The 132,559-nt window shown below is 35.3% G+C and overlaps 6 protein-coding genes and 4 long non-coding RNA genes across 11 annotated transcripts; 9 read left to right on the top strand and 1 right to left on the bottom strand.

Annotated features, from left to right (window-relative positions):
- Positions 1–3,387: 3,387 nt before the first annotated feature.
- On the top strand, positions 3,388–53,305 carry LOC136801739 (uncharacterized). Of its 2 annotated transcripts, none has more exons than XM_067058397.1 (6): positions 3,388–3,741; positions 22,069–22,194; positions 22,452–22,473; positions 23,212–23,239; positions 23,409–23,430; positions 53,001–53,305. In XM_067058397.1, the coding sequence occupies exons 1-6, from the start codon at positions 3,666–3,668 to the stop codon at positions 53,132–53,134; spliced, it is 408 nt and encodes a 135-aa protein (XP_066914498.1). In that variant the 5' UTR covers positions 3,388–3,665; the 3' UTR covers positions 53,135–53,305. The 2 variants fall into 2 exon arrangements, with proteins under 2 accessions (XP_066914498.1, XP_066914499.1); XM_067058398.1 differs by lacking the exon at positions 53,001–53,305 and adding an exon at positions 23,787–25,444.
- Positions 3,895–9,211, top strand: LOC136801776 (uncharacterized). The gene is made up of 5 exons (XM_067058443.1): positions 3,895–3,969; positions 4,164–4,553; positions 4,869–5,226; positions 5,451–5,584; positions 8,882–9,211. Exons 1-5 carry the CDS (start codon positions 3,895–3,897, stop codon positions 9,209–9,211), a joined length of 1,287 nt encoding a protein of 428 aa, XP_066914544.1.
- LOC136801740 (uncharacterized) lies at positions 9,708–10,309 on the top strand. The gene is made up of 3 exons (XR_010845915.1): positions 9,708–9,833; positions 9,988–10,050; positions 10,142–10,309. It is a non-coding gene; the product is annotated as an uncharacterized lncRNA (long non-coding RNA).
- On the top strand, positions 51,977–52,549 carry LOC136801577 (uncharacterized). The gene is made up of 3 exons (XR_010845875.1): positions 51,977–52,098; positions 52,261–52,282; positions 52,517–52,549. It is a non-coding gene; the product is annotated as an uncharacterized lncRNA (long non-coding RNA).
- A 1,430-nt stretch (positions 53,306–54,735) lies between the features above and the next one.
- LOC136801731 (uncharacterized) lies at positions 54,736–60,209 on the top strand. Its single transcript, XR_010845914.1, has 3 exons — positions 54,736–54,889; positions 55,211–55,348; positions 60,095–60,209. It is a non-coding gene; the product is annotated as an uncharacterized lncRNA (long non-coding RNA).
- Positions 60,210–62,690: 2,481 nt separating this feature from the next.
- Positions 62,691–67,614, top strand: LOC136801810 (uncharacterized). The gene is made up of 10 exons (XM_067058477.1): positions 62,691–62,709; positions 62,931–62,984; positions 63,295–63,591; positions 63,773–64,105; positions 64,252–64,305; positions 65,648–65,773; positions 66,055–66,076; positions 66,897–66,924; positions 67,090–67,111; positions 67,490–67,614. Exons 1-10 carry the CDS (start codon positions 62,691–62,693, stop codon positions 67,612–67,614), a joined length of 1,080 nt encoding a protein of 359 aa, XP_066914578.1.
- A 4,430-nt stretch (positions 67,615–72,044) lies between these two features.
- LOC136801809 (uncharacterized) lies at positions 72,045–103,984 on the top strand. The gene is made up of 10 exons (XM_067058475.1): positions 72,045–72,183; positions 72,688–73,071; positions 73,389–73,691; positions 73,847–74,143; positions 74,283–74,615; positions 76,834–76,965; positions 84,101–84,484; positions 84,708–85,004; positions 103,265–103,330; positions 103,851–103,984. The coding sequence occupies exons 1-10, from the start codon at positions 72,141–72,143 to the stop codon at positions 103,982–103,984; spliced, it is 2,373 nt and encodes a 790-aa protein (XP_066914576.1). The 5' UTR covers positions 72,045–72,140.
- LOC136801730 (uncharacterized) lies at positions 95,947–101,466 on the bottom strand. Its single transcript, XR_010845913.1, has 3 exons — positions 101,112–101,466; positions 97,026–97,085; positions 95,947–96,499 (listed from the first exon to the last, which is right to left on the bottom strand). It is a non-coding gene; the product is annotated as an uncharacterized lncRNA (long non-coding RNA).
- A 2,385-nt stretch (positions 103,985–106,369) lies between the features above and the next one.
- LOC136801729 (uncharacterized) lies at positions 106,370–111,803 on the top strand. The gene is made up of 3 exons (XM_067058388.1): positions 106,370–109,624; positions 110,920–110,982; positions 111,262–111,803. Exons 1-2 carry the CDS (start codon positions 106,462–106,464, stop codon positions 110,955–110,957), a joined length of 3,201 nt encoding a protein of 1,066 aa, XP_066914489.1. The 5' UTR covers positions 106,370–106,461; the 3' UTR covers positions 110,958–110,982; positions 111,262–111,803.
- Positions 111,804–113,305: 1,502 nt separating this feature from the next.
- LOC136801808 (uncharacterized) lies at positions 113,306–113,857 on the top strand. Its single transcript, XM_067058474.1, has one exon. The coding sequence runs from the start codon at positions 113,306–113,308 to the stop codon at positions 113,855–113,857; it is 552 nt and encodes a 183-aa protein (XP_066914575.1).
- Positions 113,858–132,559: the final 18,702 nt, after the last annotated feature.

The raw sequence follows: 132,559 nt of genomic DNA, 5'->3' as shown, positions 1-132,559 counted from the left end.
TCCGACGCGCGTGTTTGTTTACAATTCGAAAGTTCAAAGTCCAAGGAGAGTGACAATCTGCCAGCTCTCCGGCATACAGGATATTTTCGATTCATTCGTACGGCAAACGAAAAATTTGAAAAAAAAAATTGATAAAAAATTAAAACTTTGTCTTGAGAACCTTCGTACCAAGTTTCAATAGCATTAATAGAAGTAAAGTTATTGCAAAAAATGTATTTTTTGACATAACCCCCGGATTTTCACTTTTAAACCTATTTAACCATGATTTTTACAAAAATCCTCGAAAATCGTTCCAAAAAAAGGGTCATTTTCAGGAGATAGAAAATTTCATATCTCGAGAACGGCTTGGCCGATTTTGATGAATGACCCCTCATTTTTTTTCTTTTTTGATGCTCTTTCCAATGAGCATGGTTTCAATGCGCTAAAAACAATTTGAAAAAATCATTGCGGTCCCTATAGTAGATTAGTTCTTAGAAATATCATACATTTTATTTAGCTCAAAATTTTTCTTAACATGGTCTCATTCTGACCATTTATAATTTGGTCAGTAATTTTGACCATTTGAGTCTACAAAGCATTAAAATGTTCTTAACTTGATCTTAACGCATTTTGGTCATCAAGGCCTTGTGTTCTTATATAGTTAGTTCTTATAAAAAAACGTGTGTCCTTGATGAATTGGAAACACCGTTCTTATAAAAAAAACACATACTTTGACTTATGGGACAGAAAATACGTCACAACGTTGTTTACATAGAGATCGAATTCAAAGTATCAGCAAAATCAACAAACCTTCGAGCATTTAATTTCAAGTATTCATTCTCATGTTACATCTTCTTGTTGACTTTGATGTTTTCAAAGTTATTTTAAAGATATCTCTTAAGCGAAGGATACTGAAAGTTAGACAAAAGCAGTACGCTCCAGACGCTCTGTACTAATTGCCATAAATCGACCTCGAAAACCAATTTACATTTGTCTACATAAAGTTTTGAAGTATAGCCACAAAGAGGAAAGCAAATTAAAATAATCCTCTCATAAACATTTCAACGTTCGAATAGCTTTCCAATGAGATTTAACACAAGAGGAAGCTTGGAGTTTATTTAAAATGTTAATTATCGATAGCTTTTGTAGAGATTTTAGCAACCCTATAAAAACGGACGCATTGCGGATTATATGTGCAATTTACTTGATAATGCTTATGTATGTTTTCAAGAAAATGAATCATGTAACCCTATTTTTGTTTTTCTTGCACCTTTCAGGTAAGTTATTTATACTCGTATTTTGCATCTCCACTTTAAGAAGGCCCCCTTCCTCCGTCGATGAAGGTAAAATTCTTAGTTTTTGTGAACTTGCGATCCCTTATGTACGTTGAAGATTAAAACCTGCTCTAAAAACCTTTGTCTTTCAGAATGTGCAATCGTTACAAGAAATGGTGATGACACACAAATCTTCGAACTAAACACAACAGCAACTTTGAAATGGAATTTAAAAGGTGTACTAGATAAGTCCTTTGCAACTACGTATCTTGTGCATTATAATCATGCTCAAAATCCTTTTTTAGGAGAATCTTACAATTCAAATACATTCACTGGAACCATGGTTCTAGTGAATGACGATTTCAATGGTCGAGTATCAGGCACCATAACTGTAAACAACGGAACTGGAGTTTTATCAGTTGAATTACAAAATGTTGAATATGAAGATAGTGGAAATTTCACTTTTGAGTTTGTTTCAACAGTATTGGGAAGCTTACCAACTCAAGAAAAGGTTGATATCACTCTTGATGTTCAAGGTTTGTGATTTCTTTGGTCCATGTATTCTTTCATCAATGGAGCCACCTTTTCCTTGTATTGAAACAAATTCAAAAACATGACTTTGATTGTTAAGTCGACCCTGCATATTTTCTATCTTTTACATTCTTCAAATTCATCAGATCTATTACCGTGATTTTCACTGCTTAAGAATATTACATATCATATGCTGTGAAGACAAATCCTGATACTATTAAACGCGCACTCAGCGAGAACAAAAGTAACCTGCTACACATTTGAGCGTCGGAGAAAAGGAAAGAAATTCTTTCCACTCAGAAGAGTTTTGAATAATTGGAAATATTAACTACTTAGAGCTTAAAATGGGATTGTGTGCGCTCTATCTTCGATTCTTTAGATATTGATGTGATTGAGACATGCGCGATAAAGTTCTCACGGTTTGTCTCCACAGCTTAATTTTAGATAAAGCTGTGCTATTCATGGTATAGATCTACTGCAGACAGAGGTAGTAAAATCAGATATATACTTTGTCAGGGAGCTGATATGAAACATCTTTGTGTAGGAGTTCCCGTTCCGTTGAAACTTATTAAAATTGTTTTGAATCTCCAGGTGGACCTTCAAAGTGTGGGGATCAAGATCTTCCAAAGAATTTCACATGTAGCAAAGGAGATGTAATAAGTGGTAGTGTTACATTATGTGGTAAACCTCAACCAAGCCTTTCTTGGATGATCGGTGATCGATCAATAAATGGTACCATCGATTCCGCAAAGGCTGATCAACATCAATACACATATCATTCAAACACAATGTGACGTCAGAGAAGTGTGGAAAAAGCGTTTCTTATCAAGCGGTGGGATTCAAAAATAATGAAGTTAGTGGCAGTGCATTGATTATAAATGATAAATGTAAGTTTCACTGTTTTTAAAATTTTATAAACAATGTGTGTTTCTGATAATGAGTGGCCAGCCATGCTCATTGTGAAAATTGTCTTTCACGGCTTTCCTATTAGTTCAATTATTTTTCTATTAGTATTATTATTATCATTTTTATAAGAACCAGTATAATTGAGGGCCGGCTGTTCTTATTTTTTGAGCCTCAAATTGTTCTTATCCTTTTTTCATTTTTTATATACTTGAGTTATTTTAGCCTTTATACTTTATACTTTTTACTTCTTTGACTAAATTGCTTGAAATTGGGTAATTCAGCATTGTTCTTAAATTGTTCTTATTTTTGGAGATTTTGAGCCTCATTGTTCTTATAAAAAAAGCGCACACCTATAGACAGCTCCGTTTAAAAGGGGAACAAGCTGGAGTTTTTACAAGCTCCTATTTGATTTGGTTGGTCGTTAAGATGTAATAAAAGAATCTTATTACTTTTTCTAAAGAACGTGTCATCTCTATCACTTTAAATGACCAATTAGTGAAGTATCTTGTGAAAACTCCAGCTCATCCCATAAAAGGGTGATAATTCTGCACGTCTAATGTATTTGAAGCCTTTGAAGTATCAGTCCTTATAAAAGCTATAGTCCTTTTCCTTTTTATTCTAAAGTCAATATTTCGAATATCCATCTATGATCTATTAGTGAATTATATATTTCATTTTTTCTTCGGTGCAGATGACATTTCGAATGTAATATTCATTCAAGACGACCCATGTCCAATTTTGACATGGAATGCTGATGACCATGGATTATGTGAAGTGGATTTGTTTCTGTCTTTTCCACAAAATGATAACACGATAAAAAACGCCAAAGTTCCTGTCGGCAAAAGATCTTTTCAAAATTGTTATTACACTACAAATGCAACTAGTGTTAGCTACAAGACAATTGTATACTTATTAATCGATGGAAAAAGAATTCAGACAAGCTCCAGTGATATAACTTTGGCAAATGTTGGACTTATGACAACTACAACAACTACAACAACAACAACAACTACCACGACTCCCCCTTCGACCATTAGCACGACCACCACGGGTATCAATCATTTTATTTGCATAAGATAATCCTACTAATGGCTATAACGGTAGTATTTTTTTTCTGTTCCGCAAGAATCACTCAACAAGATTGTTGATTTGTACATAGTGGAACGTTTTTCTCTCACTTTGAGTGTGTGTCTCAAATTTTAAAATGTCTTTACGACCGGCAAGACAGCTCAATGATTCAAAGATTATTCGGTCTTTAAAATGCAACATCATGCCTCTGGTAAGTGGAATAAATTTAGTTATCTATTTTTAATTTGAATTTTTTATTTTTATGTACTTTATTCATATGGAGGGATATTCTAACGCCGTAGCCTCCTCTGTTTGTAGCTTTTTTTTCGTCCGTTACCAAATAAAATATTTGAAAGTAAAATTAATCAGAAAAGTTTTCAATATGGGCTATCACTTTCTTTCTAGATAAAGAAAAGTGACACCGTGACAGCATGCAGGGTGATGTTCACGGAGAGCAACAGACTCCTTGTTACAGACATCAGATACCGTCTAGACAACGCACTGGCAAACATGGACATTAAGTTTTTCATCTCGTGCATATCTGGCACAGAATCAAATCCGAAAGACAAAAATCCAAAAGAGTGTGAGCTTGGGGAACCAATTCCGTTTCGTGTCTCGGTGACTTATTTTATTGTCCATTTAAAGTCCCTGTTACAGCCGCACCAAATTTATCAGAAGTTCCATCATACGGCTGACATCGAGTTTGACATCAAATCCCTAAAGTGTCATCGCCCAAAGTCTGAAGGTGATGAAGTTGACGCTATTGTGTTGGCCTACTTGAAACAGACGGTCAAGGTATGAGTGGTTTGTCTTAATTTTCTAAATTACTGGTTGATGTTGTTCTGAGTTGATTATGAATTCTAGTTGAGTCAAGTCCCAGTTGGCACACAACGTTGTTTCAACGTTCATCTAACGTTATATGGAAGTTGTGAACGTTATAAAAACGTGGAAACAACGTTGTGTGTCAGCTGGTGTAAGATATATTCGAGGTTCAAGCACTTAGAGATGCCTCAAAATTAGACGCTATTTATCAATTTTTTTTATTTTATCTATCCTAAATTTACACTACAACACTTCAACATTTTCAACAAGCTGTTCTTTTTTTCTCAGGACCACAACCAGAAATGTATTAAGGATTTGATTACAGATAGCATGTTGCACTGTTTTAAAGCGGCAAATCCTGCAATGTCCGACGAAGAAGCAACCGCTCATTGTGAAAGCAATGAACAAAAACCATGCCGTTTATTTTGTGCTGACTCGAGAATCATGGCTTCCTTTTCAAACGCAAGTCGATACCTATACGAGGATGGCCTACTTCACATGAACGACTCGACCGACGAGATAGCAAGGCCAGCAGTGGAACCACCTAAAACTTCAATATCAAAAGCGGCTGATAAAATTGCAAAAGTGATGAACCAACTCGATCACAGATTGTATCGTGGCAACATCTACGCAAAAAACAAAAATGGTAACTTTCGCCTTTGAGCATCAAAATATTTGAACTTATGTTCCGTTGCGTGTATGTTTTTCAGTTGGAGAAAAAGTGAGAATATTTTTGGAACTGTACCAATCCTAAACGTGAAATGGGGCATAAAATTATTTGATATAGTTGGTACTATATTTTTCCTAGCTCAACCGTATTTTTAAATTACTCTCACATTCTGTTTTAAACCTTTCTAATTTCTTTTGCAGCTCGATTTACTTTCGAATTATTTCTTGATGTTGGAGCGTATCTTTATAAATTGCAGTTGAACCCTTCATTAAAAGAACTAGTCCTTGCAAATGAATCACAATTGAAGAAAAATATGTCGAACGTACATACTGAGGTAAGAGTTTAGACTTGTACGTCGTAGGACTGTGTGGTACATCATTAAACCTTATGAAAGACCGTAAACATTAGGAAACTTTTTATTGAAAGAATTTTTTAAAGTTTCATTTTCTGAAGTGCCTCTAAGAAATACAAATGGCAAAGAAATATGGTATTTTGAAAGGTTTTTGCAAAACGAGGAAGGCCGCTTAGTAGGCCAATAGCCCGTATGATAGCCCGTCGTTTTTATGAGACTTTGTATTGAAAAGACCATTAGGCCGTCGATTTTGCAAAATGGTTCTGAAAAATTCGAACGAGAACTTTATATATTTGCAATATTTTTCTGAAATCGAAGAAGGCCGCCTAGTAGGCCATTAGACCGTATGATAGGCCGTCATTTTTATGAGACTTTGTACTCAAAAGACCGTTAGACCGTCAATATTACAAGGGGATCTGAGAAATTCGAACGAAACTTTATATATTTGCAATATTTTTCTGAAATCGAAGAAGGCCGCCTAGTAGGCCATTAGACCGTATGATAGGCCGTCATTTTTATGAGACTTTGTACTCAAAAGACCGTTAGACCGTCAATATTGTAAAGGGAATCTGAGAAATTCGAACGAAAACTTTATATATTTGCAATATTTTTCTGAAATCGAAGAAGGCCGCCTAGTAGGCCATTAGACCGTATGATAGGCCGTCATTTTTATGAGACTTTGTACTCAAAAGACCGTTAGACCGTCAATATTACAAGGGGAATCTGAGAAATTCGAACGAAAACTTTATATATTTGCAATATTTTTATGAAATCGAAGAAGGCCGCCTAGTAGGCCATTAGACCGTATGATAGGCCGTCATTTTTATGAGACTTTGTACTCAAAAGACCGTTAGACCGTCAATATTGCAAAAGGAATCTGAGAAATTCGAACGAGAACTTTATATATTTGCAATATTTTTCTGAAATCGAAGAAGGCCGCCTAGTAGGCCATTAGACCGTATGATAGGCCGTCATTTTTATGAGACTTTGTACTCAAAAGACCGTTAGACCGTAAATATTGCAAAAGGAATCTGAGAAATTCGAACGAAAACTTTATATATTTGCAATATTTTTCTGAAATCGAAGAAGGCCGCCTAGTAGGCCATTAGACCGTATGATAGGCCGTCATTTTTATGAGACTTTGTACTCAAAAGACCGTTAGACCGTCAATATTGCAAAAGGAATCTGAGAAAATCGAACGAAAACTTTATATATTTGCAATATTTTTCTGAAATCCAAGAAGGCCGCCTAGTAGGCCATTAGACCGTATGATAGGCCGTCATTTTTATGAGACTTTGTACTCAAAAGACCGTTAGACCGTAAATATTGCAAAAGGAATCTGAGAAATTCGAACGAAACCTTTATATATTTGCAATATTTTTCTGAAATCGAAGAAGGCCGCCTAGTAGGCCATTAGACCGTATGATAGGCCGTCATTTTTATGAGACTTTGTACTCAAAAGACCGTTAGACCGTCAATATTGTAAAGGGAATCTGAGAAATTCGAACGAAAACTTTATATATTTGCAATATTTTTCTGAAATCGAAGAAGGCCGCCTAGTAGGCCATTAGACCGTATGATAGGCCGTCATTTTTATGAGACTTTGTACTCAAAAGACCGTTAGACCGTCAATATTGCAAAAGGAATCTGAGAAATTCGAACGAGAACTTTATATATTTGCAATATTTTTCTGAAATCGAAGAAGGCCGCCTAGTAGGCCATTAGACCGTATGATAGGCCGTCATTTTTATGAGACTTTGTACTCAAAAGACCGTTAGACCGTAAATATTGCAAAAGGAATCTGAGAAATTCGAACGAAAACTTTATATATTTGCAATATTTTTCTGAAATCGAAGAAGGCCGCCTAGTAGGCCATTAGACCGTATGATAGGCCGTCATTTTTATGAGACTTTGTACTCAAAAGACCGTTAGACCGTCAATATTGCAAAAGGAATCTGAGAAATTCGAACGAAAACTTTATATATTTGCAATATTTTTCTGAAATCGAAGAAGGCCGCCTAGTAGGCCATTAGACCGTATGATAGGCCGTCATTTTTATGAGACTTTGTACTCAAAAGACCGTTAGACCGTCAATATTGCAAAAGGAATCTGAGAAATTCGAACGAGAACTTTATATATTTGCAATATTTTTCTGAAATCAGAGAAGGCCGCCTAGTAGGCCATTAGACCGTATGATAGGCCGTCATTTTTATGAGACTTTTGTACTCAAAAGACCGTTAGACCGTAATATTGCAAAAGGAATCTGAGAAATTCGAACGAAAACTTTATATATTTGCAATATTTTCTGAAATCGAAGAAGGCCGCCTAGTAGGCCATTAGACCGTATGATAGGCCGTCATTTTTATGAGACTTTGTACTCAAAAGACCGTTAGACCGTCAATATTGCAAAAGGAATCTGAGAAATTCGAACGAGAACTTTATATATTTGCAATATTTTTCTGAAATCGAAGAAGGCCGCCTAGTAGGCCATTAGACCGTATGATAGGCCGTCATTTTTATGAGACTTTGTACTCATAAGACCGTTAGACCGTCAATATTACAAAGGGAATCTGAGAAATTCGAACGAAAACTTTATATATTTGCAATATTTTTCTGAAATCGAAGAAGAAGGCCGCCTAGTAGGCCATTAGACCGTATGATAGGCCGTCATTTTTATGAGACTTTGTACTCAAAAGACCGTTAGACCGTAAATATTACAAAGGGAATCTGAGAAATTCGAAAGAAAACTTTATATATTTGCAATATTTTTCTGAAATCGAAGAAGGCCGCCTAGTAGGCCATTAGACCGTATGATAGGCCGTCATTTTTATGAGACTTTGTACTCAAAAGACCGTTAGACCGTAAATATTACAAAGGGAATCTTAGAAATTCGAAAGAAAACTTTATATATTTGCAATATTTTTCTGAAATCGAAGAAGGCCGCCTAGTAGGCCATTAGACCGTATGATAGGCCGTCAATTTTATGAGACTATGTATTGAAAAGACCGTTAGGCCGTCGATTTTGCAAAAGTGGTTCTGAAAAATTTCAATGAAAGCTTTATAATTTTGATAAATTTTTCTGCAATCGAAGGAGGCCGCTTAGTAGGCCATTAGACCATATGATAGACCGTCGTTTTTAAGAGACCTTGTATGCAGGAGACCGTTGGACCGCAAAAATTACAAAGTGAGTCCGAGAAATCAAAATGAGAACTTTAAGATTTTTCCAATTCAAGAAGATCTTAGTATACCACAATGATCTTGATTATGTTTTATTTTCAGTTGTTTCCGAAAATCAAAGTGGATTATGACTTCATCGAAGTGAAGAACAACACATACTTGAAACTTTCAAGTAGAGCATTTGTCGATTGTCCATTTTCTCCTGAAGATTATGGTGTAATTACCCCGCGTAGTTACCACGATTTTGATCCGCACCGAACCACATGTCATGGTGGTTATCTTGCTTCAGCCATTGAACGTTGGTGTCCTACACTAGAAGACCAAGCGAAATTGGCTCACAAAATATATATGTGCATGTTAGCGTTTCAAGTGCCCCATAAAAGCAAGAGATTGGTTTGGTCGGAGATATTGACAGTGGAAAGACATCAGTGATGAACATGTTTTTCGGTCTTATTCCTGAGCAAAAGATTGCCACAATTACCAAAGAGCGTGTTTTTGGTTTGTCAATGATAAAGTCTGACACGGAGCTGTTGATAATTGATGAATGGACCAAGGATATGACACCTGCAGACATGGTAAAGGTTTTATTCCAAGGAGGAAGATTTCCACAATCAGTGAAATTTGAGGATCCAAAATTACAAGAAATGAATGCTGGGGTGTTCATTACCTGCAACCATGTTCCCAAATTTCCAAAGAAGGATAGAAAGTCTGTACTCAGAAGAATTGACGATGTCAATACACGTGAGCTGGAAGTACTATGCCCAGAAGCACCTGAGTGGATTCGCAAAAACGCAATGCATTGTTTGAAGTATTTAATTGACATGATAAACAACAACCTCGACGTTATCGATCAGAGTGAATTGTCCTACACCCTACCACAGAATGTGCGTTGTGAATCGACTATTCTTGAGGATGAGGTAGAAAAAAGAAGAACTGGATCGAATCCGAGATTGTGTCGTTGAAGCAGATGACTCTGTCCCTTTGGTCGACTCGTCAACAAAAGAGCTGGAAGTCTTTCGTGTAGATGAGGATGTTGATGAGGTTTTAGAAAGCGGTGGGTACTACTTCCTTACTAACTCTCCACACAGAACTTCTTGCTCTTAAAGCTAAATTATTTAGGATTTACTGACAACTTTGACTTACATCCTTTCTAAGTGCATGGTATTGAAAAGATACGAGTTTGAAAAATAAATCTTTCTATCATATAGATTCGACATCAATGAGCAGGACGAGTGACATTGAACAGCCAAACCATCTTTCCGAGTCTGACGGTAAGCTTTCATTTAATTTTCAGCTTGGATTTATGTCAACTGTCGTTTCAAATTCAATATATCAAAACATTTCTTTTTCTCTCGTTTACAGCTCTCAATATCGACGAGTTGTTTGGCATCATATCATCGACAGAGGCCGAACTCTCCGATATCGAGCCACCAAAGAAAAGATCACGAACACTGTTTCTTCCAAGCGACGATGAAGACGATACTACCATCCGAGAGTTGCTGAATGACCTTATCGATCATGTCTCTGCAGAAAACAGTAATGATTCATGATGATTTATTAGACATTTTATTATGTTCCTTTGCGCATTTTTTAAGACCATGAGGAATTGGACAATGAACCGAGTGTTGCTTTCTTTTTTCAGCGTTTTCAATTACGAAAGAAGAATCGTCCAAACTAACAACGGAACAGAGTCAAACGACGGTAAGTTTTTTAGCTTTTGTTATTTTACATGATTCAGTCTATGAATGGCAAATCTAGGTTTCTCTATCTTGGTCGTGATAAGTGAAGCAAAACTGCTTGTGGTCTTGGTTTTTGACACGTTGTTTTTTCCCTTTTCAGTTGTGGAAAGTCCCATCAAACAGGATGAGCTCAAATCCAAGAAGGTTTAAAATCGAAGAAGTCAATCTTGTCGAGTATTGGCGTTTGGTCAGAAAGTTTTGTTCAAGAAATTGGGCTATAAAAAATCTAACGGGCCCGTGGCCTGTTCAATCTTCCAGATCCATGACAAATATGTCAAATCATTAACAACTCCACGTCCACCAACAGTGGCAAAGCCAAGAGATGATGCTGCTTTCTTAGTCTTAAACAAACCACGTGCTACCTTTGACACCAGGGCTTTCTACAAACGTTATCAATCTGCATTGAGCAAGTCAAGGCTATTCGGGAAAAAATCGACATTCGCATTTTCAACTCCATCATTTTGGTAAATCTTGTAACTTTCTGCTTTTTAAGGAGAAATACAAATTAAAATTCGTGTTGATCAATAAATCTGAACTAACTTTCTTCAACATTTCCACCATAGATTTCACATGAAGCCAAAGCGCAGACTGAAGAATTTGAAAATATTTTAATCTTTGATTTCCCTAATAGGACGGTCTAACGGCCTACCTATCTACCATAGAAACTCTTATAAATTCTATGGTCTTTTTCTGGTCTAACGGTTTATAGAAATGTCTTCAAGTTTTGCACCTGGCATTTCGAATTTTACATCACACTTTAAAATTCTTAAACATTTTTGAGGCGTTAATGAACATTTTTGCCTTCCTTTTCAACATTTGGAGGTCTAAACGCCTACTCCATAGAAACTCTTATAAAATCAACGGTCTTCTTCTGGTCTAACGGTCTATAGAACAGTCTTAAAATTACCTACCGGGGGCATTTAAATTTTAAGCGGGAATTTGAGCTTTTGATACATTTTTACTTGTTTTCACTTTGATTCTCAAAATTTAGCGGTCTAACGGTCTCTTCTATAGAAACTCTCATAAAGTCTACGGTCTTCTTATGGTCTTAGGGTCTACAGAATGGTCTTCACTTTATTGAATTATTTTTACCCTCAAAAGAAAAACTCTGACATTTTCGGACGATATTTTTCAGATGTTTCACTTTAGCTACCATGATTATACCGGTCTAATGGGCTACTCTATAGAAACTCTCATATAAACTTCGGTCTTCTTATGGTCTAAGGGTCTACAGAATGGTCTTCACTTTATTGAAATATTTTTACCCTCAAAAGAAAAACTCTGACATTTTCGGACGATATTTTTCAGATGTTTCACTTTAGCTACCATGATTTTATACCGGTCTAATGGGCTACTCTATAGAAACTCTCATATAAACTTCGGTCTTCTTATGGTCTAAGGGTCTACAGAATGGTCTTCATTTATTGAAATATTTTTTACCCTCAAAAGAAAAACTCTGACATTTTCGGACGATATTTTTTCAGATGTTTCACTTAGCTACCATGATTTTATACCGGTCTAATGGGCTACTCTATAGAAACTCTCATACAAACTTCGGTCTTCTTATGGTCTAAGGGTCTACAGAATGGTCTTCACTTTATTGAAATATTTTTACCTCAAAAGAAAAACTCTGACATTTCGGACGATATTTTTCAGATGTTTCACTTTAGCTACCATGATTTTATACCGGTCTAATGGGCTACTCTATAGAAACTCTCATATAAACTTCGGTCTTCTTATGGTCTAAGGGTCTACATAATGGTCTTCACTTTATTGAAATATTTTTACCCTCAAAAGAAAAACTCTGACATTTTCGGACGATATTTTTCAGATGTTTCACTTTAGCTACCATGATTTTATACCGGTCTAATGGGCTACTCTATAGAAACTCTCATATAAACTTCGGTCTTCTTATGGTCTAAGGGTCTACAGAATGGTCTTCACTTTATTGAAATATTTTTACCCTCAAAAGAAAAACTCTGACATTTTCGGACGATATTTTTCAGATGTTTCACTTTAGCTACCATGATTTTATACCGGTCTAATGGGCTACTCTATAGAAACTCTCATACAAACTTCGGTCTTCTTATGGTCTAAGGGTCTACAGAATGGTCTTCACTTTATTGAAATATTTTTACCCTCAAAAGAAAAACTCTGACATTTTCGGACGATATTTTTCAGATGTTTCACTTTAGCTACCATGATTTTATACTTGTCTAATGGGCTACTCTATAGAAACTCTCATATAAACTTCGGTCTTCTTATGGTCTAAGGGTCTACAGAATGGTCTTCATTTTATTGAAATATTTTTACCCTCAAAAGAAAAACTCTGACATTTTCGGACGATATTTTTCAGATGTTTCACTTTAGCTACCATGATTTTATACCGGTCTAATGGGCTACTCTATAGAAACTCTCATACAAACTTCGGTCTTCTTATGGTCTAAGGTCTACAGAATGGTCTTCACTTTATTGAAATATTTTTACCCTCAAAAGAAAAACTCTGACATTTTCGGACGATATTTTTCAGATGTTTCACTTTAGCTACCATGATTTTATACCGGTCTAATGGGCTACTCTATAGAAACTCTCATATAAACTTCGGTCTTCTTATGGTCTAAGGGTCTACAGAATGGTCTTCACTTTATTGAAATATTTTTACCCTCAAAAGAAAAACTCTGACATTTTCGGACGATATTTTTCAGATGTTTCACTTTAGCTACCATGATTTTATACCGGTCTAATGGGCTACTCTATAGAAACTCTCATATAAACTTCGGTCTTCTTATGGTCTAAGGGTCTACAGAATGGTCTTCACTTTATTGAAATATTTTTACCCTCAAAAGAAAAACTCTGACATTTTCGGACGATATTTTTCAGATGTTTCACTTTAGCTACCATGATTTTATACCGGTCTAATGGGCTACTCTATAGAAACTCTCATATAAACTTCGGTCTTCTTATGGTCTAAGGGTCTACAGAATGGTCTTCACTTTATTGAAATATTTTTACCCTCAAAAGAAAAACTCTGACATTTTCGGACGATATTTTTCAGATGTTTCACTTTAGCTACCATGATTTTATACCGGTCTAATGGGCTACTCTATAGAAACTCTCATATAAACTTCGGTCTTCTTATGGTCTAAGGGTCTACAGAATGGTCTTCACTTTATTGAAATATTTTTACCCTCAAAAGAAAAACTCTGACATTTTCGGACGATATTTTTCAGATGTTTCACTTTAGCTACCATGATTTTATACCGGTCTAATGGGCTACTCTATAGAAACTCTCATATAAACTTCGGTTTTCTTATGGTCTAAGGGTCTACAGAATGGTCTTCACTTTATTGAAATATTTTTACCCTCAAAAGAAAAACTCTGACATTTTCGGACGATATTTTTCAGATGTTTCACTTTAGCTACCATGATTTTATACCGGTCTAATGGGCTACTCTATAGAAACTCTCATATAAACTTCGGTCTTCTTATGGTCTAAGGGTCTACAGAATGGTCTTCACTTTATTGAAATATTTTTACCCTCAAAAGAAAAACTCTGACATTTTCGGACGATATTTTTCAGATGTTTCACTTTAGCTACCATGATTTTATACCGGTCTAATGGGCTACTCTATAGAAACTCTCATATAAACTTCGGTCTTCTTATGGTCTAAGGGTCTACAGAATGGTCTTCACTTTATTGAAATATTTTTACCCTCAAAAGAAAAACTCTGACATTTTCGGACGATATTTTTCAGATGTTTCACTTTAGCTACCATGATTTTATACCGGTCTAATGGGCTACTCTATAGAAACTCTCATATAAACTTCGGTCTTCTTATGGTCTAAGGGTCTACAGAATGGTCTTCACTTTATTGAAATATTTTTACCCTCAAAAGAAAAACTCTGACATTTTCGGACGATATTTTTCAGATGTTTCACTTTAGCTACCATGATTTTATACCGGTCTAATGGGCTACTCTATAGAAACTCTCATATAAACTTCGGTCTTCTTATGGTCTAAGGGTCTACAGAATGGTCTTCACTTTATTGAAATATTTTTACCCTCAAAAGAAAAACTCTGACATTTTCGGACGATATTTTTCAGATGTTTCACTTTAGCTACCATGATTTTATACCGGTCTAATGGGCTACTCTATAGAAACTCTCATATAAACTTCGGTCTTCTTATGGTCTAAGGGTCTACAGAATGGTCTTCACTTTATTGAAATATTTTTACCCTCAAAAGAAAAACTCTGACATTTTCGGACGATATTTTTCAGATGTTTCACTTTAGCTACCATGATTTTATACCGGTCTAATGGGCTACTCTATAGAAACTCTCATATAAACTTCGGTCTTCTTATGGTCTAAGGGTCTACAGAATGGTCTTCACTTTATTGAAATATTTTTACCCTCAAAGAAAAACTCTGACATTTTCGGACGATATTTTTCAGATGTTTCACTTTAGCTACCATGATTTTATACCGGTCTAATGGGCTACTCTATAGAAACTCTCATATAAACTTCGGTCTTCTTATGGTCTAAGGGTCTACAGAATGGTCTTCACTTTATTGAAATATTTTTACCCTCAAAAGAAAAACTCTGACATTTTCGGACGATATTTTTCAGATGTTTCACTTTAGCTACCATGATTTTATACCGGTCTAATGGGCTACTCTATAGAAACTCTCATATAAACTTCGGTCTTCTTATGGTCTAAGGGTCTACAGAATGGTCTTCACTTTATTGAAATATTTTTACCCTCAAAAGAAAAACTCTGACATTTTCGGACGATATTTTTCAGATGTTTCACTTTAGCTACCATGATTTTATACCGGTCTAATGGGCTACTCTATAGAAACTCTCATATAAACTTCGGTCTTCTTATGGTCTAAGGGTCTACAGAATGGTCTTCACTTTATTGAAATATTTTTACCCTCAAAAGAAAAACTCTGACATTTTCGGACGATATTTTTCAGATGTTTCACTTTAGCTACCATGATTTTATACCGGTCTAATGGGCTACTCTATAGAAACTCTCATATAAACTTCGGTCTTCTTATGGTCTAAGGGTCTACAGAATGGTCTTCACTTTATTGAAATATTTTTACCCTCAAAAGAAAAACTCTGACATTTTCGGACGATATTTTTCAGATGTTTCACTTTAGCTACCATGATTTTATACCGGTCTAATGGGCTACTCTATAGAAACTCTCATATAAACTTCGGTCTTCTTATGGTCTAAGGGTCTACAGAATGGTCTTCACTTTATTGAAATATTTTTACCCTCAAAAGAAAAACTCTGACATTTTCGGACGATATTTTTCAGATGTTTCACTTTAGCTACCATGATTTTATACCGGTCTAATGGGCTACTCTATAGAAACTCTCATATAAACTTCGGTCTTCTTATGGTCTAAGGGTCTACAGAATGGTCTTCACTTTATTGAAATATTTTTACCCTCAAAAGAAAAACTCTGACATTTTCGGACGATATTTTTCAGATGTTTCACTTTAGCTACCATGATTTTATACCGGTCTAATGGGCTACTCTATAGAAACTCTCATATAAACTTCGGTCTTCTTATGGTCTAAGGGTCTACAGAATGGTCTTCACTTTATTGAAATATTTTTACCCTCAAAAGAAAAACTCTGACATTTTCGGACGATATTTTTCAGATGTTTCACTTTAGCTACCATGATTTTATACCGGTCTAATGGGCTACTCTATAGAAACTCTCATATAAACTTCGGTCTTCTTATGGTCTAAGGGTCTACAGAATGGTCTTCACTTTATTGAAATATTTTTACCCTCAAAAGAAAAACTCTGACATTTTCGGACGATATTTTTCAGATGTTTCACTTTAGCTACCATGATTTTATACCGGTCTAATGGGCTACTCTATAGAAACTCTCATATAAACTTCGGTCTTCTTATGGTCTAAGGGTCTACAGAATGGTCTTCACTTTATTGAAATATTTTTACCCTCAAAAGAAAAACTCTGACATTTTCGGACGATATTTTTCAGATGTTTCACTTTAGCTACCATGATTTTATACCGGTCTAATGGGCTACTCTATAGAAACTCTCATATAAACTTCGGTCTTCTTATGGTCTAAGGGTCTACAGAATGGTCTTCACTTTATTGAAATATTTTTACCCTCAAAAGAAAAACTCTGACATTTTCGGACGATATTTTTCAGATGTTTCACTTTAGCTACCATGATTTTATACCGGTCTAATGGGCTACTCTATAGAAACTCTCATATAAACTTCGGTCTTCTTATGGTCTAAGGGTCTACAGAATGGTCTTCACTTTATTGAAATATTTTTACCCTCAAAAGAAAAACTCTGACATTTTCGGACGATATTTTTCAGATGTTTCACTTTAGCTACCATGATTTTATACCGGTCTAATGGGCTACTCTATAGAAACTCTCATATAAACTTCGGTCTTCTTATGGTCTAAGGGTCTACAGAATGGTCTTCACTTTATTGAAATATTTTTACCCTCAAAAGAAAAACTCTGACATTTTCGGACGATATTTTTCAGATGTTTCACTTTAGCTACCATGATTTTATACCGGTCTAATGGGCTACTCTATAGAAACTCTCATATAAACTTCGGTCTTCTTATGGTCTAAGGGTCTACAGAATGGTCTTCATTTTCAAAACAGAATCAATCAGATTTGACTTAGAACTTTGAAAATTTTGATGCTTTTTTCTTTCTGTATGACTTTAGAATCTCACAAATTGACGGTCTGAAGGTCTCCCCATAGAAACTCCTATAAATCCACCGGGCTACTCCTGGTCTACTGGTCTACATACTGGTCTTCATTTTCAAAGTAGAATAAATCGAATTTGAATTAGAACTTTATGAATTTGATGCTTTTTTACCTATTCTATAACATTAGAATCTCGAAGATTGACGGTCTAAAGGTCTCCCCATAGAAACTCTCATAAAATCAACGGTCTTCTGTATGGTCTAACGGTCTACGCTGTGGTCTTCAATTTCGAAAAAAAGAATTCCGAAATTAAGATCCCCCCTCCGGGTTTGTAAAAAACTTTTTTTTGACTCGATATCCAAGTATTTTTGCGATATACTTAATAAATCGATCCTTTTGAAATTTGGAACATAATGTTTTGTTACAGTTTAACAGTGGGACGCTCTCTAGAAATTTTGAAAACTTTGGTAAAGATGTCGGATCTTAAAAGTCAAAAGGAAGATGAGATGCTCAACAAAAATTGCACTTGTTTTAGTCAGTACACTATGGAGAAGCTATACGGAGCAAAGAAAAAAGGTAATGCTGAGCAACTTCACACATCCATCCCTGATGCGACTTAGTCATTGTAGTATTTCTATTTGATGTTTCTACTCTAAATTTCGCCCAAAATTTCACTATTTTCAATGTGTGTTTTCTTTAATCTCAGAACCTGAGGTGATTGTCATTTCGTCTGACGATGAAAGGTGTCACGGCAAAGACGAAACACTGGTCAAACGAAAAATTTCAAAGAGAACAATCGAAGTGACGATCGAAATTGACGATATATTTTCAAAGAAAAAGAAAAAGAAAAATTCAAAATAAAACAGAATTTATGTTTTCGTTGTCCGTGAACTCATTACAACCCTTTGAGAAAAACCGTTTTCTTCTGCCTGTAAACATTATTTAAATAAAATCATCTAAAAGTGAAGGGGCTTCAGTTTGATATTTTCTGTATGTTCTGATATATTTCCAATAATATAATAAAAAAAACACAATTGAAGCTTTCTTAAGTCAAGTCAATTTACAAGTTTGGGCCCTACGACATAATGTTGCCCCCTGCCTTGAAGAATGAAATTTGAATTCAGGATCAGTCAAAATTTTTGACCACGCACAACCATATTTTTGAATTCCTAGTTTTAAAAAATTATCTTCTGCTGAAGAAAATGCAACTTTTTTCTGGCGTTGTCCTTTAACTTTAATTTGAGTCTTGTGTTCAATATTGAAAATGGGCGTTGGGAGCGTCGATATATCCAATGTTTCTGTAATTTTAGAGAGAGCGTTTATTGATGGAGTCTCGTCTGTTAATTTTTCCATTACTTTTTTTCCTTTTGATGCAATATCTCTAGATTGAAGTTTTTGATAGTGGACTCGCGCAACAAATGAAGTATGTTTTTGGTCTTGTGAGAGAACATGTTGTTCTTCTACTGTTAATTTTGCTGCACTTTCCGTTTCAATGATCTGTCGATATCTAGTCGGATTGATATACTTTCCAATAGCTTGAAAAACTAACCTTCCAAAAACGTCACTAAGGCGTGAAAGTTGCGTTCCGTTTCTTGTCACTAGAAGATAGTCACATGTTGGATTCATCCTTGGTCTAATACATTTAATGTATCCATTTACAATATCCAGAACTTGTTTTGTAAAAATTAAAGTGTCGAATCCGTATTTTTCCATAGTCTTGAAAACTGTTTGGTCGATCATTCCATTTTGGTCAACATTCTCTATCATTTCTACTGTCAGATATTGAAATGTCATAGGTCTGGTAGCTTTTACCATAAGGAACAAAACTGCAGTGAGAAACCCAGTACAAAATGACAGATCGTGTGACGATGGACGAAAGTCCTTAGTTGAGGTACTAAGTAAAATTTGAGTAAATCTTTCGGCATGGTGAGGAATAACTGATTGCATATCTTCTAGGCTTGCCCAGCAATCTATCTTAGACAAATAATCAACACTAAGCAAAATGTTCCACTCACATCGCATTTTTCGAGCCAGCGTTTTCTTAACACGGTCAATATAAATCTCTGATACCACATAGGTTTCGTTAAGTGCTGTGCTGTTCATTCTCCTAAAATCTAGAACATGCGACAAGGAGTTCATATATCCTATTAAACCAGCATAGCCAACACACCAATCCTTTTTTAAGTATTCGATAAAGTCTGAGATAGAAGAAATTGAACCGACACAATAATCTACGATGGTTAGTGGTATGTCCCACTCAGGGTAGCAATCTTGACAGCAAAATTTTAAAAATTTTAAAACTCTGCAACTAACTTGGCTTGACTGTTTATAGCTTTTAGAGCCACCGACGGCACTACACAGCCAGGATTTAAAAGAAATGTCAAATGAACAGTCTCGATTGAAAGATGGTATGTCCGTAGTCCTACTGCGTTTCGTTCTTTTTAGGGTTGTAGATGTCACAACCTGCTTTGGTAAAACATCCTCTACATTTGGCTTTTCGTCAAAAAAATAATACCACCCATGCCTCTGATAAACATGCTTCCTGCAACCTCGTTTTGTTTGGTACGATTCACTGTCACAATTCTTTACAGGACAATTGAATAACCCATCTCTATCTGGAACCAAACTCAAGCGTTTTGGTTTAGAAGCAGCTCCTACAGCATCTTTCCAAATTTTCTTTGACAAGAGTTTCTTTGGCATTCCTTTTCCACGCACAATATACAAATAAAACCAATCTCGACCGAATTCACTCATTCGAAAAGAAAATTGCATAAACTTGTAAAAAGTAGCAAAAGCACCCCGATTTGTATTCAAAACAAAGAAAATCCGGGGACATCCTATCACTTATAAATTCTGAATTCGAATTAGCATAATTTAACAAAATTTACATTTTAACCAATCTCTATCCAGTAAACGAGTCGGTCGTTTGTACCCCCAGTCTTTCTTGAAAATGAAATCGTAAGAACGAAAAGACTCTCTCAATATAGACACCCCCTTGAAACTTCAAAAAATGCAGCTAAAATTGCTAATCTCAGCTCTTTAAAACGGAGGTACTTGATGAGAAATTTCTTATAGATAAATGGGAACTACAAAGCCCACTAAAACCCCCTAATTTTCTCAAGCAATCAAGCTTTTAAAATGAGACTCTGATAATATCCAGGGTGTAAAGAGATGTAATACAGTTTTATTGAAGAACGTATATCAAAACAGTCCTAATTCGTCCCCTTTTTGGTCAGTAAAATGCTCATCTAAAATAAACGGAGTAACGTTAGGTAAAATACGCTTATTCAAAGATTTTCTTATAAATGACAATAATTTCGACAGGAACGAAAACGACCTCATTAGATGCTCTCAAAGGACCGTTTATTTTCTTTCGATTTCTAGTGAAAAAGGAATCAAAAAGTCCTTAATTGAAACACAGAAAGGAACGTTTGTAACAATTTAATTGAATACCTAAGCAAATATACTACAATCTCCTTTGAGACGCCTTGTACCTTTTAAAGTATTCCCATCCATAAAAATGGCAGATATACATTTTGGAAATAAAAAAAAACAGTTGATTTTGACTTGAACAAAAGGAACATAATTATTATGAAACGTATATAAGTATTTCCAATTTTAATTGATATCAATTGGATGTCTTTTTGGTAAAACAGAACAAATTAAATGACTGCTTGTTTTGAAATTTTCGTCATATTTTAAGGGTGCTTCATCAGCATGTAGCTCGCCAAAAATGAAATCCTTTTTCAGTAGGGTGGTGGCAGGGGGCAGGGGGTAAATATGGGTGCAAATAGACGATGCTATCGTTCGTTAGCGTGTCTGTAAACGCGTAAATTAGCACTGTAAAAACGCCTCCACCACTGCTTACTCGGCCCCGGGATAAATTTCATTTTTAAATTTATCCCTGCCTCTTAATCTATTTTCTTTTTAGTGACATTATGTAGACGAAAATATTGTTTAGGGGAGAAAAGACAAGAGTCGGAAAGAGGCGCCTCCGATTACTATTTTTAAGGTTCCATCGCTTTCTTACACCTCAGAATTAGCATTCCGCAGCTTCGACCGACCCACTCATTTATTTAGAACCCCCGATGGGGCTAGATCTGAAACTTCAGGATGAAAAATAAAGTCACTTATTTCCCATCCAGAACACGGTGTGTTTTTCAAGCAAAATCTCTAAATGCAACTTTAACATCTTAAATTCACACTGAGTTGTTGAAGATTCATTTCTAGCTCCTGTGGGGCTTCAAACACAATGGTGCCACCACGCTACTGTATTTTATAAGGAAAGCTAGAAATTTAAAAAAATCGTAAACAATATTACAATTTAAGGAATTCAATGGCCTTTTTATAAATTTTGTTAAATGTAAAGACCTCTTATTGTCGAAACCATTACCAAGTTGATCAAAATCCTTTGAATCTTCAAATATTCCAGACTAGACTTTTTTATGAACTCCTCTAGGAATGAATTACCATAGCAATATTTTAAAAAGGAGGTAAGCGTTGACTCATGAACATATTTTATGAAAAGTTCTATAAAATATCATAAAAGAATTTCTCACGAATAGGGTTATCTACAACAGCTAAACCAACCACCTGCACAAACGAAATGCAGACTTCAGAGAAAGCCAAGTGAAAATGACAACATGATCTACTTTTAGTATTTTAAATCTTCATAAATTGTTCTAATTCTGATATTGTAAGGGAAGTCGAACTTTATTTGATCCTTAACTGTTTGAGTTTCAGGTCTTAAATCAATATTCTCGCCATTCAGTGCAGAAAACTCCTTTGTCAAAAAAATTTAAAGATTACGTAATCTTTTATTAGATACTTCGACAAAAATTTCGTTCATCGGAGGTTATTTCGGTGGAATTGCAACAGTTCTTTTGATCGAGTTCATCATCTTCATTGTGTACCGTTATTCAAGACAACGAAAGAAAGATGTGGACCAAGGTAAATGATTGATTCGACTTGACTTTTAGCTCACATTAAAAAATCATTTCTTCTTGGACAATAAAATGAAAGATCCGCATAGTAGTATAGTATAGACATTTTTTTATTTGCTATTTCATTTTGTCTTCACTTGCTAAAAATCTTCCGAAATATTATTTTTTTCAAATCACTATGTAACCTTTCAAACTGGAAAGTGAAAGAAAACTGATAAAGTTCAAGATTTTGCGAATTTGATCATTTTCGTTGTTCTCTTTTAGATTTGAGCTTGACCACTGTGAAGTAAGTGTGTACGGTTGAAGTAACGTTTTTTTATAAAAATAGTGTTCTTTCATTTCATCTTAATCGTAACTTTTTTGGGAAAATTATCCTACAATAATTCTACGGTATTCTTAGTTTAGTTGGGATCCAAAGTCAACCCTGACAAACAACATGTAATATATGCCTGAAGTATAAAATTTAATTTTTGTGAAAATTTGAGCCTTACTTGGGATAATTGGCATTTACAGTTAAAAATGCTCTGAAAATGGCATTCTTAGGTCGAGATTTAAAACTCCACAATGATGGATGATGATATTCTTAGCATATTCTTATTTTTCGGCCAACTTCATCATGTGTATTTGATGGAGTACATTCTTACAAAAAATCGTGTACAAAGCATAAGTACCTGGAGGGCGGCTACTTAGGCAAAATGGGTGCCGGGTATATGCAAACCATAAGGGTCCCTTTTTCGCACCCACGAAAGCCCCTCAAAGGTGTAAGAACAGCATTAAAAATAAAATTGAGTCTCTGTAGGGGTTCCAAAATTTGAAAACTTCGGCTGAAATTTCGAGGAAATAGTCACTCTAAGTGTGCTAAAACGTCAAAAAGGAAAAGAATTTCGAAATTCGGTGTCTCTAAAGGTCGATTTTCAAACTTTGGCCCGGACCTACCCGTCATCACGCCCTGTTTAGTTACCTTTACGATTTCTCGATATCGAAAACAACTTAGATTTTAAAAGTCCTTCCTTATTTATTTTAGTCCGAATAAAAATGCTGCAGATATCACTGTAAGTTTATAGATGTTTTCATGAACTAATAGACTCATTCATCTCTCTTCGACATGCCTTCGCAATCCCCTCTTGATGAATCAACATTGAATATCTCAATATCTCAAATCAATAATTGAAAGTTTTTTAATTCCAAGGATATTAAAAATTTGTTTTTCTTTTTGTTCAGGATTACGAAGTTGCTGCACCAGGTAAATTTTCGTTAATTTACGTTATCCTTTCTGTTGCTTTCCAATCCTCAAGGTTAAAAGCAAATTTGAAATGTTTAAACGACGTCTCTTTGATTTTGATCATTGCTTCGTACAACCCTACCTTATAGTAACCCGGTGCCCGGTGAGAATCTTTCAGCTAGAGGGTCAAAAAGCAAGATATTTGACAAAAAAATGACGTTTCCATTGGAGAAGAAAGTTCAATGACTTTTGCAACAATGATTAAATTTCAGGGTATTTTTTCCTTGAGGGCGATTTTCGCGATTTTTCAATCAGTGGTGAATATTACCAAAGTGTTTTCAATCAAGAATTCTTTTATTGCTTGTTGTTTTCATTAGGCTTCCAAACCAATAGAATCGATACAAGAACTCAAGCACCTTCAAATTACGAAGAATTACAAACTTTTTCAGATGATAGTGCAACATACATGCCGTTACAAAAGACGCAAGAAAAGTCGCATTATGAAGTGTGAGAAATCACACATGCTAAAGAGAAGATGATTGATCCCTTGTCAATATTCTCAATTCACTGAGATTCTTACCAACCAGATGCCACTGCACACTGGTTACCCCGGAAAGGGGCACTCGCTTAAGAAAAGACCGTACTTTCGGCCGTAAATTAGGCCTTTCAAATCGGACCCTTACAGTGCAGTGAAAATTTAGCAAAATTTAATTCGATTTAGGTAACTATGGACGAAAAGTTAACCCTTTCAGTGCATTTTATTGAAAACCTTTGACTATTTTATAAGCAATCTCGTACCCAGAGCTACTTGGACCACTACTTTTTGATTTTAATGATGGAAATGGTCTTTCGTGAGCGTGAAAAGCGAGCTAACAGATGTTGATATTTTTCAAAATTTTACACCCGTAGGGCACTTTATCTCATCTTTGCCCATTTCGACCCTTACAGTTCACTTAGGGAAGATTGGTATAGGGACAATTACGAGCTGCACGTAACGGTAGGTCATTTTGTTAATTTGAGTGCCCCCTGCTGGGTTGGTTAATAGCAATCGGGATATGCAGATTAAAATAGAATCTTGATAGAAAAAGACACCCCTGTGTCACAGACCCGGTAGACCCCCTACCCCGATGGAAAAATAGGCCAAAAAATCCTCCCCGGTGGAAAAAATATCCTATAATTTCAACCCCACTGCGAAATTGCTCTATGATTTTGAAAACTGAATGTAAAAAATTGCACTCCAAAACCATCCCCTGGTAAAAATTCTTGTAAAGTTCTTGAAAAGATCTTATCAAGAAGCTTTGCTTATTTTTTTTCAGTTTCTTACTACGAACGTGCCAAGATCTTTCAAGATCTTTAACGATCTGACAAGACTCTTTTGTAAGTCTTGAATCAGATTCTTGTCCCTTACAGTGATTCAAGATCTTGACAGGATCTTAAGTAAAAGTAAGTCTGCAACCGCAGTCGGAGGCGACCCGAAAAATCCTCTTTCGATAGCTATCTACCCGAAGGTAGGGGAGGAATTGCTCCACTTACCCTTGACCCTTCTCTTAATTGCTGAGCATCAATCAGAGAGGCATCAAGTACCATTTTAGGAATCTTTGGTATGACCCGGCTGGGGGTTGAACCCACAACCTTGCGCACCGTAGACGGATGCTCTACCACTGCACTACGGTCGCTGACGGAATTTCACTACTATCCCCAAATACTTATTGAATAAGGGTCAAAAGCACCTTTGCTCGAGTGACAGCATTCAGCTGATGACCTCGTGAATACTTCCCATTAATCAACTATTTCATTAATACAGTCAATGATAACAAACACACAAAAGAGAAACCACTAACCGTATTTCGAAGCTGAGCAAAAACTGCTTCGTAAATACTATCCTAAGAGATTGCTCTCCTTGAGTCTAAAGACTCCTTCTTATGAAAAATAATCATAACCAGAAATTTACGTGTTTTTAAGATTCTTAACACCCAAACTTGATAAGAACCACTAAGAATCTTAAAGCTTCTTTGCATATAATAGTTAGTTAAGATTTGGGAAATCTCTTTATAAAAACTTTATAAGTTACGTAAAGAATCTTCTTTCGTAAGATTCTGCTTTAAGAACTTATTAAGAAATAATAATTATCTTACTATCAATATGCGGGAAGAATAATGACAATTCTCAACAATTTCTTTACAAGATCTTTAAAGATCTTTTTGTTGGAAGAAATTTTCAAGATTGCCTAAGAATCGTTGTAAGATCTTACAAAGATTTTATAAGATTCTTACTTGTTAAAGATCTTCAAAGATCTTCAACGATCTTTTCAGATCTTATCAAGAATTTTTACCAGGGTCCCCACTGGAATTTTCGAGCTGGAAACAATAGATTTTCTATCCCCATTGGCATTTTGATAGAAATTTTCAACCCCACTGAGGGAAAAGGTTCTACCGGGGCACTGAGATAGGGGTCTTTTGAACTTAAATTTTCTTATGACCAATGGTGTCATTTTGTTTTTATTTTTCTAAAGAAGAATGTATTTTATAAAAAAAAATGTTATAGCATTTGTTACGGTAGTGGTATAGTGGTTATCATTCTTGAGTGTCACTATGATTCGCTTGGCAAGTAAAAATATCTTCACCCGGGGTCAACCCAAGCTTAGTCAAAGTCAATAAAGATCTCCAATTTAGCACAGTCAATTTTTTTTCACAATCATTTTCTAACCTTTCACGGGAAGTGTCAAAAATAATTTCTTGAAACCACGAGCTTGAAATTTTAACTGAAGCCAACTAAAGCTACCTGTTTCAGCCGAAGAATATCTTTATTTATAAACTGTTATTTCTTTCTAAATTGGGAAGATAATATTAAATTTATTTTATTACCGCCAATCTTGATATTTCTAAATCATTTAATTTTTTTGTACATAAAACCATTGATAAGTTTTTCGTATTTTTGTATATTTTCGTAAACGCCAGACAATACGTTTTTAAGAAACATATTCCATAAACGTTCAAAATAACCTAATTTTCAAAGCAAAGAAATCATCAAATCACATGCATGTGAAATTGATTTCCTCACTTCTTGTGGTCCTACACATAATCACACGGGTGTCAAAAGATTACATGCCATGTTTTTTCACTTGTAGAATTTAGTATACAATTTGTCTCAATAAACACACCATTTCACTTTATATAATCATTTTCCGCTTTTTTTGGGACACATTGTATCATCTCTAAAACCACAAACAGAATGATTTCTTTTTCTTCAAAGAGACATTTTTAACATCACAAAAATATTCCACCTCAATTCAGCAGGAGATTGTCTTTTCAAATCCGTGTGATTTTGGGAGGATCACAAATTGTGAAAATCACTTTTTACATGCATGTGGTCGCATGTGATTCCATAGTTTTTTTCCTGTTAATGATGGCTGGTATTGCTTCCACTCGTTCTGATCTTTTTTTCATCACCTTCTACCAATGTCCAACCTCTTTTTGCTTTTATTCATCTGAGGTAAGTCATTTTTATTTGATTTCATTTTTCTTGACATTAAAGAACCAAGCTACACTTCAATCAATCTAACCATTATTTTCCTTTCTGTTTTAGAGCTGGTTCCTGTTCCTGACTTAATTTTTCTTAGTTTTTTTAGAAATAATCTTGTGAGTGGTCGTGCAAAGAATGAAAGACAAACAAAAACTTTACTAATTCTGGTACATCAATTCACTTTTCTCGCATGCACTTGTTCTTATTTATTTTATGCGCAATCACACTATTATATTTTTCTTGCATGATTTTTGTATTATTTTTATCCGGACTTCTATTTTTTATTGTTTATTTTATTATTTATACTTTTAAAAATTTATGCCAGATAATTTTAAAACTTGTACTCTTCTCATATAATTTTAAGCCCTAAGTGTAACAATGTAGAGAGATTAGATGCAATAAGAATTTACTACACATACATTGAACGTTATCCATAAGGTCTTACATTTTTCATTTTCAGCGGAAGAGACGGTGAAGTTAGAGGATCTGGAGGTTTATCAGGAGGAGCAGTTGCAGGGATAATCATCGGTGTCCTCATTCTGGTGGTACTCGTAACTCTGGTTGTCTTATATCGTCTTGGAAATATCGGTGGAGGTAGTGGTAGGTTGTACTCTCTTCTTTATTGTTTGGTAGCTAAAAAAACCAGAAACGACTCTTCGTTCATGTTTAAAAGGATTTCAAATTAAGAATCCTGTGCTTCATTCCAGGTCATGTCTTCGGACTTCGGTGTTCCGTATTGAATAGTGCTCCCAGTGAAAGCCAAATTTCCCAAACTACCTCCCCAGTGTCAAGTCGAAGTCTCACTGCTTGAAGCATGCAATTTTCATCCCGCCGATACACCTTTGCCTTCAAAGTGCTTCCCTCATTCATTTCAGTTGCAGCGACTTCAGAAAAATCTCCCAATGAGCAAACAGCAATGAAAAATGAAAACCAAAAAGTGTGAGACTTCACATACGTTAGAAATTTTGTGATTTGTTTCAATTGGAATGTGATGGATTGCTAACGTTAAAATTTCACGAAATTATGGGTTTCTATTGCATGAATATGATAAATAAAATTGACAATTGATTCGTGATATTCTTTAGCTTGTCCTGGACATGGGAAGTCATACATAGTGAACTCATCGAAAGTTACATTGATTTAAAATTCAGAACGTCATTGCGGAATGAACATTCATTTTTAAATGCATCAAAAACAGAAAGGAGATTGTTAAAATCTCCACTGTAATGGACTCGCTCCCAACCAGAGACTCCCAGTCTCGGATTTTATAAATACATAATAGTGTTGTGTTTTATGTTGAGTTATTGTAATATAGTAAATTTTAGATTTTATCTAGACCTTCTTTAAAGATTTTTTTAAATTAGCTTGTCGAGGGAAAGTGAGAGCATATATGGTGAGAGTGTATTAAACAAGATATTCTTTTCGGACTAAAAGACCTATTTTGAGAACTTCGATTTTCAAAGATCACACTCGTCCACAAATTTAGCCCTAAAAAAAGAATGTTTTCTGATACGCCGGTAGTGTATTTGTGGCTGCCTACCCTAAAGCTATTATTAAGATTGGTTCAATTTTTCGAACTTCAGAGTATAGCGTTTCGGAGCAAATTTCCACATACGCCTTAAACATAACGAATGTAACGCTTAATCTAGAAGTGACTACAATATTATTTCGAAATTTGAATTTTTTTACACTTAGCTCAAATGCATGTCATTTTTTATTTCCTAAGTCCCTTAATGTTAAAATAGATTTATCTTTATTCTCGAAAATTAGCGTTTTTCTATTGCCATTCCGCTCTTTGAAGACTTTTTAAAATTTTACGTCGTTTTGTTTTAACTTTACCTTACAATAGATTAAGATATAAATTGTAAAAGTGTAAATTGCCGATTTCCCCTCCAGCAATGCTAAATGCTTTGAAAAAAATGCCTAATTTTCTGAGGTATGTATCACGCTAGATTTAGGCTGGGTTTGGATCCTAACTTACTCTCGTGTGCCTAATAAACGTACAGGCTAAAATAAACGTAGTACAACATTAGTGCAGTATGAATCGGGCGATATTGGGTCAAAATAAATAAACGTACAGGAGGGAATAAACGTACAGGCGGGAAAATTCTTCAGAATAAATAAACGTACAGTTCCTAATAAGGTGCGTAAAGGTGGGAAATTTGACACGAAAAAAAATAAACGTACATGTACGTTTACCAGGCACTCAAGAGTGAGAATAACCTAAGAACTTTTTAGGATAATTTTCCCTAAAATGTTAAGACTTTCCATGATGAAATGGAAACACCATTCTTATAAAAAAATTGGAAAGAACATATGTCACGCGTCAAAGCATTGTTTACATAGAGATTGATTAGTTTGAATTCAAAGTATCAGCAAAATCAACAAAACTTCAAGCATTCAAGCAATTCTCAGGTTACATCTTTTTGTTGACTTTATGCCTTCAAATTTAGTTTAAAACTTTTAAAGATATCTCTTAAGTGAAGGATACGGAAAGTTAAACATAAGCTGTACTAATTTCCATAAAGTGGGTCCCAATAGCAAATTTACTTTCTTAACCTCTGTATTTATACAGCGGAGTTTTTACAACTCGGACTTGCTATCAATTATTTCTTAGAAGAATGAATTACTTAACGTTATTTTGGTTATCCTTACAACTTTCAGGTAAGCTAATTATACTTTTAAATTGAGCATCTCCTCTCAATCAGATGGAAAGTTTTGTGAACAGCCCTTATATATGTAGCTCGTTGTTCAGAGGGAAAAAGTGCAATGTAAGGGTGTACAATTTGAGAAAACACCAAATTTTGAGGTAAAATTTGAGAAATTTCAAAACATTTTGCTTTCGATTTTAGAGACCTGATTTTTGGCCGAACCCCCGGGAATTGGGCGAAATAAACTCAACGAACTTTTACTTTTTGAAGAAAGAACTAACTTTGTAGATGATAAGATACCTAACTCGAGATATTGAGCTTCAAAAAGCGCAAAAACTGGACAAAACAGCTGTTTCTTGCTGAAAAACACTGTTTTTAAAGGTTAATATCTCGAGTTAGGTACATAAATCACCTATACTTGCAATATATCTCTAATCTTAATTCTTTAAGAGCTTTCCAAAAATATACAACAGGTCTCCGTTTTCTTCAGCTAAAATTTTCAATAAATTTAGATCCCATGATTTTGGCCTGAGACCGTCATATTTGTCCGAAAATCACACCAAAGTGTCCGTAAATGAATTGGAACCTAAGTAATTTTGATTCCCCTACCCTTTAGTTTTCCAAAAGTGCTTTGACCAGAACAATCGAGCGATTTTACAAAATGCGCTCTACTAGTACTTTAATCGCAGAAAATCAATGTTCTCACTCAACGATCTTACCATAAGAAAAATTCGAACAACTTAGGGTGACTTAGCCGGACTTAGCCTTATAATTGGTCCCAAGGGAAACAAAATAGCTTCGAATAACTGAAGAATTCGAACAACTGATGTTCGAATAAACGAGAGTGTTTTGCCTGAGTTAGGTAAGCGGATCCAAATGGGTAAATCGTCGAATGTAATTATTGGAGGATCTAGGTTTACCCTTCTCGTAAGTAAAGTAGACTTCAACGGATTGTTTGGAAGGATCAGGGTTGAAGGATATATTCCATTGATGAGCCCACTCATTTATCTTCTGCAAGTCAATGTTCAGTTTTTGAGAACAGCGAATCTGATCACGAATCAAGGAAAATAAAGAAAAGTCATCAGCAAATATTTTGATCAAGGAAATTATATCTTTGGATTATACAAGGAAAAAGAGGGTTCCGAGAATGGAACCCTGAGGGACACCTGCTGAAATCGGGGGGGGGGGGATTGGTTCAAAATTTTTGAGGATATCTTGTGTACTCCCCATAGATACTGGGGAAGTAAATGATCCATAAAAGTTAGTATTTCGAACTATCAACCAGTTTTTGTTTATTTATTTATTTATTTATTTATTAAAGAATTACAGTCCAGGCACACGAGGGCCTCTAAACCGATCTTGTACAAAAAATCTTTTTTAGGTACAGTTTGTCACGAGGACTTCCCCGCACCCTCCAATTAAAGTCTTCATTCGACTTGGCTTTATTCATCTCGTCTGCTCTTCTTTTCCATTCTTTGATTTGCTCTCTCTCAATTTTCGTTAAATCGTCGGTGATGCTCAATTTTACGTACTTCTCGTGCTGTCTTAGTTCAGTCAACTTCTTCATGAAGCGGTACTTTATATGGCTGTCTTTGAAGGCGACTTTGATTGGACGCACACCATTTGATTGTTTTCCAACTCGAGAGATGAAGGTTGGTTGAGTTTTTACGTGGACGTCGTTCAAAAGTTCGTTTACGAAATCGATATCTTCTTCATTTTCTTTTTCACGCACCCCGTGGATGATGATGTTTGCGTCTATTGACAGCTTTCTTTGGTCTTCGATTTGTTCTTCGACTTTCTCCCTTCTGAGTAACTGCTTCATGTTGTTTAGGTTCAACGAACCATTTACTTTCGCAGCGTCGGCAAAACTTTTTGGTTCTTTAGCCACTTGGACTTTCGAAATCTTAGCATTCACTGTCTCTTCAATTTTAGTGGATAGCTTCTTTTCCAGGACGGAAAATTGGCTCTGGATTAGATCAATTACTTGATTTTTGTCTTTTAGGTATTCCTGACATTTTGCCTTTAAGTCCTTGACCACGGTGTTAAGTCTCTTTTCATTCTCACTTTTATGGTGTATTATGGTTTCACATGCATCAATTTTTTTATAGCTATGTGTACAGCATTCTATTCTTTCTGCTTGATGATGGATTTTTATGCTGAGGTCTTTTGCCGGAGAACAACAAGTTATGCATTGGTATTTTCTGTAACCTTTATTCAAAAACATATTCAGCTGGTATGGTATGTATGTATGTAATAGTTTATTTCAAGTTGACGAACAGGTAGCAACAAAGGCTAATAAAAGTCAACGCTACTTTACAATTTGTAAGGTGATTACAGTTGAGGCACAAGGGCCTCTAAACCGTTCTTGTACAAAAAATCTTTTTAAAATATAATTTTTCACGAGGGCTTCCTCGTACCCTCCATTTAAAATCGTCATTCGATCTGGCTTTATTCATCTCGTCTGCTCTCTTTTTCCACTCTTTGATTTGTTCCCTCTCCATTTTTGTCAAGTCGTCGGTGATACTTAATTTCACGTACTTCTCGTGTTGTTTCAATTCAGTCAACTTCTTCATGAATCTGTATTTGTTATGACTGTCTTTGAATACAACTTTGATTGGGCGCATAACCTTAGATTCTTTTCCAACACAGAGATGTAGGTTGGTTGAGTCTTTAAATTAACGTCATTCAGAAGCTCAGTAACGAAATCGATATCTTCTTTATTTTCATTTTCATTTACCCCATGGATAATGATATTTGCGTCTGTCGATAGTTTCCTTTGGTCCTCAATTTGTTCGTCGATTTTTTCCTCTCGTAGTAGCTGTTTCATGCTATTTACGCTTAATTGATCATTGTTTTTAGTCGCTTCAGCAAAACTTTTCTTACGTGGTTCTGTTGCGGTTTGAATTTTTGCAGTCTTGTTATTCAACGTCTCTTCTATCTTGGATGTTAGTTTTGTTTCTAGCGTGGAAAACTGGCTCTGTATTAGATTGGTAACTTGATTTTTATCCTTGATGTATTCCTGATATCTTGCCTGTAAATCTTTGATCATTGTGTTTAGACTTTTTTCACTCTCACTTTTGACTTTTATTATACTTTCGCACGATTCGATTTCTTTATAACTGTGCGTGCAGCTTTTAATTCTTTCCACTTGATTATGAACTTTTCTACCGAGTTCTTTTGCCGGAGAGCAACAAGTTATACACACGTATTTTCGGTAACCTTTATTTAAAAACATATTTAACTGGTATGGTGGTAGTCCAGTGCAGGCATAATGTAGCGTTCGTTGGCATTTATGACATTGAATTCTCATTTTTTCATCGTCTTTTATACAATTATGCTCGGTACATCGATTGTTGTCACTCGCATCTTCATCAGGGATCAGGATCTTGCTAGGTGATGTCGTTTTTGGTTGAAATTTGGCTATTTTTTCCATATTTTTAAAATTTTATTGAAAATTCTTCATTTTGAAAAATAAACGAAGATCACAACCTGGTGGTAGTCCAGTGCAGTTTATACTCGGTCCATCCACCTCGAATTTGAACGAAGTTTCAGAACAGTTGAGAGTCAAGAAAAAGTTGAATAAAAAAGTTTTCTGAGAAATTTAATCTCAGTATACCAGTTAAATGTTAATTACTTAAACTTGTTTTATTCTTCAGGGCGCTAAAGTCATAGGTTAAAAATTTGATTGGAGAAGAAAATTTGGCTCCTCGGAGAACCTTTATCCCGTGTTTGGACTAGTTTTTTTTAGCTCAAAAACAAGCCTCTAATTTTGTGTTTCAAGTCCTTCTTTTTCTAAAACGGGTGTAAATATTCTGAAAAACCTGCAAAACTTGTAATCGAAAGAGTCGATAATTTATAGCCAAAATGTTGAATTTTCAGACAGTGTTTCGATTGTTTGTCAAAATTCATTCAAACAAAATAAGTGCTTAAGGTATTTTTTTTACAATCAAGTTCGTAATTTTTGGGAAAAAAAGTATATAGAAATCTTATAGCCACAAACGATTAGGAGGCGCTCTAACTTAGAATTTTCACGCTAGACTAAAGATCCAAAATGTTCAAGAATAGGCCCCCAGAATAGTCTAATAAGCTTTAGAATATAGTATAAGAAAGCCGCGGTTGGAATAATAACATCTGAATTTCTGTCACTGGGCGAAATAAGAGAATTCCAATCCTGGAAATATCTTAAAAATATTCTTTTGGAAATCTGGAAATATGACTTTTCTATGTTTCCAAAGTTGTGGAAATACCATATTTAATTATTTTTATTACAGAGATTTACAAATTAGGCTCACAGTGGGCCTCTAACCGATATTATTTAAACTCTTCTTGTGTCGCATTTCAAGCCATGGGTTTTCCATGCATCGTTAAGCTTATCTTTGAATGACTTGATGGAATCTGCTTAAACAACATCACTTGGTAGCTTGTTCCAAATTGGTACCTGTAGTAAAAGGATTTGGTTTGTGGTCCGTCATTCGCGAAGTTTGGTGAGAGTTCGTGAGCGTATCTTCGGTTTGGGTGTGTTCGTCTAGTCAGTTTGTCCGGTAATGTTGCTTTATCATAAAAGTGGAGGTGTTTTTAGACCTGGACCATATCACAGAACTGTATTCAAAATTCCAGTGTTGGTAGATCAAGCATTTTAAGTCTTTCGCTATACGAAAGGTTGCGACAAGTTTGGACTAGTCTTGATGCGCATCTTTGCACTCTCTCAAGCAAATTGACGTGCTTTCGTAGTCTTGGTGACTGTGCATACTCGAGATGAGGTCTGAAAAAGGTTGAGTATAATGTACGGAGGATCTCTGCAGTTAAGCTGATGAAACCTCGCTTGATGACCCCGAGCATAAAGTTAGTCTTGTTGACTTGCTTGGCTATATGTTGTTCAAATGATAGTCCAGCATCAATCAGTATACCAAGGTTTTTTTCTTCGAATACATGCTCAAGCTGATTACCCGCAAGACGATAGGGGTGAGCATGTTTGATGTTTGTGAATTTACCAAGCGTAAGGACATGGCATTTGTCGGGGTGGAATTTCAAGAGCCAATCTTCAGACCATTTTTCGAGTTTTTCTATATCACTTTGGATGATGAGACAATCAGTGATAGAATTGACCTCCTTGAAAATCTTCGTGTCATCTGCGAAAAGTAGTAGAGATGAAATAACTTTGTCAGGCAGATCATTTATGTACAATACAAAAAGCAATGGTCCTAAAATACTCCCTTGTGGTATCCCACTCACGACTGTGTCAATTTTCGATTTTGACTGGATCACCTTGACTAATTGCTTTCTTCCACTTAGAAACGCTGTAATCCAATTCTTTATTGAACCGACTATTCCGTAACCTTTTAACTTTTTGCAGAGTCTGCGATGAGGCACAGCATCAAATGCCTTGGCAAAATCAAAATAGATGCAGTCTACAACTTTTCCATTAGATATAATTTCACAGCACTTATCGATATAGTTTAAAAGCTGGGTAACAGTGGAGCGTCTTCTGATGAAGCCGTACTGCTTATCCGAAAAGAGGTGCAGGTTTGTCAGGTGGTTTGTCATATGCTGTAAGATAGACTCCATCAGCTTGCAAATCACGGATGTTAAGCTTACTGGTTTGTAGTTTACTGCTAAGTTATGCTCTCCTTTGTTCTTATAAATGGGTGTGACGTGAGCAAGCTTCCCATCCTCAGGTAGGATCCCTTCAGCTAGTGTCTTCATCATTAATCTTGAAAGGGGCTCAGAAATTTCATCGACCAGTTCTTTTAGCATCCTTCGGTGTATTTCGTGAGGACCAAATGATTTGTTTGAATCCAGTTTCTTGAACCTCTTACTTACCATAACTTTGGTTATGAAGATGTCAGCAATATCATGCTCTGTTCTGCGTGGGAATTCGGGAAGATCTCCGTCGGGCTCGATGGTGAAGACACTGCAAAATTGTTTTTGCAGGATGTTTGCTTTCTCGTGATATCCTCGAAGACTTGTCCTTTGGTGACTTAAGAAGTGAAGAAATTTCTGTTGAAGCTTTTATCTTACTTCTTACATGTGACCAAAAAACCGTAGGTTTGGTTTTTGCTCTATTGCAGATGTTGCGCTCATAGTTCCTACAGGCTTGTGTCATCATCCGGTTGACTCTATTTCGTGCTGTAACGTAGACGAGACGGTTGCGTCTCCTTTCCACGGGGCACGGGCACGGGCCCATTCCCTATGCAATCGACGCTTTTCACTTACTTCTCTTCGCAGATCTTCTCCTATTGGTATTGATCCCTTGGATCGCCAACTTCGTCAATCGAGTTCCTTAAGTTCCTTAAGTCGATCGTAGAGGGATCATCTGATCCCCGACAGCTTGTTGGCTCGTCTACATGTTGCTGTAAAAACGAATCACGGATTGCATCTAGGAACTGCTTATCTTTGCTCCCTTCGATATGTGGTGTAGTCCAATTTTGTCAGTTTATTGTTGGGAAGTTGAAACCCCCAATGAAACATTTGTGTGAATATTTCTTCTCCGCCGAAATAGTTTTTATTAGCGAGTTGAGCTTAGCATTATTTTCTTCGGATGAATCTGTTTTCGTAGGACTGCGATAGAGACAAGCAAACACTAGTACATCCCTGTCGACGAGGCTGACTTCGATTATACACGCTTCTTCAAATACAACTGGAAAAGCCTTAACAATCGGATGTTTGATGGAGTTGTGCGCCAATAATATCATACCGCGTCCTTTTAATACTCGCTAAATTCGTATTCTAGTAATTCTTTTATCCCGCCTATCTTTGTTTTAACTTCACAGATTGCGAGATTATATGTGGTATACAGTATATGTGCATGAACTTGTAATTGGTTCATTTTACCAGGTGTTAATTGGTCTGAATTGGCATACAGGATTCGGATCTCCTTTTCAACTTTCTTTTCCCCTTTGGAATTGCTAGATGCTCGATTAAGTGGTATACATTTGGTCATTCTATTTATTCTTTTTTGTTCCTTTTTTTTCGTTTTTATCTTCGTTTTTGTTATCTTCTTTATTATGTTTTTCACCAGTTATGTTTACTGGCGTTGTTGAAGGCTGTTGGCCTTCACCTTCCTAATGCTGAATACGTTTTTTGATGAGCCACGGACCCTAAATATTCCATCTGCTTTGTCTTTTTTTTTTATTTTTTTATCTATAGTATATGTAACACGAACAAATAGTACAAAACTAAGGGTTCCTAGCCTCCTGCAAAAGGACCACCAGATCATACCGCCAGGAGGAAGGAACCTAAACTAAGCTAACAATAAATTAATAAATCAATTGATAAATGCATGGGAAAAAAAAAACTTACTACAGAGGATAAATACTAACAAAAAATAAAAAACAAAAACAAAAAGAGCTTGGAGAGCAGTTAGAGTAAAAGACTAAAATAACGGTCCCCCAAAACGGCTTGTATCACAGATAAATTTTATTGTTATACTTAATATATCGTGATTTTGGACAATGCTAAAATCGGGGTCGCCATAAAGAAAGTATTCTACACAATGTTTTTTGGGATTAAATGGAAACAAGGTTATGTCAAGTTGAAGAAGGCTGTCAAACATCACAAGTCTGTCATTAGAGTAATCAGAGCAATGCATCAAAAAATGCTGTGTTGTTTTCTACTGAATTTTGTCGACAGTTGCAGAAGGGGTCAACTGTGTCTGCAAAATTATGCCTGAACTTATGCTCACGAAGATGACTGAAACCAACCCTTAATCGGTTAAGGAGAACAACACCATCGTTGTCACTAGCTCTGAAAATTGAGTTAGCACTGGGTCTGAGAAATCGGAGAATTGCTTGCTTGAAAGACTTAATAGTGGGAAGATTTCGTATATGATCTCCGAGGTTATTCCATTCATTTATGTTTAAAAGGAAAGAAAGAGGCACGATAACGCTCGGTTCTACAGAAAGGTGCCTCGAGTGGTGGTTTTATCCTTCGCCCTGCATTGCGTTCTTCCTCTCCTCTCTGGGGAGGAAGAATATTCGTCGTAAGATAAGCAGGAGCAAAGCCATTGATTATTTTATTTTAAAAAAAAAATACGAGTCTTCTAATTAACCGTCTGTCTGCCAGGCTTTCAAAGCCTAGCTCAAGGTATATTTTTTCTCTGGATGTTCCTCTGAAGCATCCGGTTATTGCAAGACAAGCATCATATTGAACAGACTCGAGTTTTTCAGAAAATGTAGAATTACCAGGACGATCATATACGATATCTCCATAATCTAGGTGTGGTCTAACATAGGTTTTGTATATAGTGACAAGAGATTCCCTGGGTAGAAACTTACGAAGTCTGCGAATAAGACCAATACCTTGATTAGCTTTTTTTATTTTTTTTTTTCATCAAGGTGACGGTCAAAGGCCAGCTTTTGATCAAGTATGAGACCAAGATGTTTTTGATGATCCTGAACTGCAATGGCTGCATTATTGAAAATAATTTCTGGGGGGTCAGCTGGATTTAACCTCCGGGTAAAGTACACTTCAACTGCCTGTTTAGAAGGATCAGGGTTGAAGGACATTTTCCATTGATGAGCCCACTCACTTATCTTCTGCATGTCACTGTTCAGTTCTTGAGAACAGCGAATATGGTCTAGGATAAGCGAAAACAAGGATGAGTCATCAGCAAAAATTTGATCATGGAAATGATTCCTTCAGGGAGGTCATTAATGTAAATCAAAAAAAGAGAGGGGTCCGAGCAGAAGATTGACCATCAAGAACAACCCGCTGCCGTCTCCCGTGTAGAAAATTCTGGATTAATAAAAGAAGGGAGCCAGAAACACCATATGACTTAAGTTTGAAAATTAAACCATCGTGCCAAACTCTGTCAAAAGCTTTGGAAATATCAAGGAACACTCCACGAGTATCTAGGGGTGGATCAACATCAAAACCATTCAGGATGTTGTGTGTTATGGATAACAGCTGAGACACACAAGAGTCACCCTTGCGGAAACCAGACTGGGAATTTGTGAAAAGATTGTTGTTTTCGAAATAGGTGTAGACGGAGTCAAAGATGCATTTTTCAAAGATTTTTTCCAAAAATAGGCAGAAGAGACACTGGTCTATAATTTTTTACCACGCTCTTGTCCCCTTTGTTTTTGTACACAGGAACAACATTTGCTCTCTTCCAGTTTGATGGAAAAATGCAAAAATCTAAAGAATATTGATAGATCTTCATAAGAGGTTTAACCAAGGTTTCATCACAGATTTTAATCATCTGTATGGAGATGTCATCCCAACCATGCGCTTTGTTAGTCGTAAGTGCGCGAATGAGGGCTAAGATTTTGGCTTCATCAAGAGCGATATTGTTTATTCTAAGATTAGTTACATATTTTTGTTCCGGTAAAACACTATCAGTGTCTATGAGAGAGCACTGATTAGCAAAGAACTGATTAAATATATTTGTTTTTGTAGCGACGTCAGCAATAAGATTATTGCCGGAATCTCGAACAGGTGGAATCCTTGGTGGCTTCCTCCTATGAAGAAATTGATTTAGAATAGACCAGTATTTCTTTGAACCTAAGTTTGGGTCATTAAGGTTATTTGCTAAGCGGGAAAAATAAGAATCTTTAGCATACCTGACAGCCCTTCTACACCTTGATGTTCTTGAAGGTTTTTGAGGTCTTCTTTCCTCCTCCCATTTTTTACATACCGCTCATAAACTTTGTCTTTGTTCTTCGCGTTCAATTCTTTACCTTCGGCAACTAGCTCTTCATACTCCTTTCTTTGACTAGGAGTTAAGTCCTCACATATACTCATCCCTTTGTATGTTTCGTTACCCTTAAGTGCCCTTGGAAAGTTGCCAAATATACTTTCTTTCTCTTTTTCGCTATTTAGGATAACCAGAAATGGACGTTTCTTCCCATCAGCCTTCACTCCCAGTCTATACAGCTGTTTGATACCCACTTTAACCCAAAGGTTTTGAATGAGCGTCTTTACGTATTCCTCATCATGTTTCGGTGCATCTTCAGATGGCTCTGGTGTCCCATGGATAATTATATTTATTGATCTCCTGACTTTATCCTTGCGTTCTGCTTCCTCCTCTTTATGAACTTCCTTCACAGCAGTCTTGATGTTATCGTTGGAAGGAAGATCTTTCGTTCGGTAGTCACAGCTGCGGCATATGATTTGCATTCATATTTGTTGCTGGATAAGATTTCCGAACGAAAATGCCCCAACTTTCTTTCAAGCTTATTCTTTACGTATTCTACTGTATGGAATGCTGGATTGTTGGACAGCTGTTTCTTTAGCTCAGATATTTCTTCTTTCTGTGTCTACACAATTTCCAGAAGGTGCTGCTCGGTATTTTTTAGTTTCTTGATCGTCTTTTCTTTTTCTTTTATTGTTTCTTTGAGCTTCGCAAGCTCAGCAGCTGTTCGGATTGACGGTTGTGGTCCAGAGTGGGGATTGATGGCAAGTAAGTCCTGAGAAACCGTCACACAGTTCGGGCAGACGTAATTGCAGCCGTTTTTCGTCCTTCTGATGTCTTTACATACTGAAATCATATATGGAGGAAGTCTTGAACAGATGTAATGAACCAGTCGGTTGCATTTAGAGCACTGCAAACTTTCTTTATTCTGGTTATCAGCGCAAGCTGATGGTGTACAGAGTGGATTAGGAGTGGTCCTGTGACTCGTGGACGTCCTTTGTATGTATGGTGGTGGATTTTGATGGTTTAGGAGCGATTTTTCATGATTTTTCAGAAAAAATCATGATATTTCCAAATCTGAAAAAATCATATTTTCGAAATATTTCCAAATTTTGGAAATATGATATTTCCAACTTTTGGAAATATATCTTTCCAGGATTGGAAATCTCTTATTATTTCGCCCAGTATGTTGTTCTGTCTCTGTCGTGTTTGATTACTATTTGTAGATCAAGAAATTAGTGTAGCATTTTTAATGGTAAATTTTATTGGTTTATTGTTACTAATTATATCCGATATATCTCAATGCGTTTTAGACAGTAATACACTTGCATTATAATATAAAATCATTATAAAGGAAAGATCAACAATAAGAAATTTAAACAATTACAAAATGGCTGGGCTCCCGGGGCGTGGGGTACTGGGGCAAAACGGGTAACAGGAATGCGCCACTGATCAGGGTACCTTTTTCAAACTCCACGAGTCCCAGGTAGGGTCGCAAAATCACCAAAATAGAAAAATCATTCCCTCATAGGGTACCTGTTTTAGAAAATTTAGGGAAAAAGTAGAAAATTTTAGAAGATTTTGGAATTTCAGTCCCATTCAGGCTCACTTTTTTCACAAATTTTGGCAAAACAATTGAAAAAACGAGACCTACGTAGAGTCCATTTTTCGAACCTCAGCGGAGCACCCCCCTCGGTCGGCAAAGGTAGTACCCCCCCCCCTTAAGGCTGGATTGAAAGAACTAAAAAATTAATAAATGTCTTCACAACATTTAAGTGAAATGTTATTAGAAATCAATAGAGACCTTTAGCATCTAGGACGGTGACTTGAATGAGGACGTGAAGTAAATCTTAAAATCAAATGGCAAATTTTGTCCGATTTTACATAGATTTAATACCACATGAACAAATTTGAATTTAGTCAAGTTTTTGTAAAAAATGACGTTATAACTCTCTAGGGATTTATACCATTTAAAATTATTGTAATCTTCCTTTACCGTCTTCGTCCCAAAGGCGACGACAAAAAAGAATTATCAAGTCGTCTTGAGATTTGAAAACGTCAATTAATTACCCTATCAAAATTCACTATTCTCATGAGAAAATTGATATGAAAAGAATAGAACCTAGTTGACATCCTTATATCAATCCCCCTAAGGGCTTTCTTTTTGTTCAATCTTGCTGTACTTTTTCAAAGTCGCCGTCCTAGATGCTAAAGGTCCCTAATGAAGATCGAGAACAACGTGAAAAACGGTCAAGGTCGCTAGACTATTGGCTATTTTTAATAGGCCTTTTCATGAATTATTTTAAGTGCAACGACTGCCTTGTTTTGAAGCCATTGCCATGGTGATTAAATCCCTCAAATGTTACTTTTATGAATAGAGTAAACTACTTATTAACTCACCTAGGAGTCAATTACCATTGCAATATTTTGAAAACGAGGTAAGGGGTGTTCGTGACATAACTTATGAGAAGGTCTACTATGTTGTTTAATTTAAGTTAAATGATCTTTCTTTTTTTTAGAATGCCAAGTTGTTTCAAGAAATGGTGAAGAAACACAAATCTTCAAACTGAACACAACAGCAACGTTGAAATGGAATTTGACTGGCGTGTCAGATAACGTATTTTCAACTAATTATAAAATTTTTTATAACCATCAAACTCAACATATAATGATATCGACTAGAGAAGAAATGACATTAAATATTTCCCTGAAACCTCAAGACGAAAATAACCCTTTTGAAAGTCGCATATTAGGCTTTCTTGACTTGAACAACGGAAATGGATCTCTGTCTATTGAGTTACAAAATGTTGAGTATGAAGACAGCGGAAATTTCACTTTCGAGTTTACATCAACAATCAGAGATCCACTAACTGCAATTGGAGACAAGGTTGATATTGCTCTTGATGTCCAAGGTTCGTGATTTTATTTGGATATTTTGATTACTTGAAGATGGTTAATTTTTTCATGGACCTCTTTTTCGTGAATTGAGAATCTAAAATACTCGTGTAGATGAAATTTTGTAAATCGGCCGCTTTGTCACCCATTTTTTTCTAATATTCCTGTTAGTTTTGGCCGAATTTTTCACTTTAATTTCCGTGAACGTGGAAAAAACTCGCAAAAGTTATTCCACGCAAAATTTACTCAACTGGGCTTTTGCTTAGCCTTAAAAAAAGATTACATTAAGCGTTTCCCGATTGCTCCTTTTGAAGAAGAAAATATCGTTGATATTTTTTTTTCACGGTTAGTGAAAAACACAGGTCACAGGTCACAGGTCACAGGTCACAGGTTACAGGTCATACAAATTACAAACCGGAAAACTGGAACGCACTCGTAACATACAACTCATAACATATTATAATATGTAATGGAAATGTATTATTAAAATATTAAGTTATAAGTCATTTAGAAGACTTAAACGACAAATCATCAACCCCAAATATTGACAACAAATGACACTTAAATTATGTAAATAATGATGTTTTCTCAATGTATGGGGTTTCGTACACCAAAAGACGATATCGGCTTTCCGAATTCTCCCCGAATGATTACCCATGATGCATTGCGCAAAAAAAATAACGGACGATATTGACTTTCCGTGAATTTTTTTGCGCAATGCATCATGGGAAATCATTCGGGGAGAATTCGGAAAGCCGATATCGTCTATTAACAATAAAATATTCTTCATGCATAATAGGATGCTGACGCTGCAAGTGGATATAGATTGACAGGTTTTGAAAACAATAAATACTCCAAGAGAGCTGTTTTAGAGAGATGAAAATAGTGACGTCATTTTATCAAAAATACAAAGCTGGGGATAAAAATATTGAAACATTTGTAAAATATTATCCCATTGACGCTATTTTCATCAATTCTTGTTATCATACCCAAGGTGATACAGGTGATAAAATGAGATATGACATAGTGATTGTGAAATAGCTATTTTCCTGTTAGGTGGCTGTTTAAAGCAAAGGTGAGATCGATATTCTTTGTATATAACATATGTAACATGCGTATAACATTGAAAAGACAATATTTTTCATATTTGATATAGATGTAATATATAATACAAGTATATTACAGGTCTGTGTTATACACGGCATAAAACGCGAAATCACGTGGTAAGCACGTGGGTAGATTTTTAGCTTTAAAATAGTTCTAGATCAATAAAGTACCTTTGGAATTATATTTTTGACATTAACAGTTGTTTTTCAAGCATTATCTTTGTGTTTTACAGTAAATTGAAGCTGACTTGTCAACACTGACATGTGACCTGTGACCCGTGACCTGTGGCCTGTGACCTGTGTTTTACACTAACCGTTTTTTTTCATTCACAGGCGGACCTTCAAAGTGTGGGGATCAAGATCTTCCAAAGAATTTCACATGCAGCAAAGGAGATGAAATAAGTGGTAGTGTTACATTATGTGGTAAACCTCGACCAATTCTTTCTTGGATGATTGGTGATCAATCAATAAATGATATCGTCGATTCAACAAAGGCTGATCAACATCAATATACATACTCATTCAAACATATTGTGACGTCAGATATATGTGGAGAAAGTGTTTCTTATCGAGCAAAAGGATTTCAAAATAATGAAGTTACTGGCAGTGCATTACTTCAACTGGATAATTGTAAGTTCCACTATTCTGAAAATTTCATAAACCGTTATGTGCTCCTCATAGTGAGTGGTTAGTCTTGCTCTTTGTGAAAATTGACTTTCACGGCTTTCCTATTACTTCTATTATTTTTCTATTACTATTACTTTTAAAAGAACCAGCGTAATTTTGCTGATGCCCAGCTGTTCTTATTTTTTAGCCTCGAATTGTTCTTATCCTGTTCTCATTTATTGATATACTTGAGTTATTTCAGCCTTTATACCTATAATATTTACTTCTTTGACTCCTAAATTGCTTGAAATTGGGTAATTCAGCATTGTTCTTAAATTGTTCTTATTTTTTGGAGATTTTGAGCCTCATTGTTCTTATAAAAAAAGCGCAGAGCTATAGACAGTTTCGTATAAAAGGGTGATAATTCTGCACTTCTAATGTATTTGAAGTATCATGTTTCAACAAAATTGAGCCCCTATAAAGTCTTAGTTCTTTTCCCTTTTATTTTAAAGTCAATATTTCTAATGTCCATCTATGATCTATCAGTGAATTCTATGTTTCATTTTTTCTTCGGTGCAGATGACATTTCGAATATCATATTCATTCAAGACGACCCATGTCCAATTTTGACATGGAATGCTGATGACCATGGATTATGTGAAGTGGATTTGTTTCTGTCTTTTCCACAAAACGATAACACAACAAAGATCGCCAAAGTTCCCGTCGCGCAGAAATCCTTTCAAAACTGCAATATTACGACTAATGCAACTAACGTTAGCTACAAGACAATTGTGTACCTATTAATCGATGGAAAAAGAATTCAGACAAGCTCCAGTAATATAACTTTGGCAAATGTTGGACTGATGACAACAACAACGACTACCACGACTACCCCTCCGACTACGATCACGATCACCACGGGTATCAATCTATTTATTTCCATAAGATAATCCTACTAATGGCTATAAGTATTTTCAATTTTTAATTGATATCAATTGATGTTTTTTTGGTAAAACCATGAACTTCTAACGACTGGACGGAGAGCTCCTCATATATGCGCGTAGTTTTCATTGTTTCAAATAAATAGGATGATGACGTTCTGTTCACGTGATATTGCATCAGAAAAAGTCGAGGTCTCGATAACCCAGTTGTTGTGATTTGTATGAATGTCGGGCAAGAAAACAATCTTTTTCGAAAGCACTCTCCCACCATCAGTGTGAAGTGGAAATTTTTGACTTTAACAAGCTTTTTCATCAAAATATCGACAATATCTATTGGCAATCTTTTAAATACAGATTCACATCCAAATATAAAGGTAGGAGTTGAATATTTATTTCTTTTTTCTATGAAAAGAGAGGGAAAAGTATGTTGTTGGAATGAGAATGCTGACAGGCTGATGAGGTTTCTTCGACTCTCTACTAAAAACTAAAATCATTAAATTTTTTTTGATTTTCACAAATCTTCCCTCTTATACATTACTGATAGTACAGGAAACAATTTAGCAAATGTGCTTTCGAAGAACTACTACCCTACTACCTTCACTGTCCTTCACTCAATGTATAGAAATTAAATAAATATACCTTGTCAAAATTGTTTTTTTTTAAAGAGTACATTTTTTTACATTTTTAGGATTCTCATTCTGTGGTGTCAACAACAGAAAATGGTTATATCCACGACTAACATTTATTCATTGAACGGGATTTGTATGAGGAGCAGATGAGAGATGCTGATGTCAAGAAAGATGAATTACATGTATTTACGATAAATCATACGTTATGATGTTTGACGTTACTCCCCAGCTGGATTGATCTAAATCAATGTCGTTAATCAACTGGTCAAATTCTAATAAAAAGCAAAGCTTTTACGAAAGTTCGTTATTAAATCTCTCACACACGCAGAAAAAAATCGATATCCATTTCTTTAAATTGACATTATAATGACAGGACTTATTTGGAAATGAATTTCTAAATTGAACATGTGATAGTTTGGTATATTATATATGACTTTCCTGACTATACTTTATGTCAGTTTGGTCAAACTTTGTTAAAATATTGGAAAATACACATGAAAGACTGCAATGGAATGATGGTCAGCTTTTTTGTTATTTTGTTTGCTGACAATATTGACACTCCCAGCGATGGTAAGGTCATAGCTGCACAAAAAATGACCAAAATTTGTACGTGAACATAAATTGGCAGTGACTCTGGAATGTAGTGGCAAAAATCAATTTTTATTTAGAAATTTTATTTCAAAAATTTTGATTGAATTTTACTTATGTTATTTTTGGTAATGAAAACTTTTTTCTACTGTAATTAGGATGATTTTAATTTATTAGACTGAAACAAAGATTAATTTCAAAAGCTTTATAAAAATATTGGAGTCCAAAACAACAGTGCTGACATTCTGCTGAATGTATTTAAATTTTACTTTAATTTTGAGGTGGTATTTCGGTTAAGAAAGGGCTGAGCTATCTAGAAATTAGTTCAAACATATTTTAGCTGAATTTTATTGATTTACTAATTTTATGTACAATTGTTTTTAATGTTTACAGGATAAATCTCTATGCTGCTTTTTATTATAGGAACTTAATCAAATTAATTTGATAAAGTGTACACAATTTGATCAGTCTTTTAAATTTTCACAAAGCAATAAATTACAGTATTTCAAAGACCCAAATCATGTGTGTGCATATCTTTTTCAATTTTACAATTTCTGAAATGAAACCTGTTTAATACCACATTTCAACAACATTTCACAATTTTAATTTAGAAAATTTTTGGCCATTTAAAAAAAAAAAACCTAATTTTTTCAGCCAAAGTTTTGTACAAGTTAATACCTCAAAATTTTTACTTTTTTAATTGAGCAAAAAGTTTTACGAATTTTAAATCTGTACAGGCAAAAGAAGTTTTTGTACGAGGCATTCTGGTACGCCTGGTGCTTAGAGTGTTATCAGTTTTTTGTTTAACCACTTGTGTCACTAAAATACCATAAATAAATATCTTAGATTTTATCATACACCCAGATAGACCTCCTAGTAGTAAGTACACCTAATTAAAAATTGGCAATTTGTAATATTTCTACTGATTTTATGTATATAAGGGAGCAAAATTAATAACTTTTCCTAATTTGGGTAGAAAAAAGGAGTGACATAAGTGAAATTTTGGAAGCAAAAGTTTGGGTATAAAAGAGAAAACCCAAAATCAGACCAGACATTAAACTTGTTTTAATTTTTCTTTAGATGAAATATATTTACCAGGACCCTTGTTAACTGGTACAAAAATCTAATTTAAAAATTATACAATTTTCAAAGACAATAATATTCATTTTATTATAGGTGTTCCCAGGTGTTCCTAGAGAATATTTTAGCCAAAATGCTTGTCTCTCCCTAGTCAGAGTATGAATGAAATCAGACAAAAATACTGAAGATAAAAAAACATTAAAAAAATAATTTTCAAATTGAGGTCTAAGTGCAAAATATCCTGCAAATGCTCATTTAAAAACTTCAAAAAATTGAAGTAAATTTTAAGAAATTAATATAAGGTCTGATAAAATATATATGAAAAATAAAATCATAATTTCTTGTATCAGTGAGGGAATCAGTTATTACTTTAACCGGTTTTCTGGATTTAATTTCGCGAGTCAGAGTTTTGAAATATTTCGCGTGGATTTAATTTCGCGAATAAGCCAGAAAACAGCTGAAAATAGGCATTTTTTGCCAAAAATGGAGACTTGGAACTAGTTTCTCTGCCAAAAATACAATTTTAAAAGTTTTATGGTGGATTTAATTTCGCGAACCAGGAATCTCACGAAATGGCAAAAATTCGCGAAATCACGAAATTTAATCTCGCGAAAATTAATCCGATTAAAGTATATACAGTATGCAAATTCATTCTAAAGAGCAGAAAATTTGAAAGCAAAATGTAAAAAATTACTGTAATTCCATCAGAAATCTATCAATGTATATATACCACAAATACCAGAAAAATAACCACACATCATTTGTCCACCCCAGTTAGTCTTTTGTTGTCAAACATTGATGTTTACTGTAACGGTTCATGTGTCTCTTATAAGGGCATGAAATGCAAATGCTGTAGATCTCAACTTTATAGTTTGATTATAGATTGCATCCATTTAAACTTTTAAAAAATGGCATTAAAATGTTAATATTTTCAAAACGTCATCAAACGGGTTCAACGACAAATTTTCCAAATAAATACATAGATTTGCCGATTGATTCAAATGGTTGCATCCTCTTAAAATGTTATCTCCAGCATGGTTTACGTTTGTAGTCCGTAGTTACGTTAAAGCTTGACAATGTTTCGCCCAATGTTTCCAATCTTTTTATAGCCACTCTGTAAAATAGAACAAAAATTCATTATTTTTAGTTTGACAACAATGTTACAGTATGACATTAATTTTCATTTGATAACAATGTAACAGATTTATCAGGGACACACCAATAAATTTATTGCTCTAAAATTATGGCTGGAATGCAGACGTCCTGCCAATTCAGTAAATATTTGAATGAAATTTGTGTGGGATGGAATGATGCTAAGGGGTATTTCAGAACTATATAGAATTTCTAAACTTTAGAATCCCAGCAAAGTACGATGCTGGCAGCATTTTCGACATTATTTATTATCTTCCAGCTTTGTATTTCCACAAAGCGCAATAAGAAACTAGTCAAACCTTTGAAGTACCAAACCAACACGTCAATTCTGCAAAATTAGCATCATGTTTAATAACCCCTACTGTACACTATACCCAGTACAGTCAGACAGTTCAGAGATCAAAGAGATGAACAAACAGGTTAAAAATTACTTACTTTTTTATCAACACTCAGCCAACTTGCCAGCTGCCAGTGCAAAATGCATATATATAATCCAGATCAGAAAGTCTGTGGATGCCACTCAAAATATCCAAGATCTCTTAGTCTTTCTTTACCAATCAATTTTCTGTATTCCTTCTTTATATCCAGTTTCTGGTTTAGATTTGAACATGATTGAATCAATTTTGAAATTAAATTTTTCAAGAAGTTCGAAACTTTGGTTTCTGCACCAGCGGATGAGGTGAATGAGGCAAAAACAGCTTGACAACAACGTCATTTCAGCATGATTTTCAAATCAAATTTAGTGGAGCTTCTAGGCCATGAATGGGTGTGAATCCCATTTGATTCTTTCAAGAAACCCTTGATCTATCACCAGTTGACCATTCATTCCCATTCATTCAAAATAAGCCAAGATCCAGGTCCATCTCTGACCACAACAATTCAAAATAAAAGCCTGTCGGATTTTAAAAGGTGCAAGTGTCGGATGACTTGTCTCGATGAATGTAAAGTTTGAGATTGATTCCTTTTGGATGTTGGTACATGAATCATATTCAAATTCACCAATCAAAATCCCCCCATAGTGATAGCATAAGCACGAAGAAAGATATATCAGTTTCTTTGGTTGTTATGCAAGCCATGTCGGGAAAAAAATTTTCGACGCCATGTTGAAAATCACCAAAATTCAATTTTTTGGCGGCAACGCGCTCTCTGCAAAAAGGAAAAAGCCGCGCTTTGTTTTTGAAACAATGAGTTCTCCGTCCAGTCGTTAGAAGTTCATGGTAAAACAGAACATATTAAATGATTGCTTGTTTTGAAATTTTCGTTATCTTTTACGTTGCTTCATCAGCATGTAGCTCGCCAAAAATAATCTCCTTTCTCAGTAACTTGGTGGACGGGGGGCAAGGTTAAGTATGGGGGCAAATAGACGATGCTTTCAACCGTTAGAGGGTTAGTAAACGCGTAAATTTGCAAGCTGTAAAAACACCTCCGCCACTGTTTACTCCGCCCCAGGCTAAATTCCATTTTATTCCCGCCTCTTAAATTATTCCCTTTTTAGTGACCTTGTGCAGTTGAAAGAATTGTCTAGGAGCAAAAGACAAGAACCGGAAAAAGGCGCCCCTGATTACTAATTTTAAGGTCCCCTGCTTCCTTACACCTCAGAATGATTAGTTTTGAGCCAAAAAGAGAAAAAATACCCAAAAAATTTCGTGTTAAGGTATATTTTACTTGTAAAATAGGGCACCAAAATACCAACCTTCAAAAATTGCCTCCCCAGCTTCGACCAACCCAGCCATTGATTTGAAAGCCCCGGAGGGGCTAGACCTGAAATTCAAGGATGAGAATTGAAGCCACGGTGTGTTTTTCAAACAGATTTCTAAATACGAGGCAAAAATAAGCCTTTACTTTATCCCTTTATCTTGCTTGAGAAAGATAGAAGATTCATCTCAAGCACCTTTGGGGCTTCAAACTCAATGGACCCACCACGGTACTGTCCTTTTTATAAGGAAAGCTACAATCAAAGTCATAATATTTGAGAAAAAGGAAATTCCCAGGAAATCTTACAACCAGAAATAATTTGGAAGCCCTCTAAATTAGGTTGGAAGGTTAGAGTTTTAACTCTAGACTTATGACTTGAGGATCCAAAAGTCCAAGAATGGTCCAATAGGGCTCAGAATTATATTTTGACCAAGATTGTAGAAATTTGACAAAAAACGTAAACATATTTACAATTTATAGAATTCAATAGCCTTTTCATATATTTTTTGTTAAATGTAAAGACTTCCTCGTCGAAACCATAACCAAGTTGATCAAAATCCTTCAAATCTTCAAAGTATAATTTTATGGCATACTGGAGAAGTGGGACGTGGGACGGTGGGACGCTCAGGTGGGACGCTCGAGTGGGACGCTCAGGTGGGACGCTAAGGTGGGACGGTAGTGGGACGCTAAGGTGGGACGCTAAGGTGGGACGCTAAAGTGGGACGGTAGTGGGACGCTAAGGTGGGACGGTAGTGGGACGCTAAGGTGGGACGGTAGTGGGACGCTAAGGTGGAGAAATATGCCCTGTCCGTTTATTAAGATTATATTTATCAAAACGCCCTGAATCGATTCAAGAAAGTGGTAGGTTTTATTTAACACCAAAGAAATCTTTTAATCCTAATGATGATGTTTGGTTTATGCAAGTACCAATGGGAAAAAACACAATCTCAGGAATCATGAAAGCACTGACCTCAGGAACAGGACTTGAAAACTCAAAGAAAAAGTTTACCAACCACAGTATCCGAAAAACGACGGTGAAAAAATTGAAGGCAGCAGACATACCAGAGTCGTCTATAATCAAAGTTACAGGCCATACTACAACGAAAGGATTAAGCAGCTATGATCCTGGAGATGAGAATGAATTTCGTTCGATGTCGAATGCTTTAAATGCTCCATCCACTGGACAAGACATTCGAAACAATAATCCCGTTTACCAATCTGCATTCCAGTCTTCATTTGTACAAAATGTGCAAACACCACAAAATGTTTTCCATGGATGTACAGTTAATTTCAAAACGGTTCATCAGAATGTCGTCAAACGTAAATGTAAACGTGTTGTAATCGAAAGTGACTCTTCACAATCTCAGGACTGAATTGATCACACTTAAAACTATGGACTGTTCCCACTTTGTTTAATGCTTATAGTTTAGTTTTTTCACTATATTTTGTTACATTGCAAGTTGTAGTAGGATTATTTAAGAGTTAAAAATAATTTCAATCTGAACCATAAGATTAACCAGGATTCACATGTTTACTTTCGTGAAATTCTGGGTAAATTCCCCTTGGTCTAATTTTGAAATTTTTGAAATTTCAAAATTGACCTCGGGAAATTTATCCCGAATTTCCCTCAAAACCATGAGATTACTAGTACGAATAGACCACACTTCTTATGAACTCCTCTAATGAATTACCATACCATCATTTTGAAAAAAAGAGGTAAGCGTTGACTCATGAACATATTTTATGAAAAGTTCTATAAAATATCATAATAAATCTTATATTTCTCATTATATTTCTCACGAATAGGATTATCCACAACAGCGAAACCAACCACCCGCCCAAACGAAATGGAAACTTCAGAGAAAGGTAAGTAAAAATGACTAATTGATCTATGTGTAGTATTTTAAACGTTCAAAACTTTTTCTAATCATGTTATTGCAAAGGAAATCGAACTTTATTTGATCCTTAACTGTTTGAGTTTCAGGCCTTAATAAATCAATATTCCCGCCGCATTCATTCCAACAGCCTTTGTCAAAAGAGTTTAAAGATTATGTAATCTTTTACTAGATACTTGGTCAGCAATTTCTTTTATTGGAGGTTATTTCGGTGGAATTGCAACAGTTCTTTTGGTCGGGTTTATCATCCTGATTGTGTACCGTTATTCAAAACAAAGAAACAAGGATGTGAACCAAGGTAAACGATATATGTGACTTTTCATTTAATTTTCAATTGCTAAAAAACTCTCCGAGCTATTATTCCTTTCAAACCAACATGTGATCTCACTACTATAGAGTAGTTGGACAGTGAAAGAAAAGTGATAAGTGAATTCGATCATTTTCTTTTTTTCTTTTTCAGATTTGAGCTTGACCACTGTGAAGTATGTGTGTTCGGTTGAAGTAAAGTTTTTTTATAAAAATGGTGTTTTTTCATTTCATCTTATTCGTAACTTTTTTGGGGAAATTATCCAAATGTATTCTTACAGTTTTCATAATTTTGTTAGGATCCAAAATTAACCTTAACAACATGTAATATAACCATACTGTTGAACTACTTTTCGGTATCTCGATTTTGAAAAACTTAGATTTTGAAGGTTCTTCTTTATTTATTTTAGTCCGAATCAAAATGCTGCAGATATCACTGTAAGTTAGAAGATGTTTTCATGAACTTATAGACTAGAAGCTCGACTCATTCGTATCTCTATGACAAAGCTTCTTAATCTCTTCTTTAATCGACATTGAATATTTTCAACATCTCAAATCAATCAATGAAAGTTTTTTGATTCCAGGGATTAAACATTTGTTTTTTTTTGTTCAGGACTACGAAGTTGCTGCTCCAGGTAAATTTTCGTTAATTTACGTCATACTTTTTGTCGCTTTCCAATCCTCAAGGTTAAGAGCAAATTTGAAATGTTTAAACGGCGTTTTCTTTGATTTTGATTATTGCTTCGTACAACCCTACCTTATTGTAACCCGGTGACAACAGTGATTAAATTTCAGGGTATTTTTTCCATGAGGGCAATTTTCGAGTCAGTGGTGAGTATGTCCAAAGTGTTTTCAATCAACTTCAACCATTCTTTTCTTGATTGTTTTCATTAGGCTTCCAAACCAATGGAAATGATACAAGAACTCGAGCACCTTCAAATTACGAAGAATTACAAACTTTTTCAGATGATAATGCAACATACATGCCGTTACAAAAGACACAAGAAAAGTCACATTATGAAGTGTGAGAAATCACACATGCTGAAGAGAAGATGATTGATCCCTTGTCAATATTCTCAATTCACTGAGATTCTTACCAACCAAATGCCACTGCACACTGGTTTCCCCGGGTGGGGGCACTCGCTTAAGAATAGACCGTACATGCGGCTGTAAATTAGGCCTTTGAAATCGGATCCTTTCAGTGCAGAGAAAATTTAGCAAAATTTAATTCGATTTGGGTAACTATGGACGAAAATCTAACCCTTTCAGTGCATTTTCTTGAAAACTTTTGACTATTTTAAGCAATCTCATACCCAGAGCTACTTGGAGCACTACTTTTTTATTTTACTGATGGAAATGATCTCTCGTGAGCCTTAAAAGCTAGCTAACACATTTTCAGATTTTCAAAATTATACACCCGTAGAGCACTTTTTATCATCTTGGCCCATTTCGACCCTTAGAGTCCACTTTAGGAATATCGGTATAGGGCTACTTATGAACTGCACGTACGGTAGGTCATTTTGTCATTTTGAGTGCTCTCCCTGCTGGGTTGGTTAATAGCAATCGGGATATGCAGATTAGAATAGAATTTTTATAGAAAAAGTCTTTTGAACTTAAGTTTTCTTATGACCAACGGTGTCATTTTGTTTTTATTTTTCTAAAGAAGAATGTATTTTATAAAGAAAAAATGTTATAGCATTTGTTACCATAGTGGTATAGTGGTTATCATCCTTGAGTGTCACTATGATTCGCTTAGCAAGTAAAAATATCTTCACCCGGGGTCAACCCAAGCTTAGTCAAAGTCAATAAAGATCTGCAATTTAGCACTGTCAATTTATTTTCACAACCAGTCTCTAACCTTTCACGGGAAGTGTTGAAAATAATTATTTCTTGAAACCACGAGCTTGAAATTTTAACTGTAGTCAAATGAAGCTACCTGTTTCAGCCGAAGAATATCTTGATTTATAAACTGTTATTTTATTTGTTTGGGAAGATAATCTCAAATTTATTTTATTACCGCCAATCTTAATATTTCTAAATCATTTTATTTTTTTGTACATAAAAACCATTGATTAGTTTTTCGTATTTTTGTATATTTTCGTAAACACCAGACAATACGTAAATAAACGTTCAAAATAACCTAACTTTCAAAGCAAAGAAATCATCAAATCACATGCTTGTGAAATTGATTTCCTCATTTGTGCTCCTTCACAGAATCACACGGATGTCAAAAGATTACATGTCATGTTTTTTTCACTTGCAGAATTTAGTATACAATTTGTCTCAATAAACACACCATTTCACTTTGTATAAAGATTTGACCGCTTTTTTTGGGACACACTGTATTACATGTCATCTTTACAGAACGATACCTTGTTCAAAGAGACATTTTTAACATCACAAAAATATTCCACCTCAATTCAATTTTACATGCATGTGGTCCCATATGGTTCCATAGTTTTTTCCTGTGCATCATAAACTAAACAATGACTGATTTCGCTTCCACTCGGTCTGGATCACTTGCGATTATCAAAGCGGTTCAAATTCCACCATCGAACGAACTTTTTTTGCTTTTATTCATCTCAGGTATGTCATGTTTATTTGATTTCATTTTACTTGACATTAAATCACCAAGCTACACTTCGATCAATCTAACCATTCTTTTCCTTTCTGTTTTAGAACTGGTTCCTGTTCCTGACTTAATATTTCTTAGTTTTTTTAGACTTAATCTTGTGAGTGGTCGTGCATAGAATGAAAGACAAACAAAAGCTTTACTAATTCTGGTACGTCAATTCACTTTTTCTCGCATGCACTTGTTTTTATTTATTTTATGCACAATCACACTATTATATTTTTCTTGCATGATTTTTGTATTATTTTTTCTCCTGACTTGTATTTTTCATCGTTTATTTTATTATTTATACTTTTAGAAATTTATGGCAGATAATTTTAAAACTTGTACTCTTCTCATATGATTTTAGTCCCTAAGTGTAACAATGCAGAAAAATTAGATGCAATAAGAATTTAAGTACATATACATTAAACGTTCACAGAGATTGAATTAATCTTATTTTATTATTATCCATGATACTTTTTCATTTCAGCGGAAGGCGGTGGAGATGGAGGATCTGAAGGTTTATCAGGAGGAGCGATTGCAGGGATAATTATCGGTGTCCTCGTTTTGGTGGTGCTCGTAGCTCTGGTGGTCTTATATCGCCTTGGAAAGATCGGTGGAGGTAGTGGTAGGTTATGATCTGTTCTTTATCATTCAATTGCATGATTCTTCGTTAAAAAAAGATTTCATATGAAGATTCTTTTTCTGCATATTGCAGGCCATTTCTTCAAATGATTTTGTGTAGCCTTGAGTTCGGTATACCGTACTCGATAGTACTCCCAGTGAAAGTTAAATTTTCAAATAGACCATATTGTCTCCCCATTGTTTTGTCAAATCACAGTCTCACTGCGTGAAGCATGCATTCAATTTTCATCCCACCAATACACCTTTGCCTTCAACACAGGAAAAAATTTTCGATTTCCAAGGTTGGAAATTCAATATTTTTGGGTTGGAAATTTTGGTTTTATAATTGAAGGTTGGAAATTTGACCGATTACCTTAAGCTGATTTGGAAAACGTAAATTACCCATAGGTTTTGTAGAATAAACCAATGCCCTTGAAAAATCAAGTGAAAAAAACCCATGTAGAAATGACAATTTTCCAAGGCTGGTTGGAAAACATCAATTTTTGGGTGGGAAATTTTTATTTTCCAAACAGTTTGGGAATTGTAAAAAAAGGTCAAAAATCGATGTGAAAATACATATTTTTGTAAATTTGATACCTCAGGTTGAACAAATAGACTTTTTGGGTCGGAAATTTGTGTTTCTCCCAAACAGTTTGGAAAACGTTAAAAAAATCCATGTGGAAATTACATTTTTGTGAAATTGAAACTCTTTCGATTGGAAAACTAAACTTTTTGGGTTGAAAATTTGTGCATTTCCAAACAGTTTGGAAAACGTTAATAATCCATGTAGTCCATGAGCTGAGGGCCTAATTTTGAGATTTTGGGCTCAATGAGGTTACCAGACATATTATATACCAAAAGATCCCAAATTTTATGTAGAGTGGAAATTTCCATGTTAGCAAGGTCAAAAAGTATGGAATCGAAAGATTTCGGGTTTAGACTGAGGGGTGGTATGTTGTTAACACCTCAAAAATTGGGAATTTATTCTCTACCCTAGTTTTACATTTTTGTTAATATTTCAGAAAGTAAGAAAGATATAGACCTGAAATTTTTTGTAGATACTCATACTATCCTAAAGAATCCCAGAATGCAATATCAATGATATGTCATTTACTAAATCGGTCCTATGACGTCATAAAGGCGTGCCAAAACGATTAAAATCAAAATTTTCATGAAATCTAAGAAAAAATTCAACATCTTTAAGGTTTTTAAAGTTAAAACAGTATAAAAGCAATAAAAAACCATTTTTTCATACAAGTATAGGTCTTAGCCATTCAAAATAACTTTCTTTGATTATTGATGGGGCGCCAAATCTTCAAAAATTCGATTTTCCTGTTTCGAGCCAAAAATGACCAATTTTACACCTCATGGAGAAAAATGGGCTATGGGTTAAAACGAATGTATAATTCATGGATACTATGAATATACAGTAAATTGAAAAAGAAAACACCCAAAGTGACCTTTCTTTAAATGCTGTATGGCGCGCCAAATCAACGAAAATCAAATTTTAGCCCTATGTCAAAAGGTAGAGACTATTGACATAAAAAACCTAAATAGAGTGACAAAATATTATTGTAAAAATTAAAGGGAAGGCTTCAAAGGACCCTTTAAATGCAAATTTAAAGAAGAGCATAGAGTCAATCATATTATCAAATATCAATAAATGGATAATTTTTCATCAAAATGAAATTTCAGTTGATACCAAAATAATAAATTTATGGTCAGACTAACCCCAGTAGATGATCTCTCTGATCTCGACTCGAGATACTTATTCGCATTGTCATTCTTAATACACTACATTAGAGAATCAAATTATTGTTCTAAATTGCTGAATAGTTGTCATATATTCAAAAATCAATTTTCCTCAAGATCACTTTCTTCGTCACTTTCGAAGTCTTCGCTTTCCTGGTCGTCTTCGTCTCGATTTCCACAATCACCACATCCACACGCATCACTGCATTCCATCTTGTTCATCACACACGGACAAGTCGCTCCACATGACTTTTTGCAATCGCACGTAACAAGTGAGAGTACCTAAAAATTAAATCAAATTTTTAGATGAGTAGTCTACGAGTTTCTCTAAGACTTGAGCGCGGCTTTTCAGTTTTCTAAACCCTAAATAGTTTTCTATCATTTTGAGGCTAACATTTTCAAAGGAAGTCTTTTAGATTAGATCTAGACACGATAAGGTATGATCATCTTATATTCACCTCGTCCAATGCAGGATTGCAAGTCATCCACTTGACAAACAAACCACCATCGTCGATTCCCCAACCATGTTCCGAAGGATCACATCTTTCAACTAATGGATTGAGACACATCCTCCAAATCTTCGCTTGATAGTTGGCCCTTTTGATGTGCTGGCTTAATACGTTTAGACATGGTGGAAGTCCTTCGCACGAAACCTTTCCACTTTTTCGACAATATATATCGTAGCGTAGATCGTTTACTGAAATTCCAAGTTTCAATGCATCTTTCTTTCCATACATATGGCAGACAAAACTTTCCAAAACTGATTGGGTTTCTTCACTTATGTTCCAGCTCATCCCAAGCTCTCCAAATGCTTCAACGTACTCCTTCTTCTGTATCAAAATTTTCAAAGGTTTGATTTTTCCTCGTCCGGCGAAAGCGCTGATCGAATCACATCCTGTGAAGCAATGAAAACCAGGCAAAGCTTTGAGGAACATTTCTTGAGTGTAATCTGGTTTGTTGATCTGTGAGTAGTAGTTTTTACATGCCAGGTTCAGATCAATAAGCCTTCTGTTATCACCAGTTCCAGTTAGCATGAACAAATTGCAGCGAAGTGCATTGAGATTCGAAGCTGCAATGATGAATACATCTGTATCAGGAGTTGCAATGATTACTTTTTCATGATTTGAAGCTGCGTCTTTTGTGTGAAGAATCATTCTTGTATCAGCTTCCTCCTGGTTTGATCGCAAACGATCGCAAATTTCCATGTGTTGTTTGGTTAGTTTCCAGGTTTCAGTGGAGTCATTTACATAGAGAATCTTGTCACCCAACAGATGCCTTTTACTTTTCCAATCGTTCAGGAAGTATGTGATTAGCTTATTCTTGAATTCTCCTGATGAAAGAAGTTGACCCCATTGTTTGATCGGTGCTGACGAGACTATTTGTTTGACTGTCATCTCACCAGTTGATCTCCTTTGGCGTTCAACATCTTTGATTGAAGTTTCGAAGTAAACATCAAAAACGACGTCGATTCTAGATGCCGATGGCGTAGCGCTGACGATTGACTTCAAGAGCTTTGTGGAGAACTGGTCGAAAGTCAACCCACCAGACTTGAGCTGCCGAACATATGCCATTCCATCAACGACAAATGCGTGATCTCCTTGTAGCATTTCAACTGGAGTGGCTTCCCCCTCGACCGCGTGTAATAGTCGTGACTTGGCTGTTTTCTTCAAGGTACCATCCGGTTCTGACAATGACAGAGGTAGCTCAATCAGGGGAAATGAGAGGAGTTGTTTTAGATCGATGACTCTAGATTGAGCGATGATAGCAATTTTTGCAAACAACTCTTTCGTACTTTCAATAGCCACTAATCTTGCCTTGTGCTTTGCTGCTTTTGACATCGCAATATTGGAAAAAGTGGGTAATTTTTGTTTCTTCATGCGATCAAAGATTGATAAAGTATGGCCTTCTTCCAGACGCTCCTTGTTGAAGGTAATCATGAGCTCTTTACCTATCTCTTTAACTGAAAGCATTTTGTCTGCTGTGGCTTCATCCAATGCAATTCCTCTTGAAATCGACAGCAATGGCATCTCAGCAAATGGATGGACGAAATGTGGAAATTACGTTTTTCTAACCATTTTCTGCGCTTTTCCTTTGAGAAAACCACAAGCGATTTTTCGCTCAAAACTGTTTTGATATAGCTTTTATAGCTAACCTAGATATTAGTCTATAATGAGAGCAGTCAAGCTGTAAGTTTCCGTCAGGTGAGGCGTCCCTTTGGAGCGGCCTCGGTCAATCGCAGTGAGTTCGCACAGTGAAGCATATAGGGTACTTGTGTCATAGTTTCAAATAGTGCCCTGCTGAGCTGTGTGAGTGATCTAAGATCAACCACGTATCTGTGCGAACAATAACGAGAGATTGACCGGGAACTATCGAGCCTAGGTTAGTGAGTGACTGTTCACAAAAACAAAAACCTTGTTTAAGATCTCTTTTCCACATCTCTGCCATCCCTATTTGGGTTTTGGCTTTTTTCAACCTGAATTTTCGAAATTTCCAACCTTGTTTAGCTTGGATTTTGGCTTTTTTCCAACTGAATTTACAAAAATTCCAACCTTGTTTAGCTTGGATTTTGGCTTTTTTCCACCTGGATTTTCGAAAATTCCAACCTTGTTAAATTTGGATTTTGGCTTTTTTCAACCTAGATTTTCTGAGATTTTCGAAAATTCCAACTTTGTTAAATTTGGATTTTGGCTTTTTTCAACCTAGATTTTCGAAAATTCCAACCTTGTTTGGTTTGGATTTTGGCTTTTGGCTTTTTTCCACCTGGATTTTAAAAAATTCCAACCTTGTTAAATTTGGATTTTGGCTTTTTTCAACCTAGATTTTTGAAAATTACAAGCCATGGAAAATGCAAAATTTCCAACCTTGGAGAATGTCCCACATTTCCAGGTTGGATTTTCCATTGGATTTTATCTTTTTTCCAACTAAGAAAACTTGAAATTTCCAACCTTGGAAATCGAAAATTCTTTCCTGTGCAATGTGCTTCCTTTTTTCATTTCAGTTGCAGCGACTTCAGAAAAATCTCCCAATGAGCAAACAGCAATGAAAAATGAAAACCAAAAAGTGTGAGACTTCATACGTTAGAAATTTTGTGATTCGTTTCAATTGGAATGTGATGGATTGTTAGCGTTAAAAATTTCACGAAATTATGGATTTCTATTGGAGGAATATGATAAATAAAATTGAAAATTGATTCGTGAAATTCTTAAGCTTATCCTGGACATTTGATCTCATATACCGGGTGACCCACGAAAAAGTTCGGACCTTTCTCGGCGTCTTGAGGCCGAACAAATGTCCCAAAGTGCTCGGAATTTTGGTATTTAAAAAGTAGATATCCTAACTTAAAATTTGAGCTATCACTTTTTAAATTTGACCAACTAGTTCTCTACTTATGACCTTTTAAACTCAAAATTCACTTTTCGGAAAGTGTAAAAAACACGTAAAAAAGAGGTATTAAATTAATGCAATCAATTAGAAAATCTCTTATAAATTGACTTATTTAACGAGTTTTATGACATTAATAATTATTAAAAACACCTTTTAAAGTAGTTTTTGTTTAAACCAAGACTAGTTTTTATCAAAATTGGCACTTTCAAGGAATTTTCTCAAAAACTGTATATCAAAAACGTCTAAAAATACCTAATTTGATACCCCTTTTTTACCTGTTTTTTACACTATCCGAAAAGTGAATTTTGAGTTTAAAAGCTCATAACTAGGGAACTTGTGCGTCAAATTTAAAAAGCAATGGCTCGGATTTTAAGTTAGGATATCTACTTTTTAAATAATAAAACTCCAAGCACTTTGGGACATTTGTTCGGCCTCAAGACGCCGAGAAACGTCCGAACTTTTTCGTGGGTCACCCGGTATGGTGAACTCATCGAAATTTTCATTGATTTAAAATTCAAAACGTCATTACGGAATGAACATTCATTTTTAAATGCATCAAAAACAGAAAGGAGATGTTAAAATCTCCACTGTAAAGGACTCGCTCCCAACCAGAGACTCCCAGTCTCGAATTTTATAAATACATAATAGTGTTGTGTTTTATGTTGAGTTATTGTAATGTAGTAAATTTTTTGATTTTATCTAGACCTTCTTTAAAGATTTTTTTAAATTAGCTTGTCGAGGGAAAGTGAGAGCATATATGGTGAGAGTGTATTAAACAAGATATTCTTTTCGGACTAAAAGACCTATTTTGAGAACTTCGATTTTCAAAGACCACACTCGTCCACAAATTTAGCCCTAAAAAAAGAATGTTTTCTGATACGCCGGTAGTGTATTTGTGGCTGCCTACCCAAAAGCTATTATTAAGATTGGTTCAATTTCTCGAACTTCAGAGTATAGCGTTTCGGAGCAAATTTCCACATACGCCTTAAACATAACGAATGTAACGCTTAATCTAGAAGTGACTACAATATTATTTCGAATTTCGAATTTTTTTACACCTAGCTTAGATGCATGTCATCTTTTATTTCCTAAATCTCTTTATGTTAAAATAGATTTATCTTTATTCTCGAAAATTCGAATTCGTTTTTCTATTGCCATTCCGCTCTTTGAAGACTTTTTAAAATTTTACGTCGATGTGTTTTAATTTTACTTTACGATAAAATAAGATGTAAATTGTAAAAATGTAAATTGCCGATTCCCCCTCCAGCAATGCTATATGCTTTGAAAAAAATGCCTAATTTTCTGAGGTATGTATCATGCTAGATTTAGGCTGGGTTTGGATCCTAACCTAAAAATGGTGTAAGAATACTTTTTAGGATAATTTTCCCTTAAAAGTTCAGAATATCCATGATGAAATGGATTTACACCATTCTTATAAAAAACGCACGTTCTTGGACAGAAAATACGTCATGCGTCACAACGTTGCTTACATAGAGATTGACTAATTTAAATTCAAAGTATAAGCTAAATCAACAAACCTTCAAGCATTCACTTCAAGCATTCATTCTCATGTTACATCTTTTTGTTGACTTTATGCCTTCAATTTTACTTTAAAGATCTCTTAAGCGAAGGATACTGAAAGTTAGACAAAAGCAGTACGCTCTGTACTAATTGCCATAAATCGGCCTCGAAAACAAATTTACATTTGTCTACTACATAAAGTTTTGAAGTATAGTCACAAAGAGAAAAATTAAGATAATTCTCTCATAAATTTCCTTCGAAATTTAAGACAAGGGGAAGCTGAGAAGTTATTTAAAATGTTAGGTATCAATACCTTTTGTAGAGATTTTAGCAACCTTTAAAAACGGACGCATTGTGGATTATATGTGCAATTTACTTGATAATGTTTATGTATGTTTTCAAGAAAATGAATCATGTAACCCTATTTTTGTTTTTCTTGCATCTTTCAGGTAAGTTAATTATACTCGGATTTTGCATCTCCACTTGAAGAAGCCAATTCCACTCCGTCGATGAAAGTGAAACTCTTAGTTTTTTGTGAACTTGTGATCCCTTATTTACGTTGAAGATTAAAACCTGCTCTAACCTTTGTCTTTCAGAATGTGCAATCGTTACAAGAAATGGTGACGACACGCAAATCTTCAAATTGAATTCAACAGCGACTTTAAAATGGAACTTGAATGGAGTGCTAGATGACTCCCTTGCAACTTTGTATAGTGTGTATTATAACCAAAATAAAAATGTTTTCTTGCGTACATCTGACACTTCAAATAACTTAACCAAATCCTTAACTGTTGAAAAGAATGACCCTTTCAATGGTCGAGTATCAGGCACCATAACTCTAAACAATGGAACTGGAGTTTTATCAGTTGAATTAAAAAATGTTGAATATGAAGACAGCGGAAATTTCACTTTTGAGTTTGTTTCAACAGTATTGGACAGCTTACCAACTCAAGAAAAGGTCGATATCACTCTTGATGTTCAAAGTTTGTGATTTCTTTTGATAATTTGATTACATGGAGTGGGTTATTTTTTCATGGACTCTTTTTCGTGGATCAAAAATCTGAAATTTTCGTGTGGATATAATTTTGTACGTAAATTGGCTTCTTTGTTTTTGCACGAATTTCTCATTTTAAAGTTTGCGAAAGTGGCAAGAATTCTGAAACTCACAAAAGTTAGCCCACGCAATATTTTCCCAACTCGCCATTTGCTTAGCCTTAAAAAGATTACAGTAAGCATTTCCCGATTTGCTCGTCTTGAACAGTAAAATATCGTTGAAATGTTTTTCATTCCCAGGTGGACCTTCAAAGTGTGGAGATCAAGATCTTTCCAAAAATTTCACATGCAGCAAAGGAGATGAAATAAGTGGTAGTGTTACATTATGTGGTAAACCTCGACCAAATCTTTCTTGGACGATTGGTGATCAATCAATAAATGGTACCATCGATTCCACGAAGGCTGATCAACATCAATATACATATTCATTCAAACACAATGTGACGTCAGAGATGTGTGGAAAAAGCGTTTCTTATCTAGGGACTGGATTCAAAGATAATGAAATTTCTAGCGAGGCATTGATTCTAATGGGCATATGTATGTGTATTGAATCATGTTTCTATGACATTTTTTGATTTATCCCAAGTGTTTTTCTAAACTTATGACTGAAACTGAAAATTTTAAGAAAATAAGCAACCAAGAAACCAACCAAAAAGATTGCTAATTAATACCAGCAGCGATATAAGTTGATTTGTATTAATTTTATCTTTCGAATTAGATGATATAACAGCACCAGTTTTCATTCAAGCCGATCCATGTCCAGTCTTGACATGGGATGCAGAAGACCATGGATTATGCGAAGTGGATTTGCTTCTGTCTTTTCCACAAAATGATAACAACTTCAGAAATCTCACCACAAATGTGAGTGCTGGAAGTTTTCGAGATTGCTGTTTTACTGCGCACGCAACAAGTGTCGAATATAAAACAATGGTTTATCTAAAGACGAAGTATGGAAAAAGATTTGAAATAAGTGACATCAGTAGACCGTTGACAACTGTTGGGCTGACGAAAACCACAACAACCACTACTACGACCACTACTACAACCACAAGTATCAATTTCTCTTTCTTCTGTCTATATCTTCAATATTTCTATGTTTGCAATAAATTACACGGTGCTTTTTTTAGACCTTGGAACTACTTAGGAAACACTACGGGATAAATTGAAACCTTCCATCAATGACTTTTACTCTTTCAGTCACGACAGCTCAACCATCCAAGAAACCAATACCTGTTCAAATTGATGAAGAAGGTCAGTAAGATTCTGTTTAGTAAGGATCGAGCAAAAAGGTCCCGCGTGACGTCTTTTATTGAACTAAAACGTGCGATAGTATAATGGAGCTCATAACTTTCAAAGGGAATTGGGCTTATTTGAAAACATTTTATCACCAAAACTACAATTGGTGCCTAACATATTGGCATTTTTGGCTATTTTACCATTTTTCCAAAAGTTCGAGCGAGAATGTCAATTTCAGGCTTTCAACTTGACTTCATTGATTATTTCTATCTGGGAGGGATTTATTGGTTTCTAAAGTCTATTCACTATAAGTGTGCACTCTTTTTTCTTTTACCTATAACCTTTGAAGGAATTCTTCGATCTTTATAAATTTGGTATCATTGGAAAGATATTAGTGAGTGGAACAATTTGAAATAAAAAAATCTTTAAAAAAATTCTAAAAATTAAGATGAAAAAGAGAAGAAAAAATGAAGATTTTAGAAAAGTGCCTAACTTTCATTTCACTGAGAGATTCCTTGATCTTAGTAGATCATCACTGTGGAAGAAATTTCATTAAAATGTTTATGCAATATAAAGTTTAACAAAGTTAAAATGGATTGACCCCAAAAAAGCAAAAAACTGCAGAAAACAGCGTTTTTAGACGTCAATCAGCTTATAACTTTGTTTGATATCTTTTGACTGAATAAATTTTTTTCAGAATTTTTTTCACAGTGATGACGTTCGATGATCAAAGATTCACTTCAGTGAAAATGATAGTTATAGCACTTTTCTACAAGATCTTCATTTTTTTCTTCTTCATTTTCATCTTCATTTTTATAATCTTCTTAAAAGTTTTTTTATTTCAAATTGTTCCACTCACTAATATCTTTCCAATGATACCAAATTTATAAAGATTGAAGAATTCCTTCAAAAGTTATAGGTAAATGAAAAATGAGTGCGCACTTATCGTGAATAGACTTTAGGCTATATTTCAAGTCCAACCAGACCATTTTTGAACTTCTAGATCCACAGATCCTAAGGTCTTAAGTCTTAAGTTTAGCGTTAAAACTCTGAGTTAAAACTCTACACTTCCAATCTAATTTAGAGCGCTTCCAAATTGTTTTTAGTTATAGAATTTCGTGGGGAATTTCCCTTTTGTGCAAAGTATCTTGGAACAGATTGTAGGACTTATTTGAGGTGTTTTTAAGTTAATAAAAGTGTCCTATCTTTGTTGATAAATTCGACCTTAAAATATTTGATTCTTCTAAAACTTCCTCAGGTCTAATATTTAATACAGCGAAAGTCAGTTTGTTCAGTTCACGGAATGGTATTTTCTTTGGTGAAATCCAGAGATAATAATTACTCACTCATTTTATAGAAAATCTGCAAACAATATCAATCATCGGAGGTTATTTCGGTGGAATTGGAACAGTTCTTTTGGTCGAGTTCATCATCTTCATTTTGTACCGTTATTCAAAACAACGAAAGAAAGATATGGACCAAGGTAACAATTAGACTGTACAAAATTCACTTCGCGAAAAAGAGCCTTGAAGTACTAACTGACTAACTCTAATTTAACCTCTATTATTCGATCAAACTTTTTCTAGCGAAAAAAGCCGTTCAGTACAGACAACTCTCTCTCTCTAAATCGAATCACTTTCATTCGAATCTTTTTGCAATTCGAACAAAAATATTTGACCCCTCAGCTGGAAATTGGTTTAAGTGATTTAACTCTCTGTTATTCGAATCTTTTTAAGAATAAATGTTTCCTCTCTATTTTTTTAGATTTTAATCTGTCTGCTGTAAGGTAAGTGTTAATTGAAAAGTACTAGACATTATATTCTGTCGTTAGCAGGTTAGTAGGCAAAAAGGCTACACTGATTACTTAATTATACTGATTTCGATACTTCTCTTTTATCCTTTCATCTTTGATGAAGCAAATAATACTTTTTTATCTAAAAAAAAAAGGTTACAAACAGTTCCGCATCACTCGCCTCATCTCTTTTCTTTCTTTAAAACTCTTAAGCTAAGGGGACACGGAAACAATTTTTGTGCAATTGCAACAAAAACAAATTGTCGCAATCGCAATGAAATTTTACACCGTGTCGTATAGGCCTAGCACACGAAACAAAATCATAAAAATGAAATCAAAGCAACTCCACCATTTTGAACTCATGTCTTGCGTGTTGAAAATGGGAAGATTATGTCATAATTTGTTTTGAGTTGTATAAACGAATTTGATTGGCTAAATGAAAAAAATGTTTCAAGGAATCTTCTTAAGGTGAGGGGACACGAGGGTTTTTGTATGATTCTCATTTGCAACATGAAAATTTTGTTGCAGAAACAAAAATAAAATTCAAATCGATTTGAATTTTATTTTTGTTTCAGCAACAAAAACTTTGAGTGAAAAAAGTTGCCAATCAAGGAGATTTAACGTGGGGACACAGTGAAACATATTTATGCGACTGCAACAAAAAAATGTTTTTGTTGCAATCGCATAAAAATTGTTTCCGTGTCCCCGTAGCTTTATTCTAGAAACAAATTTTGTATTCTAACTACGTAACTAAGGCTCTATCTCAAACCCTGTTGTAATAATGTAACTTGAAATCTTTCTTTTTATTTCATAGCTCCAATCAAAACGTCACTGCTATTGCCGTAATATTTTTGTTACTTTTCTACTTAATTTGTCTTCATCATTTGCTATAATAAAGTTCAACCCTCCTCGTCATTACCTTTGATAATACCTAAAAAGTTTCAATTTAACGGGAGGCTTCACAGCTTCTTTGATTGCAACGATTTTTTATTTCTTTTTTATTTCAGGATTATGAAGTTGCGCCACCAGGTAAATGATTAAATCTTTCACTCGAAGGTTCTTTCTTTGATCTACTCTTTTGTTTGCTGTGAGTATCCAAACCAGGGGCTCTTAGGCGAAATTGGTTACGGGGACCCGCCTTTTTTTAGACTATGACAATATCAGAAAAGGTCCAAAATATACTAATATTCAAGATGTGTAGCAGAGAAATGGGAATATTACCAAATAATACCAACCATTCATATCTGACAGGGTCAACTTCTCAAACTCTCCGTCATAGCACCCTCCCGAGTACCCCACATTTGTTTTTCTTTGAATACAAGCACGCTCTCATTGCAAAAGCAGATACATGTTTCGCACTGAAAAAAAGAGACACTGAGACAGTCGTTTACTTTCTTCTCTTTCCAGTCCAAACAACTGATAGCAATTCAAGGACTCAGCCACCGGCAAATTACGAAGAATTACTTGCTTTTTCCAAGGAAAATTCAACATATACACCGTTGGGAAAAGTTGAATCTCATTATGAAGTATAAACATATCAAATGGATAGATCCTTGGTTGATAACTTCAATGAGTTTACAGATTCAATTAGTTAATGAAGGACTTTAGCTTCAGAAGGAACCTCTCATGCTATGTTTTTTCCACCCCTTAACCATTTCCGTGCCACTGTCGGATATATCCACTCCATTTGCTTTTGTCGAATATATCTGACATGGCAGAATTCTATTCCTTTGCCTCCTGGTCGGATGTATTCAACAGGCTTAATTCCGACATGCATTAAATCTCTCTTTCTCCAAACCTCAAACTTGGAAATCTTCCATAAATAAGGGCTTTATTTATTAACCAAAGCCACTAGGATGCTAAATTCCAGTCAAATTTGACCATTTTCAAAGCATCATTATGGGGCTAAATACTGGTTCCATGGCCCCGTAGTGCCAATATTTTTTGGAAAAAAATTGTCTATATACTTAAAATCTACTTTTTGTAAATAAGTTTGTTGCTAATAGAATTTACATAATTTTTAATGCCGCGGCAAACAGATCAAGGTGTGAAAAAAGGTATTGGCAAGGAAAGGGTTTTAAAAAGAGAGTTTGCCGCTCTTATCACCCGCTATGTAAATGAGTTAATTGCATTTTATATGTATGATATAATTTAGTTCGTAGAATTTATAATAATGTTTTTCATGTACCAGCACAGATCATTTCACTGAATAAATTTATTTCGCCAAAATAATTTTGAATTCATGGTTCTCTTTATTTTATCATGGCTTTATTTGGTATCGACATTATCATTCTTATCGTCATGATGAAATTTTTTTGCCTTGCACTATAAGAAATTTTTAGGCCTATACATAATTAATCTACAAATGGGCTACTGAAGAATAACAGAAAGCTGAAATTCTGAATTTTTTTCAGGTTTTATAACTGGACATTTTTGTCCCCGAAAAATTACAGAGCTGTAGTTATGGTCTCTTTTTCTGGATGTTTTAGTTTCCCATCCTTGGTCAAGGCTTTTATTATTTTATTTTACCTGGGGGCACTCAAGGTAAATGACCACCGTATGTGCAACCCTTTCTGGCACGTAAGGGTAGTTTTTCAACATTTCAAACTTCACTTTAAGGGTCGAAATGATCAAATAAGAGATAAATTGCACTCCAAGGGTGTAGAGTGGAGAATGTGACCATATTTTGCCTGGAAATGATAAGAAAATTTCGAGGAAATGTAACATAAAGATCAATTTTTCGCCCAAGTTTACTCAAATTTTACTAGATTTTCTCTGTACTGTAGTTTTGGGCCGGACGTACGATCGTTTTTGAATCGAGTAACCCCTTACCTCCGAAGGAGAATAGAAGAAGGCTATAGGGCACGAGATCTTCATGAGATGTTCGTGTTAGTTCCCCCTAACTTTGGAAGTCTTATAGAAGTTTATGTTAAGATAATTCAAAGCTGAAAGCGGAACATCATAATAATTTTGAAGCGGAAAAATTAAAACTTTCCTCAATAGTTCTGCTCCTGTAAGTACATTTCCATGCATTACTTTCAAAAACGAAAGTTGGTTAAGGTAAAAACTGTTTGGAAAGGTTTATTGAACTTTGCAGACGAAAATTAAAGAAGGAAAAAGAAAGAAGGAAAAATGGATCCGGAAGAATTTTAGAATTAAAAAGTGACATTTTATTGGTGCTTTGAACCTCTCTGATTTCAAGGATGCGTTAATATTTCTCTGATTCGACCAGAGGGTCATTGAGGTTACCAGAGTGTCACAGAAAGATAAAGAGAAAAAATGAGATAGTTTTTGGTTAAGTAGAAAAGATCTTTATATTTTCTTCTTCAAATTCTTCTACTAGAGGAGAGACGTTTGTTCGAAGGGACCTTTAATGAGAATAATCAATGTAAAAGCTAAAACCAACAAACCTTTAAGTATTCTAAGGCCCATGCTAATAGTTGTTGATTTTTGCCCCCGCAGGAGCGTAGCGACGAGGAGGCACTCATAGTTTCACGCATAGATATTGGACTGGAATCTCGAAATTTTGTTGCGCGTTTGTTTTGTCGCCCAAGCATCCCCGTAGTTAGTCTCTTCCGTAAATGTCCGGGACGGTAGTATACATATTTTCATATTACGTTATATGCTATTAGTATTACCATTATTACATATTACAATTTTAGTTTTGATTTAGCTTTGAAAAGCTGAAGCGAGTGTTATAAATGCAAATCATAACAGTGTATTATATAACACGAATTACAATATTACTTGTGCAAATCAAAACAAACAAAATGGCAGACTGGTTATGACGATGATCTGATTCATTGACTGGAAAAAGTGTTTTGTATGTCAAATTTTGTTTCTTGTCTTTGAAAATGAATAATAACTACTGTAATTTAGTCAGAATTTCATTTCAGCAATGATTTCAATTCTTTTTCCGGAATCTTTAAAGAAATTTGCTCAAGTTTTCAAATGTACATTTGATATTTTTGTTCAAACTCTAATTTGTCTTTTATTTTATTAATAACTGCTACCTTTATTGTTTATAGAGCTTCTCGAGCTTTAAATACCATCATATGGTCCTAACTCGAGAAAGTCCTTCTTAACTTAGTAAAACAAGATACCGGCAAAGTACAAAAAAGTTGAATGTATGCATATGTAAAGTTGAATCCAAAAGTGGTTGAATGAATGTTGAATGTCAATCAATGTAAACAAAGTTTTACTTTTTCTGGGGGTCTTCAAAATAGATTTACCTCACTTAGAGTTTTTTCACTGTTTTTTCACTGTTTTTTCAGTGTGGTAAATCTATTTCACAAACCTGCAAAAAGTTTGTTTACATTCGTTTAACTTTACATGCGCACATTCAACTTTTTCATGCAGTTGTGATAGCCTAAATAACTTACGCTCAAGTGGTTTGGTGAAATGGCTCCAATTCTGGCTTTCCAAGTTAGAATAGACCTTTTTTCAAAGAGCACGTCCTGTTGAATAATTATGTAGTCCAGCCATAAAAACAATGATAGAGCCATGCATAATTACTGTATCATGCATATTGTAATAATTATACATGGTTTTATCATTGTTTTTCTGCTGGACTACATAATTATTCAACAGGGTGGCCTCTTTGAAAAAAGGTCTATGGACCTTCCCGAAGGCATCATTTAACGGTGGTTAGACTAGGTACACAGACAGCCATACAGAAACACCATAAAGTGAAAGTATATATAGCTATAAACTCAAAAAGTCTAGCTTCCTGAAAGCACGTCTCTTCATTGTCTGCGCTGGGATCATCCTAATGGCTTCAATCCTTTCAGCTTGGAGAAAAGGTTGCATCATGAAAAAGTACTATGCACTTGAAAAAAAATTTAGGCGCATTTCAACTTTTCTCGACTGTACGTCTGAATGGACCACAATGGCATTCCTTTATTTTTCTTTTGACCAATAAAATAGAAGATTTCGTTTGAGAAGTGCAATCACAGCTTACGCAAGTGGAGGCCGGGCCTTAACTAGGATTGGTTTCTATTTCACCCTATGTAAGAAATTTTTGAAATATATTTTTGAGAAGCTTTTCCAATTTTCCTTAAATTTTATTAAATTATCAAGCTGCGAATTCTTCAAGTATTTTGTTAATGGAATATAATTTTTTTTTTCAAGCAAATGCCTCAATCAATCAATCAATCAACCAATCAATCAATAATTAAATCAATCAATTATTCCTGATTATTCTTTAATGTTTTAATCTTTAATGCATTGAAGCTTTATAGGTGCTTGACATGATCTTTATGTGGGGGGGGGGCATTTAGTGAAAGCTATGACTAGTATATTATATGTCAAAGTTACTTATTGGGATGTACAAAAAGAAAAGGATTTTATGACCTAAAGTGATAACTGGTTGGAAAGGTAATTCCCATCAAGCTTTGCAATTGAGAATAAACATTTCCAGAAGCTTATTTTTTATTTTATTGCTGTTTTAAACCTCGCTGATTTCAAGGAAACATTAAGATTTTTCTCAATCGACGCGAGATTTAAAGTTAAGTATATCGGTCGAGTAGAAAAGGTTTTCATTTTTCCTTCTTCATTTTATAAGAAAGTTCTCCGAAGCTCACACCAGTTCATCAAAAATTATCTTTCCAACGATTTAATACTTGAAGTTATATTTTTTTTCTTAAAGAGCAATGTTAAAGAGTACTGTCAGTTTTTGTTGAAGATATTTTTTGGTAGCTTGTGAAAAATTCGTTGATATTGAATGTGTAATACCAATCTTCAATACTCTCATCTCTTCAACGCAGCACGATTGACTTATAACTACAGAAAATAGACAAACGATCTTTCTAGCACTCTTCCAGTCAATAAATACATGAAAAATCTGAAATTTTGAATCAGCCAAGTCGCATGTTTTCTACATCGAGTAATTGCTAAAATAAAGTAAAAACTTTCTAGAGTAATTATTCGAGTCAAATTTTCCATGTTGAATTATCTTTCCAACAGGAAATAATGAAAATGTAAATAACATGTGGTGGACATGTATCTTGGGAACAAATTTTAACAGCACAAAATAAATTTGACATATGTTTGCAAGAGAATGAATTATTTGACCCTACTTTTGCTGTCATTACAACTTTCAGGTAAGTTAATTGCACTCGCGTTATAAATGGGGCCCCCCCAGCGGTTTGCGTGATTGCGTGAATGGGCATTTTCGGTTGCGTGAATGCGTGAAAATTGAAAAAAGAATGCGTGAATGCGTGAAATGAAAAAACTTGCGTGAACGTGAAAATGTACTTTTTGATTGCGTGAATGCGTGAATCTGGGCTATTTTGTGCGTGAATACGTGAATTTTCCCTTTTTTCCACCGATTATGTGCAGTTTTCCCGATTTTCCAATGTTTCCCCGATTTTTCCCAAAAAAATTTCCGATTTCTGAAAAATCGGGTTATTGCGTGAAACTCGAGAAAAATTTGCGTGAATGCGTGAATTTCGAAAAAAAATTGCGTGATTGCGTGAATCGAGGGTCCGCTGGGGGGGCCTCATAAATCTTCCCTCCTCGATAATCAAAGGTCTCCAAAACCAGTTACAGTGTTACTGGTTAATTTTTTTTTCCTAAAGCTTAACCTCTTTTTTTTTCTCTACCAGAATGTGCAATCGTTACAAGAAATGGAGATGACATACAAATATTCGAACTGAACACAACAGCGACTTTGAAATGGAATGTGGATGTGATTGTGATTGATAAAAGAGTTGTAATTCGGTATGATGTGCATTATAATGATGCTCCAAAAGCTTTCTTGCGAGGATATGACGCTCGACGAAATACTAGACCCATGACTCTAGCAAATGACCCTTTCAATGGTCGAGTGTCAGGCACCGTAACTCTAAACAACGGAAATAGAGTTTTATCAGTTGAATTACAAAATGTTGAATATGAAGACAGCGGAAATTTCACTTTAAAGTTTGTATCATCTGTATGGAGAAGCTTGCTAACTATAGAAAATGTTGCTATCACTCTTGATGTTCAAGGTTTGTGATTACTTTGGATATTTAGATAACCTGAAGATGGTTGATTTTTTCATGGATTATTTTTTGTGAATTGAGAAATTTATAATTTTTGTGCAGATAAAATTTTGTAAATCGGCCGCTTTGTGACTCATTTTTTTTTTCAATATTCCTTTTAGTTTTGGCCGAATTTCTGATTTTAAAGTTAGCGAAAGAGGCAAAAACTCGCAAAAGTTAGTCCGAGCAAAATCTACTCAAATGGCCTTTTACTTAGCCTTAAAAATATTACAGGAAGCGTTTCCCGATTTGCTCGCCTTGAACAAGAAAGTTTTCATTCCCAGGTGGTCCATCAAAGTGTGGGAGTCAAGACCTTCCAAAGAATTTTACATGCACCAAAGGAAATGAAATAAGTGGTAGTGTTACATTATGTGGCAAACCTCGACCAAATCTTTCTTGGATGATTGGTGATCAATCAATTAATGGTACCATCAATTCAACAAAGGCTGATCAACATCAATATACTTATTCATTCAAACAAAATGTGACGTCAAAGATGTGTGGGAAAAGTGTTTCATACCGTGCCACTGCTGGATTATTTCAAAACAAAGACGTTTCTGGCAAAGCATTGATTATAATTCCCAGCTGTAAGTGTGTTGAGTCAAATATCTATCAAATTGTCTGTCTAATCTCAAGATGGATGTTTTTTGTTAACTTATGACTATGAATAAAATTGTTAAGAAATTAACCAACCAAGAAGATTGCTAAGTTATAAGTTGATATGTATTCCTTTTATTTCTAGATGGACCTTCAAAGTGTGGAGATCAAGATCTTCCGAAGAATTTCACATGCAGCAAAGGAGATGAAATAAGTGGTAGTGTTACATTATGTGGAAAACCTCGACCAAATCTTTCTTGGATGATTGGTGATCAATCAATAAAAGGTACCATCGATTCCACAAAGACTGATCAACATCAATATACATATTCATTCAAACACAATGTGACGTCAAAGATGTGTGGAGAAAGCGTTTCTTATCGAGCAACTGGATTCAAAGATAACGAAGTTGGTAGTGAGGCATTGGTTGTAATGGGCAGTTGTAAGTATTGTGAACCAAGTTTCTTTAACATTACTTTGTTTCACCCCAAGATTTTTTTGAGGAAACAATCAACCGAGTAGATTGCTAATTAATACCATCGATGATATAAGTTGTTTTCTATTCCTTTCATTCCAATTAGATGATATAACAGCACCAGTTTTCATACAAGACCGTCCATGTCCAGTCTTCACATGGGATTCAGACAATCATGGATTATGCGAAGTGGATTTGCTTCTTTCTTTTCCACAAAATGATAACAACTTCAGAAATCTCACCACAAATGCGAGTGCTGGAAGTTTTCGAGATTGTTGTTTCACCGCGTACGCAACAAGTGTCGAATATAAAACAATGGTTTATCTAAAGACGAAGGATGGAAATAGATTTGAAATAAGTGACATCAATAAACCGTTGACAACTGTTGGACTGACGAAAACCACAACAACCACTACTACGACAACTGCTACGAGCACAAGTATCAATTTCTTTTTTTTTTCTTTCGTTATCTTCAAATTTTCTATGTTTGCAATACTGACCTCTCTTATCAACTGATTTGTGGTACATTTTTATAAATTTGAAATAAATTGTTAAGAACTTTAGGACCAAAACAACGCACATCTTTTTACCAGAACTAATTTTTCAGATGTTAAACTTTGAATGCTGGCTGTCACCTCAATTAATAGTATTTTTTGAATTTCGAATTTAATTGTCGGCAGAATAATGCTTGAATATTTAGTAACTAGTACCAGCAAGAATTCGAATTCGAGACACTTGGTTTATTTTAAGCTTCTAACGCTTTGGACATTATGTTCGTTCTAATACTTTTAAACCAAGAGTTTTTTTTACTTTTGCGTTATGAATACATGAACTATCAAGAGGTTTGTATTTATGAGCAAAATTACGTCTTACGAAGGGGCTTTTAAAAGTGAAATTAAATTGACAACTCGGGTAACTTAATGCATGTCCCAGAAATGCATTAATTTTTCCGCCCCAGTTCCAGTCCCTAAACCATAGCAAATTTTACATTTTACGGAGCATATTTGGATGTAGAATACCGTATTCGGTGTAACTTAAATTTTTTCTCAGCAGAATTTGAGTTTTTTTAAGAAAACGTGATTATGACGTCATTATTTATGACGTCATAATTTTAAAAAGTAGAATATCTCAAGAACTAATACTCGAAGCTTTATCAAATTTGGACCAATGATAGAACTCATCAAGAGGAGGAAAAATTTTTTTTAATTGAAAATTTCCTGATGTCAGCATTTTATCGCAAAAATTCGAATTCTTTTCTTGCAATTTCTGCTGATGTCATTAATTTTGGGAAATACTTTTAAAATTTTTTGAAACATCTCAATGTACTTTATCACTGGTCCACATTTCATAAAGTTTTGATTTATATTTCTCGAGATATTCAACTTTTTGTATTTATGACGTCATAATCAGGTTTTTTTAAGATATCACTAATATTATGCTGAGAAAAAATTTAAGTCACACCAAATACGCTTCCAAAAATGTATAGTTTGTTATGGTTTAGGGACTGGAGCTGAGGGCGAAAAATTCCTGCAATTCTGGGACATGCGCATTAAGTTACCCGAAACTTATTTCAGCCGCGGCTTTCTTATACTATGGCCTTAGAATGCATTTCGAAGATCTTGAAAAACCTACCCTCAAGGGGTGGTGCACGCCGTGAGTTGAACCATGGGTGCCCTCAGGGGGGGGCCAAGCTTGAAGTCCTGTGACATCTTTTACAGGACTAAACCAACCTGATTCCATTCGACAGTACATTAAAGTTCAAAACTTTGAGAAGAAAGACCCGAGTTAGACCTGTGAAAACTTTTTATCATCAGAAATACGACTGAGAAGTGGTTCCTAAGTTGAAAACGTTAATAAGTGTCCTCTGTAAATTTGACGTTGAAAAGCTTTCTTCTGAAACATCTTAAACTTCCTCAGGTCTCATATAATACAGCAAAGGTTTATTTATTTGCTCGGTTTGGGGAATGGTGTATTTTGGTGAAATCATGAATATATAAACGAATGGACAATCATCTCCTTTGTATTTTTGAAGACAACACTGCTAGCTTCGTTGCCGCCTCGTTAAAATCATAAAATAAAACAATGGATTTTGATGATATACCTCAGGGAAATACTTTGCTAACTACTCTTTACATCTCTTTAATTTACATTATGAGGAAAGTAAGAGAGGCAAAATACTCAACTTGTTAAAACTCTGGCTAATATTTTGAAATTTCGAGTCCAAAGTATGGACTAATTTTAGAGAGAATGAGACTCACATAAGAATATTCTTATAACACAGGCTCTGAACTTTAACATGCCATTTTTTTAAGCAATAGAAAAACTTATTTCAGCGATAAAAGAGATTCAAAAGTATACGCAGTTGAAATTCTGCACTTTAGCGTTGAAAAATGCTTTTAAAATATATTGCAAATTTATGAAAAAATTGGAAAATAATTGTTTTGTTAATTACGAGTAATGTTCAAGCTCTATCAATCCTTTTAGATACAATTCGAAGAAATGAAATTATGACGGAATAAAGTCGGATTTTTTATTCCGAATTTAAAATACAGGCGGCAACGAAGCTCGCTTCAAAGACACAAAAGAAGACAGACGTCCAGTCGTTTATAAGTTCATGGTGAATTACAGAGGTAATAATTGTCCATTCATTTTTATAGAAAATCTGCAAACAATGTTAATCATTGGAGCTTATTTCGGTGGAATTGCAACAGTTCTTTTGGTCTTGCTCGTCATCTTCATTGTGTACCGTTATTCAAAACAAAGAAACAAAGATGTGAACGTGAACCAAGGTAATAATTAGTCCTTACCAAATTATTTCTAGTGGAAAAGAGCCTAGACGATGTTATCGTCCATTACGGTGATAGTGAAGGCGGGAAAAAATGGCGGTATGGCGTTATGGCGATGCACGGAAAAAAATCTGTGGTAGAATTTCGAAGACAAACTGTAAACTCTTTTCGGCAAAAAAACTGTTTGCGAATTTTCTTCGGCTTTGGGCTTATTTCTTAGATAGTGATTTGTCTATACTAGACTATTATAGCATAGTCTAAAAAAAGCCACGAAGTACTTCCTCTAATTCGATTCTCTATTATTCGAAACTTTTTGCAATTCGAACTAATTTAATTAATTCACTAAACTAATTTAATTGTTTCTTCTTTTTTTTCTTATGAATGCAATAATGTCAATAATTAAATATTAAATCTTAACGTTACAATATTAAACCCTTTAAGCTTTTTAAAGAATATCATCGCTAGTTCAAACTTTAAAGGCTTATATCTATCCGGATCTAGAAGGAGTTAGAAGCTTGTTCAGCTCGTTGCGCTGCGCAGACCTGCCTGGATAGTAGAAAGGTACCCAGTAGTAAAATTTCAAATTAATTCGCTAGAGGACAGAATCAAGTAAATGACAAAAAATGGTCAAAGAATGGTCTAAATCTTTAAAAAGTTTTTTTTTTACTTTTTGGCTTAAAGTTAAAATATCGCTAGGGAAATGCTCACTTTTGATGCGTCCCTTTTTTCAACGGCGGGCGGGCGTGCGAAAAAAACCCGAAATTAACCCGAAAATCAATACTATGCGTGTTGCATTTTTCAAATCTTCAACTTTTTTGCAACTTTTCGAACGATTCGAACGTTCTACGGACAAACTCACTTAATCAAGTTTAGACTTACGAATTAGCTTTTTAACATGGTAAGTGCAACCAACCATAGCAAATCGGGAAATAGGCGGGAAAGTCACTAATCGGCAAATCGGGTTTCCCCCCGACAACAAGAAAGTAAACAAAACATTTTTGTCAACAAAACCAAAAATCTGGAAACATTTGTGGTGTGACTGATTTGCAGGGCTTTTCTTGCTGCCTTGACTAGATTGAATTGATTCAATTTGCTTTGAAATTATCAACAACATGAAAAGTACTGCTGTTTTTCATCCTGGTGTTTTTCCATCCAACAAACCGACAAATATCAAGAAGCAGAATATTCAAAATAGGCTAGCTCCTCCCTGCCTCCCACCAGCACCAGCCATAAAAGTATCATGATGGTTTTATTGATTGTATTGATATCAGAATTGATTGTGATGTGACTGCTTGCATTGCATTGATTCGCTGTTTTGAACTTTGAGAACACTGATTTTCCTAAATTCAAGATTATTCTGGAATGGATCAGCTAGAACAGCCATACCCAGCATAATCAAGTCAGCTAAAACAACTTGTTCAAGTACAATATATTAATTACCGTACACGTACATTCATATGCTTAAATGATAAAAAAGTATGTTATGATATCTGGATATGATTATTATTGATGTTTGAGGGACGATACTTGACAGCTGGATGGACAATTAATAAATGTGAATTAAAGGATTTGTTTACTTCAAATAAACCTTATTCAATGTTTTGTTGTTTGGTTTATGAGGCCCACACTGGACTGGATTTTCGGAACATGACATTGCATCTATAACAAAATATCTATTGGCAGCGGAGAAACTTCCCGCAATGACTCCAAAAAATAGCAGCACAATAGCTTGATAGTGGCAACTTTTTAGCGTTTAATTTTTATCTTACTGCATACTGTGTTTCTTCAACTAAACATATCAACACGTCAAGCAAAAAAGTACACCTAAATCACTATTTTGAATCGCAATTTTAAATCGAAAGCTTTAACTTGAAATGTTGCATAGAATAAATTTGTCTTTTTATAGGCATATAAAAATCCAAAAACAGGCTCAGAGAATGCTTGAAGGTTGCTTAATCTTAACATAAAATACATACAGTAAACATTCGAAGTTTTTATAAACATTCGAATTCTTATGAAACATTCGAATTTTTTAATTTAAACATTCGATTACCTTTGCAATAGCTTCACAAAAAAATAAAGTAGCTATACTACAAAGTAGCTTATACTTTTTTCATAGGCTCAAGGTAATGCTTTAGCATATGCTTAATTTTCCCCATATCTGAGCCTAGATATGCTTACAAGTGCAATGCTTATAAAAAAAACATGTAGCAACACACCTTTTTAAAGTACTGTATTGTGAAAAAATACAACGTTGCAGAATATTTCAATGCTGTTTAACTATGCAGATGCAGTTTTCTTAGCATATGTGAATTAAAATACCATATATTTATATGATGATAACTAAATTTGTATGGTTGAGCTTTTTAAATAGATAATTTTTTCTTCTCTAAAAGCTGTATATTATAAATGATTGGGCTCTGCCAGAAAAAAAACACAATATATCAGGCTTGGGAGATTTTTCCAAGGACCAGGGGTACTAGATGATGGGTATGTCCGAGCCAAAGTTTGAAAATTGATCCTGCGAGAGACTGAATTTCTAGGATTCTTAGAGATTTTTCTAAGATTCTTAGTTTACAGTCTCTTTTATTTGAAACAGTAATTTTTTTGTTGTGACCTGGCTGTTCTTATTTTTTATCTCTTTTAACCACAAATTATTCTTGTCCTGCTCTTGTTTTGAAGGTGCAAATTCAATTAATTAATTTAGTGTCTGATATTATGTATAAAGGTATATCAGAGTTCAGATATTTCAGTTGGTTTTGATTTGTGTCTGCCCTGTTATGGGCTCAGATTTCCCATTTAAAGCCTTCTTTTCAGTTCTTCATTTAGCTGTACTGCTGCTTTTATGATTTGCTCTGTCAGCCCTCTTTATCACACATGTCCCATATTCACATTATATAATAGTTTGACTTTATGCTAGTTCCTATATTTTGGTTTATTACATATGTATTGTTTTTAGACGTTCATTGTCAGGAAATTAATTAAATTTGATTAGGTATATTCATTTTATAGGTTTGTGTTTTAATTGTCATTTATGTTAGTCTTTTCACAGTGTTTACCTTTTATTTTTGTAGTCTATTCCTAATCGAAACTGATATGATCACTGATATGCCATGTCTCTGCTCAACTCTCTTTGGTTCCCCTAGGGAGGACTGCTTGTGTTTAAAGCCGTATTTCAATACCCGATTTTAACTGTTCGATTCTTTAATTGCTTAATATCTCAATCCTAGGCCTACCTATGAGTTTCACGAAAAAAATAATATCCTTTATTTGATTACAATTTTATTGTTTACCACATGCTTGAGTTACTCTTATTTTGTTCCAAAAATTTCTGTTGAGCCTCGCAGTCTTATTTTTTATACCGAAAAATCCTTATGATGTTCTTATTTTAGGTCGAAATTTTATAAAAGATATTTGAGTTAAAAAGCAGTTTGTTTTGAAAATAGAATATCAACTTTCTTTTGGTTCACCAGAGTTTGTGCATGATTAAAATGTATTGATAGAAATTTTCCTTGCTCTCGTGACGATCATGAAAATTACCAAAAAAGGTTCGTTCATCATGCCCAAATCATGCCTCGAATTTTTTCCCGATCATGCATCACGCAAACGGCTGGGTACTACTTTTTAAAATTGTATCGTAGAATGGCTAGCTTTCTCATTCCCGGGGAAAACATACCTGGCCCATTTCCGGGATCTTTCGCTGTTTTATCTAGGCGTCCCCGGCAAAAATCGGTGTTGCGTTTTGGTCCTTTCCCGTTGTACACTAGCAATCGGAAAGTTTCGCTGGGAATAGAGGAAGTTTAGAAATCCTACGGTATGTAGTGTAAAAAACCTTTCGCTTGCGAACACGAGACTTTCGTATCGTGCGTAACCCCTTTTACAATTGATACTGGTACTTAAAGGGTTTTTAAAATAGCTTAAAATATGTAGAGCTTGGAAATAGGTCAAAATTAAAAAAAAAAAAAGAATTACGACACAAGTAAATATATTGAAAGAAAACTGAATCACAATCCCATCACAATCCTGCCTAAATAGCACAACCTAGCGGGTCATACCAGCCCCAAAGCAAAAGGCAAAAGTTTCCTTTCTTCCTCCCGCGCATTTGATTGAGAAAAAAAGAAGACATTGCATATTGACAAATGCGCTTTCGAATGTTTTGATCAAGATTCGAATGTTTTGTTTTGAAAAGACTTGAAATCGAAATTTAAATAGTCGGGGTTGAAGAAAATCAGCAAATAAACAGAAAATCTTTAAAGTTATTTTGATTTTTACTTTTCTTGAGTTTATATGGATACAGCAAAACTTTTAATTGTTATAAAATGTCACTTTCACAGTTTGATTTACCTTGTAGCTCTTTGCTTTGGTGTAAGTATCGAATTGGAGAGTTGAAAGTTTTTCGTAGATTTGGAAAGCATGCAAAGCCAAAGGGACTTCAACGGGATAAATCCGTTGCATGGTCGTCTCGAGATGGGATACGGATATACAGGGTCAATACCAATCGTATTTGTGACGAGTCCACGAGGCTTGCCGAGTCGCAATACGGTTTTTACTTATCCCGTGTAACTAATATACCAAACATTCATATCTGACAGGGTCAACTTTTCAAACTCCCCGTTAGCCGTCAAGGTCACAGCCCCCTTCTGGGGTATCCCTAGACGATAAAAGAGACTGAGACAGGGGTGTATCTTATTTTTTTTTCAGAACCCCAAACAACTGATAGCAATTCAAAGACTCAGCCACCAGCAAATTACGAAGAATTACTTACTTTTTCCAAGGAAAATTCAACATATACACCGTTGGGGAAGGAAAAAGTTGAATCTCATTATGAAGTATAAACATATTAAACGGATAGATCCTTGGGTTGATAACTTCACTGAGTTTAAATCAGCTAATGAAGGATTTAAATTTATCATCATGTTATGTTATTTTTATTCTTTAAAGTTTGATGCTCTTACTCCTTATCTACAATCAGCGATGAAATAAATTGGTAATTTTGGGTATTTTAATGTTTTTCAGAATTTAAAGGTCGGGCAAGAATTGCATTTTCAGTTCAGTACGTCCTTTGCTTCATTGGATTTTTCGATTTGGGAGGGGTTAAATGGGGGGGGTTGTACTTTTACGGTGTGACATGATTGACCCTTTTTTAGTACGGTATTACGGGATATTGGACGAAAAAAAAGACGGGAAAACGGTATTTTAAAATCAGACGGTGACGGTATTTGGCCTTATTTTTTGTCATTATGCCGGTATTTGAACCTGTACAAACCGGTGTGACGGTGTTATTATTTTTTTCAATTTTCGAGATTCCGGGATTCAGCAAAAAATTTGACGGGAAAACGGTATTTCGAACCCCTACAAACCCTTTCAGACTACATTCTCAGCCTTATTGGAGCATTTTTGACCTTTTAGATCCTGAGATCCTAAGGTTTTAAGTCTTAATTCTAATATGTTAAAACTCAGAGTAAAAACTCTACTTTCTAACCGTACCTTAAAGCACTTAAAAATCACTTGTGGTTTAAAAGTTTTGAGGGGATTCCCCTTTTGTGCCAAATATTTCAATTGTAACCATTATCTAATTTAGTTTGCAGTATTTTAAAATGTTCTTCATGTTCTAGAAAAGATCATTCCCCAGATATGTACTGAATGAATCTATTTTTTAAGTGCTCTGACCATAGCGAATTTTTGATATTTGCCATGTTTGAAATATAGTTTTCTTCCTGATGTAACCAACAAAACTATAGCATGTTATACATTTTCTGTTAGGCCAACTATTCCTGAATCTGAAAATATAAAAATCGTAATGAAAAAATTTGACGAAGAAGAAAATGAAAACTTTTGCGCCGAAAAGTATTTCAACCTTTGAGGACCTTACCTTCGGCGAAGAGAAACAATTTGAAAAGATTTTTGCGTTAGATGGTGTATCTTTCAGAATGTTCACCAGTTTAATCAATATGATCCACATGCTAACTTTTATGGAAATATTTCTCTTGAAACTTCCTTTTTGACCGTTAGTGAGACTAAGTACAAGCTTGCACAGCTAGATCAAAAATTTTCCATACTAAATATAAATATCAGAAGTATTTCCAAAAACTTTGAAGATTTAAAAAATGCTCAATCCAATCATGAACATATAAACGACTGGACATCCATCTCCTTTGTATTTTTGAAGATAACACGGCTAGCTTCGTTGCCGCCTCGTTAAAATCATAAAATGAAACAATGGATTTTGATGATATACCTCAGAAGAATACTTTGCTAACAACGTCAAAACTTCGACAAAAACCTCAATGGTCGAACTCTTTACAGCTCTTTAATTTACATTATGAGGAAAGTAAGAGAGGTAAAATATTCCGTCAACTTGTTAAAACTCCGGCTAATATTTTGAAATTTCGACTCAAAAGTATGAAATAATTCTAGAGAGAATGAGATTCACATAAGGATAGTCTTATAACACAGGCTCTGAACTTTAACATGTCATTTTTTTAAACCATAGAACAATTTATAGAAAGCCATAGAACGATTTCAATCGAATTTTTTATCCCCGCTTTAGGAAAAAGTGTCACCGGGGGCTGTGAGATAGGGGTGTATAACTCAAAGTGGGACATCATAAAGGTTTTGAAGTGGGATAATTAAATTTTTTTTAGTAGTTCTGTTTCAGGGTGTACATCTTCAAGCATTGCTTTTAAAAACGATATATCACTTTAACACGTTATAGTTTACTCAAAACTACCCTATAGCAGTTGTAGTTTTTCAGTCAAGAAATATATACGAGAAATCTGAAATCAGCCAAGTTGCAGGTTCTACATTGAAAACATACTAAAAACTCTCTTGGGTAATTATTTAAACTCAAATTTTCCATGTTGAATTATCTTTCCAACAGGAAACATTGAAAATGTAAATAACATGTGGTGGACATATATCTTGGGAACAAATTTTAACAGCACAAAATAAATTTGACATATGTTTTCAAGAGAATGAATTATTTGACCCTACTTTTGCTGTCATTACAACTTTCAGGTAAGTTAATTATACCAGAGTTATAAATCTTTACTCATCGATAAACATAAAGGCTGGTAGTCAGGTACAGTGTTATAAGTCAAAAAGTTCTTTTCTGAGTTTTTCTTTTTTACGCTTTCAGAATGTGCAATTATTTCAAGAGATGGTGCTGACACAAAAATTTCTAAATTGAATTCAACAGCGACTTTGAAATGGAACTTGAATCGCGTGGTAGATAACTCCGCTGGAACTGTGTATAGCGTGCACTATAACCAAGATAAAAATGCTTTCTTACAAATATTTGAACGCTCATATACATTCACTAAACCCCTGACAGTTGAAGACAATGACCCTTTCAATGGTCGAGTATCAGGCACCATAACTCTGAACAACGGAAATGGAGTTTTATCAGTTGAATTACAAAATGTTGAATATGATGACAGCGGAAACTTCACTTTCAATTTTGTTTCAACCATCATTCCTCAGATTCTTGAAGAAAATGTTGACATATCGCTTGATGTCCAAGGTTTGTCATTTCACCTTTTTTCTTGCAGTACTGAAATTTCAAAATGATTGTTTAAAGTCCTGTATATCTTTTCCTTTGCTTCCTTTTTCAGATTTAGAAAGAGGTAGTACAATGAGCAAGTTCAAATTTTAACTCTGTCAGGAAGCCGACATGAAGCGTCTCTTTGAACCTTGTAGGAGTACCCGTTCTGTTGAAACTTATTAAAATTCTTTTGAACCTGCAGGTGGACCTTCAAAGTGTGGGGATCAAGATCTTCCAAAGAATTTCACATGCAGCAAAGGAGATGAAATAAATGGTAGTGTTACATTATGTGGTAAACTTCAACCAATTCTTTCTTGGACGATTGGTGATCAATCAATTAATGGTACCATCGATTCCACAAAGGCTGATCAACATCAATATACATATTCATTCAAGCACAATATGACGTCAGAGATGTGCGGAGAAAGTGTTTCTTATCGAGAGAAAGGATTTCAAAATAATGAAGTTACTGGCAGTGCATTGATTCAACTGGATAAATGTAAGTTCCACTGTTTTATGTGCTCCTCATAGTGAGTGGTCAATCTTGCTCTTTGTGAAAATTGTCTTTGGTGGTTTTTGTATCACATCACAGCTATAGATCCTAATACGAGAGTTTGAATGGGGGTGATTAAACTGTACGTCCAATAAAATTGTATATCATTTTTAAACAACATTGAGTGCCTATAAAGGTCAAAGTCCTTTTCCCTTTTATTCTAAAGTCAATATTTCGAATGTCCATCTTTGACGAAATTCGAAAACACATCAAGCTACTTAAAAATAAGAAAGCCAATAATGACATTGATACTGAACTGATCAAATTATGTGATGAACCAGCTGCACATCGCATTTTACATCAAATCACACTCAACGTATGGAATAATTTAGACATTCCAGAATCGTGGGGCAACTCACGTCTCAAAACTTTATGGAAAAAGAAGGGCTCAAAAAACGACCCATCGAAATATCGTGGTTTGAGCATCGGTTCTAGAATATGCAAGTTATTGGTTAATATCATCCTTGAACGCCTCCGTCCCTGGTATGATGCTCAGCTCACCGATGAACAAAACGGCTTCCGACAAAATAGAGGAACTACTGACGGCATTTTTATTTTAAAACGAATTCAACAAATCACAGATAGGAAAAAGCAACCACTATTCCTCTTGTTTGTAGACCTTACTGCTGCCTATGACCACATTCCTCGATCTTGACTGTTTCAATCGATAACATCTCGATTTCCTAATAACGAATGCCCCACCGCTATCAGAATACTAGAAAAACTCTACGATAAAACTTCTTTGACATTCCCCGAAGCAGATGAAACTTTTACGACTACCTCTGGTGTGCGACAAGGGGGTCCCGAAAGCCCCCTCCTCTTCAATTTATATATGGATCATGTAATGCGTACATTTGTTAATAAATGCAAAAACGACAACATCAATTTTTATGAACACTCCTATCGAATTAATCCCAGATCTGTCAGTCGCGACGAAAGAATGGAAATGAGACGGAATAATCAACCCACATTTGGTACTAAGTCACTACCCTGGAATGGATATGCAGACGATCTCATTCTATTCCTTCTCACTGAATCTGATCTTCGAAAATCGGCGAATCTCTTGAACGAAACGTTCACGAAATTCGGACTGAACATAAACGCGCAAAAAACTGAATCCATGATCCTAAACCAATCGGAAGGTGAATACCCAAATTCAATTCTCAACTTAAGGAACACTGTTATAAAAAATGTTGAGAATTTTATCTATCTTGGCACATATATCCGTTTCGATCAACCTAACACAGGAGATCCAGAGATCAACCATCGAATACAGTTAGCGATCAGTAAATTCACTGATATGGGCAACTTGCTCCAAAATATTAGGATAAATCTTAAAACGCGTATAAAATTTCTGAACAGTTTTGTACGAAGCACGCTGACATATGCGTGTCAAAATTGGAACACTAACACCAACCAAATGGATCGACTTGACGCTACCTATCGTGGATATCTACGACGTATGGTTCGAGGAGGTTATCGATACATAAATGAAAGTGAAAATGATTATCGATATTGTATCACCAATGAAGAACTACATAACCTTTGTGGGACTTCAGATTTGTCGACTTTTATTCGTAAGCAACAACAAAATTATGTCCAACACGTTATTCGAATGCCCGTACATCGATCCGTTAAATTGCTTGCCTTCAATTGTGATAAGTACACAAAAAGAGGAAGGCCTTGTAAAACTCTTCTTGATCAAGTAGTTGATTCGAGTGGACTGTCTTTGGATGAGTTGTGCAACCGGGCACTTGCAAGGAAATGATTTCTGGTTGATAATTTATTATGATGATTGGAGTGTGTATCACTCCCCTATATTACTAGGAATAGTATTTGGTAAAATTTATATATATATGATCTATCAGTGAATTCTATATTTCATTTTTTCTTCGGTGCAGATGACATTTCGAATGTAATATTCATTCAGGACGACCCATGTCCAATCTTCACGTGGGATGCAGACGACCATGGATTATGTGAAGTGGATTTGTTTCTGTCTTTTGCACAGAAAAACAGCACCCAAGAAACATTATTGTTCCTGTTGGCAATCAAACTTTTCAAAATTGTTATTACACTACAAATGCATCGATGGATGGTGTAAGCTATCAGACAAATGTCTACCTGAAAACATTAAACGGTAATAGAACTCAAACAAGCTATAATGGGCAATTGACAACTGTCGGGCTCATGACAACAACAACAACAACAACCACAACCACGACCACACCGACTTCAACGGGTACCCATCATTTCATTTGCATGAATAACTCTTATTAATGTGTCTAAATTCGTTTCGTAGTACTAATGATAAGTACTACTAATGGTAAGTGTTTCTACTTTTTCTTTTTCCATGGAAGAGTTGACAAAGGTCCTTTCCACAACAAAATCATGCAAGGCCCTCGGTCCAGATAACATACCACCTATTATCTGGAAGGACAGAAATTTTCATGATATCCTTTTAAAGCTATGCAACCTCGCGTTTGAAGACAAAGTTTGTACAACACACTGGTTAAAATCGACCATCGTTCCAGTACCAAAAAAGGGAGACCTTAGTCTTGCCACAAACTATCGTGGTATCTCTCTTCTCCCAATCGCAGCAAAAATCTATAATAAGCTTCTTCTAAATAGAATACGGCTTCATGTTGAACCCATTCTTCGTAAAAATCAAAACGGTTTTCGAAGTGGTCGTTCTACTTTAAGCCAAGTTCTTGCTCTTCGACGAATCTTAGAGGAAGCTAGAAACTTCAATCTTGAAGCATTTTGATTTTTGTTGATTTCAAGAAAGCCTTTGATTCGGTTGATCGCGACTTAATGTTTGATATTCTCTCTCTTTACGGTATCCCTCAAAAGATCATTGATGCCATAAAACTTCTGTACACTAATACAAAATCTTCAGTACAAACACCTGATGGTGAGACTTCAACCTTTTCTATTTTAGCTGGTATTCTCCAGGGTGATACCCTTGCACCATTTCTCTTTATTCTAGTTGTCGATTACCTTATGCGCGTTTCTGTTGATAAAATATCTAGCTGCGGTTTTCTTCTTCAACGTAGGCTTGGTCTACGTAATCCTGCCGTTCATTTAACAGATACAGACTTTGCTGACGACATAGCACTTATCAGCTCTACCCTAGAGGATGCACAAAATCTTCTAATTGCTCTTGAATCTGCTGCAAACTGTACAGGCCTATACCTCAATGAGTCCAAAACCGAATATTTGACTCTTAATGTTAACGCATCATCAGACAATATTAAAACAATATCTGGTACAAACCTACGAAAGGTAGAAGACTACAAATATCTCGGTTCTTACATCTCTTCTTCTGAAAAAGACTTTAAAATTCGCAAAGGTTTAGCTTGGAGTGCATGCAATAAGATGCATAGTATTTGGTCATCTTCCTTCATCGACTCTAGTCTCAAAGTTAAAATTTTCAAGTCAACTATTGAGCCAATTCTTATGTATGGTTCAGAAACCTGGTCCCTTACCAAACAGTTTGAAAAGCAACTAGACGGTACCTATACCAGACTTCTGAGAAGGGTTAAAAATCTCTCTTGGCGTGACCATCCAACAAAACGTACCATATACGGTTCCTTGAAACCAATCTCTCTCCTCCTTAAAGCCAAGCGCGTTCAATTTGCTGGTCATTGTTTCCGTGCCTCATTTGAGGTTATTTCCTCCCTATTGCTTTGGAAACCTAAACGTGTGGCTCAGAGATCGAGAAAACTTACCTTTCCGGATGTGGTGAGCAGGGATACAGGCCTTGATCTTAGCGACCTGGGCACTGCTATGCGCAACCGCGACTCCTGGCGCCAGCGAGTGGAATCCATTGTCTCGACTGCGGTCGAGCAATGATGATGATGAAGTGTTTCCAATTTTCAATTGATATCTATTGATGTTTCTCAGGTAAAACAGATGAAATGAAGCGACTGCTTTTAAGGGCTCTGACCATAGTCAGAAAATTAGGTTTTAAGTGATTTGAAGAAATAACTTTTGTTTTGGATTCCTTAATACTTTTAACAAAAAATTGCCTTTATACAAACTTAATCACAAAAAAGACGTTATGAACTTTAAAACGACGTTAGTAAAATGCTACACTGTATAACCCTCTATTACAAAAAGTGCTAAAAAAATATGCCGAAAATAGGGTCTTCAAAAATGAATTACTCTTCTTTGCAAAAGTCTTCATTTTATTCTTCATTAACCTTTTTCACCTTGACTTTTGAATTTTCAGATTCAGAAATAATAGCCCCAACAGAATATGAATGTAGCCCACAAAACTGTGGCATGTTATACATTTTCTGTTAGGCCAATTATCCTTGAGTCTGAAAATTTAAGAATCGCAATGAAAGAACTTGATGAAGAAGAAAATGAAGACTTTTGCGAAGAAGAGTATTTCAACTTTGAAGAGCTTACTTTAGTCGTACAAACTTTCGCAAACCAGCGCAAACAGAAACTTTCGCGATTTTCGCGAATTTTGGCACTTTTCGCGAAAGTAAATGTCTTTAAAATTTCTAGGAAGGGCCATTCGCGAAAGTTTATGTTCGCAAAAAAATGCTTGACAAAATAGAAAATCTTTCAAAAAATTTCAAACTTTGAATAATAAGTAACTTTTATGGCACTTTTTAGCCCGCTAAAAGACTAATAAGTTTAAAGGACAAATGTTACAAGCCAATCCAAGAAGTGCTGTCAAAATTCTCAATTTTACGTCTTGATTCGCGAAAGTTTATGCTCAGAATAAAAACATACTGGTTTAAAATATTTCGCTCTCTCTTAGAGCATCTTCAGTTTTTTTGAATAACAAAGACGTTTAACAATTATATTTAACGACGCTAGAACGGCATTACAATGACTTCTTCAGTTTTTGACGTCACGGAACATCTGGTACACTTCTTTCGCGTATCCGTGACAGTCTTTGTTGAGACCTGATGGAGCCAGAGTTTGGAGTCTGCACATCCATTTATCTTCGGCTCGTTCTCTTTCTGCGGAGGATGAAAAGTCACTTTCTAAGATCATCACCTCAAGGTCAGCAAAGGAGTGGTCGCGATGGAAATGTTCTGCCAACTCTGAATTTTTCGGTCTCTTTCCAATGTCGTAGCGGTGCTTTGAAAAACGCGTTGACAAGGCTTCTCCTGTGTGACCAACGTACAACTTGTCATGGATCTTACTTAAAGTTTATGCTCGCGAAAAATATATTTCCGTTAAATTCGCGAAAGTAAATGTTGTGAATTTTGCGATTTTTCGTCCTCGCGAAAGTTTCTGCTCGCGAAAGTTTGTACGCCTAAAGTAGTTTCGGTGAAGAAAAAACATTTTGAATTTTTTTTTGCGGTAAGTGGTGTATCTTTTATCGAACTAAAATAAACTTTTCGGAAAATTTTTCTAAAAGCTTATTTGCTTCAAAATCTTGAAAATATTGCTTTTTGACCAATTTTCCATCCCAATTTTCCATAGAAAAACAGCCATAATTTTTTATGTATTAATTTAGAAAATTTTTCCGAAAAATTTAAAACAGTTTAATTCTTTGCGGACAGTTTGAAAAAACTTCGAAACAAAAAGGTTAATTACCCATTAAAGCTTAGCACTTTTTATAAAAAAAGGTGATGCAACATATTAGAGCCAGTTTTTTTAAGAATGGGGCAGTTTGGGGCAGTTCCAATAGTTTGAAACTTAGATTTTTTCATTTTTGGATATGTTGTTAAGTACAATGAACTGAGTAAAATCCCAAAATATTTTGGTCTGAAAATCCATAATGGCGGATTTGTGTCAATTTGAAGTTTTTGACATTTTGAAACTATGGCCAGTAAACTATACAATTTTCAAAAAAAATCAAAATTTTCAAAATGGTAGCTGGGGTTATGACGTCACAAAAACACTACAAATTTGATTTTAGGGGTATTTTAGAGCCATCTGACCTGTCCCAGGGGAGTTTCTTACTGCTCAAAATAATATTTTCTGGTAGTTTAGTCCCTGGTCTATCCATTTGAAGTGATTTCAATAAAAAACTCCGGCCCTACTGGCCCCTAGACGCCCGAAAAGCCAATAAGGTCTCAAAAAAGTACCAACTTTAGCCCAATTTTCCTAGAAATCCCAACATTGTCTGACCTCAAACTATTCTGTTCCTGAAAGACAACCGCCTGGTCTCTTAGGATCAAAAGAGAAACCTATGTGACCTCCTACCATTAATTTTTTATCTTGATTTAAAAATTTTCTTAACATCGCTTGAAAAATGACTAAAATTTGGGATATTTTGGCCCATTGGCAAACTTCAAAGGGGTCTAGGTCACTGAATTTGTTATAATATAAGGGCTATGATGAATCTTTTATATAAAAACAATGAAACTAGGTGAAAAAAGTTGTCGAATGTGCTTTTTTGGGCCAAAAAGGCTTTTTTTCAAATTTTTGACTAGAGCTGAGGTCATTCTATTGCAACCAGTAATTGGCAGTTAGAAAGTAAATTTTATCTGAAAATCATGATTCCTCATCACATTCCAGAAAGGTTTCTAGGAAAATCAAATATGGTACTCTTCGAAAGCTTATAGAGGCTGAATTTTCACTGAAAGGCGCCTTCAAACTCCCCTGACCCCCTTAATTTTGTAAAATTGACTTAAAAGTACATTTTTGGCTGAAATTTTTGCCCAAAATGAGTACCCATTGCTACTTGATTCTTGATTTTGTGAAAGCATCCTATAGATAGTTCAAGAATTTATCAGAAGTTGGAACCTTTTCTTTTCTTTTAAAAATTAGGGCTAGCTCAAAGTCAGTTTTAACTCTAAAATCCTAAAAATCTTGACAATGTTTCTCAAAACAACAATTTTTGCTCAAGATTGAACAGAAATTGAGCCCACTCAGATAATAAAATCTTGGTTTTTGGAAAGTTTCATGGGGATAGTACAAACATTCATCAAGATCTTTACCTCCTGATCTACCATTTAAGGATCAAGTCTGTCAAAATGTGCTTCTAAACTCTCAAATCTTCAAAGGTGAACTTTACCAACCCCATAAAACAATTTTGCTATCAGCCTATTTGCTTTTAAATGCAGTTAATGAGCCCAAAGTTCAACTTATCCAAAGAGAAGGAAAGGTTTAGGAATATTTTGTACTTTTGGACTTATCTCTAAGTATTTAAGGGCAGAAAGGTTGATGGCAAAATTGTTTTATGGGGTTGGTAAAGTTCACCTTTGAAGATTTGAGAGTTTAGAAGCACATTTTGACAGACTTGATCCTTAAATGGTAGATCAGGAGGTAAAGATCTTGATGAATGTTTGTACTATCCCCATGAAACTTTCCAAAAACCAAGATTTTATTATCTGAGTGGGCTCAATTTCTGTTCAATCTTGAGCAAAAATTGTTGTGTTGAGAAACATTGTCAAGATTTTTAGGATTTTAGAGTTAAAACTGACTTTGAGCTAGCCCTAATCTTTAAAAGAAAAGAAAAGGTTCCAACTTCTGATAAATTCTTGAACTATCTATAGGATGCTTTCACAAAATCAAGAATCAAGTGGCAATGGGTACTCATTTTGGGCAAAAATTTCAGCCAAAAATGTACTTTTAAGTCAATTTTACAAAATTAAGGGGGTCAGGGGAGTTTGAAGCCGCCTTTGAGTGAAAATTCAGCCTCTATAAGCTTTCGAAGAGTACCATATTTGATTTTCCTAGAAACCTTTCTGGAGTGTGATGAGGAATCATGATTTTCAGATAAAATTTACTTTCTAACTGCCAATTACTGGCTGCAATAGAATGACCTCAGCTCTAGTCAAAAAATTGAAAAAAAAGCCTTTTTGGCCCAAAAAAGCACATTTGACAACTTTTTTCACCTAGTTTCATTGTTTTTATATAAAAGATTCATCATAGCCCTTATATTATAACAAATTCAGTGACCTAGACCCCTTTGAAGTTTGCCAATGGGCCAAAATATCCCAAATTTTAGTCATTTTTCAAGCGATGTTAAGAAAATTTTTAAATCAAGATAAAAATTAATGGTAGGAGGTCACATAGGTTTCTCTTTTGATCCTAAGAGACCAGGCGGTTGTCTTTCAGGAACAGAATAGTTTGAGGTCAGACAATGTTGGGATTTCTAGGAAAATTGGGCTAAAGTTGGTACTTTTTTGAGACCTTATTGGCTTTTCGGGCCTCTAGGGGCCAGTAGGGCCGGAGTTTTTTATTGCAATCACTTCAAATGGATAGACCAGGGACTAAACTACCAGAAAATATTATTTTGAGCAGTAAGAAACTCCCCTGGGACAGGTCAGATGGCTCTAAAATACCCCTAAAATCAAATTTGTAGTGTTTTTGTGACGTCATAACCCCAGCTACCATTTTGAAAATTTTGATTTTTTTGGAAAATTGTATAGTTTACTGGCCAAAGTTTCAGAATCACCCAAAATCAATTCCTCATTTTGATTTGAGAAAGCATGGTTCTATATCAAAAAACTTTTAAAGTGCAATACCCAAAAATGTCAAAAACTTCAAATTGGCATAAATCCGCCATTATGGATTTTCAGACCAAAATATTTTGGGATTTTACGGGTTGGTCTAAAAAGCAGGGTAGCCAATGGGGTAGCCAATTGGGCTAGGTTATGGGGTACCTCTTTTTGCCTAAACTTTTGAAATCTGAAACCTATTTTCATGTGGAAATAACTATACAACATCTTGTTAATGACAGAAGCAGCCACCGGGGCAAAAAGGCGAAATAGCTGTTCCGATTTGCCAGCCAGGAGAATATTTCTAAAAAGTTGACATATTTAGCTTCTTCGGAACAGCTCCAAATTTCCAGCTGGAAAAAAAAATTTTCTCTAGAAAAAGTCCCACATTGCCAGGAACAGCTCTACAAAAGAACTTTTTGCTTGTTCCTTAAAATAGCTGTTCCGATTTGCCAGGAGCAACTTTGTAATTCCACAGGAACAGCTCTCTATTTCCAGCTGGAGATAAAAAGGAAAGTATCTGTTCTAACGCCAGTGGGCAATCTTTTTATTTCAAGGGAACAGCTCTCTATTTCCAGCTGGAGATAAAAAAGCAAAAACATAGCTGTTCCGATTTGCCAGGAGCGATTATGATACTTAATAGGAACAGCTCTGTATTTCCAGCTGGGAATTTGGACAACAACTTCGAGAGTTAATTTTCGCAGTCCGAGGTAAGGGGTAGTGATAGAAAAGACCTTTACATGTTTTTTATAAGCATATTCAGGCTCATATATGGCAAAAATTTAAACACAAGCTAAACATTACCTTGAGCCTTCATTTTCAGAATTTGTTTGTTTTTGGCAGGATTTTCGAAATTTCTCTAAAACTTTGCTTAGGATATAAGCATCCGTCAAAGCATTTTCAGCTTTGTAAATCTCTCTATTTAAGCATTTCCGAGGCAGCTTTTGGGTTCATGTATTGTGAAACTTATTTTTCAGTAGAAATAATCGAATTATTGTCGAGAATAATTAGTTACCGGGAGGCATATCATTTATAGTTATAGAAAAAGAGGATATATTCACATTTTGCAGTAGTTAATAGTTAAAATTCATACCATTCACTCTCGATGGAAAGAATTTGGTTACTTTACAAGGTAAGAAAAAGGTACACATATTTCAAATGTATAGGCAGTACTGATTATGTACCAATAGAGACGAAAGATCTCCTAGTTGAATTTAGGTTGAAAGAAAATCTTGTTTCTTTAGGTTTCTTCACATATATTTCCAATTTTGAAAAGAATTTAATTAAGTTAAAAACAATAAATTGAAAAAAATAATATATATTATACAGTATATGGCCCCCAAAACGGAGACGACCCCCAAAACGGAGGTCGTCATTAAAATGAAGATTCTGACTTGTAGATTTATCAGAATTAAACGATTTTTGTTTATTTTGAAAGAATGATGGTTATACTTAAAACTGAGCATGTTTTTTGCTGGTTTGAGACGGATTCAAAATAACATATTTGCGTCTAAAGGAAATATTTTAACACCGAAATTAGATAAAAATTGCATATAACTCACTCTAGCTCCTTGGATATTGAAAATAAGTTATGAAAACGGGGTATAGGAAACTTTCTACACCTAATGCCGTTCAGAAAATGCAAATACATCTTTGACTTTAGAGGCTGGGTAAAAGATATAACATCTTGAAGGTCAACCAGTATTTTGGAGCCCTAGAATCAGCATTGACAAAACCGAAAATTCTAAATATGAGAAAAAGAAAAAAATCTTGGAATTCTACTCCTATCACCTTGAGTTAATAGTTTATAACAAAAAATTAACATTACATATAAAATTTTTCGCTGAATCAGCAAGAACGGCAAATTCTGTAATTTTTTTGCAAAATATAGGAGAAAAATATCTTTAAAGCTTAATATTTTCAGTTTCAGTTAAGCTTTTTTTCTAAAATTTTCACAGCTTATTCCATACATGAATGGAACTATTTTCAAAAGAGATTTGTTTTCAAAAACTTGATTAAGACGTTGTTAAATCAAAATTGTCATTTTGAAAATTTCTAAATTTTCAGTTTGGACTTTGCAATATCGAAAATGTTGAAATATTTCATAAAAATCATAAATTTTACATCCATCGGATCGTAAATTTAAGGGAAAACACAAATATGTTCATAGTTTTTCCCCCTATTACCACTGGGCTTAATAATTTGATTTTAACTACACCTCCATTTTGGGGGCCCCAAACCTGCATTTTGACAACCAGGGGTATACTGTAAAAATTTTATCAAATAAATTTATGCCCAAAACCCTCTAAATCACATTTTAAAAGTATGGTCAAAATTTTGTATTCATATCTTAAAGATATCTCGAGAAATCGCTAAAATTTCAAACCTCCGTTTTGGGGGCCATTAGAAAAAAGCTACCTATCTTTAAGCGATTGAAAAATATTGTTGAAATTGAAAATTTTGAAAAAGAACTTCCAGGAAATAAAGTAGAGATGTTAAAGGTTTTATTTAAAACATTTATCAAAGAGACTTGTAAAACCACGACTCTGGGTAACTTGAGTTGTTTTTTGCGTTTCAAGGCAAAATGGTAATAAATCATAAGTTTTTTAGGGGGGGGGGAGTTTATAAAATAAAAATACAGTGGTCACACCCCCTTGACAATAATGGGTTTGAAAGTTTTACTGAATTCAAAAGAAGGGGCGGCTTGTACAAAAAGAGGAGGTAAATTTTAAAGGGGAGAAAGTTTATTTGAAAGAGAAACATTCTTGACATATCCGGTTAGCTAAATGAGTATACTGGATGCAATAGCTACTTCATCGTAAACGTTTGAGTTGGATTGTCTGACAATATATCATTTTAAAACATGGACTGTTCTAAAGATTTCAAAAGCTGAATCATCCATAGCCATTACAATTGAAGTCTTGCGTTATGTTTTCTCCTGCAGCAGTCTTATCACTGAAAGCATCATTGGTATTTTGAATCTCATCCCATTTCACTTCATGCCCATCGTCCAGTTGATAGCTGAAATGGAAACGGAAGTGCTTGATTAATAGGCAATGGTTAAAGCAGGTATCATGAAAAAAAAAGTGTATGGATGAGAGGCAAACACTAGAGCGGTGTCATATGCGTGCTACTTAAAATTTACGTAAATAAATTTCAATTTTTATAGTACAGAACAGGAAACTATGACCCATTACATTTTATATCCATACAGAAGGATAAACAAACTTTTCACTGGGGCAATCTGAAAAAAAATTTCCAGAGGGTAGGGTTTAAGGAAAGTCAAGGGGCTAAAAGTTATCTTAAAACCCGTGCACACTCACTTAAAAGGTATGAAGAACTTTTTCCAAGTTTTTTTTTATAGTTTTGACATTTTCAAGGGGTATCTAGTATGTACCCATTTTAACTAATTATTATTTTTTGCTTGAAAAGTTTTGTCCACCCCCTGTATGGATTTTAAATGTCAGAACACCCAATAAATATTAAACAAATTAGTGCAGTCAATTCAATTAAACTCTCAAATTCAAATGTTCAATAAAAACCATACCAATTTCTGCATTTTGAATTCTTGGAGCTTTGAATTCATGTCCAGGTCAATTCTTTATAGCTGAAATAAAAAGATATATCAGATAAAGATATATTACTGTGTGTACATCTTAAATAGTATATTTTGCAAACAGTGCCTCATATCTTTTCAACAACTTCGATTGAAAGTAAAGGTATTCATTACATGTACAAACCTAAAGATCACTACTTTATGAAAAGTATGACATACTCTTTTCATCCCCTAACTAGAACCAAAAGGTTTCATCTCCAAAGAAGTGTTAAGTGCAATGCAAAAGTGTTACTTTCTGCTTGACACATTTAAAACCTTATTATTGTCAAAAAGACAATCGTGACCACTACGTCAAAAGATACCGGCTAACTTTATTGGGAAGGAACTTTGGTTTTTAATGTGGCTAAAATGTGTAGCCGTATCGATTCATTTAATGACCCCTTTGTAATCTAGCATAAACCATCTCAAAGGGAAAGTATTGTTGCTCGCAAAAACGCCTTTGAAGAAGGAGCGCGTCACAACATGTCAATCCCGAGAGACAATTTCATTTTAGAGAAAATGACAAGATATAGGTAACTCGCAAAAACGTCTGTCACATTGCTGTTTATCTTAAAATGTATATATATATAATATAAATGGTAAAATTAGCAATAATATGAAATATAAAAATATATTATATTCTGAGCAAAAAAAGGTAACTAAGTTCAGCATAGTTCGAGAAGCGCGTCATCGCCCATAATCTTGTATCCAAACCCCCTCGTTTTTTAGACATATGAATCTTTTGGATCATTTGATTTAAAAAAGTACCAAGCCTTCCCAAAGTTATCCAAAAACACAGAAAATATCTTAAGTCTCCGAATACAGCCAGACAGCAGTATCAGCATTTTAATTATATTCTATTTGTGATTTAACGTTAACAATTATTTTTAGTTATTTAATATATCTTTAAAGTATTTCACCCCTTTGTGAAGGGTTTCAGATGAGCCAGTAATGAATAAGTCTCAGATAAACAATTTGAGGAAGTCATAAATGATCTAATTGATCATAAATATCAGAATCAATAATCCAGGATACTGATGCAAAATCAATTGTTATTGATGAGGTATCAATTACTATCGACTACCTTTCGGAATTGGTTCTGACGATTAACAATCGATCATTATCAATTAACTTCCAGTGTATCGATGGTAATTGATTTTTCATTAATTGTTATCGATTTGTCATCAATCATCCATTGATTATTGATTTTGGTTTTCAATGTCACATACTGTGACACAAGCACCATGGCAACACAATCCCAATTTAATAAAAATCTGATCGGAGTTACCAAAGATTACTTGTTAATTCCCAGAAAATACAGTTTGTCATCAAGAAAAGTTTCTTGATTGACAAACACAATAATGAACTCTTAATATACGATGCATACGTACAGCTACTTAGCTGTGAAACTCACACAAAAATTTTAAAATAAAATCTTCAAAGTCCAAAATGTTGATTAAAATTTTTACATTGAACTTTTACTAATCCAAAAAAGTGTAATAATACCATACTGTAATATTAAAAAAAATTTTAATCATCGGCACAAGAAATTATGTAAAAATCACATGGACAGCCCTCGAAATTCAAGTAAAAGTAAGTCGGCACGTAAGTGCCGTCCAAATCCGGCCGAAGGCCGGCAAAATTTTGCCGACCTAAGCTTGTTTTTAGGTCTGCAATGCCGATCTGAGCTATATTTTAGGTCGGCAAAATTGTTTAAAGGCTACGACAATGTTTGTTTTTTTATTTGAGTGCGATATGGTTCTTATTAGGGACTTTCATTTTACAGTTACAGTTGCTGTTAAGGTCGGCTTTGCTGACCTAAAAGATAACTTATGGTCGGCTGCCGAGAGAATCAATGAATATGGTCGGCAATGAACTGCCGACCATACGCACTCTTTGGTCGGCTTTTAGGTCGGCACTGCCGAATGCCGACCTGAAATTCGAGGGCTGCATGGACCAGACTCTCACTAAATACAATCGACAGCTTTCTTTCACTTAATAACCAACCGAAAACCAATTGATGGATTGGATATCAATCAACTTTGATACTCCAATTGGATTAATTTTCATGAGGATTAAATTTTGCTTCTTTTGATATTGTGGTAGACATGTTAAAAGTGGTCCTTTGACATTTTTTGAAATTTAAGGTGGCGGTCTACTGCCAAATTTAAAATCATCGAAAAAATAATTGAATTTCGATTTTTGGGTATTTTTAGATCCATTAGTCTTTCTGAACATCCCCTGAGAATTTCATAGTGATATCTTTATCATTCAGGCTGCAGTGAGCATTTTTTTCCTGCTTGGTGCTTAAAAAATCCCCCTAGCAACAGAAAAAAATCTCCTTTTGATGGAAATGATTAATTTAAATCAAGAATAGACTCTACAGAAGCTAGAAAATTGCTGTACTTTGGTTGTATGTGGTTATGTTTGATTTCTGCGTAAAACTCTCAAGTTGCTACCATTTTGTTTTGCGGATTGGGCTGGATGTGTGCTTTTAGTAGCTGACATAATGGTTTGTAGCAGATATAAATCCAAGCACAACATGATGTAACAAAGATGGAAATGTGAATTATAATGAACTGGACATAACTTCTCAAGACATACATTCTCATCTGACACCCACTACTCATAACCACCTTAGGTCAAGTCAGCTCATTGTCAATTCAAGTATATATGAATGAAAATATGCACCAGAAAGGTTTTTATGGCTACAGAGTCATCCTGGACTATCAATGAACAATTTGTCACAGTTTTGTGGCAGTTTTCACCCAAATTTTATGTTTTCTCAAGATCACAACAAAATTTGCTTTGTTTACTGACTTAAGCGCAACACGTTTTCCTGACTTAAAATCTCAAAAATCAATTTTTTAGGATTCAGATTCTCTGAAAAATATTTTTGAAAACATTTTCAATTCATAGCTCAACTCAGTGTTTCAGAAAGTCTGACACAGAATTTTTGGAATATCACCTTGTAAAAAAAATTCAAGGCTTAGACCTTGGGGCCGTCCCCGTAGTACGTACACACTAAGATGTTGAAAACCAAGTACTCCCTCCCCCTGTACGCAAGCGTACACAAATGGCTATACCCCCTCTATCTAGTAAGTACGTAGTTTTCCCCTAGTTCTGAACCGCCTCTAAAAGCATAGGTTGAATGGGGTTAAGAAAACCTAATTATGACGTCATAAATACAAAAAGAAATGTAGAAATATAAGTAGTTTTTGGAGAAATTGGGACATGCATTAAGTTACCCGAGTATGTAACATTTCCATTTGACCCCTCCCCCTGTCAAAAGCACAAGCTTTTGAGAAGATCCCCCTCCCTCTTAGTGCGTACGTTCTATGTGGACGGCCGCCTTTTCAGATTTCCATTCAGACTTATTTTTGCGCGGGTGTCATCTGAAAAATCGAAAAAAATTTTCCCTGATTATTAACTTACTTGATAATCAGTCAGGCACATCCTGGCAAATGAACGGGGTATTTTTCACTTGCGATTGGTGGCAAATGCAAGGGGTCGAAAACAAAAGTGATGTAATAGCACTGAATACCCCACGCAATTGAACCGGGTTGGAAATATTTTGCTTCATTTCAAAGAACTGCATAGATGAAATTTTTTTTCCATGGGTCAATTTTGTCTTCGAAGATTGAAGAAACTTTTAACGAAAAAATGAAGTTCCCAGTTTTCTTCCTTTTTTCCCATTTTCAGCTTGAAGTTCATTTTTATTCATTTTCACGCTTTTAGCCTGAGACGTCCTATCTCATTTACACTGGGTGACGAATACCCCATGCAAATGCTCACCCCGTTCATTTGCCAGGATGTGCCTGAATGATAATCTTTTTTAATTTTTGAGAAGTGAGGTTTGGTAAAAAAAGATATAGCAAATTATTTATAGAAAAGGCTTGATTCCCCATCACCATCAGTCGATATCCAATCAATCAATCAGTTATTTATTGATTGGTCATCAATGGTTGGGAAAAAGTTATCGATTGTATAGAGTGGGAGAGTCTGGTATAGAACTGAAAAGTTAAAAAAAAAACATACCTGCTCATGCTTGTTAGTTTTGAAGTTTGATGTTTTCAGTGTTCTTCTTGACAGTGTTTCATTTTATTCAGTTGTGATCCACCAAGATGTCATGATGAGTTGAGTTGTTAAAAGATTAGTCCATTTTGCTCAAAGAACCACAAAAATATCCTCCCCAGTTCCTTCGAGAATAACTGCAAAAGCGTTTCATACAGTTAATCAGTGATTTGTGGCAAGGATCATGATGTTTGGTTAAGATTTACTTTGAAATAGCTTTAACTTTTGCAAAGTTTGTACTTCGATACCAACCAGAACAAAATAGTTTCGCGCCACTCTGCTACCATTTTGCAAATTCTATTTTCTTACTTCGTGTAAAGACGGGGGTTACCAGATAGTTTAGTTTTACGCTGGCATTTTATTTTCTGCTACTTTCATGATTTTGTAAAAACTCTCATTCAAAAGATGTAATTTTCTAAACTGTGAAAGTTATGGTAGAAATTTTTTTCTAATTTTACAATTGCTTGCTATCATAGCTTACATTTTATGTTACCCCCGTGTTTTTAAATCAAGAGTTTTTAAATTAAGACAGCTCGGAACACAAATCGCTCCTGGAAAAGTAACCCTACTGTAGAGGAACGCTCATTTTTTTCATTTTTTTTTTCAATTTGCCAGCAAAAATTTAGGCTGTTCCTACTCCAGTAGGGAAGTTTTTCCAGGAGCGTCTTGTTTTAAACTGTCTAAGGAGCAGCTCGAAAAAAATCGACCGGAACAGCTCTAAATTTCCAGCTGGCTAATTCAAGGAACAGCTCAATCTTTCGATCTTTGTCCAGAAAAAAAAACTTAATCTCGACCGGAACAGCTCCAGATTTCCAGCTAGTTGGCTACAGGAACAGCTCCCAAGTTCTATATCAGTTGTGAAAATTACATGGAATCAACCCGGAACACATGTGAATTTCCAGCTGGAAAGCTGATATAGAGCTTTCACGATTTTTCCAGGGAACAGCTATGTATTTCCAGGAGCAAATTTTTTGAAAATTTCCCGGAACACCTAGGCCATTTCCAGCTGAGGGGGGTCTCCGGAACAGCTATTCCGTCTTTTGCCCTCGGTGGCTGCTTTCGTAATGATTCCATGTAATAAAAATTAAGATTCCTTTCGAACTTCAGCCACAATAGCCTTTTTTCCAAAGGTACTGAACTTTGTTACTTCTCAAGAGACCTGGCGCCATTTTGTCTTCCTTCTTGGCTTCGTTTGAAAATTTACAGACCCGAATAAAAAATATCTTTTTTTAATATTTAATATTTAGATTTTATATATATTTTTAATTGTTATTTCCGTGAAGCTGTAATTCGATGATAATAGCTTTGGAATCGCCTTTGGGCCATATGATCTCTAATCTTGTCATATCTTAACAATCCTTTGTTATTGAATATATTGTTTAATTTATATCATGTTTAGATGTTTCAAACAATCAATTCCTTTCAAAATTTTTTAATATGGCAGCTTTTAATAGGTACAAAAAGTCTTTTGAAATAGCTCTATTATAATGAAGCTCTATTTCTTACTCCTCGTGCATTAACACGTGGTAATTTATATCTTTGTTTATCTTTGTAATCATACATGATCAATCTAAGTATCAATCAGATTCGTGCTCCCTGGTCAGTAAAATGTGGTTCTATGTATTCATTTTCGGTATTTCTATTCTGGTCTGTAAAATATTTAGGTACCCCACAACCTAGCCCAATTGGCTACCCCAATTGGCTACCCTGCTTTTTAGACCAACCCGGATTTTACTCAGTTCATTGTACTTAACAACATATCCAAAAATGAAAAAAATCTAAGTTTCAAACTATTGGACCTGCCCCGCTCTTAAAAAAAACTGGCTCTTAACGTCTTTTTAAAGTTCATACCGTCATTTTTGTAATTAAATTCTTAATTACTCTTAAGGGATTTGATTAAAAAGCAATTTATAAAGGCAAATCCTTCTTAAAAGTGTTAAAGAACCTAAAACATAACTTTTAAAATGTTCAAATTCTAAAATCAATTTTCCGACTATGGTCGGAACCTTGACTTAAAAAATCTAGTCTGCTAAAAAGTGAAAGTGTCATGCCCCCGATGACAGGACTCATGTTGAGTGCCATAAAGTATTATAAAAAACCGTTTCTCTCACCAGTAGGGTTATCCACAACAACTCAAACTAAACCAACCGCGTGCCCAAACACGAAGCAAGCTTTAGAATCAGGTAAGTTAAAATGACTATATGATTTACTTTTGGTTTTTTGAACCTTAAATTATTCTAATCTTGTTCTTGTTATTGCAAAGGAAATCGAACGTTATTTGGTCCTTAACTGTGGGGGGCGTACGGTTTTTAGGAATTGCGGAAATCGACCTTTTTTTCTTCGGAATTTCGGAAATCAGGCAAAATTCTTTCGGTATTTCAGAATTTTGAAATTGTTTCGGTATCGGAAATTCATGAATTTTTGCTTCGAAATTTCGGTATTATAAAGTTTTTATCCCCTTTTTTCGGAATTCATACATGAAAAATCAAAAATTAGTCAAAACGGGGAGAAGTACCCGAAAAATCAGTATCGCAAGTATTTTTTTAAGGAATCTCGGAAAATTTGGCAAAATTATTCGGTATTTCGGAAATCGCAAACCCCGTACGCCCCCCTTAACTGTTTGAGTTTCAGGCCTCAAATCGATAGTCTCGCCACATTCATTCCAGAAGAAAAGAGTTTAAAGATTATGTAATCTTTTATTAGATACTATGTCAACAATTTCGTTCATCAGATGTTATTTTGAAGGAATTGGAACAGTTCTTTTGATTGAGTTCATCATCTTCATGGTGTACCGTTATTCAAAACAAAGAAACAAGGATGCGAACCAAGGTAAATGATTGATTTGACTTCAAATTGATCCCAGTAGAAACATAGCTTGACTTTTTACCCACATTGAAAATCATTGCTTCTTGAAGAGTAGATGAAAGTTTGCCGGCTGAATAAAGCTGTAATCAATAGAAGTGGAAATTATAAGAATTTTTCCAATCCGCATTTACATTTTTATATTTGCTATTTCAATTTGTCTTCACTTGCTAAAAAATCTCTCAAGATATTATTTCCCCAGGAGGGGGGGGCTTAGGCAAATGGAGGGTACACAGTACTTTAGGCGTACAAACTTTCGCGAGCAGAAACTTTCGCGAGGACGAAAAATCGCGAAATTCACGACATTTACTTTCGCGAATTTAACGGAAAAATATTTTTCGCGAGCATAAACTTTCGCGAATCAAGACGTAAAATTGAGAATTTTCACATGAAAAAATGGCTTAGAGACACAAATACTTCTTTGGTTGACTTGAAACATTTGTCCTTTGACTTATTGCCCCGCAGGGGCTTTTGTTGCTTCACGTAGCGGGACTTGCTCGCCAGAAAAATATTCATGATTCATGTTCATGTTGTTTCTTCCGATTCTGAGCGGGCCGCCGTGGTTAAAAAATGTTCGCGCGCGATATCTCTTTTGTTGCTACTTGTATTGATTTCCTAGCTATGCACGGACAGAGAAGGTAGGTTTTCCTAGCTATTCCATCCACGATGGTTGACAATGACTTGCATTTTGTTTTGTAGCTAGCTGGGCTTTTTTTGCTGAACAAGAAAACAGAAAAAGGTATAAATATTCAAATATCTATGAAAATGTCTAAGAAAAATCATGATGAGCCTTCTTCGGAAGGAATATCTCAGAAATTTATTGAGCCTTCTTCAGTTTCTGATGAAGGAATTTCTCAGAAAATTATTGATGAGCTTTCTTCAGAGGAAGAACAGATAGATCAGGAGAGGTACGTGTACAAAAATGATAGAGGTAATAGAGACTTACATTTTATGAATTTGTGTAGACACCAAGATTCAGTGTATACATGTGCAGTAGACTCATTTTTGGAAATAGCATATACTACGTTTGGCCCATACATTGCTGAAATTGAGACACAGAAGAGCTTATTCTTTGATTTGTTAACAAATTGTTTGAAGTCATACAGTATCATTTTGAATGCAGACATCACAGACAATAGAGAAAATGAAGAAAACTTGTCTATTATTCGTCAGCCTGTTTGGGACTTCTTAATTGCAAATTGCACATCTTTTGAAAAACGTGATTGCGATGCTGAGTTTTCTCAGATTTTTTCAGGAAGTATTGTTCGTAATTTTTCAGAGCAAGAGAAAGCTTTATTTGAGACACGTTACAGAATGGAGGGATCATGCCCTAACTGTGGTGAAGAATTAATTCGTCAATGTAGTATATTTTTGAATTACATTTCAGAATTAAACTTAAATCTTTTAGATGACTTTATAATTGGCAAAATCTTTTAAACCCAGTTATGATTGATAAATCAATAATGTGCAGTAGTTGTGGGAATATTTCTCACGATACATCGCTAGTGTCATTTGTTGCACCTACAATCTACCTTGTAGAATTTGGAGGTGATTATGATATAGAATTTGGACAGAATTTGGTTTTAAATGATCAAAACTATGTGCTGAGAGGTCTTGTTAGACATAAAGGAGCCCACTTTTCATGTGCTGTATTAGATGATAACAATTGGATCTATATTGATGATTTACATGAAAAAACATTTTGTTGCGAAAGCTTGCGTCAACTTTATGAGATTCAAAAAGATGGATGGTTTTTTTGCATTTACATAAAGGAAAACATTTCTGATCAAACTAATTTTGTACATTTTGAGATAGCTAGCACTTTGAGGAAAAGAAAGATGGGCAAAGATGATTTAAAGGACTATCCATTAAGAAGCAAAAGCAAAAAAATTGAGGAAGATAAAGCTGAGATCGATAAAAGATATTATGCAAATAATAAGGAACATATTAATTTGAAAAGGAAGAATTATTACAAAAACAACTGTGAGGATAAAAAAAACTATTATGAAAAGACAAAAGACAAGCGTAAGGAATATTTAGCCAAAACAAAAGATTTGCAAAAACAAAAGCGTCAGGAATATTTCGCCAAAACTAAAGATTTGCGTAAAGAAAAACAAAAAGAATATTATGAGAAGAATAAAGATAAAATAAAGGCTCAGCGTGAGCGTAATCATGATAAAACAAAAGATTTGCGTAAAGAAAAAAAAAGAATATTATGAGAAGAATAAAAAAAATAAAGGCTCAGCAGCGTGAACGTAATCATGATAAAACAAAAGATTTGCGTAAAGAGAAACAAAAAGAATATTATGAGAAACAAAAAGAATATTATGAAAAGATATAAAGAATAAGAGAAATAAAGGCTCAGCAGCGTGAACGTAATCATGCTAAAAAAAGGCAAAATACAGAAAAGAATGGCGACTTTTTGGGTGATAAATTTCACAAAAAATTAGAAATGACTATTTTTCAGTGCAACACTTGTAAGGAAGGCTGGCCACTTTGTAAGACTCCAAATGATAAAAGTAATTATGAATGCGTACGATGTAAAAGAGATAAAACTCAGCCAAAGAAATTTAGTATTGAAAATGATATGATTCCAAGTAAAGTTCCACTGGAACTGCAAGGTTTAACACAGGTTGAAGAAATGCTTATTGCTAGAGCATTTCCTATTATTCAAGTTTATACTAAGCCAAATGGAGGGCAAAAAGCTTATAAAGGACATGTTCTAACTTTACCGCATGATGTTCAGCACATTGCTAATGTTTTGCCAAGATATCCCAGTGATATACCAGTTATCGTTTTTAAAATTGACGGGAAAGATAACAGATCAAGAGACCTAAGAGTGCGGAGACAAAAAGTTCTTGATGCATTAGTGTGGCTAACCGGAAAGAATAGTATGGGGGAACCAAATAACCCAAGGTACCAAAATGTGACTATTGATAGAAGTAGATTTGATAAATTGCCTGAAGATGATTATTTGCAAATGCCAATGAATGTAGACTTCAATCAAGAAGAGGTTGAAGATGATGATTTAGATAATGAGGGAATTCTTCCTGATTTTGGTCCAAATTCTGAGGATAGTGAAGAAAAAACTTATGATTGCAATACTGAAATGGGGAGTTTTATTCCAATTAAAGTAAAAACTAAGAAAGAAAAAGATATAATTAATGATTCAATTTTGAATCCAGAATCTGTTAAGATAGGCAACGAGCCTTTAAATGAGTTCACTACAGAGTATTTGGCTACTTTAGCTTTTCCAACACTTTTCCCAGATGGTAAAGGAGATCCAACCAATTCAAGCATCAGAAGGTCTATTGCTAAAAGTGATACAGAATCTTTTTCTGAAAAGATTAAACATTTGATAAAATTTGCTGAAATGATAGATGGGAAATGGGTATACAGATTTGCAGCCCATCCTCGATTTGGGTTTTGGGCTTACAATATGCTTTATCGTAGACGTCTGTTGGGACAAGGAAGTTTTTACTTGAAGCAAAATCCAGGAGAAGCTAATTTGACAATTAATGAATTACAGGATATGGTTAGAGAAGGTAGTCATGCTACAATCATGAAAAAGCTAATGAGATATGCGAAGAATGTAACAGGTACAAATGCGTACTGGAATCAGGCTAAAGAAGAATTAAAAGCTACAATTAGTCAGGTTGGTTCTCCAACAATTTTTTGGACTCTGTCATGTGCTGAATTCCATTGGCCAGAATATCATGCATTATTTTCAAATGATAATGATAGCTCAAGTGATACATTGCGAGAAAATATTATTAATAATCCTCATTTGATAGACTGGTTTTTTACTGTCAGAGTTGAAAACTTTGTTAAACTTTGGCTTTATGAGACCTTAGGTGCTGAATGGCACTGGTACAGATTTGAATATGCTGTTATGAGAGGCTCTATCCACTGTCATGGGGTAGCAAAACTTAAAAATGACCCAGGATTGTGCTCTCTTACTCAAAAGGCTTTAGAAGGACATATAGCTGAGAAAGAATTACTAGATTCTGAATTTGAGGATAATGTCAGAGTTGAGCTTGAAACTAAAGTCAATGAAGGAAAAGCAGCAGAAAGGGAAGTTACTGAATATGTTGATTCTATTGTGACAGCTTGTAACCCCTGTACTCCTGAAGAAGGCTGGGTAAAACCGAAAGTGCACCCATGCAAAAAAAAAGTTGAAGACATTGATGAAAATGAGCTTGACAATGATTATGCAAATTTAGTAAATAGTGTTCAGAGGCATACTAAGTGCAGTACAGCCTATTGCTTACGTAAAAAGAATGATGATGAACAATATTGTAGATTCAATTTTCCTTTTGAGGATTGCAATGAAACTTATATTGAATTTGAAGAATTGAATTCAAAGAAATATGGTAAGCAGTACAGACCAAAAATTGTATTAAAAAGAAACGACTCAAGAGTAAACAGGCATCAGAGATTGCAATTGCAATCATGGAGAGCTAATTGCGATATACAACCAATTATAGATTACAATGCATGTTTAGAATATCTTGCTAAGTATGCCTCAAAGGCAGAAAAAATATCAGATGTTGCTCGAGACGCTTTTGTTTCTGTTGTTGAGAATTTAAAAGGAACTGAACAAATGAGATCTGTTATTCAGAAATTAATGATTAGAGCTGTCGGGGAAAGAGATTTTAGTATACAAGAGGTAATGCACCATATATTATCATTAAAACTGGTCAGTTCATCTTTTCAAGTTGTTAATGTTTCGGTTGACGGATCTCGAAAGGTTGAAATCAATAATGAGGATGTCCTTACTGAAGCTTCAACTGTTGATAATTATGCTAACAGAGCTAACCTTGAAGGATGTGATGCATTCGTTTTAGATAGCAATTTTATGCAATTTGTTTCAAACTATTCAGTGCAAAAAGATGTTTTGAAAAAACGTAAGAAGCCAGTTATTGTTAGAGCCTTCCCAACACCATCATTTGATCCAAAAGGACCTAATTTTTATGTATTTTGCAAATACCAACTGCTAAAATACAAACCATGGAGGACCAGGATTAGTGATGCTTGGGATGGTTTAAGTGAGAATGATACTGATATGTTTTGCCAAAAATGGAATGAGTTTTTGCAAACTGATTTAGGTCAAAGTGTTGTCCCTAATTGGAGAAGAGAATTTAATAATGCTGAATTATATTTTGAAAGGTCAGAAACTGATGAGTTTGAAGAGAATGTTGAAGGGGAACGTGAAGAATGGATGCACTTAGCTGATTTATGTGCGAATAACAACGAAATTAATCAAGATGAGCCATCTCATAACGATTTAGAATATTGGCAGTCTTGTAGAAATAATTACACTGAAGAGCAGATTGGAAATATGGTTTCTTGGCTTGACAAAAGAAAAGCCGAAATGTCTGAGAACCCAGTTGAACAAGTGTTTGAACTAAAAGTAGACTCCCTTAATGAGTCGCAAAGAAAAGCATTTGATATATTATTAGATCATGATATGAATCAGAGAGATCAGCTATTCATGATGATTACCGGGTTAGCAGGGAGTGGAAAAAGTTACTTAATTAATAACATTAGAGCTTTACTGAAAGAGAAATGTATTGTATCAGCCTACTTTGGAATAGCTGCATTTAATATTAATGGTAAGACTTTGCATTCTTTATTGAATCTTCCAATAAGAGGAAAAAACCGAAACGATTTGAAGGGTCCTGCACTCTTACGACTACAAGAAAGACTCAGTGGAATTAGATATATGATTATTGATGAGTATTCTGTTGTTGGTCAAAATATGCTAGGATGGATAGATAAACGGTGTAGACAAGGAACAGGTGAATCAGACAAAGCTTTTGGTGGAATATCTATAATCTTGGTAGGAGACATTGCTCAATTACCCCCTGTTGGAGATGAAGTATTGTATCATAAGAAACCTAGAAGTGAAATTGGTACATTGGGTTTTTGCATGTATAGAAGGTTTACGACTGTGATAAAGCTGACAGTAAATGAAAGATCTAAAGGTGATGATTTTGAGCAGGAAAATTCAAAGCTGCCTTATTGAGATTAAGAAACGGTGATTCAACTGAGGAAGATTGGCAGATGTTCTTATCTAGGACACCTGCCAATTTGACTAATAATTTAAATTTAAAAGACTTTGTGAAATTATCTTTTTCAAATGAGAAAGTTGCTTCCGATAACCATGAAGCATTGATGAGCTTAAATGTCCCAGTGGCACAAATTAATGCAAGACACAGTAATAAAGAATCAGCTAAACTTTCTTCAGACGACATGGGTGGATTAGAACCTAAGGTATTTTTAAGCATCGGTGCAAGAGTAATGTTGACTAGAAACCTTTGGACAGACCAAGGACTTTGTAATGGGTCAATGGGAATAGTTAAAGATATTATTTATCAAGAAGGAGATTCTCCTCCAAATCTACCTATAGCTGTTATTGTTCAATTTGACTCTTTTTATAAAGGACCAAGTATATGCGAAGACCAGCCTCGCTGTGTTCCGATTATTCCTTTAACAAATTCTTCAGACCTTCGCGGTACATCGCATGAGCGACAACAGCTACCTTTGAGATTGTCTTGGGCAATAACTATTCACAAGTCTCAAGGATTAACTTTGAATAAAGCATGGATTGATTTAGGAAATACAGAAAGATTTATTGGTTTAGCGTATGTTGGGATCTCAAGAGTGAGAAAGCTAAAAGATATGATAATCGAGCCAATGACATTAGAGCGATTACAAGATATTAAGAAAAGAAAAAATTTTAAATTTAGAGAATTAGAAGAACAGAAAATTAACGGTTTGGCACTAGAAACTGAGGCGAGATTGATTTGATAAGGGTGTACATTGATGAGAACTAAACGTTTTTAATGACTGGGTGGGTGGTAATACATTTTCAAAATTGTAAATAATGATTTTTTTCTATTTAAAGCTCGATTTGAAATACATGTCACAAACACAATTCAATGATGCTTCTACATGACACTTCCTAAAGGTAAGAGTGTTATTTTAGTTGTCGTGAGTGTTTTTTCAGTGCAACAGTATAATTTGTAGAGTTATGTCTTATGTTATAGTGGTACTACTTTTTTCACGTTACATGGCAACAGAAGTCGCCCAAAGCTACACCTCTCAAATTTTGAGCCTTTTTAGGTGAAGAACCAGAATCAATCAAAACATCCCTTTGAACAGGCTTAATCTAGCAGAAAGGTTTATAGTGACATAATGGCTCATTTTTAACAATTTTAAATGATTTGATTTTTTTCTCCGTTTTTAGGTCATTTTCAAGCTTATCAACAAAACGAGAAAATGATTTAATAATCAACCTTCGTATCGTTATTTCACAATTTGACCTCTAGCATGTTCCGTCAATTCGATGCTATTTGTTCAACCATTTTCCTTGATGTTCCTGATGCGTGTATTAATTCAGATCAGTTATTTATATCGACTACATGATAACAAGTACAACGGGTTATGAATAATTTACATTCAACAAATAAACCTTAACGTTATCAATTCACAGCAGTTATATATTAACTACATGAATGCTGTATTTCTATCTACAACAGATTACGAATAGGTTAGATTCAACAAAACCTAAACGTTATAAATGTTGTTGACTTCGGATATACACAAAGATGCTGATACAATGATGCTTATTTCCCTGATAGTAGACTGGTGTTTTTGGTCTTTAACTATTTTAAATGTCATACCACACAACGTGGTAGTTGGAAATTGGACTTATCAATATTTTAAAGCAGGAAGCATATTTTTATAGAGACTTCTTTCCATTTTAAACGATAACATTTTAACACGAAAAATACTAATTTTAATACAATACATGCCTACTCTTACGTTCCAAATAAACGCCCCCCCTTGTTAATTTTTCGAAATTTTCCAACCCCCCGGACCTTATTAGGACCCCCCCCCCCCCCGTTTATCAATCTCTAAGAATAGTTTCAGCTGTCAAAGAGAAGGCCCCTTATTTTGCTCTAAATAGCCTGATTTTATTTTCAATGATTAATTATTCCAAAGTAATCTTGAGGTTGAGTCAGAATATACTCCTCAGTTGTCACGTCCTACTGCCGGACTTTAAGGATGACAGCCAAGAAAAGGACTTTACATCTAATTTCAACTTTAGAACATAATGTTGTTTTAAAAGGCTTTTATTGTCGTAACTAAATGTTACTTATCAAATTATAATGGCTGGCAATAAATGTTTAACTCCGGCGGTTTCGGGGCATTTATAGCTTCAGCTAACTGCTAGTTGAAAGGTTAGACTGTGATATTCTTGCCGGAATTCCATTTTGCAAAACAAACGATATTCATGTCCATTTAAAAGCTGAGACTATTTCAATTGGGAATTCCACTATTCCGTACGGCAACAGAGGTAGAGATGCCTCAAAAAACCAACGTCAAATCCGTCGTATCAGCGCTACGCTTCTGTGTAATGACTCTGAGAAAATTGTAATGCCAGGTGAATATATCGAGTTTAAATCACCTGCACTTCAGGAACTTGATTGTGAACTTGCCATCGAACCACATACACCAGCGCAAAATCGAAGTGACTGGATACATCCATCCATCTCACGTGTCATCAACGGCGTTGTGAGAATCCCGAATATGACTGATCTATCCAGATCGCAAAGTTGCAGCATATTGCCCACATTCATCCTGTCATTGTACCTGACGAAACACCAATCCGACAGGACAACAGCCTCCCAACACCTTCAACACAACCATAAACTGCCTCTATTGAAACCCTCTCCGTCGATCCTGATGCTCTCCTCACAGCTCAACAACGACAACAGTTCGTTACACCAATGCTCGCTATCAAGCGGTTTACCAATCAAATTTTGGTGCTTATAACGACTAAAGTGGTCCCATCCGTGCTGACATCAATCTGGGTCCTGTTGAACCTCCTTCCCAAAAAGGTAAACTTCCATTTTACAATCAAGGGAACCTCAAACTTTTACAGGAAGAAGCTGACAAACTTGAACGTTTAGGCGTCCTTGCGAAACCTGCGGACGTCGGGGTCAATGTGAAATTTGTGTTCCCTAGCTTCTTATGTAAAAAACCAGACGGGAGCTATCGATTTGTTACAGCTTTCAACAACTTGGGTCAATATGTTCGAATCACACCTACTTACCTACCTAACAATGAAAAGTGATGATGTTCTACACCGTTTGTCGAACTACAAATACATCATTAAAACTGACTTTACTAAGAGCTTCTTTCAAATCCCAGGTACTAAGAAATCCATGCCATACTTAGCAACAGTGACCCCATTTAAAGGACTGAGAGTTTACTTACGATCTGCTATGGGGATGCCCGGTTCATCCGAATTTCTCAATGAACTAACATCTCGAGTATTCGGTGACTATATTACTGGGGGATTTCTTATCGTTATCCACTACTATTTGTTTATAGGAGCGTACACTATCCCAGACCTACTTCGTGATTATGAAATGGTCCTTCAACGCATCTCAGAAAACAATCTCACGCTTTCTCCAATGAAAACCGTTATTTGTCCACAATCTACCGTCATCTTAGGATGGAGATGGTCCAATGGTACCATATCACCTTGTAATCACAAAATATCCGCTTTAGCTGTCGTTCCACCACCAAAGACATGTTCTTCAATGTGCTCATATATCAGTTCGTTTAAAGCTCTCTCCAGATGTATCCCGAAGTATGCTTCATTAATATCGCCGCTTGAAGATGCCATTAAAGGTTTAGACGGTCACCAACGTATTGATTGGGATGATGCCCTTTTGCGTCATTTTAAGACTGCCCAAACGGCAGTCCAGAAACGCTCACCGTTCCTCGGCGATCAGATCAGTCATCACTCACAACAGATGCATCCCCGGTGAACAAAGGAGCCACCATTTTCGTTAATCGTGACGGGAAGCAACATATCGCACAACATTACAGCTTTAAACTCAAAGAACATCAATTGAAATGGTACCCTTGTGAATTAGAAGCACTAGCCATAGCATCCGCCGTCAACAACTTTTCTTGCATGCGGTCCGTTAAACAATTTCTCTGACCTTCAACTTCGCGAACAAACAGACAGTTCCGACAGTGATTTTGTTGAAGAACCTGCTGACAATGTAATAGACGGAGAGGAAATACCACAACTTCCTCAACAAGAGAACACACACCAGCGCCCACTCCGACAACGTTATCAACCACAGTGGATGAGAAGTGGGGATTATGACTTTGAAACAGATTGAGAATTAAGCTATTGATTAATGCGTTTTGTTTATCCCGATGAAGGGAAAATGCCTATGTTGATTTATTCTATTCTACCTGTATGAGAAAGTGGAATATGATGAGATGTATATATTTATTGCTATATTATTTGGCTGAGCTCGTTGTGTTGCTCAGTAGTATGAAAGTTTATGTTTGATTTACGAAACACTATTGTTGCTGGTCTTGTAAATGTATTAACCTTGGGCAAAAGCTCAAAATGAAGACTGACTGCGCCATTGTGCCATTCTTACACTTTATTGACATTTGTTTATTGTTTATATTTTTCAGAGTTAACTAACATATTTACAAGAAGAGGTTTTATTATATAGTTGCATTCAATCAAGGACTTCGATTTGATCTTCCTGTTTACTAGTGTGTCGTTTGTTGAATCAGACAAAATAAGAAGTAAATTTTTACTACAGATTCAAAAACAGAAAAATGAGCCACAGTGAAAAATTGTCCATGTACCTGAATATCTATGCAATCGTTTATCTCCCTTTAAGACAGAAAAAGAAAAAATTTCAACTCAAAGTGAACTAAGCCGATTTGACGTTCCCATTTCTTCAAATGAGTCAAATAAATTCAAATATGGTGTCTTTCAGTGTCTTCATTAAAAATGTTCAAAGTGTTTTGGGAGCATGATATCTAAAATCTCATTAGTTTTATCCAAATACTTCAATATTTTTGGCTCACCCGGTAGTCTAAAACACATTTAAGGCAAAAAAGATCCAATTTACCCTGACATTTGCTAAGATTAGTTCTTGCCAAGATTGAAGAAAGAAGCAAAAATTGAAATACCGTTACATTGTTTCCCAAATCAAGTTTTTTCGGGCTTTAAAATAAAGTGTCAACTTGTCCTTATTGAGCCTAAGAAGAACAGTAGTCTATACTTGAAGAGACCTAAAAGGGGACTTTGAATGAATTAATTGGCAGCTCAGCTGCTAGAATACATTGTTTAATAAAATCTGCAAAAAATGGTTCACCTCATAGTCCTTCCCACCACAAACTGCTCTTCTTCTGTCACTCATGATTTTAATGATTTTCTTCCTGATGGTCTATTCTTTCAGTTTCCTCTTCTCGTTGATTAACAACTCTGCTATATTTTCCAGTATCTGTTGGAACTGTTTCCCGGGGGGTGGGGTACTAGGGTTGCGAGCTGACGGGGGGGGGTGCCGCCCGACTTTCGAACTTTGGACCCTTACCGGGACTAAAAAGGAGAAAACAAAATTTTTGGAATTTTACGACCCTTAGCGGGACAAATTTGACCAAATTTCGATCTTTCAGGGGGTAAAAGGTTGAAATTTTCCTATTTTTCCGACCCTTAGTGGGACTTTGGAAGTCCAAAAAAGGTACCCTTAAGGGCGGCACATACAGTACCCTTCAGTTGCCTAACTACCCCCCCCCCCCGGGAACTGTTTGCAGACACTGTTCATTTGGTTCATTAGCAGCAGTTTGATAATGTAGAGGATGATTTTTCAACAGGAGTTGTTTCGAATGGCATTACACTGTAGACTTGATTGACCTTGTTTAGCTTCGTGTTCGATCAACTTGCCAAGGACAGCTTGGAGCTGTCATGGTGTAAAGGTAGTCAAAGGGATTCCGGCACAACAAATGAAACTAAATCAGTGCATAGCTATCATGAAAAGCATTTGGAAAATTCAAGTCAAAGTTGTCAACAGTAAGATTAGAGGACTGGATCAAAAATTAAACAAGAGCCACAAAGATGTGGTTAAATATTTTCTCCGATAGCTCAGAGCGTAGATCGTAGTCGCAGTCGCAGTCGAACCCTACAGATTATCCTAAAGCACCAACTTAGTTTATTGAAGCCTTTATATTAAGCAATACCCGATGCAAATCAAAATATAACCATATTCCTGCTAAAAGTTGTTGTTATTTCATTCATTGGTGTTTTTTATTGTTTTTAGCACTGGAAGCATATAAAGTAGATGTGGTAAAAATATTTTCTTAGTCCTGAAACCGGCGAAATTGGGACTTCACAGATCTTTGTTTTGTCAAAACAGACTTTGCCATAAACTCCATATACACGATTAATAATCGGTAAAAGAATTGTAAATTATATCTTTAGTATATATTGAGATTTTTTGGTGAATAAAGACACATAAAAAATCATTATTTCGACAGAAAGGGCAAAGTCCCTCCCGATAACAAGAAACAGGCGGCATACGGGGTTTTGTGATTTCGGAAATATCGAATTTTTCACCGATTTCCGAAATTCTGCAAGAAATCGGGCTTTTTAGTCTTATTTCATCATTGATCCATTCTATTTTACCTAAGTTTCATTATTTTCTTAAACCTCGCACTCTGAAGTAAAAATGTTTATTAATGATGATTTTAAATAAGGGAAGAAACTTCGGCGGATAGATTAAATTAATTTTGACGTGACCAAAAATCGAACGAAATAGAGAAAACTTAAATTGGTGGCTAGAGTACTTTTTTGCTCTGATCACATTTGGTTTTGGCTACATCTTAGGTGAGAAAGGCCCTACTCTGACGACAACGTTAAAATAGACATAAAGAATAAACAATTTCACAAAGAACGACAAATTACGCTTGCATGTTATGACCTTCCGACTGGGACCTTTCTGTAAGGAGGTGAAGTATCGAAGATAAATCTACCCGGTGAACGGGCCTTTTCTCTGCAAGACGGTAAGGGTAGCAATGTAGATATTATATCTTCTTTGTTCAACAACAAAGATTTTCACGGTTTCGTTCTTGAGCTGTTTTAGCCTGAATTCTAGAAAATGCAGGTCCAGATGTTTACTGCAGGAGGTTGTTGGTCAAAACCCGTTCGTTTGTCGCGTTGATTTATCTTCGATACTTAACCCTCCCTTGTATATTTGATTTGAGCACATTTCATAACAGACCAGCCTGGAGCCCACTTAGACTTTTTTGATAGGCTATGGATTCCAGTCCCCTTTCCGCTGAAAAACAATGGATGACGTAATCTTTGTTTTTCGAAACAGTGCGTCATTGCGAATTTATGGTGGTTTTATGTTGTGAAATTGGATTTTTCAACCTCCGAAAGTGCCAAAGCACCCTAGTCTACTCTACTGGAGCGCCATCAAAATTGTCAAAAAGCAAAATTAAGCCAATAATAATAGACTAGATATCGACCTATTGTTTCCTTTTGCAACAAATATTTTGAATTTCTCTAGGTTTTCGATCGAGGATAGGTCCATATTGATGTCTATTCAATACGAAATTTAAAGAATATAAGCTCTTTTAACAGTGTGATTTGAGTCCAAGTTTTTGTGTTATAAGATTTAATTTAAATTTAAACAAAAATAAACTTCTGTCCAAAAGTATAAAGAATATCAACAAAACGCTATGTTTATATTCACTTTTTCAAAATTTCAAACTTGTTGATGTGTTTATTAAATTGTTCTGAGTATGAAAACTTGATGAAGTACTTTTTGACAATAAGGCAACCTGAAACATTTCATCATGGACATCGATGTTTACACCGAAGTAAATCATGCAGCACAGTAAATGGTAGGCGTTCTTCAAATGACAGTCTCGCATTAAATCTGGTTGGTGCATCTTCCAACAGGGATTTACCACCACAATTTTGACACCTCAAAAATGGTCCGTCTGATTGAAGGGACTTTTTGTTGCATTTTGGACAGTAGTTGATTTGCTCAAATACGTCAGTCGTCTTGGCTGGTAAGGGACCGTCTTGATTTTTCGCTGGCTGACTTCCATTGTTGAAGTGAACTTGCCGTTGATATAGAGACAACTGTGTTGGATGTAGTCATGAAATATTTTCCATTAAAGCTGTTGATCTTCACATCCATGAGCCTGTAGGGTCCACTGGTAGGCATGGTATCAATGTTGGCATTCCAAATTGCAAATCTTATTGGAACGGTGCAAGATGCATCATGATCATGAAAGAGTGCCTCGCGTTTTCTCTTTAAACCGTATCCAGGGGCGGATACAGGAATTTTTATCACTTTGTGAAAATTCCGGTTTACCCTGATTTCCAATATAATCCCGATTTTTGAATCCGATTATTGAAGGAATACTCTACCCCATCGCTATATGCCACACACATGTATATAATATCTTTGATTCATTCTAATTATAAGAGCACAGAATCATAATCTAAAAAGTCCTTATGTTAGTTTATGTTCTTGTAAAAAACTTTAAGATCAGACTCAGAAAGAGAGAATACTTCGTGATTTGTTTACACGAAATTTGCGATGGTGTGAAGGGTATGAAAAAGTAGTTTCACACAGTCTGAAGGAATGAAAATTCGTGAAAAGTATGCAAAACTATGTAATTATCCTCACGAAATTCTGCTAAATTAATCTCTACCGTTGAGGTTTGATAACAGAAGAATGCGACTCCTTCAGAGATTTATTACGATGGAGAGTCTCTTTCACACAAACAAAAGCTTTTTTGACGTCATTTTGAACACAGAAGTTGAAACGTATCAACAGATGTACCTTTTGAACATTGTGTACAGAAAGCATTTATGTTTCTTTGTAAGAATAAAATATTTTTTCTACAAGATAAATTTATATAATAGAAAACACTTATTTTTTCGAATCTTGAGAAAATTAAGTGTGTGAATTCACCACGTTCACATACCCTGTATCCGCCCCTGGTATCTGGTTGGAACTTCTTCAATTGTGGAACTAGCTAATTCAACATATACTTCCACATTGACAAAATCTCCTACAGCTTGGTCTTGGAGGTGGGCTCTTCGATTAAATCTTTGACTCTCTTAAACGATAATAGGGCTGAAGAAAGCTCTACTGTTGAATGGTTGTCAAGCTTTAAGTCTTTTGTATCGTCATAGCTGTTGACAATTTTTGTGTATTGAGCGATTTTGACAGGTTGGTCAGTTAACTTGGCTTTCTTCATCACTGGATGTAGGTCGGATTGTAAGAAACAACTAATTTTAAATTTTCTTCATCATGCAGTGTTGCTCTGAAGTATTTCGATTTAGACGGTGACCCAGCTGTTGTAACATTTGTCAATTCTAAAACAAAACCATATTCGATTGATATCAAAATTATATTACTTTTGAGTTATGAGATAAAATTTCAAGTTATTTTACAAACACCTACTATATTCTAAGAAAAGGCAATTTTCTAAGTGTATTTAATGTAAGAAGTATTGGTTTTGTAATTAGGCACCCCGCTCAAATCTTCTTCTTTCCAACGATGTGTAAATATCTATTGGTTGTAATATTTTTTCTTTACACTAGCTTGGCTAAAAGATTTGTCACTCCTCAGGCCCCCCAAAAAATCCACCTTGTAAAAATTCACGTTACTCACAAAAAAGCTTGTATTGAAAGGGCCAGCTGGACCCAAATTTGGCACCTATCCCTAGAGAAAGTAGATAAAAATGCCAAAAAATGATGTGTAAAAACCTATAGCATGTAAGAGAATTTTCATATGCACTGGTCCTCTGACGTTTCTTGAAATATTTTTCAAAGTTAGCATTTGAAGGTACGTCCCTGGCAGAGATACTTTTCAGAAATTGTTTTGAATTTCTGATTTACCAAAAATATTTTTACAATCATAAAAAGGATTGAAGATAAAAAGGTAGAGATTGAATTTTCGGACAAGTTTTAATTCAAACTAGCAGCAACAATTTAATATACCTAAGTTAAATATTTGGCTGTATAGAAAATGAGTCAAAATAAAACAAAGTTTGAAAAAAGTTTTCAGAAGCACAGGCAAATGTTTATATTTCTTTTTTTTGGCATCTTTCATCTTTTAACAAAAAAGACTTCCTAACTAAAAACTAAAAAATGAAAAAATCCAAGATGGCCGCCAGGACCATGTGCTGACCTAAACCTAAAGTGACTTGAGGCAAAGACACACCTGGATGAAAACAAAAGGAACCAGAAACAAAAGCAAACAAGAAAGCTTACCAGCTGCCATATGGCATCTTGCTGAGAGTGAGTTAATATGGCTATACTGATAGCTGAGTGAACATTCAAAAGAATTCTTTGACATGTAAATCAAAAATATTTATTGTTTGAGCAGTGACATCCTGACTTGACCAATGACTTGACTATGCTCAAAAAGTGGGTGGTCAAAAAAGTGAGGCATGACTGTGGTCTGGTGTGAAAAGTCACCAAATGTGCACCAAAAAGTGATGATGTCATCATGTCAAAATCAAAACAAATATGCTAACTTAAAATGTAAAGAAAGCTACCAAACCTACGAAATATGAAAATTATAATATAAAATGAAAATTCTGAGAAAATATATTTATCTTACACTCCCCCCATGGAATGAAAATAACTGAAAAAATATATATATAGTCTAGAAGTATAAAACCTTCAACTACTCAAAATGGAAACAATAAAGACAAAAACCCACAAAACAAAAAGACAATACAAATACAACAAAAATCTAGAATGAACATTCACAGAAAATCAATCAGGTTGGAGTAGAAAAGGAAAATATGATGACATAGAAATCCGTCAATGTACCAAACACATTATCTGTTCCTCAGTTTTCGACCTACACAGGATGAAAATATACTCCTATATGATGGAAATAGGGTTGTGTAGGTAGGCCAAGCAGTGTTAATTAGACACCACCACAGATAAAAGATGTGTTTATTGAAAGTATAAAACGCGCGCAATAATATAAAATAATCTAAAACGTAAAATATATTTTTTTTTTTGAAAAAATTTTAGTTTTGAATTTCATTAATAAAGTTCATTTCATTGGATCTATTGATCACAATCAAGGTTCTAATTGAGCGTTTCGTTTCACGAAATACCTTTTCATTTGAGTTTTTGTACTTAACAATTACACGTCTAACAATACCATCATTCGACATTTCCAATTCTGAAACCATACCATACTGATAAGTCGAACAAAGAACAGAATCGTTCTTTAAGAACAAAACAATATCTCCAACGTTGAGAGCGTCATCCGTTCGAAACCATTTTTGCTGATTAATCAGTTTGGGCACGTGCGAAAGTAACCAATTCTCGAACCATGACTGAAAGATTTTACGATTGTCGTCAATGATTTTGCTTGGATTTGACTCTATTAGTAGTGGATCAGTAGGGCTCCTTGCGTTGTTTCTACCAAGTTTGAGAGGGTTTGGAGTGATGATGTCAAGGTTTTCAAGATCTGAGGTTGTGCTGCCAATGACAACTTGATCTCCTTGATTTTTCTTTCCACTCTTCCGTGCTCGTTGTGTCCGCCAACCGGGCAAACCTTGAAGTCAACAGACTGATTGGTGTGAAGCTGATACTTGGCATCATGGAAGTCGAACTTCATGTTTTCGCAGCCACATATCAATTAACTACCAGCATCAATAAGAAGCGTTTTGGGATATCCAACGTCGCATGAGAAGCGAATGAACGATTGGATGAATGATTGGGTGCTGTAATCTTCCATGATTTTGATACTCGTTGTTGTAGTTGTGGAGCAGCAGAATACCAGAAACCAAATTTTGATGGTGGTTCTTTTATGGTGATGCGAGTAACAATCGAAGGGTCCACACAAATCCACTTGTGTGGTGTAGAAGGGTGGTGCAATGTTGAGAACGTGTTTCGAAACAGGTCCCATGACAATGTCAAGCGTCTTTTTGAGAATGTAACGACAACGTTGACATAACTTTCTGATAAGTTTGATAATTGATCGTCCTTCGAGGATGTATGCTTCTTTATTGACATATCGAAGTGATGTTTCGACACCAGAGTGATTTGCGGAAGGATGATTCAAATGAACCTCATTGATGATGGCGATTCCAACTGGTGAAAACTTTTCCAACATTGGAACGACGAATGATGTTGAAGTGAGATCTTTGATGCTTTGATTGAATCGACCAACGATGGTGGTGTCATTCATGTTGAGTACTCGTTCTGTATGGTAGATGATGCCATCCTTTTCGTGGGAGATATCTTGAAACTTTTTTGAACTAGTGAAGTGTTTCAATTCTTCTGTTGATTTTTTGAAAAAGTAAAGCTTGGCTTGTCTGATCTCTTCTTCTGTTGGTAGAACGTCCTTCAGACTTGAGTTGGAATGAAATTTTATGAATCCTTTGTGAGACAATCTGAGTTGATGTATGAATTTGATCATCAGTGCTAGAATACGTAGCCTCTTTTGAACCTCTTCGGCAATCTTTGATGAAGAAGTAGGTGAATAAACAACGTATGAAGTTGCAGTCGAGATGTTGTATCTTTCAAGTTGTGCCTCCTTTTCTTCAGCTGCTGTCATCTTGATTTCTGATACAGTTTTGATTGGCATTTTGTCTAGCTCTAGCGAGAGGAAAGCTGATCCATTAAACCATTCTGATTTGTTGTTTATCTCATTGATTGAAGTGCCTCGTCTTGTGCCGATATCTGCAAGCATATCTTCACCTTTGATGTGGTACCAATCATTTCGGTTGGTGAATCTGAGGATCTCAATGACACGGCTACGAACATATTGCTTCAGTGATTTGGTTTCATTGCTGATCCAGTAGAGCGTGATTTGACTGTCAGTCAGCTTTGTTGATGATTGGTGCCATTTTTTGAAGGATCTTCTAACAATTTCACTTGTGTGTGCATTGAGTAGGGCTGCAAGCAGTTCAGCACGTGGTTGAGAGGTTCCTTCTGGTACCAATTTGGAACGAGAGAAAACCAATTGACTTGAGTATGAACCACATCGCCTTTTGAAACGAGCGTAGATAGATACACATATCAAAGATTTGCTAGCATCAGCGAAGTCAACAGTAGTGAGATCGAGGTTTGTTGCATCTTCTGGGACGATGGTTCTGTTGAATCTGAGTGAGTTGAGCTCTTCCATCATCTCAAAGTTACTGATCCAAAGTGGGTGAAGGTCGTCTGGGATTTGATCATCCCAATCCAGCTTTCTTGTGACGAGTTGGTGTAAGTCAAGCTTCAGTGATGCAGTGATCGGACAGAGTAATCCGAGTAGATCAAAGATTTCACCAGTGCGTGATACACAATGCCTTCGGGTGAGCTTGTCTGGAATCTGATTGAGACGTAATGTTGATTTCTTACCCCTCTTCTTGGCTGAGAAATTCATTGGAGGAATATGGATGGATAGCTGATCTTCCTTGGGCCACCATTTCATACCAGCCACAAAGACTGAGCTGCCATCGTCACTCATTGATGTTGGTGGGTCTTCACCTGAAATGACAACTCCTTTGAGCATGAATCCTCCTCCGTTGCTGATTGTTTCCAATTCCTGTGTACGCTGAATGGCGAGTTTCTTGGACGACTCACCGCTGACACAATCATCCACATACATATCATTGTGGACAATTTCAGCAGCTTCTGGAAACTGGTTGGATGATAATTTTGCGACTTCTCGGAGTGCATATTCCGCTTGGTTGCCGCTTGATCGTACTCCATATATTAAGGTCTTTTGGACGTTCGTCAAAAGATAAATTTTCTTGCCATAAGTAGCGTTGATATTGCCAGTGGCTAACATCCAATCGAATCGTGTTATACATTTTGCGAACATCTGTTGTGAATGCGGAAGCATGGATCCTCCAGCGAAGAGCAATGTCTTGTAATCGGTTCAAACTGTTGATGCCCTTTGCTAAGATGTCATTCAGTGAATTGCCAGTTGGAGTTGGACTTGATGCGTCAAACACAACTCGACAAGGAGTGCTGACAGAGTTTGGTTTCCATACTGCTCTCCAAGGTATGAAGTGATGAAGTTGATTTGACAATGATTGTTGGACTGATTCTGGGAGATTTTCGATATAATCTACATACCCAAGGTCTTGCATCTTCTTTTCGGATAGGATGATGTCTTGTTTGTCGGTTAAGTTTTCTGCCTTGTTTAGCTTTCGAAGTTGTTGATAGTAAATTTTGAGCGCTTTGTCTTCGTTTGACGATAGCTTGATTGATGGCTCGTGGATGAACGGCAGTTTGGCGGTAACAACTTTTGATTCTGTATTGATAGTGATGGATTTCTTGGAGATCTTGCTCCACTTCCTCTTTGATGCTGATGTCTTCGATATGGCTCTTACATGCCTTGCAATCACGACATGTGACACATCTGTAAGTAATTTCTGATCCAACGTTCTCTGAAGCTTCAAAGTTCTTCATCAACAAAAAGTTCTTCATTGAGTTGATATGGAAGCATGACGTATCAAAGGCGACCAATGATTGGTAACTGAGATTTGATTTGAATGTCGAGGTGTTGAATTGCCCAAAATGTTGTTTGTGACTTTCAGCAAATGACTGATGTGGTCCCCCAATGATGCCGAGACTACCGTCAGCACCCTTGAAGACTGATTCAAAGATTGATAGACCATTTGCCAGTCTGAAGATGATGTGTGGGTGAAATTTAAAATACTCCATACCTATCATCATGTCAACATCACCTCCAACTGATTTTGGAAGTCTGGGTAGGTATGATGGATTTTCATGGAATGCTTGACGAATTGTTGATTCCGCTTCGCCAAGTTGATACGTAGGGAACGTTTGTGTCAGTTTGTCGAGACAAACTCCTGTCATTGTTGCGAGCTGACCATTTGCAAGTGGGATGTTGACTGTGTAGACGCCATGGTTTGATGATGTTGTTGCTCCTCCGATACCACTGATCTGAAAACTTCCATCACCAACCTTGGTTGCGTGTCGTCCAAGTCTTTCGACAGCATCTTTCGTGATTACAAAATCGCTGCAGCCATTATCGAAGAAGATGGTAAAGGTTTGATTGTTGACAGTGATTTGTTGAAGTAGATAAATACCAACCACGCTTGGCTGCTCGGCGCCATTGGCTGTGAAGAATGATAGTTGAATGTCACGTGAGAAGCTTTGTAGTGAAGGATTCCGGTTAATGAATCTGGATTTGAACTTGTTGAGAAGCTCTTCGTTTTCTTGTGTTGCTTTGTGCTCCTCACATACAAGCACATGGTGTTTCACGGTATATTGTTGATGAGATGGATGTTTGCATATAAAGTCATGTTGGCATTGACCGTTCTTATGCTTCAAGTCTTGACGTTTTGCCCCTGGTAGGAGGCATTGGTGACAAAGTCCTTTCTTCCAAAGTGTTGATAACCGTTCAGCTGGAGTTTTGTCTGTGAAATCTTTACAAGCAAAGTATTGGATCACCATGGAACCTCCGGTTGGCACGTGTTGGTCTTTACAATCGCCATCACAGAAGTAGCATTTTGATTGAGATGATCCAGTTGATGGTCCAGTTGATGGTGGAGGATTTGGTGATGGTGTGTGATATCCTCCACTCCCTCGTGGAAGAGATGGTTTCTTTGGTGGCTTGTCCTCTTGAAGATTGACCAATGCGCGTTGTTGCTGAACTTTGACCTCCTTTTCAAGGAAGTCGATGAGATGACTCCATTGTTGTTTTTCATTCAGGTCGAGGTCGCAGACTGATGAAAACCATCGTGTGCATCTTGCGTCACCGAGTAGAGCGTAGATGTTGTTCAAGCCATCACCAAAATAGAGGTTGTTTTCTATATCGTGAGTCTTGGCCAAGCTGACCAAGTCCTTGATGGTATTGATAAGTTGAGTGATGAACGATATAATCTTTGTTGGATCCTTAGATTTGGAGACAGAGTCGAGGCTTTTGAGTTCCTTGAGTTTCTTGGTGAGTAGAACCTTTGTGTTGCCGTACGCGTGGATGAGTCGTTTCCAAATCAAGTTGATGTCTGTCATACCCTTGACCAGCGACAGTGCAGGTTCGGATAGGTAATTATTGATAAGAAGATCTGCAAGTAGAAGTTTTGGAGTGTTGCGCAAGTTGATCTTCTCAAAGTCTGATCTGAAGGTGTAAATGTCTGTGTTGGAATCGTAACCAGAGAATTTTTGCAAGTCGATTCCGAGTTTGGCTTCGTCGAAAGATTTGAATTTCATTACTTCTCTCGATTCGATTGCTGATTTGATTTTTGAAGCTATTGAAGACTTCTTGGCTTTTACATTTTTATAAGATACACCAATATTTGCAATTAATTTTGAAAGTTCGATGTTCATAACAGGAAATTTAATGAGTCTCTCATACCTGTCAGCAATGGTGGATAACTTTTTGTCGAAGATCGGTAATTCAGTTTTACATTGCAAAAGTTCTGAGTCATCAAATTTGGTGATGTCAATATCAAGAGACAATTTTAGTTCACTAATATGATCTACAATATCATTTGCGGAGAACATCATTGCTTCTAGTTCGTTTTTAAAATTGGTTGATTCAACAACAGTGTTTGTGTTTGTGGCGTTGGCCTCGTCGATGTGACTTTTCGCTGCTACAATGAAGTCTTTGATGAGATCGAATACATTTTGGATACTCGGCTGAATTGATTCATACTCGTCGGGAGCTAATTTCGAGAAAGTTTTAACATTCGCACGGAGTCCCTTTCGTACCTCTTTCAGTTCAGTAAGGATACTTTCAGTGTCTTTGATTGAAGCATTATGGATTGAGTGTTCATCAATTAAGTCAGTTACCTCACCCAAACAAAGTTCAATATCAGATTGTAGTATGTATACTTGATTGAGTTGAAGTTTGATGTCTCTCATGGCAGACGGTGGTGTCTCGGTCAACGGTTTGATCCGTCTAGATGGAGTTGATGGGTCCGCTGCCGGTGGTTGTTCCTTAGGGAGGTCTTTTGTCTCGTCAGGAGTTGCAGACGCTTGAGACGCAGAATCAGGAGATTCATCCTCTTGGGATGCGTTTAAATCGGTTGTAGTAAGTAATTGTTGGTCGGTTTCGACTGATTGAGGTGTAGATAATCTATCTCTGTCTGGAGGTTGCTCCATCTTGATAGTTTGGTCTGATGTACTTTGTGACTGACTGGACATATTATCATCAAGTGGTGGTGGTACCTTTCGACCGTCTGATCCGTAAATTGCAAAGTCGAATCGCTGGATATTGCGTCTTGGGCGGTCTGTCATGGAACGTCAGTGATACATGCGGTGAACAGAAGTCGGTTTGAATATGATATCTGTTTGAATGTGGTCTAATTGAAGTTTGGCAAGATAATATGAGTTGACTAAGCAACGATTTGGAACATTCTTGTGCGTAGCGTTCAAACTGAAATAGAAATACAAAATTGAATGACTAATAAATAAACTGAAAATATGACAATGCGTGAAAATGACTAAGTATGAAAAATTGACTAAGTATAGAGTTCATATTGATTGATTAAGCAAAAAGTAATTGAAAAAATAAGGCTTGATTGAATAATTGAAATTGAAAATATTTGAGTAACTAAAAACTAAAAAATGAAAAAATCCAAGATGGCCGCCAGGACCATGTGCTGACCTAAACCTAAAGTGACTTGAGGCAAAGACACACCTGGATGAAAACAAAAGGAACCAGAAACAAAAGCAAACAAGAAAGCTTACCAGCTGCCATATGGAATCTTGCTGAGAGTGAGTTAATATGGCTATACTGATAGCTGAGTGAACATTCAAAAGAATTCTTTGACATGTAAATCAAAAATATTTATTGTTTGAGCAGTGACATCCTGACTTGACCAATGTCAGATGTCAACTGACTATGCTCAAAAAGTGGGTGGTCAAAAAATTGAGGCATGACTGTGGTCTGGTGTGAAAAGTCACCAAATGTGCACCAAAAAGTGATGATGTCATCATGTCAAAATCAAAACAAATATGCTAACTTAAAATGTAAACAAAGCTACCAAACCTACGAAATATGAAAATTATAATATAAAATGAAAATTCTGAGAAAATATATTGAATTTATCTTACAAGATGACACAAAACGTAAGTGCATTTCTCTGCCATGGTATGCTGTAAAAGCAAGAATGAGAACAAGCATGAAAGCCTGAAAAGCACAAAGTACTCTTCTGTGCTTAATTGTAGGAGGGGGTCAGTTTCCAACCTAAAAGGTGTTTATTTAAAAAAAATGTTTGGAATTTCTTTGAAAACTCAGTTTTGAAACGCCTTCGAGGTAAGCAACACTACAAGCCTCTTATTACCCCACTTCTACTACCCTATAGTACCGTTTGCAAGATTTGAGAACAACAAAAATACGTTAAATACTGCAAAAGCATGCGACTACAACGTAAATAGAAAATTGTCTCCAAAAACATATCAATCATTCAGAAAAAAAATAAATCTTTCAGTTTACATCATAGTACTCAAGTTTCGTCACCTAGACTCATCATGAGAAATGAATATTCTTTACATAATGTATAAATTTCAGTATATAAGTGATACATAATTGACAAGGGAGTTGTAGTAGAGAAAATTAAAGATGCATGTATTTGTCATTTTTCATAGCCGCTGATGAATTTATTTGAAGACTTTTGAGTACCATAATGTAAGCTAAAATGTTTCTTCTTTTCTGATAGACTGACTGTTATAGCATCCAGATTTACTCTCCTCTAACCCACGTTTCTTTCGTGTTGATGGGCTTGGTTGGCATTGATTGTCTAGGTGTTGACGCCACTATCATTGATTTTGTAGGTGTTGAAGGGCCTGCATTTGAATCTTGGAAAGCTGCATCAGTAATTTAATTATACGTGTATTAATAAAATCCTTTAAAAATATTTTTTTTCCCATTCTCTCTCTATGTACGTATTTTTTGTTATTTTGTTTAGTTTTTGATAATTTTTGTAAGTTTTTCAGTTTCTTATTATAGGTTACCTTATTTTAGGATATTCCTGTCTGCTTTGCAGCAACAAAATATGTTCAATTCAATATTGTGTGACAATTCTCAAGTTTTAAACACCTTGGATGGATGTTTATCAAACAGGGGACCTTCAGTGGGGCTTCAAATAAAATTTATTAAAAGGGGTCTGACATTTCTTTTCCCCAAATACTCACAATGGAATTTCTGTGAAAATTTCAAAATTTCAACCTTATAAGCTCAATTTTTGTCAAGGGTAGTAAACAATATTGAAAAATAAATTATTTTACATTAAAACTATAAACAGTTTTGGTTCACTGTTATCTAACTATTCAGGCGGTTTAAACGGTGTGTATTTTACATTTTCACTTTGAAATTGAATCTTGATACCTATTTAGCTTCCTTAAAATTAAATTCTCAATAAAATTAATTAATGGTGAATCAATCATATATAATTCCCTCTGATAAACCTAATGCCAAATCAAATTTGTCTTGCCAAAATGACTTCTGGGGGATAAGAGGATGTTGAACTGTCCCAGGATCACAACCTAGCCAGGTCGAGAAATGTCGAGGAGATTGAAAACACTGCTATACTCCCCCTCTAAAGGGAAGGGACCTAATCTAATGTTAGCTTTTACAATGTCTGAATGTGCACGTTCATGATAATATACCTGCATTTGAAAAGTTTGGTTCTACCTTTGACTCTCGTTGGCTTGATGGAATGTCATCAAATGATTCTGCTTCCACCTCTGGCTGGTTTTGACTCACTGGAATGTCTTGATCTTGAGTACTAAAAGTGTCCTCGCCAAGTTGGGAAGTGTCCTGTAGAAGTTTAGAGGTGTTCTCCCCACCTATGAAGTAATTATTTGAGTTTAGAAATTTGATTTGTCAAGAATTTTGCTCAAAAGAAATCATACTTTAATGCCTAAGAAAGCTTAGATAGAAACTTTAAAATCCACGATGAATGACATTCAATTTCGATTAATAATTCAATAACTAATTAAAAATTCATAAATTACCTTGATTTTTGTTAACTTTGCTGTTTCTAGCCATTTTCTCCTGACTTGTTGGTTCTACGCTTGTTTGAAACGAAAAGGATCAGAAAGCGCTAGGGGAGGATTTAGCTTTCACATTATTTTAGAGGGAGTCAACTAAAGGTGGGACCAAGTGAGATAATTGTTTTAGGATGTAAACAAACATTACTGCGGATATTAAGAATATTTTGTCGCATTTGTATTTGATCTGGTCTGTAACATTGAAGGTGTGGTCCTAAGTCTGACTCCCGTCTGAGTCAGCGTTTTTTACAGGGAGTCAACTACTCTCAGGTGCCAAATAAACGGCCCCCCCTGCTTGTTAATTTTTCCCAACCCCAACCCCATAAATTTCGGTTTGTGCTCCATCTGACCTCGTTCACAGTAGGTTATGTAAAACCTCATGTAAATTATATCGAATTAGGAGTGGGCTATAATAATGGGTGAATTTCAATTTTTGCCTGTTCATGTCAAACCGAATTTTTTTGGATACTTTGTTCTATATTTAGGCAGGATCAAAAATAATTTTTCAAAGAGAAAAGTCTCAAAAAAAAGTGGGAAGCCTTTTTGTATAGGGGTGTATAAAACACGACTTCTGAAGTTTAATTAATTTTCATCAACATAATCTTTGATGTTTACTTTTTGCGCGCGCAGCGCGTATCTCGTTTGGTAAAATGTGCGCGCGATATACTAAATTGCCCTATATGGCTAAACTTTTTTGTTTCGTGCATTGCTACATGACACTCTTGTTTCCTCAGATCGCTCTGTTTTGGCACTAAATCCTCATATTGCAGCAAGAGAACTTCTATGATTGGTTTGTTTTCCCCGTTTTCCCGCGCGTTTATTCATTTGAACCGGTTGCTATTGCCTACCTACAAAAAACTTTATCTTCTTGCCAGCATAGTCCTTCTTCTGCTGGTTCAAGAACAAAGAGAGTTGTCTACACCTTCTACATGATGATTAAACTGCTGTCAGGCTGTTGCCAAACTATAGCCTAGGGAAGTACCACCTTCGTATAACAACTGTTGCTCCTTCATAATTTTTCTTTGGTTTTTGTGCTTTATAAAGAGTTGAATTGGATCATGATTTTTGTGTGATTGTCACAACACAAGAAATAGTTAATGATGATGAAGTTTTCTTATTATTCCTTCCTGTTGAAAAAAACAGCAGGATGGTATTGTCAACTTTCAGAACAAACTAACTGCAGTTTTGCCTGTATATTTACATAAATTATGGTGACAAGGCAAGTGACTGAATAATATGCCTGAATAATTGTGGATAAATCTGAAAAAGAAACACTGACTGTCAGCATCAAAGAAGAATCGTTTATGGTCCTTTGTTTCCAAGTTATCAAAGTAAGTAAGTATAAAAATTTGAACCTGGTAGCGAAAGTGACTGATTATTGATGATTGCATTTTACTTGGTGCTTCTTCTACAACAATAATGACACTCATCCAGTCATCTGGTAAGTGAAATGTCTTTGTGAGGGAAATTCTATAGCGGCCAATTTAAAGCGCTGACAACCCGAATGTACACAACGCTCATGGGATACGACCAACGAAGAACGTTAACTTCTGAAAAAGTTAGCTAATCCCATTGAATATGGATGTAGACAATTGAAAATCACCTCACATTTACACACATATATCGCAAACTTTGAAATTATTTTCCGCTTGCGATGTGGAAAACTTTTGTCGTGAATTATGGACTTTCCTTTGCATGCGTTCCAAATGTGGAATACTTTTGCCTTGAATTTGGAGATTTTCTTCGACGTGCTATTAAAACGTGGAAAACTTTTGTCGTGAACTATTAACTTTTCCTTCACATGCGTTTAAAATGGCGAAAACTTTTGTCGTGAACTATTTAAACTTTTCCTTCACATGCATTTAAAATGGGGAAAACTTTTGTCGTGAATTACGAACTCTTTCGTTGCATATGCGTTTAAAATGTTGAATATTTTTGTTATGAATTTGGAGATTTTCCTTTGCATGCGTTCAAAATGTGGAATACTTTTGCCATGAATTAGGAGATTTTCTTCAACATGCTATTAAAACGTGGAAAACTTTTGTCGTGGACTATTAACTTTTCCTTTGCATGCGTTTTAAATGGGGAAAACTTTTGTCGTGAACTATTAACTTTTCCTTCGCATGCGTTTAAAATGGGGAAAACTTTTGTTGTGAACTATTAACTTTTCCTTTGCATGCGTTTAAAATGGGGAAAACTTTTGTCGTGAACTATGAAGTTTTCCTTTGCATGTGTTTGAAATATGGAATATTTTTGTTATGAATTTGGTGATTTTTTTCCACGTCCGCTCAAAATTTGGAATACTTTTGTCATGAATATGGAGATTTCTTTCAACATGCATTTAAAACTTGGAAAACTTTTGTCATGAATTATGTATGAACTTTCCTTTGCGTGCGTTTAAAATGTGGTTTGATACTTTTGTCATGAATTTTCCTTTTTTGCATTCTTTTGGAAAAATGAAATTGTTTCCCTGGAAAAATGAAATAGTTTCCCTGGCTTGAAAGTTTTTCTTTTTGGCATTAGGTGAGACCAAATTAATTTGTTGTACTACAGGCCTGACCGACCCTATATTTAGAATGACAAAAGGTCATCCCAAAACTTAGATGAATTCAAAATATCACAATGGAAATGACACAAATATCATTCATCAATAAAGAGGAAAAAGTCTGGTGCTTCAAAATGTTATAAATTTTTTAGATCT

Source organism: Clytia hemisphaerica, unplaced genomic scaffold (assembly GCF_902728285.1).
Source record: "Clytia hemisphaerica strain Z4C2 unplaced genomic scaffold, Clytia hemisphaerica genome assembly, whole genome shotgun sequence".
In the NCBI taxonomy this organism is placed as follows: Eukaryota; Metazoa; Cnidaria; class Hydrozoa; order Leptothecata; family Clytiidae; genus Clytia; species Clytia hemisphaerica.
This window is presented reverse-complemented; position numbering and strand designations above follow the sequence as displayed.

Coding starts and splice junctions, on each gene's coding strand:
- LOC136801808 (XM_067058474.1), top strand. CDS start 113,306: ATGGGGATGCCCGGTTCATCCGAATTTCTCAATGAACTAACATCTCGA.
- LOC136801809 (XM_067058475.1), top strand. CDS start 72,141: ATGAATTATTTGACCCTACTTTTGCTGTCATTACAACTTTCAG. Junction 72,184..72,687: donor GCTGTCATTACAACTTTCAG/GTAAGTTAATTG, acceptor TTTCTCTACCAG/AATGTGCAATCGTTACAAGA. Junction 73,072..73,388: donor TATCACTCTTGATGTTCAAG/GTTTGTGATTAC, acceptor TTTCATTCCCAG/GTGGTCCATCAAAGTGTGGG.
- LOC136801729 (XM_067058388.1), top strand. CDS start 106,462: ATGACTATTTTTCAGTGCAACACTTGTAAGGAAGGCTGGCCACTTTGT. Junction 109,625..110,919: donor AGCTGCATTTAATATTAATG/GTAAGACTTTGC, acceptor TTCTATTTAAAG/CTCGATTTGAAATACATGTC.
- LOC136801739 (XM_067058397.1), top strand. CDS start 3,666: ATGACAACTACAACAACTACAACAACAACAACAACTACCACGACTCCC. Junction 3,742..22,068: donor CATTAGCACGACCACCACGG/GTATCAATCATT, acceptor ATCTTTTATTAG/ATACTTCGACAAAAATTTCG. Junction 23,431..53,000: donor TTACGAAGTTGCTGCACCAG/GTAAATTTTCGT, acceptor TGTTTTCATTAG/GCTTCCAAACCAATGGAAAT.
- LOC136801776 (XM_067058443.1), top strand. CDS start 3,895: ATGTCTTTACGACCGGCAAGACAGCTCAATGATTCAAAGATTATTCGG. Junction 5,227..5,450: donor CTACGCAAAAAACAAAAATG/GTAACTTTCGCC, acceptor TTTCTTTTGCAG/CTCGATTTACTTTCGAATTA. Junction 5,585..8,881: donor TGTCGAACGTACATACTGAG/GTAAGAGTTTAG, acceptor TTTTATTTTCAG/TTGTTTCCGAAAATCAAAGT.
- LOC136801810 (XM_067058477.1), top strand. Junction 64,106..64,251: donor GACCACTACTACAACCACAA/GTATCAATTTCT, acceptor TTACTCTTTCAG/TCACGACAGCTCAACCATCC. Junction 65,774..66,054: donor AAAGAAAGATATGGACCAAG/GTAACAATTAGA, acceptor CTATTTTTTTAG/ATTTTAATCTGTCTGCTGTA.